Raw genomic sequence first — 144,179 nt, 5'->3', positions numbered from 1 at the left:
TTTTTTAGGCAAGAATGTTTAGATTGTAACTATGCAGTTTATTTATAAGAATAATGCCTATTTTAAAATGTTCTGAGAGACAGTGCTTCTGTGGCCATTAGCCTTTCTTTAAACAAAGACAGATGACGATATTCATCCACAAGATGGTGACAGAAACCACATAATAAGCCTAATTTCAAACTACAGCTGATCAAATTAATAAACAGGTAAATGACTTTCTAAGTCGATCTCTCTCTTTTGTATGTTGTAGAGTTGTATTTGTACCACTGTAATATTGTGACCTCCCGATTGCAACAGAAATACTGGGAAATCTCTGTAGATGGCATTTCATGGCTTTATAAACTTAAAATGTGATCTAAATCATCGGTTTTGTCATCACTTTAGACATTATACTAGAGAATCTTTCAAAAACTAGCACTAAAGTGACATTGGTAAAGTAGCTACGGTTTCCGCTGTGCTGACATCAGCTGCAGATGTAAAGGAATGGTGGAAGAAAGTAGTTCCTCTTGCAAAAGGGGTTTTAGACACTCCATGTTTGATCTTCTTTTTTTATATACACGATTATGCCGTCGAACTGTTGTATTTAAACGCAATATCACACTCGTAGTACTGCATTGTGGCTGTATATTGTCACTGGTGGGACACTAAGGAACTCGGCCTGTGGCTTCCCACCAGTGCCGATATAACTTTAATGTAACATTTTTGAACAATATACAGATTGCATCATGTTGGCTAAAAATGTTTGTATGTGTATTTAGGGATCCTGAAGGTCATTTGCTCTTCTTATTAAATTGCACGAAATATTTAGGATAAAGCAATTGTAAATTGATTACTTGTCAATTGAAATTTCAGCAAATATCACCCACTTTTAAAATACAATAATATAATGGAAATATATTTTTAAAAAACTATTTTAGAGACACCATGTGATATCAAGCATGAGGTTAAGACTTTGAACCAAACCACAAAACGGTGGGAAAAGTGAACTGTTATTCTCAACTTTGTTGGTGATATAAAAAGCTTAACAATAATGTAAACAATAATTAATTATATAATAAGTGTTCCCCATCACATTTAAGCATTTTACATTATTATACATTAATAATGGATGCAGTTTACTGAAAAGTATAGATTTGAAGTATACAATTCCAGCTTAAGGGAACACAAAAATGTAAAATTTTTGAAATGTACCCACAATTCTGGAAATAGTTATTTATACAAACACATTGAAATTTTATAAAATATCTAAAAAAACAAACAAACAAACAAACATCTAAAACAATTTTAAAACATCAAATAAAATGTATTAAAAAGGTTAGTAGTACACAGTAAAACCCAACTGTCAATTTTATCAAATGAAATGAGTGTAGTTTATTCAAACTTGACTGAAAGATGATTCTACTCATTTGAAAAGAGTTTTGAACTCAGTGTTGAAGATATGGAGTTAATTAAATACCTCATTACTTCAACTTAAATGGAGTACGTTCACAGCACTCAAATAGATTTGTTTTTTTAACTCAAATTGTTTGTAACAATTGGTTTCCTCAAACGGTTTGAGCTGCCTTATTGAGAATTACTTATTGGGTTTTACAGTACTCAGTTGGTTTTTTTTCAGTACTCTTTATTTATTGGGTTTACTGTGCTCAAATTGCTACAGTGAACCACAACCAGCTTAATGTATACTTCATGAAAATATGTATTTTTATAAAGCTGACAGCAAGACTTTATACTAGTCTTTATAAAGAATGTGGGGAAAAAAATTAAAATAAGGAAAAAAAGAATATTAATATATAATATTTCAGGTGTATTTTGATCCATTGCAACCCATGGATGCCTTAGTTCTCAAACTATTTACTTCAGCTCTACTTCAGACACCTTTCTCAGTTGCTTTGTTATTTAAGCTACTATTGTGTTAGTTGTTAATCCTGCAATTAATCAATATATATCTTTTTTTATGTCCTGGCTTTATCTTTTCCTAACCTCTACCTGTGTATGAGGGTATGACGGAGGCGGACAGTCATGTTTCCCTCCAGAGAGCACCTCTTTCTGGCCTGGAGGCTCTCCACCGCTCTCCCTCTCCTCCTCATCACCTTCAGAAGAGCTGCTACTGCTGCTGCTCCCCCGTGAAGACTGAGAGAACAAGAGCGAGAGAGGACAGCTTATTACCAGCCAGAGTTTTACTTTCTAAAGTCAAATGTCACAGTTATGTTTACTGTGCACTGTAGGCGGCAACAAACACTGTCAGATGTTGAGCTGCACCTACTTTATCTTTAAGGGTCAAGCTCTCCTCTCCTCCACTGAGCTGGCTGTGAATGCCATTAATGCTGGCCACCACCGCAGGGTCTTCATACCCGCTTAGAGGGTAGATGGCAGACAACGGAGGCACTTCATCATCGCTGGGGCAAAAAAGGCAGAAGGAGGAAAGGAAAAAATAATTAATGAGTCAACCTTTGGACGTGTGATGTAATAAACTGATGACACCGTGTTACTGAAAAACCGAAACTGAGTGAGTTCAGCAGGAAAGTACATAATGAAGTCACTGAAAACATGAATACAGTAATGACTACAATACTTGGAACTCGCCTGATCTGACCCATATATCATTTCTGCTACTCTCTCCATAGGAGAGGAGAATATTACTAGTACTGCACAATACAACTACTACAAAAATTCCCGAACTTATGTTTTAGTTTTACCTAAAATATAAATATATATATATTACTCCACTCACACAGAATGACAGCAGATCCATAAGCTCACTACAGTTAAACAAATATTATAGCTGCTGGGGAACAAAATGGTTTTTAGGCTTTTAGGCTTTTTAGGCCAGAAAGTGTTTGTTTAGATTGCAATATAGATATTTTAGATATGCAGTTCATTTATAAGGACAGCGTCTATTTTTCAATAATTACAATTTCTGAGATAAAGTGCGTCGACATCCATCAGCCTGTCATACTGAGCAGAGCAAAAAAGTTGGCATTCTGCCACAAGATGGTGATAGAGACCACGTAATAAGCCCTTAGAGGTGAAAAACTTAATGTCATTTCAAATCATTATAAAACAGGTAGGTGACATTCTAAGTCGATCTCTCTTTTTTGTATGTTGTAGTGCTGTATTTATACCATGCGTCTAGTAGTGTTTGCTTTGCTTTGGCTTTTTGGGATTAACTATTGTGATATCTCAATTGCAACAGAGAAATACTGGGAAACGTCTTTAGACTAATGGCATTTCATGCTGTTCAGCCTCATAATCCTAAAACGCAAGCATAATCACCCGTTTTGTCAGCACTTTAGATATTATGCTAGATAATAATAATTCAAATACTAGCTCTAAAGTGACGTTTGTGAAGTAGTAACAGTTCTTCTGTTCTGACGTCAGCTGCAGATGTGAGTTAATGGCGGAAGAAAGTAGTTCCTCATACAAAATGATTTTTTAACTCTCCATGTTTGATTTAGTTTATTTAAATAGACAATTATGTAGAACTGTAGTATAAATGCAGTATCACACTCGTAGCAGTGCGGTATGGCTACACATCACATCACATCATCAGAATTGTTAGCCCCCCCTGCATTATTAGCGCCCCTGTTTATTTTTTTTCACCAAATTCTGTTTAATGGAGGGAAGATTGTTTCAGCACATTTCTAAGCATAATAGTTTTAAAAACTTATTTCTAAAAAAGGATTTATTTTATCTTAATAATATTTTACTTCATATTTTTCAAGAAACTTCTATACAGCTTAAAGTGACATTAAAAAGGCTTAACTAGGTTAATAAGGTGAACTAGGCAGGTTAGAGTAATTAGGCAAGTTACTATATAATGATAGTTTGTTCTGTAGATTATCGAAAAAAAAAATTAGCTTAAAGGGGCTAATAATTTTGTCCCAAAAATGTTTTTTAAAAAATGAATAACTGCTTTTTTTCTTGCCTAAATAAAACAAATAAGACTTTCTCCAGAGGAAAAAATATATTATCAAACATAGTGTAAAATTTCCTTGCTCTGTTAAAAATAATTTGGGAAATATTTAAAAAAATAAAATAAAATCAAAAGGGGGCTAATAATTCTGACTTCAACTGTATATATATCAGAAAATCAGAAATTTGAAGATACTACAGAACTTTTATTCTATATATAAATATATTTTAATCTGTAATACATAGGGATGTAACGGTATCAGAATTTCACGGTACGGTAATACCTCGGTATGAATGTCACGGTACGGTATTTATTGAATCATTTACAGGAAAAAACAAAACTTATGAAAATACTCCAAAAAAGTGCCAAAAGTGTCAATGACATACAAATTAGCCATCTATCTGTAAGCTTTGAAACAGGAACTTCAATTTTAATAACAAAAATTATTAAACCATGTAAAAGCAATAAAGTTTCAATTTAGTATTGTTGAAAACTCATCACATTCAACATTTAATCACACTCAGCCCATCTACACAGATGAGAGCTCTGCTAGTCGGACTTCTCATCAAGCATCTCCCGCTGGATCTAATCTCACTATATTTATTAAACGGGATATTTCATTTATCTTGTTGTCTTTATCTAACGACATATTCCCTGACTTTGGTCATTGGAATCTATTACTTGTTCTCAGGTAACGTGTTTTGGCTGAGCGCAAAGATGAGTTAATGATTAATGTAACGTTAACCACGTACATTCTGTATATTGACTGATCGCTTGCCTTTATTTCCTATAATGTATAAACTTATTGTATGTTATACTTTTAAAATGGCCATTATCGATTATTAAAACTGATACTCAGCAAAAGAGAGGGTGTGTTTCGTATTTTCACTGAAATTGAAAGGAGGCAGTTGTTATCGGCTCCGTTTTGTTATAAATATCCACACAGTGAAGATGACGCTCATCTTATGCAGCACGACGCCTCAACATGTCTGCTGTCTAAGTTGCTAATATTAAAATCAAAATAGGCAGTTCCTTAAATCATGTTTACATTTTATTGTTGATAAAGTGAAACAACGAAGCCAGGGTGATGTGAATGAAGTTATAAAGTACACTGTTCCCTTTGAAGATTTACCCGTGTCCTCGGTATAGTCTGCTTTTCCATATCAAACTGAGAAGAAGAGACTGCAGCCTTGATCAAACTTGCGAAGTCTGAACTTACAAGGAGAGGATGCAGGACTGAACTGTGCGTGTTAGGCTACTTAATATTCAGGAAAAGCCCCAATCAGAGAGGCGAACGTCTGCAGCCCCGCCTCCGTTTTCAGAAGTCTCCGTTTTTCATTATCCACAGAGACATTATGCACACATTTCGAAACGCTCCGTTTTCGGCGCTCGAGAACTTCGGCGTAGTGTGGACGGTTGGCGTAACCGTAGCAAAACTTATGCGTTTTCAAACTAAAACGCATTAGTGTAAACGGGGCCTTAGAGTTTTCCAGCTCTTTTCATCCCCGCTTCTAGCAGCACACTCCATTTCCGCATTACTGGATCTGTAGCGACAACAGACCGCAAGGGATGATGGTCAAGCATGGGCTGATGGGTATTGTAGTTTTTGCTACCTCCCGTTCGCTTCATTCGCCTAAGCAAATTTTCTCAGAAGACCTATAGTTTTACCGAGTCATGCGACTTTGGTAATATCGAAAAAAATTAATATTGCGGTATGACGGTATTTACAATACCGTTACATCCCTAGTAATACACATACATATACATACATACATACATACATACATATACATATCTATATCTATATCTATATATATATATATATATATATATATATATATATATATATATATATATATATATATATATATATATATATATATGCAATGCTTGTAGAATTATGCAGTCATAAACACAGGCAACAAGAAAATTTTATAAACTAATTAACTGGAACATTTTTTTTCTACAGTTTAAAAAATTGATGTATAAAATAGATTTAAAAAAATAAATTTATACTGGAAAAATATGATTGAAAGTCCACATTAAAACTACTCAAATATTTCCAGTGCTTAGTTAGGTTTCAGTATTACCAAAAGCACACCGCAGGCACAAAACTTGGCACCAAGAGCTTGCAAATTTATCAAACAATGCAGTAAAACAAAAATATGCACCGCAATTCTCTCTCTAACGTTCTTGAATCGATTCTCAAAAGTTCCATATTAATTCTGTTTTCAATTTAGATTGCAACATTGCCCACACAGAGAGACTCTAAACAAACAAAAAAAAAAAAGCGCTGATAAGTGCACATTTATATGATGTTAAATTTGCATCATTTGGATAGATAAACATTGGTTCTCCTGAGTTGTGTGCCTGCAGCGTCTGGTTGTTGTTCAAATGCCTTTTACACCAGAAAAATTGAAATCTCAATTTGTCAGCAGCACTGCGCTTCTTGTTTGGTGTGCGAGTGTTTTACAATCATTAGGAGGCGTAGATGTTCACATTAACGTCATCCATTGACACTGGCTACAACAGAATCATATGTCACTGGTACACTCCACCGCAGTAAAGGCTCACTGCTTGTGTTTTGCAAACGCAAGTTATAAATGCTTGTGAACCAGACCTGCTGCACTGTATGTTTTAAAAGTTTGTTTTGTGATTAAAGTAGAAAATTAGTATCTTGCCAAATAACTAATAAAATAGGCCTGTTCTGTACTTTCAATCTTGGCAAAGACAAAAGACATTAATTAATAAAACTATGTAGTGTTTAACTTACTATGCAGTGGTACCATCCTGTGGCAGGATGAGGCGAGGGTGCTGCTGGATGGTGATGGGGGAGCCTGGGGCCGAGCCAGACCCCGAGCTGCCTGATGACATACTGGGGGGATGGACCTCTGACATGTAGTCCCGCGGCGGATCGCCCTGCAACTTCAGATGGAGATCCTCTGCCATTGGAGCATCCATAATGCCACAGGTGAGAATATGAGACAGGCTGCAGTCATCACAGGTACATCTGTAGGTAAAAAAATAAAAAATAAATAAAAAAAACATGATTAAAAAAAATCAAGTTAAAAATATCAAACCATGATGTATTTATATATTTATATTTAAATATATATATTTATTTATTTACATTAACCCTTGTGTATTGTTCAAATTGACAACCCTTTTGTTATGTTGGTGTTATGTTTTTGCCCTAATAGCCGCATTTCCACTGTCGCACATAAAACAAGTGAGCCAAAGCAAAAAGTGTTTTTACAGTCACTTCCGGGGCCTGATTGGGCCAAAGCCGGGCTTTCTCGGGGCCAGCGGCCGACCTTTTTTGGCCCGCTGAATATCTTGGGCCAAAGTGAGCCAGCTGGGGCTTCAGGGTGGACTGAAAACAAAGCTGGAGTTTGCCCGAGTTTATTAAAATTGGTATGCTGCTATTACAGTAGTTTTCCTGAACGTACGAGTTGGTTACATGCACCAAAAACCAAATATAAGGAAAGGAAAAAACCTAACTAGCGGTCAGTTTAAGATATTCCGTAAAAGACCTTATAGGCTTGGGGTCTTTTTTTTTTTTGCTTAAGATCATTCTTATGAATGAAAATACAAAGGCTTATGCATATAGACATATAATGTAGTGGTGTACAGCAATGTGCAAAGCGCTTGTTTGAGTTTGCATGCTGCGCTGGGACCTATTGGCTCGACAGTGGAAACGCAACATGATTTTGGCCTCTCTACTCAACTTCCCGGGTTATTGGTCTGACCCGGCCCGATAAAATACCTAGCCAGCACTGGCCCAACAGTGGAAATGCGGCTATTGACTTCCATTTTTAATTGAATTTGTTGATTGCAACGTCAAAACACATATAATCATGCATTCTTTTGTGATTTTTTGTGTTAGGAACCGGTACAATGTGTAATTTTTACTGTTTATTAGTAGGCAGCATTAACCCTTTTCTGGCTTTTATACAGTTGTACCACTTTCCAATGGGGACAACCAGCAACAATCAAGAATGCATTATTATATAGGGTCATGGATTTCCAATTAAAAAAATGGAATTATAATAAAAGTCCGTAAGGCAAAAACAGCCACAAACGTAACGAAAGGGTAGTAAATCTGTCCAGAGAGTATTGTTGAATTTTTTAATTTTTATTTTAATAACATTTTTTCAATATGGCAAAAAAGATGTTACTAAAATCATTCAAGTAAGAAAGTTGTGGCCAAATTAGGACTCAAAATTAACCTAGAGTGGATGATAACAGCCCCAACAGTACACAAGGGTTAACGTGCCTCTGAAAAAAGGCTTGTTGTAAAGAAGACCCGTATATCAGATTTATTACATGCATAAAGATTATTGGTAAACAAAACAGAAATGTACCTTCGTCTGTAGTTGCAGTTGGGACAGTCTGGAATACTCAACCTAGAGGACAGCATCTGTTTCACTGTGTCTGTGAACTTGCTGTCACCACCCAGAGATTTTTTACTGTTTGGTTGGAACTGCCAGCAAAAGATGAGAACAATTATTGTATATGAAGGTATATGGCATAATAAAACACGTGCTAACAACTTGGAAATAGCTTTGGAAAGCAGCACAAGCTTTACATTTATAAAACACAATCAAATGTTTGAGGACATTAAGATTCTTTGTACGTCTCAGATACTAACATTTGTTTAAAAAGTACAATAAAAAATTATAATAGATTTTTTTTACTTTAATATATTTTAAAACATTTAATTGTGTGTTTCATGAGGCTTTAGAATAACTGTAACTCTAAGTAAACATATTTAACTTAAATAATGACTTAATTAAACCAATATAAATCATCATATGACCCAAAATCATTAATAACAAGGCTAAACACAAGTAGTCTGGGTTCTTTTAACATGTCTAGAATAAATCTCAAAGCTGTTAAAGTTTTTGACTGAGCAAGAAATAAGTTCTAAATGCAGTCCATCATAAAAAAAATAATGCACTGGTCAACACACACAAAAAAAAGAAAGACTTTAATTATGTGATTTAGTAGGGGTGTGACAAGATCTCGGGCTACAAAAGCTCACAAGGCTAAATCTTGATAGAATTTCTTTTTTATTCGGCGTGCAGTATCAAATTCCATTAAAACAACTCCCTCCAATCAGCTGTTCCTTCAAACTTGCATACAGTAGGCCTAGCTCAAAGCTTGTCCAGTCAGTAGAGTATACAGCAAAATATCAAGCAGTGTTTGCATGTCCTTTATGACAATTCATCCAAATAAAAGTAAAATAACATTCATTACAAGTTTATTAAAAAAAAGCACCTAAATTGTTTTGCATTGTGTGATTTTTTTTCAGCTGAATAAAAATAAATTTTCCATTCATATATTAGTAAATATTTTTTCTAATATTTAAAATTATGTATAAACAATATTTTCCGTTCTTATACAAGCAAAATATTTTGTAGTGCTTGCATGTCCTTTACAGAATAGAATTCATTAAAACAAAAGGAAAATATCATTTAAAGCTGATTTTTAAAAAGCACCTAAATCAGGTTCGTAGCCAGGTGGGGTTTGGATGGTTTAAAAGACCTACCCCTAACTGACTAAGGTCCAGAATTTGTCCCATTCATGAGCTCATTTGTCCTATTTTGACTGCTATGTCATAATAAATAACCTATCAAAAAAAAAAGCTTTGAGACCAAGCAGAATCACGTGTTGTCTCTCGCTTCGGCATGACTGAGGCAAGTTGAATGTGCTGGCCAGTTAGTTGATTTTATGGCTTTATTGTAATTAGTTTGTTAAATATACTTTTTTTTACCAATTGAATGCATTAGTAAATATAGTGGAGGGATCTTTTTTTCTATTTATTCATTAAATATTAAGAAATAAATGAGAAAATTATCCATAGCAACTTTAATGTAATACAGTTATGCTAGATTTACTTTCGGCCCACAGCTCTCAATCAAGCTTGGCTTTTGGCTCTTCATTAGAACGATAATGGCAACCTATACAGGCAGAGAAGTGTTTTATAAGGATAGTTTAGTTAAATAAATTAATAAATAAGATTCTGTCATTATTAACAGACTGTGGTGCTATTCTAATGCTACAATATGTTTTACTTTTAGGGGTGATCAAAATAACCGATTCACCCATTAACCGAAAGGGTGCGTTTTTAACAGATTAATAGTATCATCCCACAGCTCTCAACAGATTAATGGTATCATCCCACAGCTCTCAATCAAGCTTGGATTTTGGCCCTTTATTAGAAAAGGTTTGGGCACCCATGATCTAAGTATTGCTTTATGCAACTGGTTACTAAATAGTTAATGCAAAAACTTAATATCCATGTTTCCATAAGCTGTCAAGAAAGCATTTTACATGCAGATTGTAATGTGAATACACTTATTTATTTTAGATTTTAGAGTTTTATTATTTTATTTAGAAATCTGAATATGTAGTATTACCTGCTCTTCAAAAAATCTTTTATGTTTGAAGATCTCTGCATCTTCTTTAAGCATTCGCTGCTTAGTTCTTAAAGACATCTAAAAGAAAAAGTTATGGGAAAAAGTGCATTCAGTTGCTTTGTAAAAAAAAAAAAAAATCAAAAATGAATGAATCACTCAGCAAACTTACATTTCTATTAATTAAAGACTTATGTGGTTCAGTCCTTTGATTTGTGAGATTCTGACCTTCAACCTTAAAAAGCAACTGCAAACAGACAAAACTGCACGTTAGATGCAAGAGCCGCCAATCATTAGTTCAGTAAGGCTTGGTTCTCATTACAACAAAATATACCTGTTCATCAACATAATCGTCAATCCTCTTCTCACACTCCAGCCATTCAAGAGCCACTGCGCTCATTTCCTGGTCCAGCTGATGATATCTCTCCAGCAATGCACGGTACATATCCTCACTGTATGAATCGTGGGATGTTGTGCCCTGCCTGTTAAAAATAAAAACACAATAATGGCAACCTATATAGGCAGAGAAATGCTTTATAAGGATAGTTTAATACAATAAATAAATAAAAAAGATTCTGTCCTTATTAACAGACTGTGGTGTCGTTTTAATGCAATAATATGCTATACTTTTAGAGATGCTCATAATAACCGATTTACCTTTAACCAAAAAGGTGCGTTTTTAACCGATTGATGGTATGTTAAAAAATATATATATACACACACACACACACACACACACACACACAAGCTGATGCCAAACCAGCACTGATGCTGACTGTCTCTGTACTGAATCCACATCATAGACACTTCTGTTTATTTGCACAATTAAAAAAAAAAAGCTGCAAAAAAAAAACAAACAAAAAAACCCTTTCTGAAATGTGCACTGCTTTGTATACAAGCAGGCCACAAGTCAGAGCGTCAGGACTTTCTCTCGATCAGAGCTCACTCCGGCACTGCTCAGAAACACAACAAATCTACAATCTAAAAATCAAACAAATCCAAAGATTTTTTTGATTTTTCTTTAATGATAACTCCGCACCAAACTGAGGCTTTCATTTTAAAACTTATAAAACATGTATGCAAATTTCATATGTAAACAACAGAATCGTTATGTACAATAATAGCCTATTTTTTACAAAAAGCCAACATATGAGCCATGGCGAATGAGAGAGGAAATAAAAGCACACAAGCTCTAAGGTAAAACCAGACGCTCAAGACATAATCTTTAAACTAATGACTTCCATTAAAAATGTTGACAGAGGTTTATGATATAAGAATAACAGCGAAGCATTAATGAAATGTTGATTTTCAGTGGAGCAATCGATTTGAGGTAGCCTGCTATTTTTATTTGACTAAATACATATCATAAAAAACAGCCTATGCTGTTTTTTAAAACTGATTCAGTCAGTGTTTTCGTTTTATAATTAAAATTTGTAATTTAAAGGTGCATCATGTAAGTTTGACACCCAGTGGTTAAACTAGGTATTGCATTCCTGGATCAAAACAAATGCAAGCTCAGGTAGCCAGATTGAGGACCAAAAGGAGCGATTCTCACGATCGAGCCGGGGGGATGATTTAAAATGTGCAATATAGAAAAGCAATGGCACGCGATAGAAGGAATATTTTCCATATTAAAAGAAGCTTTTGTTCTAACCAACACCTCGAATTGATAAGCTTGCAGCTTAAAAACAGAACACTTTTATTGCCATGCTACTGAAAGTTTATTAATAACTAATTAATAATGTCATGTGGATCTTTGAATCGGAGTCTCATTTCGGAGTCTGCTACTCTCCACCGAAGGTCACATTTCTGTCATGCATGCATGCTATGAGAGCTTTTTTGAATAAATGAATGAATGAATGAATGAAATACACTGTTTTTCAACAATGCTACCCGGAATAAAATATGAATGGCTAAACGGGCATTAGGCAGGTTAAAAGAACCAAAACAAAGCGTTTCAGCAGCGTTCTTAAAATGAATGCTTGCAACACCTGGCTACCACATATAAGTACTAGGGATTAATGATGGTGTTTGATGAAGAAAAAAATATATATATATTTAGACAAAATTTCAAACTTTACAGTTTGCCTTTGTACCCAAACTCCACTTAAAAGAAAAAAGTGAATTTTGCTAAATAAAAATAATGAAACATAAAACACAGTGTGTTTAAATCTGTTTTCTGAATGTGCAACTAGGGACAAAAACAAAATATATATATATTTTTTTCATAATAACCACATAGAACGTTTTTATAATAAGTGTAGCATGGATTGTATTGAGTGTTCATCATGAAACCTGTCAAAATCAGGATTTTCATTGTCTTTCAGGATATTTTTCACCAAACATCCTGAAAAAAAAATGAAAATGGGTGTTTTTTATATTCTTTCTTTCCTTCATTCTTTTTTTAAACTTGATGATTTGACTGGCATTATATTGACAAGGGAGAGCAGACCTTTGTTTTGTTTTTGTTTTGCACACTTACAGGTAATCAACAGATGCATGGAATAGCAAACAAAACTAGGTAAAACTGCATGAAATAAATGTAAGAATCTATGTATCTTGTACTATTTTTAAGAGAAAAAGCACATATAACATTATAACAACACCAGATTAAGTGAATTAAATTTTTTAACTGATTCGCTGAATGATTCAATAATTCACTGAAGACCATACCTGAGCTGGGCCACTAAGGCAGGTAGACTGTTGTGCAGGATGGGTTCAGAGAACACTAAGTTCTCAAAAAGGTGCTTATTGTGCAGCTCCCACGTCACTTGGAACTTTTGCAAATGCTCATTCTCCTATGGAGGAAGGAACAGTGCTAGTAATTAAATCACACCTACAGTTGTGTAGCCTAAACAGATTAATAATATCAATCATAACAATGTACAGTGCCCTCTACTAATACAATTAGTAAGTCATTTTGCAGATGATGCTATCCAATGCAACTCAGATAGCACTTCTAGAAGTACAGAAGCACTTTAATCACCAGAAAAGCAATAATATAGAGATGCAGTGAAGTCTCGGTTTAGCAGTGTGTGATGTTTGTGTGCGTTTGTGTGCGCGTGTGTGTGTGTGTGTGTGTGTGTGTGTGTGTGTGTGTGTGTGTGTGTGTGTGGCATCACCAGCTCTGATTTTTATTTTTTTTGCATCTTAAATCATGATCCTAACAGTGCATTTGAAAAAGAGACACTCGTCTTCTTTCAGACTGACGCATAAAACTTTTAACTGACTGAAATGTCTTCATCATTTTCCTAGTGCTGATATTTAGCATATTTCATATATCCATGTTTCTGATATATATAATAATGTGTCTGGATCCAAGCCTCTGCTCATTTGAATTAAGAAAATAGTTGTTTATGACCACTGCTTAGTCACGGATATAAACATTACAATCATGATCTTTAAAAGTATTACAGTGCACTGTGAGTGTTTATTAGTACCATTCGGTAAGCCTCTGTGTAAAATCTGACAGAGGGCTTGGACACAGAAACCATGGTGTGTGACGTCAGACTTAAGCCAATGGCCACTTCCCTTTTGTGAAGCTCAACAACTTTTTGCCAATAATTCCATCGGTGTACAGTGCATCCGGAAAGCACTCATAGCGCTTCACTTTTTACACATTTTTTATGTTACAGCCTTATTCCAAAATGTATAAAATTGATTTATTTCCTCAAGATTCTACACACAATACCCCATAATGACAATGTGAAAAAAAGATTTAGTGAAATAGTTTTCAAATTTATTGAAAATAAAAAACCTGAAAAATTACATGTACATAAGTATTCACAACCTTTGCCGTGAAGCTCTAAATTGAGCTCAAGTACTTTGTTTCCACTGATCATTCTGGAGATGTTTCAGCAGCTTAGGCCGTACTCACACTTGGTACAGTTGCCTCGAACGGGGCCAAAGCATGGTTGTCACCCCTACCGTCTCCCCCGACGGCCCGCATTCACACCACAATTGGGCCTGGGCACGCTTACGTCATCGATGCTGCGATGTTCAGTGAGAATCGCTTTCACTCAGCAGCACAGTGGAGATTTCTCTAGTTATATTGTTTCAGTCGGTTTGATATGCAGTGACATGCAGTCAAATATTTCGCCAAACAGTCCTTAGGGATGCGGTGACACACAGTCAGATATTTCGCCGAACAGATCCGCCACTTTTGGCGCTCATAAACAATCATAAGCTCTCGTGCTGCAGGAATGAGGAGGTCTGCTGAAGGCGCACAGCTATCATACAGTGAGGAGTTTGCGTCTTTAATAAACTATGGCAGTTTGCATCCACTGAACAGTAAGAATGATTAATAAATCCATCTGAAACAGTCCCTTAAAGTCACGTCTCACTTTCAGTTTCGCCCAAGTGAACCGCGCTCAGACCCACCTCTTCCAACCGGGCCAGGGCCGGCCAAGTGAACCGTGCCTGAGCCCGTTTCAGCGCACTCACACTTCTCAAACGAAACTGGCCTGGGCATGGTTCGGATAGCATAGTGTGAGTAGGCCCTTAATTGGAGTTCACCTGTGGTAAATTCAGTTGATTGAACATGATTTAAAAAGGCATATAAGGTCTATATAATGTCCCGGGGTTGACAGTGCATGTCAAAGCACTAACAAAGCATGAAGACAAAGGAATAGTCTTTAGACCTCAGTGAAGAGGATTGTCTCAAGGCACAAGGCCGGGGAAGGTTACAGAAAAATTTCTGTTGCTCTGAAAGTTCCAATGAGCACAGTGGCCTCCATCATCCATTAGTGGAAGATGTTTGGAACCACCAGGACTCTTCCTAGAGCTGGCTGGCCATCTAAGCTGAGCAATCGGGGGAGAAGCGCCGTAGTCAGGGAGGTGATCAACAACCCGATGTTAACTCTGTCTGAGCTCCAGCATTCTTCTGTTAAGAGAGGAGAATCTTCTGTGCAGCAATCCACCAATCAGGCCTGTATGGTAGAGTGACCAGACAGAAGCCACTCCCCACCTGGAATTGCCAAAAGGCGACTCTCAGACAATAGGAAACTAAATTCTCTGGTGTGATGAGACTAAAATTTAACTCTTTTGAGTTAATGCCAGGCGTTACGTTTGGAGGAAAACCAGGCCCCGCTCATCACCAGGCTAATACCATCCCTACAGTGAAGCATGGTGGTGGCAGCATCATGCTGTGGGGATGTTTTTCAGCAGCAGGGACTGGAAGACTAGTCAGGATATGGCTGTACACCGTCGCTTACCATCCAACCTGATAGAGCTTGAGAGGTACAGCAAAGAAGAATGGGCAAAAATTCCCAAAGACAGATGTGCCAAGCTTGTGGCATCATATTCAAAAAGAATTGAGGCTGTGATTGCTGCCAAAGGTGCATCAACAAAGCATTGAGCAAAGGCTGTGAATACCTATGTACATGTGATCGTTCAGCGTTTTTTATTTAATAAATTTGCACTGTACATGACCAGTTGAAAAATATTATAGTTGAATGAACACACCAGAGTGAGCAGGAAGCTGCTGATGGTGCGGGCCGCCTGGCAGAGTGCGTTGTATTCTTCTAGCAGCAGTGAGATGAACTGGTGGGCTTGTGGGGGCCCTTGAGCCACTGCACCAGGAGCCTTTGAGCCTGTGGACAGGTGTTTGAGCAGCCGCACCTTCATCTCTAAGACGTACTCTCTTGCCTGCTGTTCTAGACGCTGGTACAACTGGTAGGGATCCTTCTCACAAAGCCTAAACATAGAAAAGGTGAGGGTGAGAGAGTGATGCTAACTATCATCTAGTGGAACAATTACTCACAAGTGTTCTTAATTTATATAGAGCTTTATATAATAGAGATTTCATAGCAAAAAAAACAGGAAAGTAACAACTGATGCAAAATATATATATATATATATATATATATATATATATATATATATATATATATATATATATATATATACTCAATCTGCAGCAAAGCAGTTCTAAAAAGACAAAAAGTGTCTCTTATTTAGCTCAAGAAGTTAATTCAACTGCAGATCAACAAGTTCAGTATAATTAAATCAACATTCATGAATTTTGAGTGTCTTCAAATGGTGAGTTTATTACACAGTGGCCCGTTTACACTAATTTATTTTAGTTTTAAAATGGCATTTTAGAATGAAATTGATCCACATCCACACTGGCGTTTTACCTAGCATTTCTGAAAAGATCTCCCTCCACACTATACCAATGAAAATGCACATCACATGACCACACACACTCCAACATGCGCTGCAGCGTATCTGCATGTCTGAGCTCCAGGCAGTCAGCCGGTGCTTTGAGCACACCACCCCAGATGAGAGCAGCACAGGTTGGACAGTTCAGCAAGGATCTCCTGCTGGGTGTTATTTCACTATAGGAGTGAAATATAAATTTTAATTCCTTTTGTCTTTATCTAACGACTCTTCGCACTTTTGAATCTATTACTTATTCTCAGGTAACGTGTTTTGGCTGAGTGCAAAGATAAATTAATATATTAATTCATGTAACCATGTATCCTATATTACGCTAAGAAATATGCGTGATATGTTTTCCATATCAAACTTGTGAAGTCTGAACTTAAGGAAAGGATGCAGGACTAAAATTTGTGCACTTAATATTGAGGAAAAAGCCCCAATCAGAAAGTCGAATGTCTGCAGCCATGCCTGTTTTCAGATCTTTCCATTTTACCCCATCAACACGGATCAGCAGCGTTTTCTAACAAAAATTACCTGTCCAGCATTTTCAAAAAGCTCAATTTTCAGGGCTTAAAAAAATTGGGTTAGTGAGGACGGAGAGCGTAACAGTAGCAAAACTTAAGCATTTTTAAAACTAAAACATATTAGTGTAAAGGGCATTATTGACTAAAGTTAACATTAGGAAAAAGCTGAACTAAGCCCCCAGAAAAGCGTCCTCACCTTCTAAATGAATCACTGAGAAGTGTACAAAAATATATCAATTATTCAGAACTTTAAAAAGGAATAACTTGTAATGAATATTTGTAGCAGTATTGTGGTACAGTAAAATTTATGTTATAAATTACTTACACTACTGTTTTGGGGCAAGTTATTTTTCCCCCTCGCCAAAGTTAATTAAAATAATAATGAATATTTTAAAGAGAATCAGAATCAAAACTTTTGAATGCAGTTTACGTTATCAGTTTTTTTTTTTTTTTACGGAACACTGTGTGCAAAATAAACCCACTGCCTGAGAAATATCAGTGGGAAAAAGACACCTGTCTTTGTGCTCAGCCACAGGCTATGTTAAAAGAAAAAAAGGAATAAACTTTTGATAATTAGGACTTTGTGTGTTTAAAGTGGAAGGAACCCATTTATGACTGTGATCAGCAAAATAGTACAATTTAGCAACACAGATAAAATCATGTACAGCACCTTTAGAATAGTACTCCTAAAATCCTAAGATTATCTTAATGTCAATGCATTTTTGTGTCTTTTCAAAAAAACATCAACATAAACTGGGATGGTTTTAATGAAAACATAAATATAAGCAGGGTGCCCATGCTTTTGTGAACAGCAGATTCAAGGATGTTTTAAAGCACAATTAATTTTGAAACATGCACCCGTGTCATTCATCCTGCACCATATGTAGTGCCATGAAAGTCTTTATTGTACTTACACTTAATATGTCAGTAATTTTCAAAAAAAAAATGATCATTTTCATGTTCACAATCATGTTCAAAGAACTATTATAAAGGTTGCTTTTTGAGCATTGATGAGCGTGTTCTTAAATCCCTACGATGATAAAACTGTCAGCGATGATCATCAACAGTCTATATGTGTGTAATAAAGCACACATTGCGCAGCTATCACAGCTGATCCGTGATAGACGCTGTGAAGAAAACTTGTTCTACAGACACAACTGTGTCAGGATCCACAAGTATCACTTTAATAGCATTAGAGGACAGGAAAAGTACATGCCAGCAGTTCAAAGGTCCAAAGCGAGAGAGTGAGAGAGAGAGAGAGAGAGAGAGAGAGAGAGAGAGAGAGAGGCAGACAGAGAGAGAGAGACAGAGAGACAGAAAGGCAGAGATGCAGACAGGGAGAGAGAGGGAGAGAGAGGGAGAGAGAGAGAGCTTTTATTTTCTCCCTAGGAGTGAAATAATGTCTCCAATAAACTTGCACGCAGTGAATTGTGCACAGTTGCCTGCTTTTTAAGTAGTTGGAGCATTAATTTGAATAGTATTCTACTGCAACATTGGGCATAAGAGACAAAGGATGTCAGTATGTAGTAACCGGTGATGATCTATTAGTGAACCGATACCGAATTGTCCACGTCTGCATCGGGGTGCATTGAACAACAATTCATTTTGATACTCCTAACTGTTGATATATTCAAATGAGGTTTCTGATTTTTTAAAATATTTTAACTAAAGAATTTTCCTTTATTTTCATTCTGTTTTTGACAATTTAGAACAATTGTTGAAATAAAAACAAACTAATTTTATTTCAAATTTAATTCAATACGTTCCAGGCCTTGAACTCATTAGCCTGAAATTCAAGAACTTTAAGGTACTCTCAAGAGGTGAGGGAACCCTGTACAAGTCATTCAAGAGTACCTGTCAACAAGTTCCTTCATGCTCTCTTTGTCCCGATCGAGAGGCTGATCCTGATCGTCAGCCAGTGGAGTCCCAGTCTGACGGTAAATGCAGCGGACCAGGTATCTGACCTCAGACCAGTGATTCTGCAGCTGTTGTGACTCCCGCTCAGACTCTGCCGTGATCTCCCTGACCAAAGACACCACAATCAAACCACTGCAAAATGATAAACAAACCACTTTATAAACAAAGGCCTACAAGACTCACCTCCGCTCATAACAGGCCTCACAACTACAAACTGTGTCTGTGGTAATAGGAGCGCTGAGATCTGGAGCAGGCAGAGTAGGAGCACCAACTGCCAGTCTCCCTCCGGACCCTAACGGCTCCTGGGACAGACTGCCATTACCCATCGGCATGTGCAATAAGAAATCCTGATTCTGAAAAACAAGACAATAATTCATTTACAAACTAACACACTAACACCTTTCTTCTTGTTTTCCAAAAAATATATGTATACACACACACAAACAAACAAGTGTTAATGCCTCAGGCCAAATGAGGTTTAAAAACGTTTTTTAATCTTTGATGAAAAACAGCGGGGAAATAAATATTAAACACATCATATTTTTCCTTGGAATAATATTTGTAAAGTTGACATGGAATTTAACCAGATTTTAACAAAATCCCAAACACTACAAACATAAAAATAAAACAAAACATTTAAGTGTAATAACAATGAAATGACAGAAGACAGTACTGAACTACTGAAATGTATTTAATGCTTTATATAAAGGCTTTTTTGGTGATGACAGCTCAACAGAGTGTAAAAATGCTAATTTCTGAGTCTCATCTATCAAATCTGGTCTTTAATTCGTATTTTATATTGGAGTCTCAACATAAAAGTCAGGTGATTGGCTGGGCCATACTACAGCTTGACTTTCTTTTTTTCTTCTGAAAGCATTTTAAAATTTCCTTTATCATTCGGATAATGTAGATGTTGGACTGAAGCAGCTAATATTAATTTATAATGACAAAGGACAAAGGGTTGCAGAATAACTATTGAGAGATTTTAGCAGCTGTCTGGGCTTTCACTGACTTTCTACATCTTCCTTTCTTCATGTGTTCAATACCTTTTCCCTGCATTATTCCATTTTATTAAGCATAACAAAATTTGTAAACTAATTTGATTTGTTTTCTCTGCATATATGGATTTATTATACATGGGTCATTACCAACAGCAGAGAAAAATTTCAAGTCAACGGCACCTTTAGAAATATATTTTCAGAGAAAAATGGTGACGTGTTCCAATACTCATTTTCCCCGCTGTATCTCTTTCACCTACAGGTCCTTTTAAAAATTACTTTCAGAAAAATAGAATGAGATGACAAGAACGTATCCCAATATTTTAAGTAGTTTTATAAATGAATTAAAAGATATTTTGTTTAGAGAAAGAAATACATTAAAAAAAAAAATCTATACACTGATTTTTTTGTGCTGCACCAAAAAACTTTGAGGTTGAGTCGGTCACACTAATCATTTGAAAATGCAACACGCACCAAACATCAAGTCAGTAATGACTTTTATGTTTTATAAAAAAAAAAAAGTTAATAAAAAATACAACCCTAAAAATTATTTTGTAATTTTACTTTTACCATTTTATGTAATAATAATAATAATGTACATTACATATATTACAATAACACTGTTATAAAAATAATGACTATTATAATTACTACCGTGAATACTTTCAAAGGCTAATGGTCTTACAAATATTTAATAAAAAGTTACAAAAGTTTCTTTCCCAATCAGTTTTATTTGTATAATTTCATTAGATTATTTTAATAAATGTTAATAACAACAATAGCAGCATATGCTTGCTCTAAGCACATAGCTTAAAAAATAGCATCTAATATGAATTAAGGAAAGCTGCAAAACCAATCAAATCTAAAACTTGATTTTCTCAAACTGTGAGCTACAGCCCCTAGTGGGCCAGAGAGATGTTGCAGAGGAATTCTAGTCCAGTATTGATCAAAATATTCCCTGCTCTGGAACCCCCATAGGCAAAAACCTTGCAATAACAAGATGAAAAGTATAAACACTAATATTTGATTCATCAGAATGACGTACGACACTTTGGTTTGTTAATATCAGGCTCTTTACAAGGTTTACATAGTCAATATACACTTTTTTTTACACTTTTCAACTTAAATGAAGCTGCTGTAGGGTCAAATAAATACTGTTCAAAGCAGACAGAGAATTTATAACAGATTTGTAAATAAGTCCAAAAGGATGGATACTTTCTGTCGTGTAATGACATACAGTATATGCAAATCGCAATTGTTAAGAGTTTTCACAGATTCCCAATGGTTGACATTTATCATTATATGACAGAAAGTTTGCGCTCCAGACTGCTGTGATAGCAATCAGCACCATCTGAAGAGGCTATAAATTAAAAGGTAATAATGCCATTAATTATATTGTTTTTCTTTCTGCACACATGGATTGATTTTGCTTCACAAGACCTCAGTACATAACTAAAAGCCATGGGTATTCATTAATTTTGTTTGCCGGCCCTGTGTGTGTTTTTTGATATCTAAACTGCCAGTAGCCACCGACTAGGGCTGTAAAATTTGCCATATTATTATTATTATTTCCATAATATTATATGCAATACCTAGATCACAAAGAAGTGCAATAAATTACATTTATTTTATGTGCCAAGCATTTGTGTTCTTCATGTATTATCTGTTAAACTAAAACTGATCAATCAGATAGGGCCTTACTATTTATATACCCGCCACCTCTCTAGTATGTGCTGCTATGCTATTGGCTAGAGCGGACTAAAAATGAACCTACAGATGGAAATAAATACTAATGGTGAGAGTAGAGACAAGCTAGAAAATGACAACAACCAAAGTTTTCAATAATGCATATTGTTTTACATTGTTCCTCAGCATATTAAAGCCATAAAGTCAAAGTTTGATAGCATTCGATTTAATTAAACCGGAAAAAAATAATTATTATCGGTTTATTTTTGTATTATCACTGCAAATAAAATAGATAAAAAATAGCTAATAAAAAAGCATTTATATATCAAAAAATTATCGCTATTGCAATACTCGATATAAATATAGCATATTGCCTATTTTTTTTTGATCATGAAGGACAATGGTTTGAGCTAAGAATCTTCTGTAGGATCTTGGACGTCATAAGGTTTAAGTGTTTTTTAGAACAAAAACTCCTTTTAATGCTGTCGCGTGCCGTTGCTTTTATTTAGAACACGATTTAAATCGGCCTTCGTTGGTGTCCTCAATCTGGCAACCTGCTCTTGCGAGTTTTTTGAACCCGGGGTACAATACCTACTTCAATCACTGGGTGTCAAACTTACATACTGCACCTTTAAAGGCCTGTTTATACTTCTGCGTCAAGTGATCGGCCTGATTTACGGTGCCTGCCTTGTGTGTAGTCATGCATTTATACTTCTGCGTGCTTTTTGTGTTGCTCTGCAATAACACTTCCGAAACGCTAGCTGGCAGTAGATTTTTATGTTCCTCTGTGCCTAGTTTCTTTGCTGGTGTTTTGTTTTTTCTGAATGCTACCTTAATGTACAAGAAGCTAAAACTCATTCATTCACAGGCGGCAACCAGCAGACGTGCAACAACATTAATCACAACATTAATCACAAGGTAAATACAAAACAACAGTTTCCATATAGGGCTACTTCACGGGACTTAATAATTTGTAAACGCACGCTCCAAAGAGTTCGCATAGCTCTCTGTCCCGCCAACACTGATTACAGCTATCAAGCCGACCAATCACAGAGCATGTGCTACACATCGTTGCGACGTGTAGTTACATTTTTTTGAGAGTGCGCATCAGCGACAGCCACGGCTATGCAACTGCACGAAGGCTTCGCCGGAGCATATGAGCGCTTGACACAGAAATATAAATCAGCCTTAAGACCTATACAGACTCCATGGCGTGGTTTATTTCTAAACACAAGCCAGACAGTGAAACAAAATATGCTATTCAAAGACAGAGCCAGTGGTATTTAACTGATCACGTGATCTTAACATGGTATCCCCCAGGAGGTAAACGCATCCATGTAAAACAAAAAACTTGTATTAAGCTAATAACACATGTGCAGACAAACTAGTTGCTTTAGGGGTAAAACTTTTTAATGAGGGAAAACTGCATGAACAACGTTCCTTCAAAAGATTAACAGCCCTTCTCTGACACAGCTGAAAATGAGCATGTTAATTACAGGAATTACAGACTCATTATTTGCCCAATTATGGTTTTCCTAAAACTAAGGGAAGAGGAAAAATAGGTAAGTGTTTGAGGAAAGAGAGAGCCGTACCAACAGAGACTGGTCGAGGGGCGGCTGACGATCGTCTTTTTCCACGGTGCGTTTGCAGTCGGAGCAGACATAAAGAGGCAACTGAAGGGAACTGGAAGATTTGGATGACTGGGATGTGCCATTTTGACTGGATCCTCCCATGTCCTGGGAGATGGTGTCTTTGCGTTCACTACGACACAGCAGGCAACGGTCACCGGTGGTGTACGGGGCCCTCTGGTTCACTCCAAAAGTAAATGGGGTCTGCATAAAAGACAACATTTTTAGCTACAATATAACCACATATTTTATGCATATTTTAGAATGCTGCATTTAAGAAATACACCAAGATGCACATAAATCTGACGTGGATATTTTTAAACAATAAGATATAAAATAAATCACAACAGAAAGACATTCATCATACGAATTCCAAAGCGTGCAATAAAAAAAATGCAACTGAATTACAAGCACACTACATTTAAGTATCAATTTTAAATGTCTATTATCAAATAAAACTATAAAACTATAATTCAACTATAACCATCTATTTTGTTATATCCCTCTTTAAATGCTTTAAAGCAGCATGGACCTTTATAAGAAATTTACATTGTGCATCAAATAGAAAGGTTTATTCTTAAAACAATTCCATTGACGTTGCTCCTCTGTGTCATTCCAGTATTTTGTTTGTTTGTTTACATGTTATAAAATAAAAGTGCTTCATTATGTAGTAAAAATAGCTACAGTGGATTCCCAGGTTGCGGCAACTTCTATATTTATTAGACGTGTGTCTATATTGATTTCACCTCCCTCATCGTAGCATGCTACCATAACAAATGACATGAAAAAAATTACAGTACATCATAACTGGTTATCGCCTGTTAAACTAAACACAGAATCATCTCAGAAACTGTTAATTTTGACAATTACGCCTCATACTTATTTAGGCATGGGATGATAAACAATCTCAAAGTTTACCATGGTTTGGAAAGTCAAGGTTTTAAAACCACACATTCCTTTTCCACCATTTCTATGGTATATCAGGGCTCAAAACAATAAGGACTGCCCGATGGCCCGTGGCCAGTGTGCGAGATGCTCGGGACAGTAGACAGGATTGTTACTGGCCTAAGCAGGTCTTAAAATTGAGAAACAGTTTGTGCTTTCAAGCCTTTAAATGCTACCTTGTCTGTGAAGTCGTGAACACCATATTGCTCTTCGGTTCCTCTAATGTGATTGGATATTGTAAGCACGTTATTTTTTTTTTTACATAACTTGATAAAAATCCGTACAGAGAAGAGGCGGCAACATCAAATTATGATGCTAAAAGAAATCGTCTTTCTAACAGTACAACATGACGAAAAAAAAAAAGTGATGTTCTGCGCAGTTTGGCTAGTGAGCCATATTTTTTAGAACTGTAATAAAATACATGCACATTTTCTATACTGCTCTTTTTGTTTGCATAACACTTAGAATTTTGCTCATTGTACATTTATTAGCATTTTTTATATCTCCATTCGCAGACGTGACTTTGTGACATATTATTTAAAATAAGTGGCTAGGAAATATCTATTAACTTTTTATTTTTGGTGGGGCCAGTGAAAATTTTGGGCCAGTAGAAAAAAATTTAGCGTTGAATTCTGTATAAATATAAAGGTTTTTTAAAGTATCATAAAGAAATCTGTGTTTTGTAAACTAATAAACCTAGCAGAAGTCAATGATTCATTTAAATTATTTAGCCTGACATATTTACTATAAAATATTATAAATGTGAAATATTGCAAAATGAAATGCTGTATATTGAGTTCAATGTGGAAAAAACTGTTGTTTTTTACCAAGACATTTAAAGAAGAACTTCTTTTAGAGCAGTAATTACAATACCGTGATATTTTTATCCAAAGTTATCAGTCACAAACTTATACTGACCCATGCCTATACTTATCAGTCCATTACTGCCCATTTCCCAAGAACAGAAGATTTTGCACTGAACAAATTTAATCGAAGCAGTGACTAATTTCCAATAATATATGCAACAGTCCAAATATGTATCGTTTAGACGGAACTTATGAGAAATCAGCTTTCATTGTTGCAATAAAAACACCAAATGTATATAAACTCTCAAACTGCACTTATGGCCATCCGGTGCAGGAGATCAATATACCAACACTCTAGAGGAAACGTAGTGAAAGAATGACGCTTCAAAACAGTAACTCGACTTACACTGGAGCAGGTTTCCAGGAAATCACAGCTGTGCTACAACCCAGAGGAAATGCAAATATGGCAAGTGTTGCAGAGTGAGAGGTCTGCCTGTTACCTGAAGGACTCCTGAGAAGTCAGCATTCACTGGGCCTTCTGAAAACTGAGGAGCGCCATTCACTGGGACCTAATGAGAAAGATGACCATAAATCAACTCATCCCAGACTCAAGGTTATATACTTATTACAATATTGTAATTACATTCACTATGCGGATTACAACCTCAGCTCAAAGATAAACAAATTCTACCCATTGGTCAAATTGCAAGGGAAAACCCTTTGGTATCTGTGTACAGCAGAGTAAAATCAGTTCACTTAACAGAAGCTGACCTTAAATTAATCTCTGACAATTTTGTGGAAACGGCATGTAACGGAAGAAATTCTGTTGGCTGACTTTCTTAACTAACGGGTCTTGCAAATAATCAAATGTGATTATTAAAACAAACATGAATATAGACAAATAACTGCGAGAATGTACTTTCATGAGGACTTTTATAGTGCTAAAGGTGACAGGTCTACCAAATGTTATATCGATCTACTTTTTGATCTGTCGCTTAGTGGAAGTTCCACAGATCATGCAGTTGACCGATATATCATACAGTTTGGTAGTCACATCCCCTTTGGCAATACAAAGAATATAGAAAGTACTTTCTGTAAGTTGTTTATTCATGGTCTGTCTGTATGATCTGTCACTTAGTGGAAGTTTGACAAATTATGAAGGTGTCAACATGCACAAACACGTATTATGTTGTGACCGCATCCATAAACTCCATGAACTATAAACAAAGTAATGGAAAACACAACACATATTGTTCTATTCTTAATTTTTTTTTTTTTGCGAATGTTTTAGAACTTTGGATTCAGTTGCCTATGAGAGAAATGACTAGGAATAATTAACGGCTGAAACAGTTGCTCCAAACTACTTGCTTCACCAACATGGTTTCCACTACATTCATTCTTCCATGGCCATGTGCCATGCCACACCAAAATTAATTCCCGCCACGGCTACATTACAGTTTCTTTTTCAAAACATTCAGTTGTTGCAGTTTTTTTAATACCAGGTTATAAATCGCAAAATGAATTTAAATGTAAGTGACTTATAACAGAGCAATTTTTTTCTGTAATCGCAGTAATGCTGTTTGTTATTTGTTTAACCCTTTAAGTAGGGCTGAGCGATATTACAAAAAAAAAAATGATCACAATATTATGTTTCATATCGCTCGACGTTGAATATTTTATAACAATACATTTAGGAATATTAGGATTTTTTTTTTTTGTTATTTAACCACTTTATTTAAATTTAACAGCATTAATTTATTCTAGGCTTGGGCGGTATCCAAATTTTGATAACATTAAACCTCCTCCCTATTTTACCTCGGTATCTGGTATTACCGTGCATAATAAAAAAAATATGTTGTAAGGCTCAGACAGTGCTTTATACTGAAACTACATACTGCATCTTTTTTTTAATCGATATTGACAATGGTGTTCGTCAACAAATATCAATACTGATTTTATCGCCTAGCCCTACCTTTAAGGTTACGTACTGACTGACAGGGCTATGTGAAGCGTGAGGCCAGCAAACACAACATAACTTTCAGTTATGATAAACACAGTTTGCATAACTATACTTTATTTAAAGATAAAGGTCTATGGTTCTCCATACAATGACTTTATCTTGCTGGAGTGTATGGCCGTTTCACTTTACTTCAGGATGCATCAATGCAGTATTGTAGGTCTGTTGGAGACATTCATGAATATTCCTAGCAAATCTAATAAATGTTGGAGACAAACCTGTTACATAAACACACTAAAACATTCTTCAGAAGCATTTATTTGAGAGCGCACAAGAAAATTTGAGCTTGAGCACTATGAGCAGCATATATTTGATGGTGTGCAAGATGTTTTTTTTCCGCACAAACACAGGAAATCGGCACGCAAGCAAAGAGATTCGCATGCTGGTATTACTTGAATGCAATCTCGACCTGTAAGAGTGTGCTCGCATCAATTGTCATTGGAATAATGCCATAGGCAGTTGGAAGATCTGTGTAAACGGCCTGCCACCACAGCTGGAAAAATATCATAATGGAAACACTGCACCAACAAGTGTGTTCATGACTATACATAAAAAAAAGTTTGCAACATCAAGCAGCATAATTAGCTGTTTTTAAGACTGGATGTTCCTTACTAAAAAGATACCTATGGCTGGTTCACATTTACGTGAGAAAAAAATTCCTTATTGGTTATGCTTTACCACAATTTCTTTCTTCTTTCTTTGTTAATGTTAACTGTTTTTGAGTATGTTCAAAACAAATGTTATGTCATAATGTTTTGTCTTTGTCCATCAACGACCAAAAAGATGCAAATAGAACTTAACTTGGTAATTTTGTATTATCAGTATGATCTGGCCCTCTGTGTGAATTGCTGGAGTGGTCTAACGTTCCCAAGATATCTTGTATTTTGGTACACGCATTTGCAAGCATCAAAAGAGCAGCCAATTCATGTCTCAGGTCTTCTCAGAGACAGTTAAAAAGCTATCCGGACGTCATTGTCAGGCCCTGTGTAATATGATAAATATTATAAATCAAAATAACATGAGTCATCACAGCTATTTAGATATGTTTAAAATCTGCTACTGATATCCCACAAATTCTAACATAATGTGGCAGTTAACCTTTAATGACCAATTCACATATTTAGAAATACAGGTTATTAATACATGATTTTTAGCATGAATAACAAGCAGGTTATTATGGGCTATTATTACTATTGAGAATTAAGACAAATATTGCCACAATAGGGTTTCCTCCGGGTGCTCCGTTTCCCCTAATAAGTCCAAAGACATGCAGTATTGGTGAATTGGTTAAGCTAAATTTTTCCGTAGCGCATGTGTGAATGAGTGTGTATGGGTGTTTCCCATTGCTGGGTTGCAGCTGGAAGGGCATCCGCTGCGTAAAACATATGCTGGATAAGTTGGCGGTTTGTTAAGCTGTAGCGACCCCTGATTAACAAAGGGACTAAGCCAAAAAGAAAATGAATGAATTGCCACAATATCCGCTTGTTAAGTGTGTCGTCACGCGAAGCAGCTTCCAGGTCCAAGCACTCTATCAAACTGTATGGGGAGACTCAAAAAAAAAAATCGCAATAACAAACATTTACAAAGCGCTGTAATGCTTTCGAAAATCACAATCACAATATGCTTAATATCTGATGGCCAGAAAGTGATTAATGATTTATAAATTGTTAAAATATTGGTGTCTGTGATGAAGTAAGTTCAGTGACTGTTGTGTACACCATGATTTTATATAAACTTCATCGTATTGTGTAAAATGACTAAACAATGTTCATGAACGAATATTTTTTTTTCAATTCAAATGAGTAGCGGCTTGGACCCGGAAACACCATTTCATACATCAAAAAAATTAACAAGAGGAATTACACTGAAAAATAATCTTTATACCCAGTGTGTGACATTTATCCATGTTCTAGTGCTTTCTTCCATCTCATCTTATTAATCCAATTAAAGCCAAGAGTTTTTAGTCAAAAACAGTGGCTGTTTGTTCAACCAAAGACAAAGCAGAGAAGTGTTTGGAAAATTTTGAGGGCTAAGAAATTACACACTTCAGCGTTAACCAAAATTGCTAGTTTAATCGGGAACAGAAGAATGTGTTGTCTTGAGCACCTGCTGAGCTAAATGCAAAAATGTTACAATAATTCCTTACGAGTCGACTGCAGCAGCCAACAAGCTTTGCTACAAACAGCTTCACCTGAGTTAACCCGACTTCAATGTGGCTGTCAATTCACATCAGCGTCTGACAGAAACAAAGTTTATTTGATTCTGTGAAAATCGCATTGTGCTACACATTTCATACAGAAGAACAAAACTAACACAACATGAATGTGCCGAACTCCCTGCAATGTTTTGCTCTCTGATGACAGAAATCGTGTTAACCAAAAACTGTGCAGTGTGCACTGCCTTCAAGCTAAAGGTCTGTGTGATCCAGTCCAGTGATGAAATGTCTTTTTTCTTGCTTATGTCAACACACAGGACTGATACCCTTGTTAAGCTAGATGTGGTTTCCTTGGAAACAGAGGCGTACCACTAGTAAGAATACATCTCTGACAAAGCCCTGAAGACTGGACCCTGTGCTGCTGTGAGTGACCTATTCATTCCCTAACACTTCTCACAGATGGACAACATGAACACATAACTAAAAAGAGAAGAAAGCGGCTGAGGTATGATGTTTGGATATGAATATGATACACGTCGAATTTTCTTGTTTTGATCATTGCTGAAGCTATTATTATAATAAATGGTATTATAATAATTATAATACTGAAATAAGCAGTAAAAAGATACTTTAAATGGTATACCAAAAAAATTACATTTTTGTGAATTTTGTGAAATATAACAGTATTTGCTTCGTTAAATAAAAGAGCTACGAGTTATTAAACATAAACTAAGGTAGTATATGCAGAAGTATGCAGAAGGACTTTTAATTTTTCAGTAACCTGGGTCAAACGCTTCTGGTGAACTGTGTGTAGTTACCAAATCGGCGCGTTTAGGGTCTGTTTTCTTTAAAAATCAATGATCTTCACTACCTGATTGATATACAATATAAAGCGGGACTTATAAAGAGTGTACAAGAAGAACTGCATTAAATGACATTTTCCCCTGCCATGCCTTTAAAATACGAACATTCATTTTACCCCAGTAATTTCAGTGGTGTTTCTGCGCTAGCCTGCTAATCCTGACAGTGCGTGCGTGTAAAAGGCTTTTTATCTTATTTCACGCTTTAACAATTAAATGAATGCTTACGTCTATTTAACTGATTTTATTTTAATTACATTACAACAACGCTGTAAAAGGAACCATATAAAATTTTTGAAAAGTCACGTTAACATTCACCGGAAGTTTATCAGTATGGAAAGAAACACTAGACGATGCCATCGTCCACCGCCGATGGCTGATAGACAACACAATGCTGAGCCGGCATCGATGATCCTCCGCCCCGTCCCCGTCACAAAATCGCTTGCGAAAAATAGACACTCAGGCCCCGGTAACACCAATACGTCTTAGTTTTAAAATAGCATTTTAGAACAAAAATGATTCACATCTACGCTATGTTTTACCTGGCATTTCTGAACAGCCCTCTGTACGCTGAAAGCGCACATCACGGGACCACACACACACACACATACACACAGAGCCACACACACTGTCATGCGCTCATCCGAGCTTCAGAAAGCAGTGCACGTCAGTTTATCAAGGATGTACCGCTGGATCACGTCTCACTAAAGTTGTTAAACATGATGTTTAATTCATCTTGTCTCTAACAACTTATCGGCCCTTTGAATCTATCAGGTAACATGTCACAGCGTCAGTACACTGCTTCAATCTTTCACTTTCAGTCCTTAGTAATTTTAAGACCTTTTTTACCAACCAAGTTTGTGGACGCCGTTATAACGACACAGTCCTGTGGAAAAAGTGATTGACAGGTGCTAATTTGTGTGTAACTTATATCTTTATTTATTTATTATTTGTTTATGGGTAAAACAAAGACCATGCGGGTCAGGTAGTTAAAACAGTAGACTACAAATGATTAATTAGTTATTAATTAATTAATTAATTATTGATAAATAATTAATTCACCTCCGCCTATGACGACCATCGCGATGTTTCACATAAGATATCGAACGATACCAAATTTTTCGACATCGCCCAACCCTACTGCAAATACAACAATCTGTATGTTCTTAAAAGACATTCTAAAGGCTTACATAAGATAACACTATCAAGCATCTTCACATTGTATTGCATTACCAGTGGTGAAAAACAGTACTGAAAAATCATACTAAAGTAAAAGTACCATTACTTTTCTAAAAATGTAGTGCAAATAAAAGCATCTGTTGTAAATACTACTCAAATATGAGTAAAAAGTAGATCTTTCAAAAGTACTCAAGGAGTAGTGAGTAGCGAGTATTACGCTGTAGAAAGCTGATGCATTTATATCTATTTTGTGGATTTGTGTAAACGTAACATTCTGTAGTGCATTTAGTTATTGCCCACCAGGCACACAATGCCATATGATGCTAACATTAGGTTAGATTTAGGTCATGACTTCAGGTGACAAAAATTCAGTGTCTAGCCAGCATCTAACTGCACGTTCACACCGAAGGTAGTGAGAGCATCAAAGGTCGCTCTGGCCGAGCTGGCAACAACAATGTCTGCTACGGTTTATTATTACTATAGCTCATTACCATAAAATTAACTTGATTTCAACTCTCCTCGACGCCCACATCGGCAAAGACGCACGACACTGCTCCTCACTGCCAGCTCCCATTAAAAATTAATGACTTTCAGCTACTTTGACGTTCTCGCTACTTTCGGTGTGAACGTATAGTAAGTACAATGTTATTTTGATGTCCAATAACAACGTCAAATTATGATGGTTTTTGGTTGATTTTAAGTTGTGTTAGAAAGTGACCAAAGTCCAACGTCAAGCCAACATCTTAAACCAACATCCTATTGATGTGAAATACTGACATTTATTTGTCAGGTATGGCAACCAAAATGCAACATCGGATGAATGTCAGTGGTAACGTCCACACAAGCTTTAACATCATTAGACGTTGATATTTCTTTGATTTTAAATTGGACGTTTTTTAATCGCCATAGACAAAAAAAATTTGTTAGTGACTGCAGTTTGAAGGAAAGTAATGGAATAAAAGCACCGATACAGCACTAAAGATGTACTCAAAGGAAATTAAAAGTACACGTTTTTAATACTACTAAGTAAATTATAATTCTTAAGAAAAACTACTCAATTACAGTAATTTGAGTATTCTTAATTTGTTCCTTTACACTACTGTATATTACTGAATATCATCAGCACATGTCTATATAAAGTAAGAGCTAACTCAGCTAAGTGACATTACATAATATCACATTTATTTCCAAAGGACAAACTTTGCACAAGCCTCAACTAAAAACCACTGACAGGCGTATAAAAGGGTTTGTTGACATTTACGCTGATTATTTTGAAGCACTTCCGGTTTGTTCATACCTGACACCACTACTGGAGTTCAGAAGGGCAGTTGTTGCATTAATAAATGACAGAATAAATAAGTAAATACATAAATGTTTTAGAATACATAATAAGTCTGACATTTCCTTTTAGAAAAACAAATGAATGAGCACTTGCAATGAGAACCATTTGATCGTAAATGGCAAAACACATGGTGGGATTTAGCATTAGGTCTATTTACCTGTTATCTACAGTGGAAAGCAGTTCATGAACAGTGACACTTTCGGTTAAAAGGCTATATTTATTGCTACTTTTTTCCATTAAGTAAGGATGATAACATCATAAACATTCAAATACATCTGTAAACACTTCAGCTTACAGCATATAGCGCTTGTCAAGTTAGCTTCACAACACTTCTAGTGACACAAAATTCACTCAAACTTCCACATACACTGCACGAAAACCCTCTGAACATCCTTTCCGCACGTCTCTACAGTTTTCCTCCCATGTTTCTGTGATCAGACCAGGAACTGTTTAAGATTAAAGCTCCAGATCAGAGGAGCTCAGCTCGGGCTCCATGTAAACGTGATGCTCCAGTAGCTCTCCTAGGCCTGCATTAACAAGAATTGTGAACTAAACTACACTGTATTCAAACTCTGATGCACTATTAACCGCCTCGCATGCCCAAGTCGCGGCTCACCTCTCCGTTGAGGCTGGGGATGGTGCTCGGGTCTCCGTGTGCACTGCTGCTGGAGGGTGTTGGCGGAGCTCCGGCCTTCCCTGCGCCGCCGCCCCGCTTATTCTTCCTGCGCTTCGCTCCGCGTTTGGCGTCTGTAGGACTCATTTCCAGCCCACGAAAATCCCCGACAGCGTTCCGTCAGTAAACCGCGGGGTCTCGGGTGCAATGCCAGGCTCTGGCGCTGCTGATACGGTTAAAATGTAGCTGTTTTGAGAGATATAATCTAAGAGCCTGCCGACCTGCTCACAGTATAGCAGACTTCAAATTCCAATATGGCCGACTCAACAGGAATTGGCCAATGGCGTTTACGACATGACGCAATGGGGTGCGCTTGGGGCTTGTGGGTATTCGAGTCACAAGAAAACGCAAACAAGGTTTGTTTACATGTTGTGTGTTGGTGCTCGGTGAATGTGGTTGTTAAAAAATGCAAGTCCTTAAGGAATTGTGTATGAAAATATAAATATAATTTCTGTGTAATCGAAAGAAGCTCTTTATCAATCATTTAAATTATTTTATTTCCCATCCAGCTTTTGAGTTTTACAGTTGTTGTTTTTGTTTTTCTAATTCTTATTTTATGGTATAGTAAATATGTATTTTATCTATTTTGCCTATTTATTTTTTGTTATTTTCCAATCGCCATAGTCGGAAATATCATTAGATGGCGCCATTTTACGTTGATATAACAGTATGAGGCTATTCTGCAGTTATTATACAAAATAGTTGACTGCTCAATTCACTCAGGCTATTTATAAAATGAATGTGGTGTTTGTTAGAGATATTTCTGGCTTCTCTCAGCTTCCTCACCTGTGATCCATGGGTCAAATTTCCCCCATACTAAAGCCCATTAAAAATTCATGAATTTTTGATTGTGGTGCAGCAAATGCTACTGTACGTGTAGTTTCTTTTATTCTTTGTTACTAGAGTTTATAACGTAAATATGTTTTTAGAAAATAAGCGTTAAATAACATAAAGAGTAATTAATAATAATAACTAATATGAAACTAGTAATAACACATTCCACCAAATAGGTGCCTTTTCTTAATATGTATTATGCAAGAAAAAAAACTCAAACACACGTTATTGATAAGAAAAGTGTACTTTATGCTGCCCAAACAACAAATTTAATCTTTAACATTTAAAAGATTGATTAAAAACTACCTAAAACACTGAAAATGTACGTTTGATTTTTTTTTTACATTTTACTGTAAAATATAATCATTAAAATCTTAGATTATTATTATTTTTTTTGCATTATGTATCTTATCTTTGCCTCAAATACATGTATTAATATATATATTATATTATTCGCAAACTGTGCGAAGCTTCTGGAATTTTAATGGACAACCATGTAGGTTCTACAGAGACGAGAGAGAGAGAGAGATAGAGAGAGATAGAGAGAGAGAGAGAGAGAGAGAGAGAAAGAAGAGAGAGAGAGAGAGCTTCAAAAGAGTGGCAATTCTATGAGCAAAGATTCCTTGTAGATGCCAGAAGTAAGATGAGAATGTCCAGATTGGTTCAAACTGATAAAAAGGCAAATGTAAAGGAGAACTCATTACAACCAAGGGCTGCTAAAGCGCAACACAGAATGCACAAAACATCTAACATTGAAGCAGATGTGCAACAACAGCAGAAGAGAAGCAACCCTGTCTGCTAAAACTGAAGCTACAATTCACACATGCAAAAGATGGTTGAGAGAAGGTTACAGGGTTTGAAGAATACTGGTTTCTTCTGCAACATTGGGAGATTAGGGTAAAAATTGGGTGTTAATACAAAAAGCATGAATCCAACCTGCATCTGTGGTTCAGGCTTGTGCTGCTGGTGAAATGGTGTGTAGATTTTTTTTAATAGATTCTGGATGCAGCCTTTATGATGCAAGCTGACATTGCATCACTCAGCGATGCAATGTCAGACACAATGGAGCGAGTGACATCACTGTGTGGGTTAGGGTTAGGGTTAGGGGTGGGGTTAGGTAAGTCCATTAAAAAATATTGGATGCAGCTCAGTTTGCACTGCACCAGGTCTGCATCCAGACCCCTCTCAATTTTTTAGGCCTCTTATCCACGTGAAACTGTTGTGGCAATTCTGTAACTATGGTTAAACAAGAACTGTAACATGGCCAAAATTTCAACAACTGTAAAAATGCTACAGTAAAATATGTTAGCGGTTAACAGTGTTTCCTTAATATATCTGGTCAATAACTGTAATTTAAATTTTACTGAATTCTCTGCATGACATTTTATCCTTTTTTTGCTGACATTATTATGGCTCTTTTTTCTTATCGGTTATGTGTTTATCTGATTTTGATAATACTTTTTCATTGCTTTAATTTTAAGTGTTGCATGGTGTTTAGTTGTGTGACCTTCTATACATTAGTATGTCTCTCTGCTTGTGATGATTCATCATGTGCATTCTCATCACCACATGCTGGTTTTGCCTGTTTAACAATGTGTAGATGTTAGTACTTCAAAACCATGGTGTATAACGCTGTTATATATAGAAATACGTTAGATTACTGAAATTCATTTTAAGGTTTTAACATATTTTTAAAGAATACATTTCTGGCAACCAGCGCTGACAGTTTTCTTCACTGTAAATTGTATGGATAAAAAAAAATAAAATAAATACAAATTCTTTAACTGGATATACACACCAGTAAAAGACTAAAGTATAGTATTAATTACAGTTTATCGGTTCACAATAATACAATATGCTGTAGCATTCATTAACAAAGAGTTGTAAATGCTTTATTATAGTAGCCTATAACAAACTTTTATCTGGTTCAGATATACTACGCACAATTTTTTCCTACTATGTTTTTTTTTTTTTTTTGTGGGATGTACGAGTTAAATGCTGTAGTTTACCTGAGTGTTGTTGCTGATCATGTCCATCTCTTCATGACCATGATGACATGTCACAAATCTCAGATAACCTCAGAGAGGTTTCTAGTACACAAATACTTAGGTTGACTCCAGAGCCAGAAGTTCTCAGAGCACCTAGGATGTTCAGGAATGGCATGTTTGAATCATGGATGCTGCTGACAAATCTGCAGCAACCGATTGATGCTCATGCCGATATGTGGCAGTGGTGACCAAACTCGGTCCTGGAGGGCTGGTGTCCTGCAGATTTTAGCTCCAATTTGCCTCAACACACCTGCAAGGATGTAGAAAGCCTAAGCGCTTGATTAGCTAGCACAGGTGTGTCTGATTGGGGTTGAAACTAAACTTTGCCAGACACCGGCCCTCCAGGACTGAGTTTGGACATGCCTGATTCATGGATTGGAATCAAAACTTTTGTTTTCATTCATTCATTTTCTATTTGTCTTAGTTAGTCCCTTGATTAATCTGGGGTTGCCACAGCGGAATGAACCGCCAACTAATCCAGCATTTGTTTTACGCAGCGGATGCCCTTCCAGCTGCAACCCATCACTGGGAGACATCCATACACACTAATTCACACGTATCTACTATGGCCAATTAAGCCTACCCAATTCAGATGTACCACATGTCTTTAGACTTGTGGGGGAAACAGGAGCACCCGATAGAAACCCACGCAAATGTGGGAAGAACATGCAAACTCCACACAAAAATGCCAACTGACTCAGTCGAGGCTTGACTTCCATCTTTCATGGGTATGGATGTCAATGGCTGCTGGTTTCCAAAATTCTTCAATATATATATTTTCTGTGTCCTACAGAAGAAAAAAAACCATAAAGTTTGAAACCACATTAGTAAAAGTAAATGGCGAGGAAATGTTCTTGTTTTAGGTGAACTATCCCTTTAAATTGAAACTTTTAATAGCGTAGTGTCACACTTCAACCAATAGATGGCGATGTTGCATTGGCCTATACAGTTGAGGTCAGAAATATTAGCCCCCGTATATGTTTTAACGGAAAGATCTTTTTCAACTAATTTCAACCAAATAATTTTAATAACTAATTTTTAATAGTTTTTTTTTAGTAATTAGTTTGCTGTTTTTAAATGCTTAAGTTATGGTAATTTGGAAAGTCATTGTATAACAGAGTTTCTGTAGACCAAAATATTGCTTAAGAGGGCTAATATTATTGACCTTAAAAACTGCATTTATTCTAGCTGAAATAACACAAATAAAACTTTATAATGTTAAATACAAATAATTAAATACTATTTAATACAGTTTCCCTGCTCTGTTAAACATCATTTGGGAAAAATTTGAAAAACAAAAAAATGTGTGACGTGATTTGAAAGACATCAGCAATGTAGTTGGTTAGTCATTAGCTGTCGTTATACCATAATAAGGACAAAGATAAACAACCGCAACATCATTTTATTGCATTTCATTGATTATGTGATGATAAAGAACACTAATAGAAAATGACATCTAACAAACATGAAATCTAACCTTCCAGCGATGAAATAGAATGCTGCCACATTTCTCAAAACCTTTCCAAAAACATTTGAATCATGTCAAATACATTATTACCAAGCTCCATTGCTGTCTTTTATGGCTGACAGTTCCAAGAAATAAGAGACGTGTTAAGCAAAGAGATAATACACAGAGCAATATATGCCAAATCCAAGACAGATTGTATAATCTAACACTATTGTGACAGAAAAATCAGAATATCGTGCACCTAATGAGGCTGGCTCGAAAAATTGTCAAACTATTCTAAAATACAATCCCACAACATGTCTACTCTGTACAAATAAATTAGCAAATTCTATAAACAATCCCTAAGGATGTCTTGCTTCGCTGGTTCATTTAAAGGCAACTCTAAACTACTGCAAAATGACTCCAGAACACAGACGTGTTCGGCACACCTCTTAAGAAAACACACACACACCCACAAACGTGAATCGCTTTCTTGCGTTTCTCCAACAGAGTCAAAAGGTCAAGCAGTCTATGTTCAAACATACACTCGACAAAAAAAAATACGTTCAAGTTTCAGCAGGACAAGTTTCTTGCCAGTATCTTTCTTTCCAGTCGCATCCACCCTAAAGTCCACATGTTTGCTGTTCATAACCAAGATGTGAGCTGATCACTTCAGTAAAAGCAGAGTGGATCCTTGCATTCCAATGCACTTATATACAATCAATCACACAAAGTCTTCAAATCCACTCTTGGGTGCTGGAAAGGGAAGCCAAACTGGAAGAAAAAAAAGCAGGGAGACAAGCAGACAACCAAAACAGTACTACACTTGGCTGAAATACTACATGATTTTTGCCCAGATTTTTTTTGACCCAATTTACTGAATGAACACAAGCTGACTACTATTTGCTAAAAGTCTGGAGATATAAGTTGATTTCACTGAAAAACTGGGCACAAATGCTGGTATTTTTGTTCTTTAGAATATATGACTTCATCCAGTCAGAGAATATCAAAAAACCATTGATTATTTAAAGGAATTTTTGAATGCATTCAATAGTCAGTTGTTCTATATGCTGTTATGCTCTTTATAACTTAAGGCTTTTTTCATAATTAACTTAAAGGGCACCTATTTTACCCCCTTTTCAAGGTTTAGTATAAGTCGTTTGTGTCACCAGAAAATGTTTGTAGAGTTTCAGCTCAAAATACCCATCTGATTATTTATTATAGCAACAATTAAAAGAATGTGTAAATGGACAGGCAAACAAATCATATATAGGCAAATAATCGAAATTGGGCATCAAGGCCTGACGCTCAAATTAAAAACTAAATACTGAAATACTACAAATATTAAATTGCAATATGTAAACTCCAACTTTGGCGGAGAATATCTTGTCTCAAAAAAAAAAAAAAGTGAAAATATCTGAATTGCAAACTCAAAATTCTGCAAAAAAATTAAAAATAAATAACCATAAAAAATATAAACACAATCCTGATTTGAGAAAATGAAGCAGGATCACAAGACAAGCTTAAAATTCTATGAAAAAGGTCATAACTACAAGATGTAAACTCAATTAAAAGCTTAAAACTAAAATCAATCACTACACAATTGTCTTGCCTACTCTTGCCTCCTCTAGACTGTAAATCAGTGCATAAATCTGGGCAGAAGTCATGCAGTGTATTCCAACCTATAGCTAGAATGATTTGCACTCAAGAGTTTATGTACTTATTTACTTAAGCATGTATATGTGGAATTGTCTCCATTGTTTCCTTAAAGATAAGAGTTATTCTTCCTTCAGGAGGTCTTTACTGGCCTCAGCCTCAGTATTGCATTCATGGAATTGCGGAGAAGGGTCAGAAGGGAGTGCTGCTGGTGCACTGGGGTTTGCTGAGGTTGCAGGCTCAATGGGAGCAGCACTTCTAGAGTCCTCCGACTGGACAGATGATCGTCCCCTGTTGGAACGTCGTCTTTCTGGGTTGGTGGAGGAGGGTCTCTTTTCTGGACGAGGAGGGTTGCGGTCCTGGCGGCGGTGGGACAGCTGGATAGTTTCCTTATCTAGAGCTGTGTTCTACGGGAGAGAGACAACACGGTAATGTTCACATGAGCTGCACCCACCCAAAAAAATGGAAAGGAAGTTGGAAACAATTCAGTCAGGAAAGAATGAGATGAAGTTACGATCTGGGAGGTCAAGAGAAAGATCAATTCAATCTTAAAGGGACAGTGCACCCCATAAACAGAAAATTCTGTCCTCATTTACTAAGCTTCCTGTTTTTTCAAGATTTATGACTTTCTTTCTTATGTGGAACACGTACACAAAATATAAGTTTTTTTTTTTCTACTGCCCATGATTTTATTGTATTACAAAAAGTGAACTTGGGTTTATGGTAGTCATTTTATTTGCCCTAAAAATAATGTTTTAAAAGAAATGTTTGGTTTTAAAGGAACAATTTGGCCCGAAATTAAAATTCTGCCATCATTTATTCATTCCCCACTTGTTTCAAACCCCACTTGTTTCAAACTTGTTTCTTGGCCTTCTTTCTTCTGTTGAACAAGAAGGAATTCTGTTTATAACCACTTGAGCATGAGTAAATCTTGAGGAAATTTTATTATCATTTTACTACCAAAAAAAAAAAGTTAGGTTTTAAAGGAATAATTTTGACAAAAAATAAAATTCTGCTATCATTTATTCATCCTCCACTTGTTTCAAACCTATTTGAGGTACTTTCTTCTGTTGAACAAGAAGGAATACTGTTTATAACCACTTGACAGAATTTGAACAAAATTTTACTATTATTTTAAAGTACCAGTATTAAGTATTTTTGAAAATTACCTTTCATACAATGTGTGGGTAAAAACATCTTGCAGAAGTTTTAAATCTGAAAGTGTCATCAAAACAAGTCATTTTTAAAATGGATTCATAGCCGTTTTATGTTGTCAACAAAATGATACATTAGTAGAGTGTCTGCTAACTGGTTGTGCACCGTGAAAAGCATCATGTTGAGAATATTTCAACAGTTAATATTCAATTTTACACCAATGCTACAATAGTGAAGCCCCAAAATAAGTGTTCTCTTCATTGTACACCAACCTAAATGAATACAAAGTTGGATTGAAGCCAGTTGTTATTGAAGGAAGGTTCATCAGCATTTCTGTATTGATCAATGCTTCCTCATCAGACTAACATGTCACTAAAACCAAAATATATAAATTGTTTTTGGTAATTTCCTTGCAGCTATTCTTGTATGAATTTTAGGGCCCTATCATAAACCCTAGGTAATTATTAAGGCTCAAGATGTGTATGGCACGATTTGTTGCTATTTTAAGACCAGCGCAACCCTAGTTTTCATGCCTTGAAAAAGCAACCACGTTAAATAGCAAATCCATTTGCACCACTTTGTGGACTCATGGGTGTGCTGGTCTGGAAAGTAAGTATGTTAAGGCGCATTGTTGGCGCATTGCTATTTTTAAAGAGCAGAAATAAACTGTGCCACTGAATAACTAAAAGCTGGTCCTAATACACACAGTAATTACAGCAATACAAAAATATCTTTACAAATGAAAAAATAAAAAATAAAGGATTAAAATAATACAAAAATGATTAATTTCTACAAAAATATAAAAAAAAAACACTACCTCCATACTTTCTTCATATCAGGGGGCTTTTTTCAGTTTATTAATGACAGCTTGCATTTGTATAATATTATTATTAGCAATATTATTTATTATAAACATACATATTTATATTTGTTTTAATAAAATCAAGTTTAGATTTGTCCATAAGAATAAGATGTGTTTGGATATAACTTTGAATAAACCACACTTGAACACTGTTCATTTATTAATTTACTGGAAGTTAGAACTGAATTTAGAAATAGTTTTGAAACAAATCTTTGTGCTTAACAAACTACATTAAATATGTAGGCTAATGGATGTCTTCAGTGGAGTGTGCACAACACTGTTTCATTATCCACGAAAGTAAAGAGTAAAAGTAAAGTAAAGAGAAAGCAAAGAGGGCAAATGGAGGAGGCTAATTCTTTATTAAAAGTGGATTCGGACACACCATTAATGGTTTTGCGCCATGCGCTTTAGATTTTGCGCCTAGTTTGTAAAAACAGAGCCCTAAACGTGATTGGATCAGTTCTACCAATTTATTTCTGTATAGTTGTCACTCCTGTGAATTACTGAACTCTGTTTACATTAGACAAGCGAACATCTCTAAACTTTAACTTTATGAATGATACAATACTACATTTTAATATATTTTATTACTACACGGTAAAAAAAACGTATGCTAATTAACCTTCATTTCTGTATTAAGTGTTTTCCATTTATTAGTGGTTGTGAAAAGCATTATGGGATGTTGATCTCTGCTCTGTCGACTTTTGATGTTGAAAATTCAACTCTACAGTTTAACAAAGGGACATTCATTGACATTTTAGTAGTTAGAAATAATATGATAAGAAAAAATGAGAAATAAGTCAGAAACTGACTATAAAATAGCAGAAACTGGCAGTTAATTAGTTTTTGTACCTAATAAACTTTTAAGGTTAAAAATTGTTAAAAGAAAGATCAAGGTCACATAATGCAATTCAAAATCACAAATAAGTGGGGAAATATAAAATATATATAAAAATAAAAACATGAATTACAAATGACAGAAACCCAGGCTCATTTTGAAAATGTACCGCTATTTACATTTCCGGAGAGTGCCAAATACATCCAAGGAGCTAAATTTTTTTGCAGTTTATGATTTCGCGAATCCATTTGAGGTCGTTATGTGCGCTTTTTGAGATCTCAAACTTCTCTTGCGAGTACCATTTACACCTGCTGTTCTCGCGTAAATCCACCAGAGGCCGCTGTCGACTGACTGAATGACTGACTGACAGTTCGGCTGACCCACCCTCCTCCTTTCTTAAACCTAACCAACAGCTTTACAGCTTTCAACAGCTTTCTTGTCTGATTTTTACCACGTTTTCAGATTTTACCACCTTTACTCACCCTGTTATGTACTTGTTTATTTTATTTTTTTGCTTCTGTTTTTGTCTTTTGTCCCACTTGCTGGAATTATTCTTCACCGGACTTAAACCTCATCGCCGTGGTCAACTCCTCTCTGCATCTCAAATCCATTGACATACATAGTGAGGTAACTGGACAAACTAGTAACAGCATATTGAGGTAAGCATTCAGGTGATAAGGGCGAAAAGGAACAGCATCATACTGCCCCATAGCATTCTTTTTAAAGACGAAAAGCAGCCATATGTACTTCTGGTTATGTATTTGTGTGTATGTATAGGGCTACGTTTTCAAAATGAGCCTGTGTTGCAGAAAACTGTTAATTTACAGATACACATTTTTTATATATTGTATAAAACATTGGGCCTCTCATTTACTACTCCAACATTCTTCAAAATATCACTTTTTGTGTTCTATATAAGATAGAAAACCATTGCAACAAAATGGCTGTGATTAAATGAAGACAGAATGTTTGTGTTTGCGCATGTCCCTTTAAGGCTTCAGTAAAGCAGCAGTTCTGTGTGTTTTCCCATTGCTGTAAGAAGAAACATATCCTAAGATAATAAAATAAAAAAACAGTATGAGTGACCCGTTTTCCCTGAAAAGTCAATACTATTGATTACATCACAGATGGAAGAGGGCAGAAAATGGAAGAGTGCGGAAAAACATCACTGAAGTTCACAGCAAGAGGAAAGTGAGTCAAGAATTCTCAAAGCTGCCAACTTTCCATTGTCTTGCCGGGGGAAAATGAGTATCTTCAGTGCTGTTCCTGACGCTTTCTCCCAGTGTAAGAGTACATGTGTGTGTGCATGTTTGTGTGTGAGGAGACAGGGTAGCGGGGAGGAGCATAGCAGTTAGTGTTAGTACATACCATTGCCTTGGAGCTAGTCAGAGGATAGCAATGCCATGGGGAGAGCAGAAGCAGAGGACAAAGACTAGTCTTACTCACAGAGCACATACAGCACAAATTGATACACAACACTAACATAACAAAACCTCTAACATTTCAGCTGAGGGACATTTCGCAAGGACTGCTGCTTCAGAAACGCCAGCTTGCTTAATTTAAGCAAAATATAGCTGCTTAGAGAAAAAGTCCGCTCAGAAATGAACATTCTGGCATTGTTTGGTTCCAAACCCACATGCTGTTGTTTTTCTTGGTCAAACAAGCTGTCAGGTTCCAAAATTGCACTACAAAAGCACTACTGTAAATGTACTCTATATAAAATGCTCTGTTTTTGATGAGTAGGGTTTTTCTGCCTTTGCTGAACATTCTGTTAGTGTGTGGTTACAAAAGCTGAAAACCAATGTCATCCGTTTTTACTGATGTTAAACACTTGTAGTAGGAACCATATTTAATTTGAGAGAGTATTGATTGATAATAGATTTTAAAAAAGTCCAGTCTTCACAAAGCTATCATGTAATTTCAAAATTTGAATCTTAAATATGACCCATATTTACCTTATTCTTCCACATATAAAGCTTATTCACCTATTCAGTTTGTTATGCTGATTGATGTTGCAAACTTGTGTTTTCTTGTCATAAACACAATTGTTAAAAGAGCAAATAGTTTGACAGCTTACTGATGTTTATTATTCCTAGTCATTTTCCTTATAGGCAAATCAATACCAAGAGTAAAATCAATAATTATGATGCTTAAATTGTATATACACTCACCGGCCCCTTTATTAGGTACACCTGTCTAACTGCTCATTAATTCTAATTTCTAATCAACCAATCACATGGTAACTCAATACATTTAGGTATGTAGACATGGTCGAGACGATCTGCTGCAGTTCAAACTGAGCATCAGAATGGTGAAAAATGGTGATTCAAGTGACTTTGAATGTGGCATGGTTGTTGATGCCAGATGGGCTGGTCTGAGTATTTCAGAAACTGCTGATCGACTGGGATTTTCAGGCACAGCCATGTTTAGGGTTTACAGAGAATGGTCCGAATAAGAGAAAATATCCAGTGAGCAGCAGATCTGTGGGCGCAAATGTTTTGTTGTTTTCAGCTAATAGAAAGGCAACAGTAACTCAAGTAACCACTCTTACAACTAAGGTCTGCAGAAGAGCAACTCTGAACGCACAACATGTCGAAGCTTGAGGCAGATGGGCTACAGCAGCAGAAGACCACACCAAGTGCCACTCCTGTCAGCTAAGAACAGGAAACTAAGGCTACAATTCACACAGGCTCAACAAATCTGGACCATAGAAGATCGGAAAAGCATTGCCTGGTCTGATGAGTCACAATTTCTGCTGCGACATTCGACAGATAGGGTTAGAATTTACTGTCAACAACTTTAAAGCATGGATCCATCCTCACTTGTCTCAATGGTTCAGGCTGCCGGTGGTGGTGTAATGGTGTTGGGGGATATTTTCTTGACACACTTTGGGTTCATTAGTACCAATTGAGCATCATGTCAACACCACAGCCTACATATAGTATTGTTGCTGACCTTGTCCATCCTTTTATGACCACAGTGTACCCATCTTCTGATGGCTACTTTTAGCAGGATAACGCGCCATGTCATAAAGTGCGGATCATCTCAGACTTTCTTGAACATGACAATGAGTTCACTGTACTCAAATGGCCCCCACAATCACCAGCTCTAAATCCAACAGAGTTCCTTTGAGATGAGGTGGAACAGGAGATTCACATCATGGATGTGCAGGCAACAAATCTGCAGCAACTGTGTGATGCTATCATGTCAGTATGGACCAAAATCTCAGAAAAATATTTCCAGTACCTTGTTGAATCTTTGCCACAAGGGATTAAGGCAGTTCTGAAGGCAAAAGAGGGTCAAATGAAGTACTAGTAATGTATCCATAATAAAGTGGCCGGTGAGTGTACATTTCTTAATAATGGTCAAAGCCTTTTTAATTACAGCATTTGGATTAGGAATCAGATGAGGGTGAATGATTGATAGAAGTGTATTATTATTATTATAAGAAATTATTAAATTTTGGTGGTATGTTCCTCAGCTGTAGACAAAACCAATAGTTGAAAATAAAGCTGGTAAAACTAGAATCTATTAAAATTAAAAAAAAGTGAAATCAATTACAAAAAAAAGTGTTTTTACAACATTCAGTAACAATATTTCATCCAAGGCAATTTGTGTGCATAATAATGCATCTCTCTCTCTCAGTCATTGATTAGATTCTTTGTCATTTTAATGGCAATGGTCAAAGTCTTAACACCCAAAGTATACTTTGGTTTATATGAAATGGCAAAGTAAATTAATCACAAGCCCAGCATGTGTTGGTGACATGCTGGATTTAATCTATTGAATCGAATAAAGAGCTGAATTTTTTGATACAGACCTATTTTTCTAACCACTCTTTTTCTTGTTTATTATTCACCGATAGTTTGTTTCCTTTTTCTAAGTTCAAAATCCTGAAATCAGGTCACTTGAGGGAGTGGACAAAAATGAGTGAGTGAATTAAGACACCTAGCATATTAGTAATGAAACTACATTGACTTTTGTCATGCAAACATATTTTATCAATTAAATATCACATTATTTTGAAACATACACCTATGGGATTCCGCTGTGGGTGTCATCTTGTGGTCAGAAGCAGGACTTTCAGTGCAGAACTTTTACATATGGGTATTCTCTAGCCAAAGCATAAGCTGCCTCTCAAATCACACTTATACACTATTCTATGCCATTTTGTAGTATAAATAGTGTAGGTAGTGCATTCACACTGGAAACTCTAAAAAGAATGAATGCACTTTCATTACCTGGATGATGCACTTACTCAACTGGTAATATGAAGTGTTGAATGTTGGTCACTTCACGCACTCAATGGTCGCAACTTTGCATACCCAGCGGAAGAGGTGGAGCTTTGAAGCACTGATGTTCCATTTGAGACGACAATACATACTTAAACTATGCTGTTGAGTGTGTAAGTGCATAAGAACATAGTGCATAAGTGCATAGTGTATAGAGTGCCATTTGGGATGCAGCTATACACTGATTGTACACTCATTATTGTGGGATTGAATGACTGCATTCGAGAACGTTTAACATGGATTTGGACACCACAAATGTCTTTCCACTCAAATTGTGCCCTATCGAAGGGTTTCGTTGGTTGTTTTCATTGGTTGCCATGGTTACTTATAGTTAGATGATCACGCACACCTGTTCTTGTTTAAGTTCATAAGTTTGCATCGTATAGGCTGGATTGTACTGCATATATCATTTTTTGTTCTCAATTTTTGTTTGTTGTTTTGTTTGATTTATCCGCTATTGTGAGTGTTATGCTATTTCACTGCAAACTATCATTTGCATTAACAGCTGTTACTGCATGTTATTATCATTTTTGCATTCTGACTCATTTTAGTTCTTTTGTTTTCTTTGATTAAATATGGCTGCAATAAACCTCATCAACATCTATCATTATGATATTTTAATGATTTACAGCTTAAAGGGGTGGTCCAGAGTGTGTTTTTAAGCCTTGGTTGTGTTTATAAGATGCAAAGCAATGTGGGCTCATGCTTCATTTGTAGAAAATCAAGTTACTTTTTCAGATATCTTACTTTTATATACAGCTACTCAGCTAACATGAAAAGGACTGTCATATTTCCTCATTCCTCCAAAGACCCACCCTCAAAAGGCTCTGATTGGTCAACTAACATAATGTTATGTGATTTGTGAATTGGTTCCATGCCACCAGTCAGTGTAACTGTTAGCCGCATCAGTTTAAGCCTAAATCAGACAGAAAATGAAGAGGACACAGCTGAACCTCACGCCTGGTCTCTAAAATAAAACCTGACAAGTCTTCACCTTGGAATTATAAGGTTGTATCTGCGTTCTGAATAATTTTGAGACATTGGGCATCAAAGGTTTGACATTCCATAGCAAACAATATGTGTGTAACATTTGTTTTTGTAAATAAAAATCTTAAAATGTAAACAACATATAAAATATCCCATAATGTAAATAAGTTGTCATTAAATAAGAATAACACAATTTTGACAAAAATGTCAGATATAACCTAATAGTTCTAAGGTGAAGAAGTATCTTTCTTATACACACACACACACACACACACACACACACACACACACACACACATATATATATATACATACATACATACATATACATATATATATATATATATATATATATATATATATATATATATATATATATATATATATACATATGTATATATATATATATATATATATATACACATACATACATACATGCATATATATATATATATATATATATATATATATATATATATATATATATATATATAACAAAGACAATTCGATATATATATATATCGGGTTATAAGCATGTGTAAGTAATACGAAACGTTCACATATCTTTTGCGTTCGGTTATTTGAGATGTAGAAAGCAGGGAAAGTAGCCATTTAGAGAGAGCGACGGCATTTTAGCTTTCTCTGCAAAAGCATTACATCGCCTCTGTGGCCATGCACCTTCAGGTTTATGATCTCATCAACCCAAATGTATTTTTTTGTAGTTCCCAAACTTTGTTCGATGTAAGCTTTGCTAAGCTTACTCTATAAAGCCAATGTCTCCCTTTGCATTGAACTTAGAGCAATTTTACTTTTAGAAATGTTGTTAACGCAGCTACATTTGACAACAACTAAAGTTTAAAATATGATATCATAGTGGACCACTTTTTAAAAATAAAAATAAAACATTGGTAAGGAAATGCCATCATTTCACATATTCTTTGTTTATTGACATTTAGGAAATATTTTAAATGGTTTGTTCAAGTCTGTAATATAAACCAGGCTCAGTATAAAGATATTTTCATTGCTCACAATGTTTGGTAACAAATATTTCTAGTGTGCTAGCTTTTGTGTATGCTATCAAAAGCTTTGTTTCCGAATGTGTACGTACTCTAACATATAAATGAAAAAGGGTGATTTTGAGGACAATGGCATCTGCCATTAAATAAACTGTCTCTGGATTAGATAACTGAGAGAGAGAGAAAAGCCATCAGATTGCAGTGTTAATATTACAAGCAGTCAGTATCGCATGCACACCAATACAAACCTTCCAGCTAGAGCCCAGAAGGAAAAATACAGTAATAATGCGCAACAAAGCTATATTGCACAAAATATTACAGCAATAAAGTATTCAAAAAGAGCCATCATGAACTTGGAGTGAAACAAGAAGATGGCAAGACAGAAAGTGGACTGGATTATGATTGGGACATGAGGTGTGATATGTTTGCTGTCTAGAATTAGAAGCAAATGCTGAAAATATAAACCCAGTGAGAGTAAATCAAAGAGCAGAGACTGCTGGATTTTAGTAAGGAGTCGTAAGGAACGCAAGATTATTAAAAAAAGAGGTTTAGGTTTGGAGTCAAATACCCAATTTCCAATGGTAGACAGACGTCACTTCGGGTCTTGGGAGAGCAAGGAAGGGGTGAAGGTACAGCCCTGCCCTTACAGTTCAAACTGTCAAATGAGATTCACATCAACAGACATTCAGCCAGAATCCCTGCTGTTGCTGCTGCTGCTGCTGCTGTTTTTAAGCAGTGAAGTGAACAAAAAAGGCTAACAAAAAGGCCTTTGTATTGTTTTGTTTTTTAATAAAAGCACAGGGATTGTAACGATGTAGGTTAAAGGGGTAGCTCACCCCAACATGAACATTTTTACTTAAAGGTTTAAAACCTGTTTGAGCTTCTTTATTCTGTTGAAGACAAAAAAAAGATACACTTAAAAAAAATGCTACTTCTTCAAACTACTTATTTAAAATGAGCTGAATCAACACAATTCCTGAGGTATTTTTGGAAAAACCTAAATTGTTCTAAGTTCAATTGACCTAAATGTGTAAGAACAATAAAGTAAAATTAACCAATTTGTGTTGGGACAACATGAAGGAATTATGTCAAACCCAACATTTTTTTACAGTGTATTTTGAAGAATGCTGGAAAACTGTAATCATTGACTTTCCATAGTATTTGTTTTTACTGCAACAGTCAATGGTTTTCAGCTTTCTTCAAAATATCTCTTTTAGTGTTTAACAGAATAAAGAAACTAATGAAGATTTGGAATCCCTTTAGTGTGAGTAAATAGTGAGTAAAGTTTCATTTTTGGAGGAGTGATCTATTCATTTATGATAAAACATGGTCATTAAAAAATGGTGCTTATTCACTGCTGTTCAAATAACATCATCACATCTTAAATTAAATCTACTGATGTAACAAACATAATAGGGTTGTTGCGATACCATTAATTCATCTAACGATCCAAGACCAGCTGAAGTATTACGATACCAAGTAGTATTGCGATACTATAATTCATAACTCAAATTATAAAATTTTTTTTTAGAAATACTATATTTTACATGTTCTAACAGGTCTTGAATTTAATTCATAATTCCCCTATTATTGTAAAAAAGTATTATTTGCACGTCACTTTACCTAAAGTTTGTTCTTTTTGTTTATTTTGTAGATAACTGACCAACAAAAAATACATTAAAATAAAGATACAAATTATACTAAATAAAATTTGTTACAAAAATAGCATTATTCTGAAAAAGAATAGGCTATATAAAGTGGTCAAAAATTGTTTCAATGTTGCTATTTTGGGTTTTTAGTCTATTGTTTTTTTTTTTTCGGTCTTATCAGGTAACAATATAAAGTAATTCAAAATTTCACTTTGTGAGTCGTTCTTTTTAAGAGATTGTCGCAGTTGTTGTAGCTACCAAATCATATTAAGAGAAACAGAAATCAACTGACAGATGTGTGCTTGAAACATAAAACATGAGAAAACTTAAAGGGCTCCACAGATTATTAAAATAAAATGGTCTATTGTTGCATAAACAAGTGATCATTTAATTGATTTTTCCACATCCAACATTATCTATTGTAGATAGACCGTTAATGACGATACTACCCTTTACAAACTACAGTTGCACTGCCAGTATTTCGGAGCCATAGTATCGCGATACTACCACAGTACTGGTAAACCGTGTAACCCTAAAACAATAATATTGAGACTTTATTAATGAATATGTAATATCCCAGTCTTTAACTGTAAACTGGAGACGATATATTTAATGTTCACGATGACAATGTTGATGAGATAAAGATCAATGACATCAGTGAAAACAACACATTTACAAAACATAACAGTGGAAACAACTAAGACACAAAGTTGGCAGTGAGAGGTTTATGGTGCAGTGAACTGGGATGGGAATTTAATAAGACATGACAATGGAAATGGCTAAAAATGCTTTACCCAGGTCTCCCTCTGAGCTCACACAGTACACTCTGCTGAGCAATAAAAGGATTAAGATGAGTCCTTCTGCCATTTCCAGGAACTAAAGAGAAACTGCACTTTTTGGCATTGGTCATTTGTTTATTTTAAGCGTATTAAATAGATTAGTATTATTATTTACACTTCCATATTGTATATGGCAGCTCCTCTAAAAGTAAGCTTTGCCATCACACAAATGAGATACATTCTAAAATACAATTAAATGTAAAAGTATTTATTGCGTAATACAGTAATATTGCAATAATTTTCTTTCAATGTTGTCATTTTTACTGTTTTGGATCAACCAAATGCAATCTTTCTAGTGTAAAGTGCAATATCATAATGATTTTCACAATATTACAATTTTTACTACTTTTGTTTCAAGCCTTGTATAGCCTCTGTCACACAGAAGGTTTTAAATGTTTTTTTAAAGGACACATCGTATAGTTTTAAGCAATAAAGTGTTAGTCTTAAGTAACCAGAGCAATTATTTAGATTACAGAATACTGATGTGACAAAATATAAGACTAATCAGTTATTTACTTACAGATACAGTGAATAAGACATGTGCCTTATGTCCTGTTTCCTTCAACCATTTCCAAATCTACAGCTCAGGCATATTTGGTGCTGTGCATGCTTACAAGACAATAATCTCTAATATTTCCAGAGATTTAGCAGTTATGTAAGTCATGAGCGCAGAGGAAGACAAACTGATTGATTGGATGCTGGTTTTCCACAGTGGCTGTAATTTCAGTGACGGCTATGCTTCGGAATTATGTGTAATCCAAGTACTAATCATTAGGGAATGAAAGGATGACATTGGTTATTTTCTGAAGTGTAACATTAACGGACGGCTGCAGCAATGGTTATGATCTGTTTCCCATATCTGAGTATGACAGTATGAATGTGTGCGTGTGTGTGTGTGTGTTTGCTTACCATGATAACCGAAACTCCAGCAGAAGTGTTGCTCTGTTTCTGCACAGAGTTAAAGTGCTTTTTGAGTTTACCTGCCACCTCCATCTTCATGTTGTTTTCCATTGCTGCATCCTCCTGTCGGAATATTGAAATTAATTAGGATAGGCCAATCTAATGCAAAGCAATTTAAGAACATTCTGACTAAATCGTAGGTTTTAAATATTGAAAAGCAGTGTGAAACAAATCAAAACCACTTCTAAAGCTTCATTCACAATATGAGTGACCTGTAGCAGCAAAGCGACTGTTCATTTCAACAGAGAGTTAGCAACAAGAGGCAGCGACCTTGGCAACTAGATGGCCATGTCAAGCAATGTGACAGTTGAGAATTATTCAACTTTATTCAAATGAAGAGCAACTTTTCTGAGGGCACCAGTAGAACTCACGTGAGCAGTTACAGTATGGACAGTTCTACACTTAAAATTTTTACCGGAAATAGTACACCACACCCGAACCTTTGGCATATGCTTTTCAACATATTACAATTTGTGACATACTCATTTTATTTCCAAATACTATTAAGGATGGATAGTATGTGAAATGGGGTGCGACAATAGTTTTGAATGGGGAAAAGTGTAACGGTCAATAAAGCAAATGAAGTCCCACCTACTAGTACAGTAGCCAATCATGGATTGCTATAGACTAATGTAGAATCTCGGACCAGACGTGTGCTTTTACGACAATTTGGTGATCAACAAGCACACTGGAATCTCAGCGAATACTTGCTTCACACACATGAGAAATCTATCCAGGTCAGTGCCAGTAGCCTAGTGGATAGTGCATAGACACACAGCACCCAGGTGCTCATTGCGACCTGAGTTCGATTCCTGCCTCGAGATCCATTGAGACCCTTCTCTGCATTCCATAATTTCCTGTCTGTAAATTGCCACTGTCCTTTCACAATAAAGGTGAAAAAACCCTAAAAACTGTTTTAAAAAAGAGAGAAAAAAAGATATACATCCAGATAAAGCTTGAAACCTCTGCTAACCTCTGCTCTGTTAAACGAACCAAGTGCACAAAAGTTTTTTGGTTTTGTGATCTGTATGAAATGAACGTGAGGTGTACTCTGTCCTGTCAAACGCACAAACACAATGTCCATAAATGAGGTTGGTGTCGTGATCTTGTTTTTTTCTAGTGTGCATGCACATTAGCTCGGGCAATCTGCAAAGATGGTGACTTTTGTTTGATTTGGACGTTTAGAAATGCAACTTATGAGACAGTTGTTGTTTAATTTTATTGGTTGTTCCAAATATGTAATGTAATTGGAAGCTTGGCAAACAGTTATGGAGATTTTAATGTTTCTCCATTCAGACAAAATGCCCGAGCATGCTGCCCGAGAGGCATTCAATGAGGGCTGCAGAGTGAAATGACTTGTCTTAAAGAGACTTTGATTCCTCCATGCTGTAGACCAATTGCATCAGGTCGCCACCCAGAGTGACAGACCACTACAAAGTCACTGCTAGTGTGAATGAGGCATAACACAGAAGACTAGAGCCATGAGATGTCATTGTGTACCCCCAGTGGGTGAAATTTACCCATGTTTATGGCAAAAAATTTATTTTGTCATAGTATAATGCCACTGTCTTTTACAATGCAAGGGTGTTGCCATTATTTAAAAAATCGAGGAGGTAGAATGTTAAACTTATTTTTTTTTATTAAGCCTTTGTTCTTAATATGTTATTTATTAATCTAATCAGAAGAAAGGAATACATGAACATTCTCTACTGTATATGTGCAAAACATTACCTTTAGGGGTACAACAGCATGTCATTGAGGCAGTACCCATAAAAGAGTAGCTTTCACAGCAAGCTAGGGCATGACTGACACATGAGTGACTGACTGCCATGAAAATTTGATCATCATAGACTATAGGTGCATCTGAAATCTCACACTTCCCTACTATATATGTGAAAAACAGTATGTGAGTCGAATTTATAGTATTTGAAAAACAGCAGATAAGAAGCACCTGGATGACCTACTGGCCTCCTTCTGACGAGTTTCTAAAGTGTGCATCCAATAGAAACTTTATTATCCCATGAGGCTACGCGAAAGAATTTATGAATGGGAGTGAAGCAATGCAACTGACTAGGGTAGGTCACGTGATAATGATAAATGGCAGATGCAGTGTGTTTGAATTGACTTACATTTATACTATATATACCATACGTCTCAAAGTTGATTCCTGGAGGGCTGCAGCTCTGTACAGTTTTGCTCCAACCCTAATCAAGCACAGCTGATCCAACTACTCAAAGTGTTCAAAACTACTAGAGACTATTAAGCAGGTGTGAGTTGGAGGTGGTTGGAGCTAAACTATGCAGAGCTGCGGCCCTCCAGGAATTAAGTTTGAGACCATTGATATAACACATACTTTTTTTTAATGGTTGTGAAGTGAATTCAAACTGACATGTAGTACCTACACAGACAACATGTCATTTCAGACATAGCCTATTCTTTGATTTTTAAATCATTCTAATTTAAACACTGTTTCAAGAAAACCCTAACATATTTTACCGTGAAAAGGTGCAGGGGGAACATGTTCTGCATGTACCATGCATGTTCTATGCACGAACTAATATCTACTCTAGAATGATGAAATTTTTATTTTTACTCATGATCTATGATGCTCAGCCTGACCCACGATGCACCACGTACCCCTGAAACAAACCCAGCTAAGCAGGTGAAATGTTAGCAATATAGAATGCTAAAACATAATTGGCGCAAAAGCATTAAGAAAAGCACTGTATTAATACATTTGATTTGTTGGCAGTTATCCGTAGCTATAAATGCCCTGCTTTATATTTGGATTAATCTAAACATGGATTTGGGTCAAATTCAGTAACTGAGAGAATTGGATATTTTGTAAAAAATTTGTTATGTACATTTGAAAAGAGCCATGGGTAAATTTGACTCTGTTTCAGTTTTAGTGTGTGAGCAAAATTCCCTTTGACCATTCATGCTGCTCAAATCGCTAAAATGCATTTAGGTACATCGAAATCCATTGCTGTATTGTAGCATAATATGCGCGTTACCAAAGCCAACAATAATGACACCACATCCCACATTTACAGCACCAAGAGCTTTAACACAGACTTACTGTGACCCAGGGGTGAGAGAGCACATCTTCCGCTGTGTATCTGGCCTCCACATTCACCTGCAGCATGTGACCAATCAACTCCTGTGAACACATCAGATCTTCAATAATTACATCTTTATTACAACAAAATTCCATCCATCCATCCATCCATCCATCCATCCATCCATCCATCCATCCATCCATCCATCCATCCATCCATCCATCCATCCATCCATCCATCTATCTATCCATCTATCTATCTATCTATCTATCTATCTATCTATGGAATCCATCCATCTATCCATCCATCCATCCATCCATCCATCCATCCATCCATCCATCCATCCATCCATCCATCCATCCATCCATCCATCCATCCATCCATCCATCTATCTATCTATCTATCTATCTATCTATCTATCTATCTATCTATCTATCTATCTATCTATCTATCTATCTATCTATCTATCTATCTATCTATGGAATCCATCCATCTATCCATCCATCCATCCATCCATCCATCCATCCATCCATCCATCCATCTATCTATCTATCTATCTATCTATCTATCTATCTATCTATCTATCTATCTATCTATCTATCTATCTATCTATCTATCTATCTATCTATCTATGGAATCCATCCATCTATCCATCCATCCGCCCGCCCATCCATCCATCCATCCATCCATCCATCCATCCATCCATCCATCCATCCATCCATCCATCCATCCATCCATCCATCCATCCATCCATCCATCCATCCATCCATCCATCCATCCATCCATCTATCTATCTATCTATCTATCTATCTATCTATCTATCTATCTATCTATCTATCTATCTATCTATCTATCTATCTATCTATCTATGGAATCCATCTGTCCGTCCATCCATCAATATGTTTAATTGTCTATCTGTCTGTCTGTGAGAAAGACATATATATTATAATTTAAGATGTATGCTGATAAGTATTATGAACTTAATCTCTAAATGTTACTTCTGTTGTTACTTTTGTCCTTTCCTACTCCAAAAACGCAACCTAATCATGACAGAAATGACATTATATATGGAAAACCTACCACACTAAACCTACGAGTTGGTACACAAGACTTGCACTCACAGCAAAAATTCTGGCATTCAGTGCAGACAAAGGTTTTAGAACAAAAGCATGCAAGAACTCTAAAGCGGAGACTGAGAGAGAGGGAGGTGAACGAGATGATGATGTGAGTAGGATCAAAGGAAGAATACAGAATAAAGAATTGGGTATGTTAAGGAAATCTATGTTTGCACCCACTTTAGCAGAATCAGAGATATTGTCCCAGAATGGTGAAGGGAACTCTAAATGCCCCAGCAGGATCTGATCAAATAGGTCCTCCTGTAGATTATTCTCACTAAAAAAACAAACACAAATACACCAATCACACACACAAACAAAATAGGTATATGTATAATAAATGCAGAGAACATTCCACTAAAATTAATAAATGTATTAAATAATAGTTAAAAAAGTCCACTAAAATTAATAAATGTATTAAATAATAGTTAAACAAAATCTGTCATTTTTTTTACATAGCCTGGTTTTGTTCCAATGCCAAATGTTCTTCTTTCTTTTATAATAGTCAACAGCGAAATGTATTAAGCTTCTTAAAAAATATAAAAGCATGAATAAATGATCCAGTATATCACAAGTGTTCAGGACAAATGGTTTGCTGGAAAACAAACCCCCAAAAATTTATATATTATTAAACTAAAATTGTGAGTTTTTCTCTTCACAATTGCCACAATTGAGTGTTATCGTTGAAACTCTGTCCTGCCATGAAAAAGCACACAAGTGACCAATCTGAAGCATCAGTTAATAATATATGAATTAGAGCTTAGAAATCCTCATTAAAAGTATCCGTGTAGTTTCTTTACTGATACGTTGCTCACAATTTACAATAAGATTTCATAATGTATTTACTAACATGAGCTACGTATGAAGAATACGTGTACAGCATTTATTAACCATAGCTCAACATTTCTTAACGCATTACTAACATCAAAAGTCATGCTTACTAACAGTTAATGCACCATAAGTTGACATGAACTACCGTAAGCTAACATGAACAAATAATGTAATAAACGTATTGTTCATTGTTTATGTTAGTAAATGTATTACTTAGCATTAACTAATATAATCTTATTGTAAAGTTTACCGATATTTTCTTTGAGTTCATTTTTAAATTTTGTAATTGAGCAATTTTGTTATAATAAAACCAATATAACTTTAGTACCCTGACTAAAATGTGTATATATTTTAATAAAATTGTATTTAAATGACCATAACAGTCAAATTGGTCACATGAATTTCAAGTTCAGCTTCTTCTTCCTTTGCCTTTGAATATACGTGCCTATGTTGACTAGCAACTTTCTGCTAACGTAAACATAATTTCTTATAGCAAAATCCTAACTTTACTTCAGACATGTTTTTCAAACTTTCACAAACAACTTACTTTTGTCAGACAAAGCAAAGGATGCAGTACACACTTTCAGCAGGCAGTTTAACTCATATACAATTATAAATTATAATACAAAAAGAATTGTAATTTCAAAGCAATATCTTCATAAAATATGACAAGCTTAATTATTAATTATCCATTTAAGCTTTGAATGTAAATATGAATTGACAAAATGTATTTCTGGTAATGTCAGGGCAGTCAGAAAGGCCATTCTAGTAGTTATAGAATTCTGGTAGTTCTAGAGTTAAAGGGGACCTATTATGTTATTATGCGAAAATCACTTTTATAAGGGGTTTAAACACAGTTGTCTGCAAACATAACCAGCTTCTAATGATAAAAAAAAAAATGTTTTAATCTTATTTTTAAAAATTGCACTTCATAAAAACACTCTACAGAAACACTGTCATCAGACGTATGTGTACATGTCATCAGAGGAGAAGAGCCCCGCCCATTATCTCATTTGAATTTAAAGTGACAGTCACCACATTGCCCCTTTCACTAAAATTGGAGTTATAACACATTACTACTGTGGTTATTGTGAGCTGAATCGTTACATTTACACTCTAGGGACATCAGAGATTATATATCTTGATAAAAGAGGCATAATAGGTCCCTTTTAAAGCTTTTTAAAATAGATAAGGAGAAGTTGGAAATCTTTGGTAAGTTTCTTGTTTGTGTTACAGCTTTGCCAGCTCCGTTTTGTTTTAATGTTGTTTGTGGCAGAACTGTGACACTGCTCCAGTCTTGTATTTTTTTAGCACTCGCTTTTATTTGTGTTTCCATGTGTTCTTCTGTCTTGTAATTTCCGCCCTTCTTGTTATCCAATTATTGATTCATTAGCTACACCTGTTTAGTTGTGACTAGTTTGTCTTCCTTTTGTGCCCTGTACTTAAAAAAAAAAAATATTTGCTGTTTGTTCAAAAACTTATTTAAAATGGGACAAAACAAAACAAATCTTAAGTTATTTTTTAAGGGTGCAACGTAATTGTTTTATGCTCAATCTACTTAAATTTGTAAAAACGAATAAGTTAACTTAATTTCTTCATGCTGCCCCAACACAAATCGATTTGTGTGGAACCCAGCATTTTTTTGTGTGTGTTGAAGCTACTTCATTTTATGTTGCTATGTTCCTGATGCTTTTGATTAATGTTTTGCTTTAAAAGTGATGCTTAGATTTAGCTATGTTCCCCCCTTCTGAGATTATTCATCTTTGTCTTGTTTTGTTTATAATAAACACCTTATTTGATCAAGTATCTGGATCATCACTTTCATTTATTTACTATTGAAGTGTGGTTGTGACAGTTCACTGTAAAAAATTGAGAGTTCCACACAATTCCTTCATGTTGTCCCAACACAAATCGATTAAGTTAACTTAATCAGTTTTACAAATTTAAATAGTTTGAACATAAAACAATTAGCTTTTTTTTACTCATTAAATGTGTTCATTGAGATTATTTTAAATGAGTAGTAAAAAAAAAAAACAATTTTAATTTGATTGTTTGTGGTATAACAAAAAAGTAGGGCATACTGCATTGGAACAACACCAGTGTGATTAAATAGTGACTCACTTTTCATTTTAGTGTGAGCTGTCGCTTTAACGTGAATGACAGAGCATTTTTTTAATGTTGTGATACCTGCGGAAAGGTGGGAAGCCACACAGTAGGATGTAGGTAATCACTCCAGCTGCCCAGATGTCCACTTTCAGCCCGTAGCTGTGGCAAATCCCAGACAGAAAATCACAATTAATAACATTCATCCTCCAGCATGCTCCAAAGAAAACAAAAGTTAAAAACTAAGTAATCAATGATTCTTACCCTGACTCAGCTATGATTTCCGGGGCAACATAAGTCGGTGTTCCACAAACAGTGTACAGTGGCCCTTCAACCACTGTCGCCAAGCCAAAATCCCCCAACTTCAAAGACTTTGTACCATTAGGGTACTCACACACCTGCAATACACATTGCAAAAGAGGCAAAACATTTATTTTTATCTGTTAGGACTGGCATGTTTTCCTCTAAATATGTTTTTTCATGTTCAAAGTTTGGCAGTTCATTCCGCTGTAGCAATCCCGGATTAATAAAGGAACTAAGCTGGAAAGAAAACGAATGAATGAATGTTCAAAGTTTGTAAACCAATGTATGCTCAGATGTGTTGTCTCTGTACATCTATAATTACACTGAATATTTAAAGGGATAGTTCACCCATTACAGTGGTTCTAAAGTTTATTTCTTCTATTGAACTCAAACCAAGATATTCTGAAGAATGTTGGAAACCAGCCTTTACTGACATCTATACTGAAGAAGGAAAAAAATACTATGGAGGTTGATGGCTGCTGCTTTCCAACATCTTATTTTGTGTTCAACAGATGAAAGAAAGTCAAACAAAAGGATGACTAAATGATGGCAGAATTTTCATTTTGTGGTGAATAATTTATTTAATGTCCTATTAAAGGGTGTATTAGTGTTAAAAGTCCCGTGAAGAGCTTTGAAATGTGATTTTTATTCGATGTTTGACATAGGCCCAATCCCAATTCTACCCCTTAGCCCTCCCCTTAGCCCTACCCCTCGTTTTGCGTGTTCACGTCAAGGATATCAACTCTTTTTAGCTTGAAGGCATAGAGCTAAAAGCAAGGGGTTTTAATAGCCCTTCAAGCGTAGATTTTACACAACCACAATCGAAACTAAACGGGTAAGAAAATTTCCTAGAATACACCAGCCACGATGACAGTATTGCTGAACCCGGAAGTAAGAAGATCCACAAATTAGTATTTTTTGTCATTATTACAAATTGTTACGACAAACAAACATATGTTTGTAATATATTCATAGCTGCGTGCATTTTTTACCATCATGCTTTAAAAAAAAAACATTTAAAAAAAACCCAGCTAAATTTCGCAATCTATAATCCATAGCTCCTGTATAGCAGTCCCACAACATTCTGACACAAAAATAGAATTGGGATTGGGCCGTAATCTCAATCAGAAACATGAAGAGGGTATAACATAGTGTAGCTACTCCCCTTTAAAAAAAAACAGCCAATTGTTTTTTGTTTTATCACAGCACTGCTAGTGAGAGTGGATTAACACAAGTGCATCAAATGTAAAGCATCTTGAAGGGGGCACAGCATGTCAGATACTAAAGAGCATTTGATTGCTCACAATTTGATAAGCAACTGAAGTAGGAGGTGACCTAAAAAAAACAGTGATCTATTTAGGCAGAAATGACAAACTACAAGATTTACATTATTATATTGGTTTTATATCTTGTAAACTCACATTTTGTTTGTGTTTTGGTGCACACTAGCTTATAGATATCCTAAAAGCTAACAAATCTGATGCTAACATCTAAAATAATTTATTTTAATTACATAGGACCTTAAAGTGTATGTGTGCGTACCAGTAGATTTTCAGGTTTGATGTCTCGATGAACGATGCACATTCTGTGTAGATATTTGAGAGCTGCTGCCAGGTCAAACACCATCACGCTGGCATCTTTTTCAGTGTATTTGGTTGAGGAGGTGATTGCATCAAACAGATCTCCACCCTGAAACACAAAGACAGCAAGATAGTAACTAAACATTCCTGACACTACATTAAGAACAAAAAAAACGTACAATTTTTAAAAGGATGCATGGCACCCATGCCCAGCCCTAAACACCATCAAATCGTAGTAAATTGTATGAATGATATTGTATGATTTCATATGAATTAGCCACTAAATCAAAACATTACAAACTGCCGTGAGATATCATAGGTATGTTCAGTAAGTTCACTTGAATGACTATTAATAGGATCTTTTAATTGCCTATAAAGTAAAATAACTAAACATAAGTACAATATTTCAGATGGCAGTTAGAGTCTTTTGCATCTGAACTCTTCATACGGTGAAAATGTATGTGTTTGTGTGTGTGCTTACGTTATAAGAGGTGACAGACAAACATTACCTTCACAAGTTCCATGACCAGATAGAGCTCAGCAGGCGTATCCACCTCCTCAATCAGCATGATGATGTTAGGATGTTTAACTCGCCTCAGCACTGCCACCTCATTCTCAATCAGGTGCTCCTGTGTGTTCAAAACATCTGTCATAACTAATTCACAAGCGTACAGCAGCTCTCAGCAGCTTGTCTTTAGATGCTCAGTCATAAATCCACATGAATTCCTGTGGTTTGCTCTTGCAGGAAACAAGGCAAACAGGAAACTAACATCCTCGGTTAAAGCACAGGCTAAAACTAAATCAAGAGACACTGGCCGACAGTATAACTAACTGCTGTTTACATTCCATTATACACAAGGCCACAAATATGATGATACTCCCTCTTAATTAGCAGGTTTTATTATTCTAGTGAAAACAAATCATAGTTTGAAAGAATACAATGACATTCAGAGATTTTGGTAACCGTTTGGGCAGAGAGTTTTCCATTGCAGAGCTAGCCAGGTAGCTAGCAACAGGGTTTCTGCAGGTTTCACCAAGTAAAATGTAAGACTTTTTAAGACCTTTTTAAGACCATGAAGAATGAAATTTTAAACTTTTAAACCCTACTACGCTAGTTTAAGATTAAGATTAACGCTTAAGATTTTTTTATGGCCTATGGTTGTTTCTTAGCTACATATCTGAAATAATGCAGACCTTTGTTTTCTCAACATAACTTGAAAAAAAAAAACTCTTTAAAAACTAAATGTATTTACAACAGACTTTCATACTATTAGTCATGAACAGTTTTGAGATGTACTGGGTGAACTGGATTGGATGCGTGTTGTGTCGATTTGGTATAGCTTTAAATAAACAAAGGAAAATCAGGATTCCTTTAAAATAATTTACAATATTTCAGTGAATTTAAGACTTTTTAAGGCCTAAAATTTTGCTTTTGAAAGTAAAGACATTTTAAGACTTTTTAAGACCTCACGGACACCCTGTAGCAAGCTAAAATAAAATTAAAATAAATAAATAAATAAAATATAATAAAATAAAAAATAAAGTAAAATTAAATAAAAAATAAAATAAAGAAAAATATATAAAAAAGTAAAAATAAATAAATAAATAAATAAAAAGAAAATAAGAAATAAAGCAAAATATAATTTAGAAAAATGTAAAAAGTAAGTAAATAAATAAACAAATAAATAAAAGTAAAATTAAAAAAGTAAATAAAATAAAATAAAATAAAATAAAAAATAAATAAAATCTTGAAATTTTTTAGCCCTCCTGTTACCTTAAAAATGACCAGGTGCAATTCTAACAGCAGAAAAAGACTTTTGGTGAGTTTTTATAAAATGAGCCCAATATTTTCATAAAGGCTGTTCACGTTTAGGGTACAACAGTTGTCCTTCAGGTAAATTTTGACCAGCCAGTTATAAAACCCTTTTACACCACAAAAACTATGGTGGCACACACATGCACACTCCTTCCAGATCCGTACACACTACAAAAGTTTGCTGTTTAATGTTGATGAATACTGTCTTGCTAAAAACATATGCAGGTACTTTTAGCAATAGCAAAATTTACAATTTACTTTAGTGAAAAACGAGTGTTGTCCACTGAATAAACACTGATAAAACACTCCACACTGATAAGAAAAAACCTATACATTCAAAGAGTTTGTGATGCAAACGAAGCTGTTTCTTCATGCAAAATATTTATGAAGATTGAAATTAAATTTTAATGCTTTATTTCAGAGATTTAGTGAAGGCGGGTTATTTATGGACAGGAGAATTAACCCAATGTATGATAAGATGAGGGAGATATGGCCCAAAAGCAGCAGAGCCTTTAATATTAACAATTTATCACTAATTAAGTTAGCTTATAAATAGCAATATATAGAGTATAGAAACATTTTATTGTAAGGAAAAATTAGATTTATTTAACCCCACTGACAATTTTGTAAACATTCTCTTCTTAATTAAAAATATCATGATTTAAAGTAATATTAGGAAAATGATTGACTGACTAATTGAATGTGTCTGAATAGAAGCAAACCCATAGTTCAAATAAATGTGGAAAGCATTATCAGAGGAATATAAGTTCCACTAAAACCAACACTGGATTTATTTAAATGATTTTGACATTAAATGTTCAACAAACACATCTGTATGATATAGGGTTGGGCATCTAAGCTATAATGCCGATCCGATACACATCTCGATACAAAGAATACGATCCGATATATTAGCGATACTTTTGTGACATATTGCGATGCAACACGATACGATTTACACTCATATCATGATACAATGCGATAATTCAGCACTACTTAATTAGATCCAGTTTATGAGATGATGTAAGAAAGGATGCTGTGCCATTGAATGAGTTTGATTATTTATTTACCAAGCAAAACCAAGACTTTTTTTTATAAACTGGCTTTTCTCTCAGAGCCAGAGTGTCAGTTTACAGTAGAGGGCCATTTTAGAACATATAGCACATATTATTTAAGTATTTTCAAGATAAACAGAATGGATAAGTGCAATAAATATTAAAAATATATATATTTGCACTCTTTCAACATAAAGGTTTAGCATTGCACAACAAGAATTGTGATTTAACTTTTCAACTATGAAAACAAGTTTTACAAAGATATATTGTGCCACTGAATATTCAAAACTTAAGGTCATGAACTAGCAGTGTTATGCTGCTTTGAAACATCACTGTCACTGTAAACAAAAAAATTAACAGGAGGAGGTGTTTAAAACCTTCGTTCTCCGTGACACTAGGTTGAACATCTTTGCAGATCAACAATGCAATAACATCCGTTATTGGCGAAGAACGCACAAAACTGTTGCGCATGGAAAAAAAAACTTGCAATGCTTTTCTCACCACTTTTGGAGATGGTAGCTACAGTTGAAGCAGTGCGAAAGCCGGGGATGCAGGAACACTGGAAGATGCTTCCACAACAACACCGTGGCGCAGCTTCAAGTGAGATTTCAGATTAGTCGTACTGCCCGCGTATTTTACAGATGCGCGGCACATTTTGCAAATTGCATCTGTCCTGTCAAGTCGTCCATCCTTAAATCCATAATGTTGCCATACTTTAGATTTAAAACTCAGTGGGGAATAAAATGTTTGTTTTGCTTCTCGTGCTTTCTGAGGGCGCACCACTAGCTTCATCCGCACACCTGATACACTGAGTTGTAGTGTACACATCCGCAAATCCGTTGCTAATGCATACTTTATGTAGGTCGATTAAATTATGCGCCAAAAACAGGTTGACAACACTTGTTAATAAATAAAAAATACATTCTATATTAAAAATATAAGCTGTATCTTGGAAAAACCGATGCATCTCGCAAAAACCGATGCATCTCGATTTGCTTCCAAAATTTCATTCATCCTCTGCTGCTCTACCGATGCACTCGCATCGTGCAAGCGCATGACCGCGTATCGATACATATCGATTAATCTTCCCATCCCTAGTATGATAGTGATTTTCTTGTAGTCTTGATCATATAGCATATCTAAATCACAGAGATTCTTAGTTAGATCTGTAAATGTTCTCAAAAGCATTGAAACTTATGCACTGATTGCATTTTGGTTGCTTGCATTGTTTTAGATTGTTTAGGATAAGTGACATTGAATAAAACAGAATCTAATCAGCCTTATTAAATTAACCAAAATTTCCACAGGCCATTGATACGTTTATGCTTAAGATTATAATATAATATGTATACACACATTACTAATTATTAGACTGCAAAAACAGTTTCACCGTCAGTACGGAATATTTATGCTTGCATGGCATTTTCTGAATTTGACCTTTATTAATTATTGGGAAAAAAAAAAAAAACTCACTTTGCCTCTGCATTTGTTTTTATCGATGATCTTCAGTGCAAACTCCTTTCCAGTGGATCTGTGTACAGAAAGAGAACAATAGTCTTTGTTTTAGCGAGGTTAATGAAGGTCTGTTTTGAGTGCATTCAGAGCCTCGGGAACAATTTCCGAGGTTGATGTGCTTTCAGTGCACAAGAGATCCTGCTTTGAACCTTTTAGCCTAAAAATAAAAACAAGAAAATTACAGAAGCTTTCCCAGAAAATGTGCTTCCACCAATATTTTTTGCAAATCTGCAAACTCCAGTCCAAACACACTTCGATAGATACATACAATTAAAATTAAGATTACAGGACCTATATTAATCAAGACAACATTAAGCTTTTAGCTCTTTCTCTTTTCAGACAGCTTTTCACTTCCTTTCAGATTGAATTCAATGATTGGAGGAAAATGTTATGGTCATGGTGCTTTTTAAACATGCTATTTAACACCACTTCACTAAAAACACTACTAAAAAGTTAGTTATTGGATTAAAAGCACCTACGAGCCATATAATGGGTCTCTTAAAGATTGTGCCCCCATTTCTCTGTTTGGATATAAAGACTTGAGGGAATCCTTACACTTAATTCCTGTCCCATCGGAAATAAAGATAGCATGTTTGTGGTATTAGGCAATAGGCCACTAGCAGTATACGCATCTGATTATTTTACTTATTTCGAATTGACATAACATCTCTGTTTGCTCAACAATATTAAGCAGTGTAAATGTTTTCAGCATCTATAACAACAACAGAAATCACATTGAAAGTTGACATTTTTCTTTTTGTGCTTTAGCTTAGGATGCTAAGCTTAAGTCAGATACCACATGACATGTTTAAAACACTTTTATGCACTTTCATCATTGTTTTCTTTAAGCTGATGATAAATTCACTGAAATACCACAATAACAGAGTTGAGATTTAACCTACTTAGGGTAAACAAATTAATGACAGAAGAATAAAAGGCAAGCCTCAAGTCCTTCCAGAGTTTCCCACCAAAAGATGTGACATCATTTCTACCAGTGCAAACTGTTATGGCTTTTTATAACTGATGTAGCAGAGTTAATTATACAGAATAAACAGAAAATGGAGGTGTTGCGGTAGCACAGTGAGTATCACTGTCATCTCACAGCAAAAAGGTCCCTGGTTCAAGCTTGGTCAGTTGGCATTTCTGTGTGGAATTTGCATGTTATCCCTGTGTTCGCATGGGTTTCCTCTGGGTGCTCCGCTTTCTCCCACAATTCCAAAGACATGCTGTATAGGTGAATTGGGTAATCTAAATTGTCCATAATGTATGTGAGTGAATGAGAGTGTATGGTTGTTTCCCAGTGATGGGGTTGCAGCTGGAAGGGCATCTGCTGCGTAAAACATATGCTGGATAAGTTGGCAGTTCATTTTGCTGTGGTGATCTCTGATTAATAAAGGGACTAAGCCAAAGAGAAAATGAATGAATGAATGAATACAGAAAATGTATGCTTCGTGCAAAGTTTAACTAAGAGTAAACACACAGAAAAAAATAAACTTAGACTTATTTCATGATAATTAAAGCTGAAGGTAAGATTCAGGAAGCCGAGACAATCACAAAAGAGTTTAGTGAGACTCTTTAAGGTGATGGGCCCAATATCATACACCCAGAGCAATAAGGCGCAAGGCGTGTTTGGCACGATTTGTTGCTATTTCAGACCACCGCAACGATAATTTTCATGTTCTGCATCACGTTGTTTAAATAGCAAATCCATTTGCACCACTTTGTGGACTCATGGGTGTGCTGGTCTAAAAAGAAGGTGTGTTAAGGCGCATTGTTGGTGCGTTGCTAATTTGATTAATTGAAATAGACCGCGCCATTGACAAACTAAAAGCTGGTCTAAATTCCAGCGCAGAGCGCGTTAGTTATGCGCCTACAGTATGTAAAAGGAAACCTATTTTGAGTGATGAGAGTGCTCTGCATGTGGTGGCAGATTGTCTAATATTAGTAACCTAGCCTATAATAAATCATTTTTGATAAAGCAAGTTATACTGCAATCAGGTGATGTGGTGCATCAGCTCGATAACCTTAATATTATTTTGTAGTGTGTGCTGTGCTGTGGTTTTCAGTGTGCGCATGTTTAAGATCTGAGGTAATAACATCGCCATGATATAAATCTAAACATACTTTTCCTGCCAAAGCAATTTAATAGGGCACTATAAAGGCTAAAGAACTTAAATCTTATATTTGCTTAATTTTTGCAGCCTAGAGCTGTACTTCTCACCATGTATTGTATCTTTTCTAAAACATACAGTATAGTGTAAAAGCATGTTTATTAGGAAGAAAACTAAAACAAACACACAAAATTACTTTTTAATTGAACACATCACATCACATCACATCACATAAGGTACAGTACACATACAGTACCATCCCATCCTTGTGAAAAGACAAAGCTAAAAATCTATGGTAAAAGTGCAACCCAGCGGCCAAAAGCTGCTGGTGCATGTATAGTAGGTACCTCCGCGGCGGCGTTAAGAATGACGGCAGACTGACCTTTTTGAAGTAGTGACATCTGTATGTGCATCCAAACACATACACATTGCTTAATACACACAGGATGTACAGCAATTTACAAATATCTTAACATATTTAAAAAAAATTAATTATCAAAATGTAGTATTATTTACTACATACATCATTCATTCATTAACATATCCAGCATATGTTTTACGCAGCGGATGCCCTTTCAGCTGCAATCTATCACTGGAAAACACCCATACACACATTCACACATATACAGTAAAGACAATTTAGCTTACCTAATTCACTTGTACCGCATGTCTTTGGACTTGTGGTGGAAACCTGAGCACCCAGAGGAAACCCATCCGAACATGAGGAGAACATGCAAACTCCAAACAGAAACGCCAACTGACCCAGGCGAGGCTCGCACCAGCAACCTTCTTGCTGTGAGGCAATTGTGTTACCCACTTGCCACCATGACCCCCTATTATATGCACATTTACATTTTTTTTTTATTAAAAACATGCTTAGACTTGGCTACCTGAAGGGTTTTGGAGAGATATACATCCCCATATGGGGATATATACAAATGTGTTTTTGATATAGCTCAGTTTTTTGACCACAGTTTTATGTATTATTGTTCATTTATTCATTTCCTGGAAAATAAAACTAAAGTTAGAAATAGTTTTAAAATAAACCTTTGCACTTAACAAACAAAATTAAATATGTAGGCTAATGGATGTCTTCAGTGGAGTGCGTACAACATTGTGTCCTTATCCACGAAAATAAAGGAGTAAAGTAAAGAGCAAAAGTAAAGAAAAGAGAAAGTAAAGAGGCCGAATGAAGGAGGCTCGTTCTTTACTCTCGTGCTGCAAAATTTCCCACATACAAATATTATTTTTAGAGACAGCTCAGCTTTGCATTATTATTCAAACTGTTTCATTTAAGTTTTTGAAAAATTATAACATATCTATCTTAAAGATGCCAAATGTACTGGTAATGTACATTAAAAAAAAATCCTTAATAAATATTTGGCAAAATTGCCATCAAATATCTTCAAGTCTTCAATGAATGATATTCTTACCGTTCAACACATTCCTTCACCACAGCAAAGTTTCCATCACCGATAACTTTGCCAATTTTGTACTTGTCCAAAATAGTGGAAGCAGCAAGGTTCCTGTTTCCGTTAACTAAAAGAAAAAGCCAAAGCAGATTAAACATATCAGCCTGAAACACATCACATGATCATATTTATATCTTTTGACCAATATACAACAGAGGGTATTTCATTAAACCCTCAAACAAAAGTTCGGCCCCAACATTCTTATCCAGCAATTCAGATTTGGTTGCTGCACTATGCAGACAAACAGCTGAAGGTCATTGTGACTCATGCACTGCTGAGCTGGGACGTTTGCTCATACTCTGCCACCCCAGTGTGTGAATGTGTAGGAGAGAGCCTGATAAAATGTGGCACAGAGTGGTAGGTGTCAGCGCTTTCACCGCCAAAACCTGTCATGCCCCTCAAATGCCCTTTGGGGACTTTTGGGCCTGAAAAACACCACGATACGAGGCGAGGTGAGTGAAAGACTGTGATTATTAGTGAATGGACGTTTACCTTCAGGGCTCAAGCTGTTGTTATGATGCTGAGGCGTCTCAGAGGAGCCGTTCACATTGCCTGCGGAGGAGTGATGTGTCGGAATCTAAAAAGAAACACTAGATTAGTTAAAAAAATATTATAACATTTTAAAGCCATATTGGCATTTTGTTCAAAGTTGAAGTTAAAATGATTGCCCCTACTGTGAAATCTGATTTTTAAAAATTATTTCCCAAATGCTTTTTTAACGTAAATATTTGAAAACATTACAGATCTAATAACTAATTCCTAATAACTAATTTATTTTAGTACTTGCCATGATGACAGAACATAACATTGTTAGGTATGTTTGGTTATTGTTCTGTATATTGTTAGTTATAATTACATTGTTGGTGTTCTGTATATTGTTAGTTATCATTGTCAGTCAACTAACATATTTTGTTATTTTGCAAGATACTATTCTACTTAAAGTCCACATTAAAGGTTATTTTACTTTTTAAAAAGTTCATTAGGATATTAGGTGGCAATTTCGGTTAATTATGCAAGTTATGACTGCATATCTGTGGTTTGATCTGTAGCCAATTAAGAATCACACACACACACAGACACACGCACGCATGCACGCACACACACGCACACAACAGGTCAAAAGTTTGCGGTTATTTTATTTTATTTTATTTTTTCATTTTTTTTTTAAGAAAAAAAAATGTCTATTAAGGTGGCATTTATTAAATGTAATATTTTAAAAAAAGTTTGTTCAATTGTTCAATATTTATAAACATTTTAAATAACTGCTTTCTAATTGTATGTAGTTTCAAATGAAATGATTACTCCAGTCATTATTGCTTTCATTACTACTACTACTACTACTACTACTACTACTACTACTACTGATACTACTAATAATTAATATTAGAGTGAGTTCTGAAGGATCATGTGACTCTGAAGACTGGAGTAATGAAGCATTAATCTTTAAAATCACTATAATAAACTATTAAATTAATTATAAACTACTTTTGAACAGTTATTGTATAGTGCAATAACAATTTGTTTTGTTAGAACTAAAATAGGAAAAATATTTGAAAAAGGATTTCACAGAAAGGCTAATAATTGTGCTTTCAACTGTATATAGTGACATGTAGGGCTGGGTAATATAGCTAAAAAGTATGACCTTTATGAATTAAATTAATGAACAGTGATTTTTTTTTTTTCTGATAACACAAATCCTTAATTTAACTAAATATCAGATGAATTTAAGCATATATAAAACATGTTAAGACAGAAAGGTATTTCACCACCACAGGCATGAGCAGATTATTGGAAGATCAGTATTTTTCAATAAATAGTTTTTACATTTTGTTACCAGTCAGTCTAAAATAACAGACTGCTCTCTTTTTTTTATTTCATTTTTTTTTAAATAATCAAATACAGAAAAAGACACAATTTATATATTTTATACCCAATAATTAAGATATAAAGATTTTTTATTAGATTTTATATTATTATAATAATTATTATTATTTTTTTTTCAAATTCACTAATAATCAAAACGTTTTAGTCAGGACGTTTTTATACTTTTTTTTCCAGCAAGGACAATACTAGAACATCAAAAGGACAAAAACAATATATATTTCTTCATTTAAATGATAAATGCTCAGATTTGTAAATTACTTTACATTATTTTTAATAAAAGTAAATGTTTCTGTGTCTTAAACATTTATTTAATTGAAATTCCCAGTTTAATATTACCCAGCCCTAATAGAAAACAAAGCACTACAAACTATAGCAGTTATGCAATTATACAAAACCTTATCAAGAAAGCATAATGTCTTTTTAACATAAATATAATACTATGTGAAATTAACCCTTTAACTGGAATTATAACCACATTTTGTCCAACTTAATTAAAACAGAAAACTCAACAAACAACACAAACTAAAAAGAAAATGGCAACAATAATGCCAGGAACACAATTCAACCAAAGAAATTGATAGTTAAAAAAAATTGAAGAGGAAGTTAAAGGGTTAAGCATCATCTTTATTGAAATAAATGATTGATGAGGAGGCAAAGAGAGCCAAGCTGCGTATGACTGGCACACAAACTAATGGACCTGCTCTAAAAAAAAAGGTCTGGCAATCAGTATGATTAAAAAGCCTGCATGTTTTCTTAATTCAGCAGCCAAATAAGGGATTAAACCGAAGTGACACTGACACGTGAGAGAAAGCCTAAGTAAGCAAATGGAGAAAATTGGCAGCCTGGTTAAAGCTGGTTTAATAAAGGCTACAGGATTTCTCTAGGTAGGCAAGAAACAGGTGGGTATTACAAATCCAATTCTCAAACAGATAGCAGAATGAATCATAAAGCCAAAAAAGTGACTAATGCAATCATACCCAACTGAAGGCTTGAATACCCAGAAGGACCTGCAGCAGATCTGAGTGTTTTACAGAGAGCAGAGTTTCATAATACCTGTACAGAGAGACGGACAGGGACTCCCATCCGCTTGTTGCAACTAAACTAAAGGGAAGTGGGAAGATATTTATGTAACCACAACGTTGGCGCGTTTGCTCTAAAATTAGCTTGAAATCTCATGAACAATGTGCAAAGAACCAGCCTGAGAGGAAACTATTCCATCAAAAGTTACTTATCCAGCCATAAGAGCACTATAACAGTGGAATACTATGAATAATTTCTTTCATAATAGACATTCACAGGCATCTGAAAACTGAACATTTCTGATTTAGCCTGCTAATGTGACTTAATGTAGCTTTTACAAATGTTTTATTGAACTAACTTTGCTTCAGATGGTTAATTCATAAGGGAGAAATACTAAAATAAAGGACTGTGAGATCAACTGCATATGTGTGTGTACATTTTAACACATGAATAAAACATTTTATCATACTCTAAACTTAGGGGACAGTTCACCCACAAGTTTAAATTCATTTACTTTCCCTGAAGTGTTTCCAAAAATTTAGGAGTTTCTTTCTGCTGTTCAACACAAAAGAAAATATTTAAAGATTGTTGGAAACCAGTACCCACTGCAGAAAATATACATATAAACTATGGATGTCAATGGTTACAGGTTTCAGACATTCTTCAACATATATAGTATTTTGTGTCCAACAGAAATTGAAAATAATGACACAATGCTATTTTTTGGGGTGATAATGTCATATTTCTCATTTTGCTCTAATACAGCCTTCTAATGTGACTTAATGTAGCTTTTACTAACGTTTTATCGAACCAACTTTTTTGAGTTTGATTAAGTAAAACTTAATGGCTTGTATGATTTACTCTATATGGAGCATGTTTGGATGGACTGGTGCTTTAATTTTCTTTATTATTATTTTATGTTTTTTATTTATTTACTTATTCAATTTGTTTCTGCATTTTTTAGTTATCATTTGTACAAAAAGTTTTATAGATAGTGTAAATGTTTTTGTTCTGGTTTGTGTTTACAAAAACGTACATTTTTAAAACTTAAATGATAAAATATTTAAAAAAGAATAAATACATTTAGGTCCATATATATTAGGACATCGACACAATTCTAACACTTTTGGCTCTATACACTAACACAATTTAAATTGAAAGGAACAAGGTGTGCTTTAACTGCAGACTGCTAGCTTTAATTTGAGGTAATTTACATCCGAATCAATTACAACAACGTACAAATGTGCCTCCCACTTGTTAAGGGTTCATAAGTAATTGGACAGAACAATAATCATAAATCAAACTTTCACTGTTAAATACTTAGGTGCAAATCCTTTGCAGTCAATTACAGCCTGAAGTCTGGAATGTGTAGACATCACCAGACAATGGGTTTCATCCCTGGTGATGCTCTGCCAGGCCTTTCCAGAAACTGTCTTCAGTTCCTGCCGTCACTGGTGTGTTCTTAATTTTTAAGAATGTTCCAAACAGTTGTTTTGGCTTTGCCTAATGTATTTGCTATCTCTCTTATGGATTTGTTTTGTTTTTTCAGACTAACGATGGTTTGCTTGACTGATAGTAACAGCTCTTTGGATATCATCTTGAGAGGTGACAGTAACAGACACAAATGCAACTAGCACACTTGAAATGAACCTGTACCTTTTATCTGCTCATTGTAATTGGAATAATGAGGGAATAACACACACCTGGCCACGGGACAGCTTAGTAGTAAATTGTCCAATTACTTTTGGACCCTTAACAAGTAGGAGGCATACATGTAAACTGTTGTAATTCCTACATTCCTTGCTCTTATACAGCCTGCTAATGTGACACAATGTAGCTTTTACTAAAGATTTATTAAACCAACTTTGCTTCAGATGGTTAATTCATAATGGAGAAATACTGAAATAAAGCTTACCTGACAGGGCTGTGAGATCAGCTGTGAGTGTGTGTGTGTGTGTGTACATTTTAACATATGAATAAAATGATCTACAAGCATTCTCTATTTAAAGGGACAGTTCACACAAACTGAAATTTGCTCATAATTTACTTTCCCTCAAGTGTCTCCAGACTTTTAGGAGTTTCTTTCTTCTGACATTTTAAAGATTGTTGGAAACCAGAAGCTTTCATGCCTGGCAACATTTGACTTCTAAATTCTACTACTACTACTGACGTTGCAACCGCCACTGTTCAAATCCCGCATCAACCACCCATGCAGAAATTAACTGCGATATGTTACAACTGGGTTGTAACATATGAGCTACATACATTATCTAGTAACTTAACAAACATGGACAATTTTTTTTTTTTTACTTGATTGGAAAATTACAGAAGTTTCTTGAGAGAAATAACAAAATGGAAAAGATGGATGTTGAATACAGGAAACTTCTTTGAAAACTGGGAGTGTTGGAAGGTATGGTACCCAGTAAAAACATGTATACTATGGGTGCTAATGATTACAGGTTTCAGATACTCTTTAACATACTGTATACTATTTTGTGTTCAGCAAAAATAAAAAATGACAGAATTTTGATTTTTGGGGGAGCTATCGCTTTAAATATTATTTGAAAAAAATGAGAGTTTCTCCTTGTCATGCATTTTTTTTTTTTTTAACTTTACTTATTTTTTTCTAAAAAGCTTTAAAGATAGCATCGGTACAACAAGAAGCTTACAGTCTGATGGACAAGTCAGGTAAGCAGATTAACAGCAGGAGTTCTTGAAGCTCTGATCATACTTGGCTTTGACCTTTGCTTTAATTGGAGAGTACTGTAGTCAGATCTCAGCATGATCTCAATGCCTCCACTTGCAATGCTTCCAAGAATAGGACTGATAAGATTTTTCAGAAAAGATTTTCAGTTAGTCTACAAGTGTGGTTTGAAGATGTCTATGCCCTTACCAGATCTCTATGCAGTCAACTACTGAACATCTCAAATATTTTATGCACGAGGCACATGTATTGAGAGGTCAATACATCAAAATGATACTTGTGCTTATTTTGAATGCTGCAACATATAAATAAAACAGTCACAGTATTATCTCATGGGAGTTTGGGAGTTTACAGCCGCATCTGTTGTCATGCATTAAGCAGTCCTGAGATCACCAAAAGTTAATAAGGATTGGAGAGACTCGGTAGAGATTTACAAACAGCCACTAGAAGGCGCTGTTACTTATGCAGTGCTGTCAGTATTAATCGGCATAAGGATAGCATTTGAAAATGCAGAATTTTGTAGCTATTAGGTTATCGCCGATATTATTCTAACATGACAGATTAACATCAAGCATTTAAACTAGAAACGAAATTCTGGGCTGAAAACGGTAGACGCCTTGGCCAAAAACTGAAAATGATTTGTAAGAATTATATTAAGTTAAATAAGGTAATTTTGTAAGACTTGGTAGTTTTAATTCGATAACTTAAATTGCACTGATAAAAAAAATTTAAGTTCTTGATCTTATTTGAGTTGGTTTTTGGCTTGCGTAAAAAGGGTTTGAGCAAATAATGAGAGATGGAGGTACATTTATCGAATAAACGGATATAGTGAACATTACATCCACGTCATTAAACAGCTCTCTCCATTATGCTCACCTTGTTTACTGTTGGTTGCTAGATTACCAATACTACATTGAGGCTGTACTCACACTAAACACTGTTGCATTGAACTGGGCCTGGGTACGATAGTGCCCCCTCCCCAGCCTTTTTTACCTTCCGAGCTTGAGCATGCTTATATCATCGATGATGTGACTGTTAAGTTAAGATGAGAATCGCTCTTACCCAGTACCCCTGCTAAAAAACCAGACTAGGCTGGTTAGCTGGTTTTAGCTGGTTGAGCATCCTGGTTTTAGAGGGTTTTTGGCCCTTTCCAGGCTGGTTTCCTGCCATTTCCAAATATGATCATATCACCGCAATTCTATCCTCCTTACACTGGCTGCCTGTTAAGTTTCATGTTAAATTTTAAATATTACATCTCACCTATAAAGCTTTAAATAATCTAGCTCCTGTTTATCTAACCAACCATCTGTCTCGCTACAATCCAACTCACTCTTTAAGATCTCAAAACTCAGGGCTTCTGGTAGTACCTAGAATAGCAAAGTCGAGTAAAGGAGGTCAAGCCTTCTCCTTAATGGCTCCTACACTCTGGAATAGCCTTCCTGATAACGTCCGAGGCTCAGACACACTCTCTCAGTTCAAAACTAGATTAAAGACCTATCTGTTTAGTAAAGCATACATTCAATGCATCACTTAGCTGGTTTCCATACAAGTGTCTGCATCTTACTTATATACACTTTAAACAGCAGCTACGCTAACTATTCTCTTTTTTCTCCATTTCACCCTGGGGATACTCATCTCGAGGTCCTCAGATTATGTGGAATCACTGATTGGATCCAAGACCAGCGACGAGATGATCCCAAGGTTTCCATTTGCTCTTCAGTGTTTAGACTCTCAGTAATGATTTTAAACCACACTGAACTAAGCTAAACTGAACTGAACTTAAACACTGAAAACTGAACAACTCTGTTCCAATTACTATGACCATTTATATTAAGCTGCTTTGACACAATCTACATTGTAAAAGCGCTATAGAAATAAAGCTGATTTGAATTGAATTGAATTTCTAAGCTAAGACCAGGCTGGAAAATGACCAGCTAAAACCAGCTTGACCAGGCTGGTTTAAGATGGACATAGCTGGTTTTTGCTGGGCTCTTACAAGCCAATACAATGTAGATTGCTTTAGTTGCATTATTTTGTATTATTTTTGGGTCACCTATTAGGAGGTTTGCTAAAGGTGGCAGCTGACGTGCAACGAGGGGGTTGTCTTTAATAAACTATGACAGTTTGCGTTCATTGAAAAGTAAGAATGATTAATAAATCCATATAAAACTGTACCTAAAAATGCCCAAAAAATCTGAACTAACTATTGATTGTTTTCAGCTCACATTGCTGGTTTTGTGGTGAATAGTTCATCTGTGTAGGTCATTAAAATTTTTTTTTTACCTATCTAATCTATAATTGAAATCTGAAAATGCACTTCCTGTTCATTTAAATGATCAGATTATATGATTTTGAGATAATGAGCGTAGCTAACTTACTTAACCATCTTGCTCCAACTATCAGTTCTGACAACAAACAGAAATGTTGAGCAGGAGGAGTCTTTTAGGTTGAAGGCCTACTTTACTACATCCATTCAGTTCGCTGTAAATAAAACAAGCCACGCCCACTCTTTTCTCACTTAATATTCTGTTTTTCTAGGATCTGCATCACAATACGGAAAAAAAAAAATATATTGATCGAAGCATCCAGTTCATGGGGAGTTTAAAAGTGATGTTGCATCTTTAGTTTCGCGCTCAGGCACTCTTTGCACTCACACTACAAGCGCACCGCTCTAAAACCCAGCTGAACCGCACTCTGGCACACCTCATCCAACCGGGCCAGGGCCGGCCAACTGAACCACGCCTGAGTATTATTCAGAGCACTCACACTTGTCCGGGAAAAGGGGTCAAACGTGCCTCGGCACTGTTCGGATAGCCTAGTGTAAGTACACCCTTAGATGCTTAAATAACTTAATAGAAATGCACCTAATTCAAATCTGGGATTAAAATTTTTTTTGGTGAATTTTGAAGATTTGCTTCATGTTAAGATGGAAACATTCATAAGATCTAAACGCTGTGTCAGGGACTATGAGTATTAATTTTGTTTTGTCTGCTTAAGTTGTTGAATCTCAAAGTGCAGGTTGCTCTTGATTTTTGTATCAACCAAAGGTGTCATCAATATCGCAAACACATTATTTTTCAACAATGATACATAGAGAGAAATTAGATAAAATCAGGCCTACATTATCAAAAAAAAACATTAACCAATCAGGAGCTTGCTCTAGTATGGGCCTGAATATGATGTAGCAGAAGTCGTTTGTGTCCCTATGAAAAATCCTTCTGCCGTCACAAAACAACAGCTTATCAAACTGGGCTCGGCTCAGTCAAAAGCAAGACGGAGGTGCCAAACAAATACACAATGTTTTTCAGCCTTCCTAAAGCACAGCTACTATCTCATAAAAAAAATTAACCATTTAGCAACAAAACTAGAGTCACCAGGCAGACAGAAGCCCCGCTACAGTTAAAATTATTTTATGCACAAATAAAGAGAATTTGATGCTCCAAATAAACTCAAAATGTTTACACATCTATTTATGCGCAAGTAGTGCGATTTAAGGCTGGTTTATACTTCTGCGTCAAGTGATTGTCGTGACCCACAGCGCATAACTTGCATGTTGCTGTGCATTTATACTTCTGCATACTGTTTGTCTTGCTCTGCAGTAACTTCAGAAACACTAGATGGCAGTGAGGTGTTTATGTTCCTTTATGTCAAGTATCTACACTGGTGGTTTGTTTGTTCTAAACGCTACCTTAAAGTACAAGTAGCTTAAACTCGCTTATTCAGAGGTGGGAACCGGCAGACATGCAACAACTTTAATCATAAGGTAAACACAAAACAAAACTTTCCAACTAGAGCTCCTTCACGGGATTCGGCACTTGTAAACACTTGCTCCATCGGGCTTGTGCGGGTCTCATTCCCACCCACACTCGTCAGTACTACCAAGCCGACCAATTACAGAGCTTGCGCAATGCATCATTGCGACATGTAGTCGGTGCGCGTCATTTACACTCAACTGGGTCTAAACGTTTATTCTTTTCTTTTTTCTGTTCTGTAGATTTGCTTGATTGGATTTTTTAAATTTTGATGAACTATCATTAAAAAGGTGTCATTAGTACTGCGTTGTTTTGTTGAGAGGTAGTAATTTAGTCATCATCTTTAAACTCTTAATCAAGAGTAAAAGTGTCATGATTCCATCATCCATGAGTCAGCATCCAGAAACCTGATTGCATTCTGGCTCGATGAAGAAATAATCTATTTTAAAACTAGCAATGTTTCTGCAGTAAACTGATTAGCAGCACAGAGGGTGTCTGTTGCCATGCAGACGGGTTTACCTTGAAGTTGCGCATACTGCGGGGGCTGGTCGGGGACGAGCTGGAGGATTTGGCGGATTTGGGGGTAGTGATTTGGCTGTTGGGTGCACCGTTTACTGAGGAGAGTGACAAGAAGAGGAGGGAGACAGAAGAGAGAGAGAGAGAGAGAGAAACATGGTGTTACTGCTGACATTTGTTATTTTCAGCCACACTAAAACTGTTTGGGACATTGGTAATATTGCTGATATATTCCATAGGTCCAAATCAACAGTTGGTAGTAAGGTTAAACGCTATACTGAAACACATATAATATAATATAATATAATATAATATAATATAATATAATATAATATAATATAATATAATATAATATAATATAATATAATATAACATAATATAATATAATATATTTCCCAGAGATGGGTTGTGGCTGGAAGGGCATCCGCTGCGTAAAAACTTGCTGGATAAGTTGACGGTTCATTCCGCTGTGGCGACCCCGGATTAATAAAGGGACTAAGCCGACAAGAAAATGAATGAATGAATAATATTGTATAATATAATATAATATAATATAATATAATATAATATAATATAATATAATATAATATAATATAATATAATATAATATAATATAATATAATATAATATAATATAACGTAACAAAACGTAACATAACATAACATAACATAACATAACATAACATAACATAACATAACATAACATAACATAACATAACATAACATAACATAACATAACATTCTATCTGCTTTTTGAATGATTTTGAGATGTTGAGCTTCAAAGTTTTTGCATTCCATAGCAAACAGTATGTGTGTAACATTTGTTTTTTAAATAAAAAGTCTTAAAATGTAAACAACTTATAATAAAACATCCCATAATGTAAATAAGTTGTCATTTAATAAGAACATGTCAATAACTCAATTTTGACAAAAATGTCAGATAGAACCTTATAATTCTAAGATGATAAAAAGTCCAGAATTTGGCTGCTCAGTTGTCTAATTATGCCATCATAAATTGTGAAAATATCCAAATAGAAGAAGGCTTTAAGACAAACTTAATTTTTAATTATTCATATGTACAAATTCTGACTGAAGTAACGAGCTAACCAATTTGTTATTTGTCTTCAGGCAGCAGTTTTTAATTTAAGTTTGAACAGGTACCTAATTGTTTTTGTAATCATGGATGCTAATAATTTTTTATTTTAAAAATAAGCATTATTTTCACATTTCTTTGTTTAAAAGGTTTAAAATTCTAATCTCATTGCATTATTCATGAAACTGTAAAAACGTAGTTTAAATGCACATAATAAACACTTTGAGGTATAGTAAGCTCTTTGACAAAATTGTAGAAAATGTATTTGTTGCATAAAAAATGTGGTTATGATCGCCATCCGAAAAGCTAGACGAGCAAATATTATTGCTTAAAATGTAATGATAATAAAAACTACATAATTTAATAGAAAATTAAGTGAATAACTGCAAAAAAGTCAGGTTTTGAAAAAAAAGAACCCCCACGTCAATGGCAACAATTCTGCCCACTCACCTGTGTCTAATTCCTCAATATTAAATTAAACAGAATCTGAGAGTGAATGACCATTGGCCAAGATAAAAGTAAAAGAAAACTTTAACATAACATTATCAAACATAATGCATGTTCAATAAAATAAAATAAAATAAAATAAAATAAAATAAAATAAAATAAAATAAAATAAAATAAAATAAAATAAAATAAAATAAAATAAAATAAAATAAAATAAAATAAAATAAAACAAAACACTACTGAACAAAATTTTGTATAAAAAGAAGTCTATTCTTTTCAGCAAGTCAGATAAAAATGTAAAAACTGAAAACTGTGAAATATTGCAGTAAAATAAATACATTTAAATATGTTTTGTCTTTTTGAATCTTGCTAAAATTGTATTCTGTAAACCGACTTTTTAACATCACATTATCTTTCAGAAATCATTTTAATAAATAAAAATTGATGATCTATTATGATCAATTATTATTGCTACTTAGATATTAATAATGATTCTCATGCTTTTCATTTATTTTTTCATTGCTTTGTGGAAACTGATTTTACTCACTTTTTAATAGTAAAATAATAATAATCATAAAATATTTCTATATTCTTGTTTCTTGAGCATATTTAAAGGATCATGCACTGGAGTAATTATGCAGAATATTTAGCTGTATATCAGATATGTATTACATTTTCAATTTTGTCCAATAAGACAACAGTTCCTTTAAACAATTACCAAATTTACCAATAACAAACGAAGATTTCAGATTCAAAAACATCTGAAATTTTCTCCTAAAATAAGAATTCTTCGCACCCTCCATATGTTTATCTTCAGTTTTTAAACTTTAAAGGAAATTAAAAGAGCTTATTCATCACTATAAAAGTAAAATTACTGAGCCTACACACAGCAGTCAGAAATTCTTCAAATACTGTATTTTGATCAAATAACTTCAGCCATGATAGTCAATATAGGCTTCTTTTTTTCAACAAAACTTTACAAAATCATACTGAGGGCAGACTTTTGACCAGTAGAAAACACACATTACTGAGTGCATCCCAAGTGCGTCAGAATCCGCAGGGAGCATGGATTTGTAGAAAAGCTGCTCTTGGCATTTCCCGCTGAGTGTTGACTGTGGTATGAGCAGATTTCCCTCCAGGCATGCAAGAGTTCAGGGGCACAGGAATTTAGGGTGTGTGTGTGTGCTGCATTAGCCAATTTAAGCAGAAAGCAGATGAGGATGCCAGCATTTAGTGTACACATCCAATTGGTATGTCTGATAGATTAGACTATGTGCTTGCCAGGGTTCGGGGCAGTGGCCAGAGAGGCAGTTTTAAATAGCATTCTAGACTGGCTGATGGATTTGAAAGGCCATAGAGAAGAGCTATTAGCGTGATTGAATGCTACACTGAAGGGTTATGGGTCATGTATGGCTCATTCCACAGATGAGTATCCTTTAGAGCAATTCAGCATCATATGGGGAGATTCTGCTTGAAAAGCTCAAGAATTCCATAGTGTTGTCAGTGTGTAGTTTAAGCCCAAAGTATACTCTTATTTACTGTGTGTTAGCATACATACACGGTCGAAATGTACAGTGTCTGTTTTTTTCTTTTTTTTTCTCCAAAAGTTATGAACGATAAAAGCTAGTATTTGTTTTCAATTAGAGTTGTGGATATCATAAGTTTTTGCTGTCTTCAGTAGTTTGTTGTTGTTGGTTTGGATCAGTGTTGACACCTTGCAGACAAACTATCTAGCATAAAAATAACATAATACATAAATGCTAGCTGCACTTATGTTGCACAATAAGTCTAAGTTTTTTAACTGAATGTACAGACACAAAATTTGTGTCTTATGAATTGTATGCATATCAATATATAATAATAAAAATAAAGTGTACTTTGGGCTTTAGCCTTGGTTATAATAAAGGCAATAAAGCTAGCAGCATAGAAGCATCTGCTGTTTATAATGTAGTGGATGCATAAGTGATTAAAGTAAACATATCAGAATAATAACACATGGCAGCCTACTTCATAAATTGGTCTGCTGTTAATGTTGTTACATTAGTTAAATTTCACTGGCAAAATTCTGTATTTTGTATTGTGAATATTAAAGCATTGGTTTTCAGGCTGGGCAATAAATCAATATGAAATCGCAAACAAAATTGATCATATCTGTGGTTTTCATGCACATCTTGCTAGGAAAGCATGACTGTGTGTTCAATAGTTTCCTCCAAAGGCCAAAGGGCGCTCTTGTGCAGAAACTTCAAACATAAAGGAACCCAGGAGATCTTTTGTTTTTAATATACATCTAAACACAATTGTCTTGGCTAAAACAAGGCTAAATTTGGGCAGTTATTGAAAATCTAAAATACTTTTAAAAATAGGCCAAATCTAGACTAGTCTTCAAATAAACAGAAATGAATGTCTACACATATCTGTCTGTCTAATCTGTCTATTTGATGACTAGTCTAGTTTTGAGCTATTCCTATATGTCAATTAGATTTTCACTGACAGCCCAAGTTTAGCCTTGTTTGAGACAAGCTGTCTACGTTTATATGTCTATTAGACGTCTATCAAACAAAATTGTTTGCTGGGAAGATTCAACGTTTTTCATTTATTCAGCGTGACTAATAAACACATGACAATGGAATCATCTCACAGAAGGATTTATTTCAAACACTTGACTGAAATTATGAAGTGAGTTGGGAGTTAAAACATTTTACTAAATGTGACATTTTCACAAATAGCATTTACTATACACAGCTGTAGACCAACCTAAAGTGAAGCAAAAAGCTGTCATTTTGACAGAACAACTGTCTTGATTTCATTATCATCTGATTAATTTGATTTCGATACAAAATGTGATTTTGTGTAGCTTTTAATTAAACAACGACTCTGTGTAGTAAATGCTGCTCCATCTGAAAGCACATGCTAGATTTTTACTCAAACTTGCTCATAAAATGTGCATGAAAATCATCTTCGATAAATCATCCAACCCTAACTGTTAGCAGCTAAAGTCACTATTATATCATACAGTTTTTCGCTTGTAAGCATTGGGAAATCCAAAATGTGTGCACATTCCTATTGAAATCACAGCATTCTGCCAGCAAATAAATAAATGAATAAAAAATTGCAGAACAATGACAAATGTGACAGCAACTTTACGTAATGAAGAGGTTAGCCAATGAGAAAATAAGTAATTTTACCTTTAGAAGTCTTAAAGGTACGGTAGGAAAACTTTGTTTTTAATTCTAAGGGTCAAAGAGAAGGTGGCAATGATCATATATAACTAAATTGCAAGTGTTTTTGGGGCTAATATTATAAAAACACTCCAAGGGAAATTAATGTTTTTTTTTTGTTGTTTTAAAATGTCAGGACTAAATTACCAATGAAACTTACTTGGTGATTTGACTGGAGACTGACTATTTGTGGAGAAGTGTCCTGCAGTTCTCCTCGCTGGAGCGAAGAGGAAAGCAATTGAACGAAAAACAAAACATTTCAGACAGGAGTGGGAGGAAGAGAATGACAGGAAGAGACATGCAGCGAATCACAATAGATGAAAAACCACGTTTCTGAGGCTTTTATTTTCAACAAACCTGTTTGCTGCGAGTCTGAGGTAAACCAAATGTTATTACCATATGGCATTACAACCAAGTTTTAAATTATCTCTATTAATGAACAATAGCAGAGTTGAATGGTTCAGCTCATGAGTCCAGTTGTTAATTTTTCATTAAATACTTTTTTAGATGTTATGTATATACAGCTGGAAAAAAAATTTAAAATATTACATTTGTCACCATTTATCTCAGAAAACATATTTCTAAATGTGCTGTTGACTCCCAATTTTCACCAGATGACAGTAGCGACCGAATTGATCCATATGTACAAGGAAAACAAAATAATTATTTTTGAGATTAAGTTAGGTGTGATTAAATGAATACACATTAGGAAAAAAGTATTGAACACATGAAGAAAGTAAGGTGGAAAAAGGAATCGTAAGACCAGACAGCAGATAAAATTTCTCAGAAATTCAGCAGCCCAGCCCCTTGTCCATGGAAATTTATATAATCTGCTTCGGTCTCAACACCTACATTACCAGGATGATGAAGCTGAAACAAGGGTGGACATTTCAGAAAAAATAAAATAAAACCCAAACACAATCAAGGATCTCCTGACTGGTTTAAGAAAAATAAAATAAAGTTGCTAGAATGGCCCAGGCAATCACCTGACTTGAATCAAATAGAAAATAAAAACTAAAGATCAAAGCTCATATATGAGACCCACAGAACCTTATTTATAGTAAGAATATGTATATTAATTAATTAATTAATTAATTAATTTATTTATTTATCTGAGTGGAAGGATGGATGGGCAATTTACTGTTTGCATGCATTTATATAAGTAGTGCATTGTATCCTCACCAGATCCAGGGGATTTACTGCGACGGCCAGTTCCTGGACTTTTACTTCCAGAGTATCTCACAGGGGGAGCAGAGCGAGCAGAATAAGAGGACTTGATCACCTGACATTCTGGACACAGAGATATTGGATATTAGCAGAGAATGCATTTATATAATCTCATGATGAGTCATGATGCTCACAATGAATTATGCACAATTATTGACTTTACAGTTTCAAATAAACAACCTGTTTTTATTGGCTACTTGTACACGACTGTTCAAAAGTTTGGAGACTTTCCATCCCTGTTTCAACCTGGTATTAACATGCTCAGTGATCACAAGTGCTTAGCCGATATGCGTTGCTGTTATTAACATGGATTCAAATGAGTCTCTTTTGACAACTTGTGTTTGAATTTCATTGAGACCCTTCTCTAAATTACTTTCTCAGAAAAGTTGCATTGTATGAATGAATCCATGTTACACATCTTACAAGCATGCACAGAAGCAAGTGAATGAAATGTGTTCTGGTACAAGGGCATATAAGTGAATACCTTATTTTGGGTTTTCTCTCAACATACCCCATCATTTTAATATATTAGTAGGCGGTTAGGGAAGAGCTACAGTAGGTGTTTGTTTCTGACTGTATGCATTCAACCACAATTTGCACAATATTAAATCAATCTGATAAATTGAAGTCTGATGTAAAAGTGGTCAATAGCAGAAAAGATTTAGATCGCATTTACACATTAAGCATTCTCTATTGGTGATAAGTAGGCCCACACGGAATCTGCGCATGCAGAAATCTGCAGATATCCCCAGATTTTTAGCCCATCATTGAGTCTATTTATTTACTTGTGTAAATGTGTATAAATGTATATTTATTCAGTTTTTAAATTAATTTCAGTAATATTATTGACTAATATGAAACGTGCAAATGATTTATTTACAATGCAGTTTGTAAAGTAATATTTTCTGTCTTTTAGTAGATATATTACGTGAGAGACTGGATTTGTTCACTAAATAAGTGCATCTAATTGGATTTGCATTGTAAACATTAAATAAAAGTTCCCCTTCGGGGGGAACTCCAGCACTATAAGTGGATTTGATTGTAAAATCCACGCATTGGGAGGTTCGGTTCAGAAGCTACTCGTCTGAAAGAGTATTGAACGGGCCAATTAAGAATGAATTGGCAGCGCAAGCCTGCGCAGGTGAGCAGCATAAGCAATCAACTGAGTATATAAGCTCACCTGGCGCCAGCAGACGCTATCCTTTTCGCTTCAGAGCCTTTTCTGATCGAGCTTATGAGGGTTCCTCCTGCTGATCTACAGCCATTCGAGAGAACGATTTTCATCCCGGTCCAGAGCGAGTCCACGCAGCGGCAGACGGTCGAGCTGGGTATCTCCCTTGCCTGGCGTCCCTTTGGGTCCGGTCCTCCAAGAGCGGTGCGTATTGTTGCAAATCCTAAAAGAGCAACACAGTCGTGCAGCACGTCCTTTTCAGGATGGCGCTCCGACTGTGCGTTTCTGGTTGCGGGGGTTTCCTGGCTCCGGATGATGGACACGATCACTGCATTACATGTTTGGGGGTCCAGCATGTTAATGTGGTGCTCGGGGGCGGTTCATGTCGTCACTGCGATGCCATGACCGTTGCGCAGTTGAGATCGCGGTTAGCTTTCGTAAGAGAGCGAGCCACCCCAGTTGCCTCCTGTTCTGCAGCGGGCGCTCGGGCAGATCTGAGGGCTTCAGCGAAAGACAATCCGCCGCCCACGGGCTCGCGGACCTCTCGCTCCTCCAAGCGCTCCATCCAAGCTTCGGGTACTGAGAGTGATCCGTCTAATCAGATGGTAGCTCTCACGCTCGCTGACACCGGAGATCAGATGTCCTCCGCGGCATCGGAGGGCGGGCTTTCATTGTCCGACGATGATCCGGACCCGCTCGCCCCCTCTGGGCAAGCGAGCGCCGTCAAAACGGATCCTGAAGCGGACATGTTGGCCGTGCTTTCTCGGGCTGCTTCGGCCGTCGGGTTGGAGATGGTTTATCCCCCAGCCCCGCGGCCAGACCGACTAGATGGGTGTTACGTAGAGGATCAGAAGGCGAAGCCTTCGAAGCCTCTCGTCCCCTTCTTCCCGGAAGTGCACAGTAGGCTTACGCAGTCCTGGAGGGCACCTTTCTCTGCCCGCGCTGCGTCCGCCTCCGCCCTCACCACCCTGGATGGTGGAGCTGCCAGGGGGTATGAGGCGATCCCGCAGGTGGAGCGCGCCATTGCGGTCAATCTTTGTCCGCGTAGCGCCCCCGCTTTGCGTGGTCCGCCCCGTCTCCCGTCCAAAGCCTGTAAGTTTTCTGCCTCCCTCGGAGCTAGTGCTTACAAGGCTGCGGGCCAGGCAGCTTCCGCCTTGCATGCGATGGCCACCTACCAGCGCTACCAAGCGCAGGCGCTGGCTGAGCTGCACGAGGGTGGGTCTAACCCAGGCTTGTTACACGAGCTGCGTACGGCGACCGACTATGCTCTCCGGACCACTAAGTCCGCCGCCTGCGCACTGGGGAGGACGATGTCCACACTTGTGGTCCAGGAACGCCACCTCTGGCTAAACCTGGCAGATATGCGCGATGTCGACAAAGTTCGCTTTCTTGACGCGCCCATATCCCAGGCTGGCCTGTTCGGCGACACCGTCGGTGAATTCACCCAGGAGTTCAAGGCGGTGAGCGAGCAGTCGGATGCGATGGGCAGAGTCATCTATCGGCGGGGCCGTAAGCCCGCTCCATCCCCGGCCGAGCCATCCACCTCCGCTGTTCTTCGCCGAGGGCGCCCGCCAACGGCCGATGCCCCGCCCCCGCCTCCGCCTCCGGCGAAGCGAGCGCGTCGAGCACGCCGAAAGCCGGTAGCCCCTCCTGCCCAGGGCGCCGCTAAGTCCGGTAAACGGACCGCGAAGCGTCCCTGAGACAGGCCATCCGGAGAAGAGGAGACTTGCTCTTTCCCCGCTGGAGGGCGGGGCCCAAAATCCAACGGTACTTTTCAGTGCCACCAAAGTTTCGATCAAAGAGCATTTTCTCCCTTCCCCGGATGTGACAGCTCAAGCCCCGCCAGTCTGGGACGCGCTGCCTCTCAGCTCGCAGGGCTTGCATGCTCCGCCAGCGGCTCTCGGGCGCTGGGGGGACGGTCTCCCTTCTCCCAGCCCCCAAGCCCCCTCTCAGGAGTCAGGGTGCGGAGCCAGAGCGAAACGCTCTCCTCCAGCTCTTCTGTGGGACCCTCGCGCTCCCCGGATCAGCACACCCGCTCCTTGCTGCCCCTCCGCGGGTACGTCAACGATTGCTGCGATGACGTCATTAGCGAGGGCTCTGCCTGCTTGGTTAGCGCGGGCCAGCCCCTCGCGGTGGCTCATACGCACGATCAGACTCGGCTACGAACTTCAGTTCTCCAAACGGCCTCCCAGGTTTACGGGCGTGTATTTCACCAGGGTCAATCCCCTGTCCGCCCCTGTCTTGCGAGAGGAGATTGCTGCCCTCCTGGCGAAGGGTGCAATTGAGCCGGTGCCTCCAGCCGAGATGGAGAGCGGGTTTTACAGCCCGTACTTCATCGTACCCAAAAAGAGCGGTGGGTCACGGCCAATCCTAGATCTGCGCGTTTTGAATCGCTGCCTTCACAAGCTGCCGTTCAGAATGCTTACGCAGAGGCGCATCCTCCGATGCGTTCGTCCTCAGGATTGGTTTGCAGCCATAGACCTGAAGGACGCGTATTTTCATGTCTCCATTCTTCCACGCCACCGTCAGTTTCTGCGGTTTGCGTTCGAAGGTCGAGCATGGCAGTACAAGGTCCTCCCCTTCGGGCTCTCTCTGTCTCCGCGGGTCTTCACCAAACTCGCGGAGGGTGCCCTAGCGCCTCTGCGGCTTGCGGGCATCCGCGTACTCAATTATCTCGACGACTGGCTGATTTTAGCCCACTCTCGGGAGCAATTGACTGCGCACAGAGACGAGGTGCTCCGGCATCTCCGCCTATTGGGGTTGCAGGTCAACTGGGAAAAGAGCAAACTCGCCCCGGTGCAGAGGATCTCTTTTCTCGGGATGGAGCTGGACTCGGTCACCATGGTAGCGCGCCTCTCCGGAGAGCGCGCTCGCCTGCTGCTGAACTGTCTGTGGGAGCTCGACAGCAAGTTAGTGGTCCCACTGAAATATTTTCAGAGGCTCCTGGGGCATATGGCTTCCGCTGCGGCCGTCACGCCGCTCGGATTGCTCCATATGAGACCACTTCAGCACTGGCTTCAAGATCGAGTTCCGAGACGCGCATGGCATGCGGGCACACACCGAGTCTCTGTTACTGCGCTGTGTCGCCGCACCCTCAGCCCCTGGAACGACCCCTCGTTCCTGCAGGCCGGTGTGCCTCTGGGACAGGCGTCCAGTCATGTTGTTGTTTCGACAGATGCTTCCAGCACAGGCTGGGGAGCCGTGTGTCGCGGGCATGCAGCTGCGGGCCTGTGGGTAGGTGCCCAGCTGCATTGGCACATCAATCGCCTAGAGCTGTTGGCAGTGTTCCTTGCTCTCCGCCGTTTTTCTCCGGTGCTGGGGCAGCAACACGTGCTGGTCAGGACGGACAGTACGGCGGCGGCGTATATCAACCGCATGGGGGGTATGCGCTCTCGCCGCATGTCTCAGCTCGCCCGCCGTCTGCTCCTCTGGAGTCACCCGCGGCTGAAGTCGCTGCGCGCCATTCACATCCCAGGTATGCTCAACCGTGCAGCCGATGTGCTCTCACGGCAGCAGATTCACTCTGGAGAATGGAGACTCCACCCCGAGTCTGTCCAGCTGATATGGGCGCGATTCGTGGAGGCCCAGATCGATCTGTTTGCTTCCCCCGAGAACGCTCATTGCCAGTTGTTTTATTCCCTGACCGAGGGCTCTCTCGGCACGGATGCACTGGCCCACAGCTGGCCTCGGGGCATACGCAAGTATGCGTTTCCCCCAGTGAGCCTGATCGCGCAGTTAATGTGCAAGGTCAGGGAGGACGAGGAGCAGGTTTTGTTAGTTGCGCCCCTCTGGCCCAACCGAACCTGGATATCAGAGCTCTCCCTCCTCGCGACGGCCCTCCCTTGGCAGATCCCTTTGAGAGAGGACCTACTTTCTCAGGGACAAGGCACCGTCTGGCACCCTCGTCCCGATCTCTGGAACCTCCACGTGTGGTCCATAGACGCGAGGAAGACTTAGGTAACCTGCCGCCCGCGGTGGTTGATACCATCACTCAGGCTAGAGCCCCCTCCACGAGGCGCGCCTACGCCCTGAAGTGGAGTCTATTCACTGAGTGGTGTGTCTCTCGCAGAGAAGACCCCCGATCTTGCCAGATCAGTGTTGTGCTCTCTCTCCTTCAAGAGAAGCTGGACAGCAGGCTGTCGCCCTCCACTCTCAAGGTTTACGTTGCTGCCATCTCCGCTCACCATGACGCGGTGGCTGGCAGCACCGTGGGAAAGCATAACCTCATCATCCGGTTCCTCAGAGGCGCTAGGCGAATTAATCCAACTCGCCCCCCTCTCACGCCCTCTTGGGATCTCGCCCTCGTTCTCACGAGCCTGCGATTTGATCCCTTCGAGCCACTCGATACAGTATCTTTAAGATTTCTGTCCCTGAAGACAGCTCTGCTGGTCGCGTTGGCCTCCATTAAGAGGGTCGGGGACCTGGAGGCATTTTCGGTCAGTGACTCGTGCCTGGAATTCGGGCCGGGATTTTCTCACGTTATTCTGAGACCCCGCCCGGGTTATGTGCCCAAAGTTCCTACCACTCCTTTTAGAGATCAGGTAGTAACCCTGCAAGCGCTGCCCCCGGAGGAGGCAGACCCAGCCCTGTCCTTACTTTGTCCAGTTCGCGCTCTGCGCATTTATGTGGACCGTACTCAGAACTTTAGATCTTCTGAGCAGCTCTTTGTCTGTTATGGCGGACGGCAGCAGGGAAGTGCCGTGTCTAAACAACGTTTATCCCACTGGATTGTGGAGGCCATTTCATGTGCTTATTTGAGCAGAGGCCAGCCGCGCCCCCCAGGAGTGCATGCGCACTCCACTCGGAGCGTTGCATCCTCTTGGGCGTGTGCGCGTGGCGCCTCTTTAGCAGACATTTGTAGAGCTGCGGGCTGGGCGACACCCAACACATTTGCAAGATTCTATAATCTGCGAGTGGAGCCGGTTTCCTCAAGGGTGTTAGGTACCTTTGGTGATTGAGGAAACAACTCGGTAGGTGTTGTACACGCTTGCGGTGCCTTTTTTTCCCTAACGGAGAGATGTGCACCCTCCTGTCTGTCAGTAAGTTCCCCATTCGGTGAGCCCTGCAGATTCCTCCGAGGCCCCCAGCACTGACTCAGCGGAGGAGTCACTTGCTGGCCCATTACGTAGTAGGTCTGCCCGCTGGTCAGCCCGCGTTTTGGGTATAGGTGCCTGCTATGACCGATCCCCGCTGGTGATCCCCATATGCTTTTCCGCCACGGTTAAGTTCCCCCCCTGGGCGGACCCGTGCTTTCCCTATCTGCTAACCACCTTCTTATGCGCACTCCCCCTTTTCAGGGTTAGTCCATATGTAATTCCATTGTTCCCCCTATTGGGTGCGGATGGTCTCCGCAGCGTCCTCCCTACTGGGATGGCACGCTTCCCAACGTACTGTCGTGTATTCCTAGAATTATCTAGACGCTAGCGACTCCCAAAAAAGATACCTATTCCGTAAAACTTCTTTTGAAGTAGGATAAGTTGGGGCCAAGGGCACGTTGGAGGACCACGCCTCTCGTGATCTGGGTGCGTCACGCTTGCCTGACCGCTCTCTCATGGTGGGTGTTGGTAAGGTGCAGTCATTATGGCGCTTTCAATGGGCTCCCAATGCGTGGATTTTACAATCAAATCCACTTATAGTGCTGGAGTTCCCCCCGAAGGGGAACGTTCGAGGTTACTAAAGTAACCCTTCGTTCCCCGAGGAGGGGAACGGAAGCACTATACTCCGTCGCCATAATGACTGTCCCTTAGCTGTTAAAAGTCTCTTCAGCTTAAAAAGGATAGCGTCTGCTGGCGCCAGGTGAGCTTATATACTCAGTTGATTGCTTATGCCGCTCACCTGCGCAGGCTTGCGCTGCCAATTCATTCTTAATTGGCCCGTTCAATACTCTTTCAGACGAGTAGCTTCTGAACCGAACCTCCCAATGCGTGGATTTTACAATCAAATCCACTTATAGTGCTGGAGTTCCCCTCCTCGGGGAACGAAGGGTTACTTTAGTAACCTCGAACGTTATAAAGGCATTATTGTCTAATTTAATATAATTTTAGCTACAAAGCTTCCAAAATCATTCCAATTTTTTTTTTCAAAATTTTGCATAGAAATAGCAAAAAATGTCCACATATTCTGTCTAACCCTAATAATAAGACTTGAAAGGCATAAAAAAATGCATTGTAGTGCAAAATGCAAACCTGCGTTTAATGTGGTCAAACCTATAGTTAAACAGTAATTAGGTAAATAAAAATAGTAATTTTCTATTATATTTTAGAATTTATTTCCGTGATAGAGACGATGAAGTTTCTGAACTTATTATTTAAATCTTCCGTGTCACTTAAACCTTCAGAAATCTAAAATACTGATGCTCAATAAACATTTCTAATTGGTATCAATATTGAAAACAACAGATGAAACATTATAAACATTATACCTATCTTTACTGTCACTTTAAAGAGCACCTATTTTACTCATTTTTCAAGATTTAAGATTCTAGTCTTTTTGTCTCCAGAAAGTTTCTGTAAAGTTTCAGCCATCAGATTTTTTATTATAGGATTTTCTGCTCTGAACACAATGTAGCTGTTTTTGTTGCCTGTGCTTTTAATGCTAATTTCCCCCGCCCACCGTTCCCACGTGCCTGTCAGAGTGTGCCTCAACCTCCGCCTCGGCTGAGTCAGATAAACAGCACAGTGACAGACATGAAGGAAGCAGATCTCACGTAACGTTTGTGAGAAATACTACAGTAAGAACTTTACCAATGACTATTTGATGTGGAGTTAATTTAAGTCTTTCTGCAACGAGTCACACACAAAGTTCACGCACGCACAAACACACACTGCAGACACACACACACACAGCGCACACGTTTAACATTGCACTATATTTGCACAGTAAATGTGACAGGATACACATTAATATCCACTTCTGTATGGATATTCATTATGTTAATGCACAAAATAAACCTGATTTAACATCCACAAACAGAGATTTAAGCATCTTCTTTTAGATTTGTACTGACACGTGGCTGTGGTGATAAAGATGGTAAAATCGCTGTAATTCATTACTAACATGCACTTTTTTAATAACGTTTTGAAATTTGAGGATGATTGATGATCACAGTGCGCTGAACAGATCTTTTAATTCCAGGTGCTTTGTGCACATTCTGTTTTGTTGATTTAATTATACGCGTTACTACAGAAACGTTAATCTGCGGCTGTCAATCAAATCGGTGGGCAGGGAAACTGATCTACTACGTCACATCGCGGTGGGCCTCAAAATGGGAGTGATTTGGGTCCTATTTTAACGTCAGAAAATTAAAAAAAAGAGACAAATTGTCTTGATCTTACTCCAGTATGACTGGACTAAACCTACACACAGTTCTGTCCAAACAGCTTCCTAACGATGATTTTCATCATGGGTGCCCTTTAATAAAATTACTCTTGCTAAAAAAGTACTACCATGAAAAAATGTCATCATTTACATCATTCGGCATCATCAATTACATTTAAAATTCAGTACAACAGACACACAAAACAGAAACATATGCACATATCTACATCAAAGCATGTACATAATATGTTCATATTAGGGCAAATTTATAGATCCTTTTTAGTAAATGAGTGAAAAACTGCACAATTACACAATCCAGCTTTGCATGTGCCAGCCTTTGCGCAGAGGCGTAATCACACAGGCTATTGAAGCCCTATGAGAGCAGGCCATCTTTCTAATGAGAGCAGTGGGTGCAGAACTTTAGTAAGGGATGATTCATCCTCAACAGCAGCGACTGGGCCCGATCTGTCCTGTCGATTACATGGCACTTGCTAATGACGCGGATAGTGATAAATTAGCTGATGAGTGCTGGATCGTGGAGTGGTGGAGATAAAACAAGCCAAATGCCATTATAAAATGCCATTAATGCCCAGCTAATCTGTTTCATGGGGCTTAATTTAAGCATTTGGCACAGAAGAATCTGAGAGACAACGTGTAATGAGTTCTTTAGTTACAGAAGATTTGGATTTGTGGTGGGTTTGCGTTTTAGGGACACTTCGCTTCTGCTGCGGAAGGAAAAGGTTGAGCGTTAAATACAGGCAGACACAAACTTACTGTTTCTTTATATTTTTGGAAAAGTCCTACTTAGGCTAAGTGGGGCAGCGGAGTAGAACTAGGACAAAATGCCAAGCAGATGAACTAAATTTACACCGCTATGAATCAAGTTATCACGGTGTGTGTGTGTGTGTTGTAAATGCTACAAGAACTGGAGGCGTTTCAGCAAAACAAGATGAAAAGTATTGAATGATTTCATTTAGATCTTCAGTTCATCATGTTCAAAAAAATAGACTGAACAATAGAGAGGAAGTTCTCATAATAAGGTCACTTCCTCTGACACTGTAATCCTGCTTGGTTTCTGATGTTCATTCTGGAAAATGGATTCATTTTTCCAAGCCAGAGTATGAATGAATGTGAATGAATCATTTCATTATGAAAATGGTACTGGTGTAATCCTATTATTTTACTGTAGGAGACATTCTGTTTTGTTCTGTTTTTGTGCAGGTGTCAGACACACTGATAACAATAACTGGGGGCTTGTGAAAGCCAACATACTGTTATACTACATAAACTAAATTTTCTTCTTCGACAATTTAAAAAAAATTAAGAAATCTCCTCCTAGACCGTTCATACTACATCCACCAAACCAGCTCCAAACCTCCAAACTATACTGAGTTAAGTTGCTATATCTTTTCCAACTGATCTGACTAACGGTTTTCCGAAAACTGATCTGGAAAATTCAGAAAAGTCCCATTGACATAACATTGAACCAAATTTGTGACCTCATATTTCCGCCAGACTGTCATGCAGACTTAAGGTTGAGTTCATTTAACTCAGATTACTAATCTGCCAATAACTGATGATGTTTCAATTTACTAGCCACAACCTTGCAACCACTTATGGCACCGTAGCAACTGTACCATAAACTTCCATTGTAAAAAAAAACCTACCATTGACTTTATATTACAAACATACTAATCCATACTAAAGACATACCAATGTATACTAAAAACATACTAACAAACATACAAATCATACTAGCAACATGCTAATTCATACTAGAACCATCCTAACAACATGCTAATTCATACTAAACATACTAGCAACATGCTAAATCATGCTAACAACATGCTAGTTAATATTAAAAAAACATGCTAGCAACATGCTTATTCATACTAGAACCATGCTAACAACATGTTTTTACTTTTTTAGCAACTATTCAATTCGATTCAATTCACCTTTGTTTATAAAGCGCTTTTCCAATGTAGATTGTGTCAAAGCAGCTTCACATAAAAGGTTGTAGTAAATTGGAATAGTGTAGTTCAGTTTTTTTAGTGTTTAATTTCAGTTCAGTTAAGCTCAGTTCAGTGTGGTTTAAAAATCACTACTGAGAGTCACTGAAGAGCAAATTCATCGATGCGTAGCTTTACCTACCTAGCAACACCTTAGGAACCGCCTAGCAACCAATCAGAACACCCTAGCAACCACCTAGCAATACCGTATCAACAAACTAGAACACCTTATCAACCACTGAGCAACAACTTAGCACCACTCAAAAAACCATAGCAACCAATCAATATACCTTAGCAACTGTTTAGAAACCACCTAGCAACACCACAGCAACCACCTTGCAACAACTTAGCAAACACCTGGCAACACCTTAGCAACCACCTAGCAATGCCATAGCAACCACTCAGAACACCTTAGCAACCGCCCAACAACCATAGAACACCCTAGCAACCACCTAGCAACACCTTAGGAACCAACTAGAACATCCTAGCAACCACCTAGCAAAACATTAGCAATTACTTAAAACACCCTAGCAACCCTGTAGCAACACTTAAGCAACCGCCTAGCAACCACTCAGAACACCTTAGCAACCACCTAACAACGCTTTAACAACCAGTCAAAACACCATAGCAACACCTTAGCAACCAATCAGGACACCTTAGCAACCACTTGGCAACACCTCAGCAACCAATTAGAACCCCCTATCACCTGAAAAGCAAGAAACATGCCAATGCATACTAGAAACATGCAACCCTATGTAAAGATATAACCGTTTCAAACTTCTTAAAAACTACTTAAATTATTTAAACTTTAAACCTACTTCTAATCTTCAGACTAGACTTTCTCAAGCCATAATAAAGTTTGTCTATGAACTTTACTTTTCTAGTTATAATTAAATGTACTACAACTTTTTAATATGTAATTTAATTCATAGAAAATTGTATATTTAATAACATTCACTACATTGCCAAACAAAAATTAAGACATCCCTCCAAATCATTGAATTGAAGTGTTCTAATAATTTCCATTACCACAGGTGTATTAAATCAATCACCAGGCATGCAGACTGCTTTTACAAACTAGTGAATGCATGGGTCACTCTCAAAAGCTCAGTGAATTTGAGCATGGTAACCAGGGATGTAACGATTAACCAATTTCACTATTAACTGTGCCTTAATTCGCCATGGTTAATTAATCATAAAGGCCTTTCAACACCGTTTCTGCACGGAACAAAACGGCTGCAAAGTTATGCAAACTCTGTGCTAGTTTAGAGTTACGAGCTTGTACACAAGGCTAATACGCACACATACTGCATTAACTATAGCTACTATGATAAAGTAGATCAAAAGTGCAATACAGACAAAAGGTTCAACAGCCTTTGACTACATTTGTTCTTTTTAGAAGGGAAATACATAGCAAATATGTAGCTTAGATTTACATTACAAATATATATATATATATATATATATATATATATATATATATATATATATATATATATATATATATATATATATATATATATATATATATATATATATATATGTAATCTTATTTATTTATTCATTTATTTATTTATTTATTTATTTATATTTAAGTCCAAAGGGAAATGAACTATTGTTTCTTTGTACTGTAGTGGTTACTGAGCAGCAAAAAAATAACATGTGCTTTTCTAAACTAGTAGTGTTTTAAAATTAATGAATGCATAATAATTGTGATAACTGAGAAACCATGATTAGACAAAACCAACCAAAATCTGTCATCGATACATCCATAATGGTAACATGACTGGTTGCGACCTGTGCATTTGTGAAATTTCCAAACTACTAAAAATTCCAAGGTCAACTTTTATGTATACTTTATTTTACCAGGAATTTCCCATGGAGTTATGCATCTCTTTTACCAGGGGGTCCTGGCCAAAATAGCAGTACAAAAAGTTTCAGATACAAATACATAAAATATCACAAATTAAAACTTGCACAAAGCATTTACATGATTCTTCCAGGAAAGACTTAAAACAATTTTAAAAAAGAATAACAGATGGAATTGTTAACATTATAACACGCCACATTTCATTCCATCATGTAGGGCCAAAGGAGAAAAACACTGTTTTACCAAACTCCGTACACACTCTAGAAAAAGTTAAATGTAATTTATGAGAATTTTGTGTACTATAACTACAAGTATAATATTATAAAAGGTTACTAATATAAGATGGCAATTTACCTAATAATAATTATTAATGGTATTAAATCAAAGTGAGAGCCATTTTGAAAAAAAGCAACTCTGCCACAGAGTTTATAGGCCATGTAAAATCAGGGCGGAGACGGTGCACACTGAGACGGAACAAGTCTGTGATTGGTGTTTTCCAGACGAATGCTACTTGCCTGTCTTGATTGAGCTAAGTGTAAAGTTTAGTGGAGGGTGATTATGATGGGGGTTATTTTTCAACGGTTATGCATGACCACTAAGTTCCAGTAAAAAAGGAGCTCTTAATGCTTCAGCATACCAATACATTTTGGACATTTTCATGCTCCTGCTTTGTGAGAACAGTTTGGGGATTAATATTAGTGCACAAAGAAATGGCCATAAAAACATGTGGAAGCAAGGTCCTGTGGAAAAACATGGCCTGCTCAGAGTCCTGACCTCAACCCAATAAAAGAACTTTGGAATAAATTAAAGAAGAGACTGTGAGCCATACTTTCTCTTCCATCATCAGTGCCTGACCTCACAAATGCGCTTCTAAAAGAATGGTCAAAATGTCCCATAAACACACTCTAAACCTTGTAGAAAGCCTTCCCAGAAAATCTGAAGCTATAGCCGCAGAGGGTGAGCCAACTCCATATTAAAGCCTAAGGATTAAGATTGGGATGTTATTAAAGTTTCTGTGCCTGTAGAGGCAGATGTCCCAAAACTTTAGCCAATATAGTGTACTTGACACATTTATTTAACAACAATCTAAATTTGAAAAAAGAGCAGCTGAGATATGGTAAAATAAAGTATGAGGCACTTCAAATGATTTATTTATTCATGAATTAAATTTTATGTTTTGGTTCCAAAATTTGACTACATTTAAAATATATCTATATATGTGCTGGTTTACAGTTCATGCTGTAGTGAAGAAAACATTTCATTAGAGTTTAGTATGAGAGACACTGAAGTGAAATGAAGTTAGTTTAGCTGAGCCTACCGGTTATAAAGGCTGTGGAAGCCTTACCACTGTGATCCAACACAAAATCATCCTGTGCATAACGGTACTTCTCAGGGCCGCACGCGATGAAAACGTCATCATCTCCAAAGAAATCCTGCAAACATATAATCTGGACAGAGAGAGGAAGGGGTGGGGGAAGAGACAAAAGGAGAAACACTGTTTGAGAAATGAATGGAAGTGCCCATGTGACTTCAAGAGCCATGTGATAAACTGATAAAGTAGTTCACAATGCTGAATATCTGGGGTAAGAGCTGCAAATGCCAAGAGCTAGAGTCTCTAGACTGAATCTGTGAATTGTTTTTTATCATGAATAGATTTAGATGTGATAAAATCTCTTCTCTTATTGGTTTCTGAAAAAAAAGATTGTAAAAATACCAAAAATGACAGGCATTTTTATTCTCCTGAAATCTATAGTGCATTCCAAAGCGTTTGGTTGATTCTGGGACGGAGTAGCTAAAAACACACTTAAAAGTTAAAACTGCAGACAAAATCACCTTAAATACAATAAGAAAATGGAAACCATAAGTTTTGGTTTAGTATTATTCAACATATATTATAATATCCGGGAAACATATCTGATAATGAAGCCAAGTGAAAATATACACAATAATAGATGTGATACAGTGCATATATTTATTAAAATGCTTCTCTCTATAGTATTTTTTTCTTTAGTAAAGCAAAAGACTACTGTACGTGTGACAAAGAATAAACAAATAAAGAGAACACAATATCATATTGATTGGAAGACAGGTTGGTTCTCTTAAGTGTGTATTATAGGGTGTTTGTCACTTTTCTGAAATACATACTGTAGGAGTGTTTTTTTTTTTTTAAATAGTACCCCTAATGCGATTAAGTAACGCAATGAGCTCTTCTGTCCAAGTACATATTTATTTGTGAGTGAATATTTTTGGTTGTCAAAATTTCTGTGCATCCATTTTTTTTATCATTTAAACTTAGTAAAACATAATGACTCAGAATACGAAACAGAATACGAAACCAAAACAACCCAAAAAATAAACTAAAATAATTTTAAGACTGATTGACTGTTTGATAGAAACATAATGAAAAAGGCCATGGTTTTCTGTAAAGAGCCCTTATGGGTTTTTGACAATGACTTTCCATGCAGTGCGTAACAGCTCTAAGTGAAGTGAAATATCCAGCTAAGCCTTAAATCTGAAAGTGCACCGTGTTTAAAACTATTGATTAATCCATAAAAGAGTCGCCTCAGAGTGGTTCGAATCATTAGCCGTGTCGGTGTGATATTGATACGGAACTAAAGCCCCGCCCAATTGTTACGCACACAATCCCAAGAAAATTTTAACCACAAACACTGTAGCAAAAAAAGACACCAAACACTGTAGCTAATCCCTGTTAAATCATGTCGCGAAGACACTGTGCTCTGAAATGTGAGGGAAAGTTAGTGTTATTTTCCCTACCCAAAGTTGAGGCTGTGAAGAGTCTGTGGTTGAAGTTTATTTTTGAAAAATACTTCAGCATTATAACCCGAGCCTTGGCTGTGTTCCTGTCATTTTTCTGACGGGTGCTATAGCAATCTACATGCTTACAATGGGGGATTCATTTGCCGTTTGTTAAAGAAGGATCAGATAGGACTAGTTACTAAGACTTTGTCAGAGCCTGAATGTTATCACACAGGTTATGGACAAATTTCTTTCTCCATTTCACAAGTGTAAGTAAAAGCAAACAAAATGGTTGCCTTTTTGTTTTCTCTAACTTGCAAATTATGTATTTAATTGGGTTTTGTTATTTGTAACCGCTCTATGTGGCTTGTAGTGTTTCTGTTAACACTTTATATTCTCCTATCAAGTTTAAAACCACATTGAAAACGCGACGCATGCCACATTCATTATGGATTTAAACGAGTTTGTGAGGTCGCGATCTCCTGCCGTTTGTCATTACTATGGCCACTGTCAGCTGTTCCTACATATGTGCGGTGGTCAAGTTTCAAAATAGTTGTAAAATAAAAAAATCATGAACTCAATCGGAGATGATAATCTTAATAATATGTTGTAGTGGGTGCTGTCGCTTTCATATCTTGTAGTGTGCGGATGTTTAAGATTTTAGGTAAACTTGCAGAAGACTATCCTCGTGTGTGTGCTGCAACCAGATTTAATTTTCGATTAGGATTTTAAAACTCCTTTAGTCTAAGCCTGTGTTAAATAAACAAAACTGAACAATAACTGCAGATCATTCTTAAATAACAGATTTTATAACCATGATCAGATGATTACTCAATAATCCTGTCAGATCTAGCTATGCTTTGCTGACAATGCTGCAAAATATTAGCCCCCTGAATTATTAGCCCCCCTGTATATTTGTTCCCCAAATTCTTTTTAAAGGCAAGAAGATTTTTTCCAACACATTTCTAAACATAACAGTTCTAATACCTCATCTCTAATATCTGATTTGTTTTCTCTTTACCGTGATCAGAGTACATAATATTTTACTAGATATTTTTCAAGATACTAGTATTCAGCTTAAAGTGACATTTAAAGGCTTAAAAACTAGGTTAAGTTAACTACGCAAGTTAGGGTAATTAGCCAAGTCATTGTTTAATGTGGTTTGTTCTGTAGACAATCCAAAAAATATTGCTTAAAAGAGGCTAATAACATTGACCTTGAAATGTTTAAAAAATAAAAACAGCTTTTATTCTAGCTATTTGTTTAGAAGAAGAAAAAAAAAAACTTTAGGAAATACTGTGAAAAAAATGATTGCTCTATTAAACATCATTTGGGAAATAATTGAAAAAAAGGAGGAATAATAATTTTGACTTTAACTGTATATAACGACAAATACAAATGTAACATACAGTCCGGAGGTGAAATCCCATTGTTATCCCTAAAAGGTTCTGGGTTCATTCTACGTAAGTTTATGACACCTGGTGCCAGCAAGTCTGCCGGTAAAAAACACTCGATGACATCTTATCAACCAAGATGCTGGCCAGAGGTAGAGCTGTCCCATCTTCAAAGACATTTAAAAAAACAACAACTCCTTTTCTACCCTAATATAGCCTTTATTTACCATATATACCTTTTTCAAGACATTAGACAAACTAAGAATGCATGAATTATGTTTTATGTATTTCTAAAAGTGTCTTGTTTAATGCCATTCTTCTTTATACATAATTCTATAGCTCATGATCTAGAACACAGGTTGATAACTTGTATGCTTGATGTAATTTCAAACCATGAGTTAAAGTTCTCTCTGTCTGTCTTGAGACCAGCGAAGAGAACCAAAAAAAGTTTATTTGGTTCATTGGTCAGTCAGGAGAGACTAGGAGTTACTGTACCTGACCAATACCTTTAAATGCCTGTTACACCCCCAAGTCCTCGCAGAAGGTCTCAGACACAAAGGAAGGCCCGTTTCTGTACCTCGTGACTTGCCTGAGTCCACATTTCTTATTTTCCCGCAAATTACAACTTAGTTTAAAGTTTGCGCCATGCGTATATTCTGATCTGCGCAGCAAACTTTATGCAAACAACAAGACTTTACAGAAAGTTGAGGGAAAGACCCAGAGAAACAGGTATTAGTCATGCATTTATGCTGTGCCTTTTTAAGGTGTTTACATACTTGGTGGTCCTTAATAGTTGAGTGGGACTGAGTTAGATTTGCCGTTCTTTTATCTTAACTCTTTTATTTCCACCCTTTCTTTCTTTTCTGTGTTTTAGTTGTTTTGCTGTGTACGTTTGTTCGTTATATATTAGACTAGTCAATAAATCACGCTATAACCATGTTGGATTGTCTTTGATTTGCCTCACAAAAACGGTCACTTTACCGGTAAAAAAACCCCTTGCAACCAGCTCATTAAGTTTACTATAACTTCTAAACTATTCATCTACTTCCCAAGAAGTAGTTATAATTCCCTTTCTGAATAAATAAATAATTACAGAGTCTGCTCAGACGAGCGGGCAAAGTCATTGTTATATTTGTTAATTGAATTACCTATAAGTTTATTATGAAAATTTCTAATTATTAATAATAACTTGTTATTATTAATCATTAATGTTAATAAATTGAGCTACACAAGACACAAAAACTGTCAACAAAAAAATGAATACAACATGTTAATTTATCTAACATTTACAATGAAAAGCTTTTGAAAACAAGTGGAGTGGTATGAGAAAACATTTGTCCTGCGTGAATACAAAAAAAGCCACAACTTGAGAGCACATGCGAGCACACCCACATACACAAACCCACAGTGGTAGTGGGCAATGAATGATGTCCGGATTTCAGCCCACTCCTCCACTCACAGAGGTGGGCAGAAAGAAACAGATGGTCCCAATGTGGAGCGCCATCAAACACACTCACATCCACATGGAATTGAGTGAAAGATTACAGACAGATGGAGAGAAGCGAGCCCCCTTCCACTTCACAAGGCTGACACTGTACAGAAAAAAGGCCAAGAAAGGATTGCTCTTGTATTTTAATAACGTGATGCTAATGGAAAATCACCTATTCAACAACATTAATGTCAGCAGGTGTTCAATCTTTAAATATCCTCACACACACAGACGCACAAAAATGTAGGATTATTATTTTGAAAACACAGGCTATTTTTGTATTATAATCTAATTGATTATAAATCATAAAAAGATGCAGTTACATTATTGAATTAACTGAAATCATAATTGGAGTTTCATTGAGAAATTGGCTAATAAAAATGGCTCGTAAAAAAAAATAGCAGTAAATGTAGCAGTAATATTCTTTCTAAAAATGCTAAAATCCTATATTGCATGTATAATATTTATCTCCGAATTGCATACAGTCCTGAAGTGTAAGGAATCGCATGGCTGGTGTGTGGGATGTCTCTTAAGCAGTATTTCCATCTATCAGCAGATCAGAGGAGCATATGGGTCCAGTTGCTCTATGGCCCATGTGTTGTGACAGAATAAAGCCACACTGGGAGACTACTAGACATGCCTGAAATGTTTTAGCTATGATATTGGATCTATAAACACAGTATAAAACACAGTCTGGTATAAAGTCAAATGTATTTTTGTAAACCGACTGTTGGAAGAAGATTTAAATATTTTGTCAACCTAGATTCCAGAAAACATGCTATCAGAAAAAAAGGGGGAGCCTAGGCTGGCTGCATAGTTTTAGCTGGTCGACCAGCACAGTTTTAAAGAGGGTTTGGCCATTTCCAGGCTGATTTACAATCATTTCCAGCCTGGTCTTAGCTGGTCAGGCTGGGTGATTACAAGCCAAAACCAGCTATGTCCACCTTAGCTTTTGTTAATGAAAATACAGTGGTTCATTTTTGGTCTTTTTAACTCAGAGTACATGAACTAATGCACTAGTAAACGTTGAACTACGATTAATATTTATAATGTGGTATAAACCTTGCTCACTGTCCGTTCATATTAGTGAACACACAATAACAAACATGAACTATACCACATAGTAAACGGTTAACTAAAATTACAATAGAGCAAAGAAAAAAACGTTCTTCTGTTTTTGTGGAGTCTATCAGGATTCAGACAGAAATGTAAAAATGGAGTGTAAACTCCACAATATTATAAACTGTAGCGTACAGTCATCTATAATCATAACTCATCACTGCAGTTCTGCAATGTGACTATTGCAAAGTCACACATCGCAATATCGATGCCAAAGGGATATATTGTGCAGCGCTACAGATTGCCATTAAAGCACTGGTTCTGAACAAGGGACCAATCCTAATGCCAGATTCCGAAATTTTAAAAATAGAAATTTCCCGGTAAACAGCTGAATAGCCATTTAGTGTTCATGTTCTCAACCAACGCAAGCTCACTGCAGTTCGTAACTTTTTGATGTCGCTAATTCGTATGAATTCGCTCAATCTAATTCATACAATTTAGTACAATTTGCTTATGACCCAATGATGGTTGGGTTTAGGGGTGGGGGGTTGGGTACCAACTCTCCTTTTTAAAATCGTACATTTTCATATGACTGAACTTGTACGAATTCGGTTGAATTAATCACTAAACTGACAAGACGTAAAATACTTACACTTCCTCATGAGATCAGGCTGTCTCAACAAATATGACTGTGATTGACTCTGGGGGGCATCGGTTTATCACTCTTTACTGCTGTTCACAGAAGGCTTACACAGATACGCGGACACTGGTGCATTAGAAAGCCATGTTTATCCATTAGCGGATCTCTCATATCTGCTCATATACAAATCAGCTGATAGATGCAGTTCTCCAATTCAATTCAATTTCAATTTATTTTTATAGAGCTTTTGCAATGTAGATTGTGTCAAAGCTGCTTAACATAGAAGTTCTAGTAAAATCCAGATTTGTATCGGTGTTTGCACATGGTGAACAACGATGAAGATGAACATGCGGACACAATGGACGCATGCGCAGTGTTTAAGCTTTTAAAATTTTTCATATCCAAAAAAAATAAAATTATAAAAGTACCAAAAATACTATGAAATGTTTCCGTGTTTTTTTTACTATATTGAAAACTGTGTTGCGAAAATACCCTAAAAATACCCTAAAAAGTCCTATAACATGAGTCAGCAATGTACATTTGTACTTTTAAAAATATATATATATCTTGTTGGAATATTCGGAAACAACAGAAACAGCTAATACCAATCACAATATTTACAGTCATATTCAAGCAGATTTTTTTTAAGGTGGTCTACATGCAATAGTTAGTTAATTCCAATAACAGAGCAACACTGATTTACTAAACCAGTTCCAAAATCAGCAGAGAGTAAGTAAATTCCACAGAAAAAAAAATAAACATGTAAAAACTGTAACCCCATCTTTCACAAGAATTGAGAAATTCTGATCATATATGCTTTTGCTACTTGTTTGCTAGGTTGTTTGTGGACTTCCAAGGAATTCTCTAGACTTTGTGACTTATTACAATTAACATTACAAATTACTAAACAAGTCTTTTACTGATGACTTTATTTTAAGTTCCTTGCGAGGTATTCATTAAGACTTGTATTATTAAGCTCCTCAAAGTCTTGTCTAGCCGCCAAAATCCAGTAAAGTACAGGCCTGTGCTCAGAGACACTCGGCAGGGTGGTGAAAGTAATAACAGCCCTGCTTTTACATGGCTGACAATAATGAAGGGTGTAAGAGCAGCACTTCTTTACACTGTCAGGACAAACAAAAAAAAAAAGAGGGGGGGGAGGGGTGTTAAGAAAGAGAAAACAAGAAAATGGGATATCTTTTATGCTCAACACACTATACACAATGAAGACAGGTCATATTTTCTTAAAACTATATTAACTTACAATATTATTGTGATAATTTAAATGGCAATAATTTAAATGCATACACTAAGAGCCAAAAAAAATATGGTTAAAGAGAAGAATTATCTGTATAGAAGTATTATTAACGCAATTTTTTTTTTTTTTTATTCAAATATAGGCTGTTGTTAGCACATACGTAATGAAATATTCATTTCATCCATACTGGTAGCTATCAGGCATAAACTTGACATAGCACAGAAGTAAATCAATCCAGTGAGTAGCCTACTGTGCTGGAGTTAAAAGGTGATAAAAACATAGAACAAACATAAAGACAATAAACACAACTTTAAGAATAGATAGTTGATAGATAGATAGTTGGTTCAGATCCAAAAACCTTTAAGTGCTGACTGAAATTTTCATCTAAAATGAGCGTTTTTCTCAGGCTACTGTGTGTAGGTCCAGTACTTTTACCATTATGGAAAATAATAGGGGTTTTTATTACCTTTAAAGTTTAATAACTGTATATAAACATTGGAGGGTGAGAAAAATCCCTACTTTAGAAGACAATTTTAAATGGCACTTCAGTGGTTTTTGCCTCTGTATTCTTAATTCATGGGACAGACCAATTTTTTTCACCCTGATCAAATTTGTGCAAGATTTTAGCTTTCATTGTTTTTATTGCAGGGAAACTAACATGTGAAGAAGATTTACCAGTATATCGCAAATAATAGGAAATCAACAATATCTACAACACACTATAGTAGGGTGTTGAGTCATTTTAAGACCGGAAATTCAAAGCATGAATGTTAACAAAGAAGATAAGACAAAGCAAGATCAGAATATTTGCCAAGCAGACTTGATGGTGGGATGAAACTTTACAGCTCCTGCTAATGTACTGTTAGCTTTGCTGTTCCTTTCAAGCGAAATTGATTACTCGGAGGCTTTGAATGAGCTGGAACCTTTGAGACTTGGAGGAGTTTGTCAACCATTAGCTACTGGAGCACAGGAGGCGCATTGAAGAAAAAGGTTTTCCTTGAGTCAGCCATTAATAACGGATGCCAGGAAAGGCCGTGTTGATAAATGAGTCTTTCACTGAGAAAATTAAGTTACGATTGTGTGGTCAGCAACTGATATGTTTGAAGTCATGTTTAATGGGGCACTTCCGCTGCCTGAAAGTTCAGTGGGGTCAAAATAGATAAAAATATTGTAATAAGTGCGAAAATATGATTAAAGAGGCAATGACTCAAGAGTGACTCAATAGACATATTTGAGTTGTGCACAATGTTGTACAAGACCTTATTGTTTGTTTTTGATACAGTACACTGAGCAATTGCTATACTTCATTCTCATTTTTAAGGAAAGCATTCTATTGTACTTTTTACACCTTTAATGGTTTTATTTTATGAAATAATAATAATAAATATTCAAAACCAGGAACTCAGGCAGCTTCCACAGCTCCAGCTACTCACAAAACACATCTAAAGCAGTTTCTAACATCAGTCATCAAAAGTCTGACTGATGAGGATGAGGTGGGGAACAGGACATCAGCCTTCATTTATCACTTCAATGAGATAAGCTGTCAAACCACAGTAACATCAGCACCATAAACCCCCCACGCTAAATCTGCTGCGTGGGTCAATCAAAGACTCGTCTACCACTGCAATATTTAACATTTGAACTTTAATTGTCTGCATTATGGCTGGAAGTGCATCTGCCATATAAACAATAAAAGCTGAAGAAAAGTTTCTGGATTATATTTTAGTACCACTATTACTATTCAGACTGTTTAAGTAATCAGCAGAAATAATGGTAGAAAATTCATCCTTGAGTAGGGTCAAACAATTCCAGTTTATTATAAATTACAAACATTATTCCATTACAAACATTATTCCAAATCCATAAGACTTCAGGACACAAATGATTTCCTTTTTAATTAGGTCTGAGGGATTCATTTTCCTCCATTAGTCAGAAGCTCAAACGTGCCAAGGACTGTGTTGGGGAAAAACTAGTTACATGTACAGTAATGGTGTTACATCATGTAATTACAAATGAAATGGAATTGTAATATTGCACTGTCTTCCTCACCAACCACACTCGAATAGTTTTTGGGTGAATTTCTTTCTTCTGATGAACACAAAAAAATAAATAAATAAATATTCTGAACATTCCTGTCAACCCTCCCGTTATTGCCGAGATTCTCCAGTATTTTACCATTCTATCCCGATATCATCCCGTTTTAGTATTTTTCCTTATTTCTCACGTATTTTTAATCTTTCAATGAAAGAATCATGCTTTTGCTTTGTTTTGGCTAGAAAGCATGTTGAAATTAATATTAAAATGACTGCGTTCACTTCCATAGACCCCTTTAACATTTCTGGGTTTCTCAGTAGCGGAAGTCATCATAGTTGGGAAAACTTAGAGCGAATGAAAGAGTACAACAAATCATGTTTTTACAATCTTATTTGCTCAAATAATAAAAGAAAAACTCCACGATAATGTTATAAAGACATTAAGAAAAAGGAAAAACAACAGTGTGAGACTGATAACGCAGCCAGAGGAGAGAATAACCTCAAATTTACTGTACTTTTTGTTATTTGAAGCAAAGCTGATATATTACATACATATGTGCTTACGTAAAAAAAAAAAATTAAGAATATTAAAAACGTTTAAGGATTTAAGATGCTGATGACTGTTAAATGTGTAATAACAAGCTTGTGAAAAGGGTCCATTAAGGCTGTGCATCGACCATTGCCCTTTCTATGCAATCTCTGAATCAGCCAATTCATGTATCAGTGCTGACTGACAAACGCGCTTCATAGTGATAAAGACACTGTTTCCAGATCAGCTTCTGTACACATGATTTAAAGAGGAGTGAAAGTGGACAGTTTCTAACAACACGTCGCAATGACACATAGAGCAAGCTCTGTGATTGGTCAGCTTGGTAGCTGTGACCAGTGGGGGTGGGACGAGAGCGCACAAGCTCGATAGAGCAAGTGTTTACAAGCGTCGAGTTCCATGAAGAAGCTCCAGATGGAATTTGTTGTTTTGTGTTTAACTTATGATTAAAGTTGTTGCACATCTGCCGCTTTCCACCTCTGAATGAGCAAGTTTTAGCTATTTGTACATTAAGGTAACCTTCAGAAAAAGCAAAACATCTGTGAAGAAACATGACACAGAAACACAAAAGCCAACTGCCAGCTATAATTTCAGAAGTGTTATTGCAGTGCAACACAAACCACATGCAGAATTATAAATGCTTGGTTAGGTGCAAGGCATGCGACCACTGACGCAGAAGTATAAATCAGCCATAACTTTAATCAATATTTAAATACAGTTGAATAAAAATTTACGAGTTTTTAATTTCTTACATAATTAACACATTTCTGAATAGGCCATTGATTTTAATAGGCTAGTTATTATTTTAGCTTTTATTTTATTTCCAATTAAAGAGTATCCCGTATTTTTACATTCCAATGTTGACAGGTATTATTCTAAATAATGTTGAGTAAAAGCTACTATACTAGGAACGAAAAATACTATGAGAGTCAGTGGTTGTTTTTCCAACATTTTCTATCATGTTCAACAGAAGAAAAATTTAGTATTTTTGTAAAACAAGTGGACAATGAGTAAATGATAACAGAATGTTCATTTTTGATCCCTTTAAGAACACTTTGTAGCATTTTAGTTGAACAGCCTTTCAGTGGAGAGAGCTCTCAGATTTGGTTAAAAATATCTTCATTTGTGTTCCAGAGATGACAAAATGATTAAGGGTTTAAAACAACATCAGTAAATGATGATGCAACTTTCACTTTTCATCCCTTTTCAGATGAACTAAGCCTTCAATACAATTTTGTAGACTGTATATTTCACAACACAATTTTTCTGAGATTCAGCTTTAAACCAGCATTATATTTAATGCCTGCATTGTTTTATTCCCCAAAACTTTAGGGCCAGATGGAATCTGCAGACATTTTTTGCTATTTCTGCTGAAAATTTAGGTAAAAATCTGCGGATTTCTGCTGAATTATTTCATAACTAAAATCTTAATATGTGAAATAAAAAATTATATCTTTTTAACTTTAAATTAATGTTTAAAATTCTGTAAATTCTGTCCGCGCAGATTCCGTGTACATTTACATGACTGAAAATAAAAATGTAAGAATGTGTCAGGAAAAAAAGCAAAAAACGAAACTGATACCAGTGAACAATGGGACACGTGGAAATCCTTTTCTCCACCCGTCATACTCACTTGATAAAGACTCCAGGCTGGGCAGACAAAAACAAAAGAGGGCATTGAGATCACAGGGTGACCCCGGTTGGTTCTGCTGACACGTTTCTGGTCAAGTGCCAGCTCTGTGTCTCCAAGCGATGCTTACTGGAGTTGACAGGCCTGACAGACAAGCCATAAACTCTAGACACTTTCTATTTGGTCTGCTACTTCACACAAAATAATCACACAGACTGTTAGTTATACTGTATTGCATATGCAGATGGTGCTTATATTAATAAGAAGGCAAACAATGATTATTATTCAGATCATGACACTTCATGTTTGACCTAAATTAGTCTTTTAATCCTGATCTGCCCTTAAAACAAGTGAAGCAAATGATTTGTAGGTCCACATGCACTTCTAATGGGAGTCACTTATATTTTTGTGTGTGCAAGAAAGCAACTAATCTACACCTTTTTTGTCAAACAGTTCATTTAATTCCAACTATAAGCATTTCAGGAAGACACATTCACATCCGATTCACCATTCTTCCTGAGGTAAAACTAATATGTGTCACTGAGTAAGATTAGGTTAGACATCTAAATAAACGCTAGCTGACAGATTGAAAAGTATCGAAGACAAAGTGTTCTATTTATTGCTATGAGCTGATTTATAAGATGTGATTTACGAGACCTGAAGTCTGTTGTCTCTGCTATCAGACTGTATCAGGAGTCAGTAGCTTGTTCACATTATTTTGTCATACAAACACAGAGCGCTGTAAGGCTTTTAGCATGCTAATGTTCTCCATGGGTACATGTCAGTCAACCAACCCCCACTGTCCATCACACCAGATATATGCATACAGCAGTACCTATTGCAAACACAAAACACTCTTATTTGCACTCTTCCTAAAAGTGTCTCTTTGTTAGTGCTGGACATAGTATGATGCTCACATATAATGAAAGAAAGACAGATGAAAGAACAAACAGAAAAACGAACCTTACGACTTGACTTACGAACAGACTTCTAAATGGACTGACATGCAGACTGATGAACAAACTGACGAACGGACTGATGAACGGACTGATGAACAGACTGACAAACGAACCAATAAACAAACCAACAAACAAAATAATAAACCAATGAACCAACGAACAAACAAACAAACAAAAAGACAAACCAACAAATGAACGAACCAACGAACAAACAAAAAAACAAACAAATAAACAAACAAACAAACAAACCAGCCAACCAACCAACCAACCAACCAACCAACCAACCAACCAACGAACTAACCAACGAACCAACCAACAAACCAACCAACGAACAAACCAAACAAATGATTGAAAGAACCAACAAACCAACAAACGAATCAACGAATTAACCAGCAAACGAACCAAGAATGAGCGAATGAATGACCCAATGAACGAACCAACCAATGAACGAACCAATGAATGAACCATTGAACCAACGAATGAACCAACAAACAAACCAACAAACGAGTGAACCAATGAAAAAACCAACGAATGAACAAACAAACAGACACATGTATACACATATAAAAGAATGTAAACTAATAGTAATTATGTAGCTGAATCCCAATGTGACCTCCCAGCAGGCACACAATGTCATATGACATTGATTTTTAGTGCTATTTTGCTTACGACATCCAACATTTAACATGAACAAAATTTTACGTCAACCTCCTCTCTAATACCAACGTCAAATGACATCTCAAACTGACATCATCTGACTTTGATTTTTGGTTGGTTTTAGGCTGTGTCATTAACTAAAACAAAACATAATTTTAACTTCATGATATGACATCCAAACAATGTCAAATTCTAACATCAGTAGGCATTTATCATTGGTTGGATTTATGTTGCGTAATAACCAAACTAAAATCCAGCGTCACTTTATCTTCATAATGTGAAGTCCATACGACATCAAATGCTAACATCATTAGCCGTTGATCTTTGGTTGATTTTATGGTGTGTCGTGAACTAACAAAAATTCATCTTGACATTGAAGTCTGACCTTAAACTGACGTTGTGGTCTGACAATATATTAACCCGATTTTCATATACAACTAAAATTCAAACTTAGTCTGATGTTAGAGTCCAACGTCAATTTTACTTCTGTGTGATGTCTGGTGCCTGCTGGGCAATACAATTTTATTTTATTGATTATTAATAGAACCTGTTTAATTTTTCCTGGATCTATTATAGAAATACATTATATTCACACAATCTTCATATACAACCAAAATTAAAAGTTAGTCTGATGTTAGAGTCCAACGTCACTAGCTATGTTTCCATCCAAAAATGCGAATTAACTTCATGTGCAAAACTGGATTATCACATAAAAGACGTGCGAATAAAGCAGCGTTTTCATCCAAAGAGTCAAATCGAACAAAATCGTCACTTTATGTGCATCTGGTGCCAAATATCAACAGTAAAAACAAAGTTTGCTGCAATAAGAGAAGCTGCGTCAATCTTTTCTTCATTTAATAAACGACTTGCGCCTCATAAGGCAATTCTGACAAGCAGTGACCATGCAGTGGCGTTTGAAGACGTGAGGAGCATAGACACTCTTGATTATGGAGGTCATTAATAATACAATAACACTAATACTAAAATGGTTAAGGTGTTTTAGAATGACCAAAACAGCATTTCAGATGTTTTACAATGTGCTCAGCCAGAAGGTTTATCCATTCACACACACTTTTATCATCACATGATTTTTTTATAACAAAATCACATGACCTTTTTATTGCGCTTACTGGAATTTGTGCGATAAAAGTGTTTCCATCGTAGTTCATGCGCATCTTTTCCTATTGAATAAAACGTTTATCCTACTTTACAATTTGTAAAGTTACAAATGAAAATGAAAAGGATTTAGAACAATATGTAACTAACATGAACATACAACATGGCACAACTTCAAACTAGATTTTGTATATATTATTTTTTGTTAACCCAAATTATAATCAAAAGTCTGTCTTCCCTCATTTGTTCTTTTTTTACTGTTTCTTTACATAATTACTTGACATAATTGTATTTGTCCTATTTTGTTTCATTCTAGGTCACTTGCACTCACTGTAAGACCTCATATTAAAGGCTTAGTCCTGGGTTATGTATTCATCCTTAGCTATATCTAAGGACCACTTATTTTTCATCTTCCCTTCATGTCCGCAAGCTCTGCAAATCAGATTTCTTTCCAAGTATACGCTGATATTGATGGCTTGAGTACAAAACATGTATTTAGAACATACTCTAACATAACATACATATTAATCAATCCTAAGCAGATTTCAAAAAGCTTAAGATGCATGTAGAGGGTTTGTACAATTAACTTAAAAAAAAAAAAAAAACAACTCTAATCCATTTTTAAAGTGACCTGTGTCACTACAGGGATAGTTCCCCTAAAAATGAAAAATTACTCATCCACGTGAGTTTATTTTTTATTTCTTTTTCTTTTAAGGACAATAGTATCTCTAGCAGAAAAGATTTCCAAAGATGCCATTTTAAGTTCTAAAGCAATCTGTGTTTTTGAAACTAATGAAGACCGCAGAAGTCAATGATTCAGTTGAATTATTTAGCCTGGCATGTTTACTGCTCTAAAATATTTAAAATGTCTCTCAGAACAAAATAAATATTGTGAAAATATTGTGTTCAAAGGGGAAAAAAGTTTTTGTTTTTTACCCAGACATTTGAAAAGACTATTTTAGAGCAGTACCATGATATCCCATGATATTTTTATACAAGGTTATCATACCGACAAAATCATATACCCGCCCATGCCTAATAATGTCCCATTAAAATGTTGCACACAACTGAATAGGATAAATTGTTCATCCGATAAGAAAAAAATGTGCACTATGGAAACACATTTAATGAATGAATTCCAGTATGTTCATCAAAAAGTCATGTGATTTTGTTTTAAAATATCATATGATAACAAATAAGGGCAGGATGGGATGGCACTAATAGACAAACCTGCGGACTTGTTGTAAAATAACTGAAAAGTTGTTTGGATCATTCTAAAATCAGCCAAAGTCCAACATCAAAACGGTTTGGTATTAATATCTCTCTGAACTAGAAATCTGCATGAGACTATTTTTTTTAGTTTCGCTCCTGCAAGGTTTTTTCCGCACCTGACCGCTCCGCTGTATATGTTCACCTGCTGACAAATGTCACGTTTAAATTGGGCACCACCAAAAGAGAGAGAAAACAGATAAAACTGTAGGTTGTGCAAGGATTGTAGGCTAAATGTCAGTTTTGTTTGCCCTTTGTAATGAGTGCCAACTTAAACCTGAGGTTCCAGTCTTGAGACTGCTAAAGAGTAATTTGGTGTTATCACATTGCACAAAGGGTATTTGTTTTTCCATTTGCGTCTATGATGCATGAAAAAGGCTCTCATACATCGGACTTGCCTGATGTGGGTTTCTTAACAGTAAACAGACCATTTTCTAATGCCAGCTGAAGGACAGCACATCTTCACTTGGCTCTCCCATGTTGGAAAAGCCTGCTCTGAGGACCATTATGCAGATGATGCATGCACAGACTGCGCGAAAAAAAAAAAGCACATGCAGAAAGCACAGGTCATGCATTCAGCATGTGTAAAAGTTGTAAGCCCTGGCCGTACCGGTGCTCAATAAGAATAAAGAAATCACAGATATGCTGTTCCGAAATAACGTCGGGACTTGAGAAAACTATATTGTTAGACTGCTCACTCCTGTTCAAATTACACCAGAGTTACCGACCACTACCGTGTTTTATTCAAAATTTATTCTCGCACCGCAAGAAATCTGGTCAGGTATGCTCTACTCTGAACTGTCTTAATATTTTGAGGACTTTATTATATGAGAAAAAAATGCCGACAGTAAATTCTTGTTTTCCTTTTGCTTTTTGGCATGGAACAATAACCAGTTTCAGCTTTACAGCAGTTAAGGTATTACAGAATAGTCAAGGTTAGGTATTACAGAATAGTCAAGGTTTCGAAACCGCTAAAGTTTTCTGTTATACAGTGGCTGCGGTATACTTTATGTACGTTTTTTCTTTTTTTTAAGGTGTTGTCAAAGCCTATTTTATGTATAATTTATTTATTTAGGACAACAGAATCTACAGCAGCAAAGAACATTCACATCAAAAGCTGCTGGTCAGCCCACAATTCACCAAACCTTTGAATAAACAAATCGCTTATGCACCTATACATCCTAGTATGCTATGGACGTGAACAGAGGAGTGGTTTACTTCATAATAATTCATGTTTTTTTACCCAGATTTTTAAAAAGAACTTATTTTAAAAAAGTAATTAGAATATCGTGAAACTGTGATATTTTATTCCATGGTTATACCAGCCCAGTTTATCAAGAGGTGACTATTTTCTTTAACTCATTGGTTGGAAACGGTGTTTATTCGATATTTCAATTTTGTGTATGAGTCTAATTCGCATTTTTGGATGGAAAGATAGCTAATGGAGACCTATAATGTTTTGGTAACATTCTTCTAAACATCTTCTTTTTTTTGTTCATCAGAAAATGGAAACTCAAACATGCTCAAAACAACTTGAGGGCGAGTAAATGATGACAGAATTTCCATTCTTTGGTTAACTATCCCTTCAAAGGGACAGTGTTCGCCCCTCTTCCCAGCCCTCTTGACTGCTCACATGGTTCCTCCCCTCTCCCATTTCCCCGGGGACCGACTTGTTCTTGTGCAGATTTAAAAAAGCATTATGGATTGTCTATTACCATGTCATTGCCTGCCATTATTGGCTAATCATAAAGCACGCAGCTGGGAGAAGACGTAACCCCACCAACATCTAGGCTAATACATCAAACCTGTTCAGCTTTATTTACTTATTACCAATCTGGCAACACAACAGTAAACTCCTGCCAAAGAAAGCGCAGCTTCTTTCTCTCCATCTGGTTCTGTGATGTAAAAGCAAGCAAAGCTCTTTAGAGGGGAATGAAAACTAAAGGGAAGTAGGCGATTGGCATTCATGGAGTTAGACGTTAAGAAGCGTATCTGACTGAGAGAGTCTTGTGTTGACTAGAAGAGATCCGCTAGCCCCCCTAAACGTGGCCCGCACCTGCCAGCTGCACTTTAAATCCCCCAGCCGTTAGGTTCAATTACAGCCGAGCTGGATGGAGGCTCAGCGGGACGTCCACACCCCAGCATCCCCACCCCCACCTGCAGAGAATTAGGCTGGGAATGCACTGAAGCAGATGGCATCCAGTGGCTATCGTGTTAACATGCATGTTAACCCTAAATATTCATCATTTACTGCTTGATGAGGGACTTTCTTTGATTTCGAGACAGGGGCTAATTCGCAGGCTCATATGGGTATTTGACTGTGATTAAAGTGGTGCGGCTTGTTCGAGGGTTTTAACAACTATATTTATGGATTTTGACTGTAGGATAAGGATAGATATGGATAAGGCCAACTTTGTTAGACCTCTTTGTTATCTGTATAGCAAACATTAAATATTAGCACATGTGCTTCATGCAAAATGGAAAAAACCAAATTGAGCCATTTTGTTGAAAATTAGGCCAAACAAATTTACTTAGTGCTTTCAGTGCTTTTATATCAAAATGCATGCTTATTTCAATGTGTTAAGGCAACTTAAGCCTTGCCTTCTTAATTATTAGTAATACATTTAATATATTTAATAATAATATATTAAAGTTAGTATAATATTTTACAATACTACCATTTTAATGATCAAATAAATGCCTTCATGAGCACAGGAAGTAAAGTCTTTGCCTAACTGCAGTCTTTTGAATTGTACTGCAATGATATAGACATACTGTATAATATACACATGAATCAAAAGTATTTCAGCTAATATGACTAATATGGGCTTTTAGGATACCTATCAGGCTTGTAGCCAGCCTGGTGAAAGGTGTTGCTCTTTTTTCTCAAAAAGTGGACTTTTTTGCAGTTATTCACCTCATTTTTTATTCAATTATGAGGTTTAAATACATTTAGTGACGTTTTAAGCACTATTTTTAGCTGGATTAGCTTGTCAAATGGTCATCATAACTGCACTTTTTGATGTACCGATAATATTTCCTAAAGATTTAGACTAAAGAAATAAGGAAAAATTAATTAGTAGAACGATCGCCTCACACCAAGAAGGTCGCTGGTTCAAGCCCCGACTGGGTCAGTTGGTATTTCTGCGTGGAGCTTGCATGTTCTCCCCGTGTTCGCGTGGGTTTCCACCAGGTGCTTCAGTTTCCACCACAGTCCTAAGATATGCGCTATAGGTGAATTGAATAAACTAAATTGGCTGTAGTGCATGTGTGTGAATGAGTGTGTATGGGTGTTTCCCAGTGTTGGGTTGCGGGTGGAAGAGCATCCACTTCATAAAAAAAATAAGCTGGATAAGTTAGCAGTTCATTCCGCTGTGGCGACCCCTGATTAATAAAGGGAGTGAGCCAAAAAGGAAATAAATGAATAATAATAATAATAATAATAAGAATAATAATAATAATAATAATAATAATAATAATGTAGAGCTTAACGATTTAGTCTAGGCTCTCTTGTGAAAAAGTTCATTTTAAAATTCATGTAAAACAACCTAAATTTTATTAAAATTAGCTTTAATATAGGGCGTTTTTGGTGCTCCACATGTTTTCATTGCTTTTTTTTTCAACAATAAGGTTCAAGATTCAGAATTAAGGTTACATGTCAAAAGTCTTTTATTTAACAACAATACAGTAGGTCAGTAGTAAAAGTTGACTGTCAGATTCTGTGTTAAAGCCTGGGATGGGTTATTTCCACAATTTATGATGGCATAGCAGTCATAATAGGACAAATAAGATAAGCTCATGTATGGGGCAAAAGATACCTTTTGCCGGGTGGCGGGTGGGGTGGTTGGGGGGGTGGTAGATGTGCAGGGTGGCGGGATATTATCTTTCGAGCCACTTAACCGCCCCTGGCTATAGGGCTGCCTTTAAAGGGCACCTATGATGAAAATCATCTTTTGTAAGCTGTTTGGACTGAACGGTATAGGTATAGTGTGTCCACAATTCACAACAAACTTTGTTTATGACTCATTGTTGCAGAAAGGCTTGAATTAACTCCGCAACAAAAACTTCAAATAACCATTGGGAAAGTTCTTACTGTAGTAAGGGAGACCTGCTTCATTCTTGTCTGTCACTGTGCTGCTTATATGTAAGACACAGCAGGACAAGCTACACCCATTATAGCAATAGTGAGCGATATATTTGGCTCTGACAGATGTTGGATTGATGGGCGAGAAGAACCAGCTAATTTGCATTAAATACACAGGCAACAAAAACAGCTACAAAGTCAAAACAGCTCAAATTTCCAATATACTCAAAGGTATAATAAATACGCTGATGAGTCTTTTAAGCTGAAACTTTACAGACACATTCTGGAGACACAAAAGACTTGTATTAAATTTTGAAAAAAGGTTAAAATAGGTGCCCTTTAAAAAAATTAAGCATATTAGAAATGTAGGTCTTTTTTCAGAAAAGTTAAAAAGTTAATGACTTCTGCACAATAGACAGACAGACAGAGAGACCAATAAATTGATAAGACAGGAAATGGTTAAGAGGGATCATGTGCATAACTGAAAGAGGTCTAAAGCAGAGTCTTGTGGGACTCCTTGAGACTTTTTGTGAGGAATGTATTGATTACGTTAAAAGCTAAGAACAGTCAAACAACAATAGTGATATTACTTCCTCTCTGCCATTATACATCTCTGTTAAAAACATCCCTGCCCAACATGGGCCCTTGGGTATCATCAGAAACATCTAGTGACAATACATACACTCGAGCAGTGGGTGTCCTTTACACCAAGTGTGTTCGCAGCTGTGGATTAAGAACATGCCGCCTTAAACTCTTTGCAGTCCTACTGAGGGCGTACCAACTGTAATCACATGTGACATGCAGTGATGCCTTTCTCTAATAAAAAAAATGCTCTCAAGCTTTTCTGACACAGTTCTGTCTCTTGTGGGTGTACTCACAGTAACATACTGTACGCATACACAACGTGAAAGTAATAAGATGTGTGAAAAGCAGCTTAAGTGCAAGACAAGTTTCAAGCAAGTCAGTCTAATGGATTTGCCCTGCATTTTGATCCAGCTGAACGCTTCTTAAAAGCTTATAAACTGTATTAATATCCACAAATATAAAATTACAATCTGAATGCTTTGTCTTTTCCATTCTTTGTCTTTCTCATTCTTGATCTAAATCTCATCCTGAGATTTAAGAAGATTCACCTCAGACATTAATCTTACTATAAGGCTAACAAAAGACATTCAGTGAGAGTACAGCAACTTAAACCTGTCAAGTGGTTGCTGATGTGAGCACTGAGCAGACAAGATAAACTGCAGAAATGCGGTGATATGGTCTATCTACTTTACTGCATTTTCCACAAATGTCAAATGCCTCATTGCTGAGGATTTTAAGCACAAATGATATATAATAAATGTTAAAGTGAAACTGACTTAAAACAGAGACCTTTGTTACACCTATATATATTCTAAAGTATTCAACATGTCAAAATTTTTATCAGAAAATATATTTCTAAGGCTGTATTTACACTGCAGATCTTGATGGTCGATTCCGATTTTTTTGCTGACCTGCTTGCTTGTGTGTTAGATTTACGGTTAGGGACTCTGCTGAAGTCTGTTCTGCAAAGAAAGTGTCAGACTTGACGTCATTCGCTACAGTTTTTAATGTTGCGTGACTCGCATTGACGGGTGAAAATTCGATCTACCTGCTTACACTGCAGACACGAGAACACAGATCCGATTTATATCAGATACATTTCCACATATGAACAAGGCCTGAATCTGATTTGAGTAAATCGGAATCCATGTGATTTGTTCCTGCTTACACGTACATGGGCCATATCTGATCTGTGCCATATAGGACAAAAAAATTGAGTCACTTAAAAAGTGCAATGTAAATGCGGCCCAAAGGGGCTGTTGACTTGCAAGCTTTACCCGATATTGATAACACCAAAAAAAACAATATATGAAAAGAAAACAAATCCAGTTAGTTTACAAATTAATTTGTGTAATACAATGAGATGAAGCAGGAAAAAAGCATTGAACACTTGAAGAAAGGATGGTGTAGATTAGAAAATCCTGAAAAGCCCTGACAGCAGCAGTAGTTCTTCAGCAACCCTTTGCCCATTGTTATTGTAAATTAATAATAGCTGCTTTAGCATTACCAGGATGGTGAAGATGAAACCAGAGTGGACATTTTAGCAAGGCAATGATCCAAAACACAGCAATGCTTTCAGAGAAAAGAAAAAAAATCTCACCTGAGCAATGCATGTGACTTCATTTTATATATGAGAGTCGTTTTCAAGCTGTCATATTATAAACGTCAAGTTGTAGCTTGTTTATCATGACAAAAAAGCATGACTTTATATTAAGCCCCAGTCAGATCACACAAATTTGTCACAATTTGCTTGACGTAGGGCAGTGGTCACCAAACTTGTTCCTGGAGGGCTGGTGTCCTGCAGATTTTAGCTCCAACCCTAATCAAACACACCTGAACAAGCTAATGAAGGTCTTACAATGTCTACTTGAAACATCCAGGCAGGTGTGTTGAGGCAAGTTGGAGCTAAACCCTGCAGGGACTCCGGCCCTCCAGGACCGAGATTGGTGACCCCTGACATAGGGTGTCATAGGGATTTGTAAACGACAAATGGGCATCGTGACACAAGATAAATAGTTTCTTCTCGTGTAAAGTGGCATAGTTCACGACAACCAATACCATGCCTGGGACGCTTCACGACACCATCGCAGAAAGACTGGCATGTTTAATTTTTTTCTCATTCTTTATGACGAGTTCGGTCATGTGGGTGACACTGCACAATAGGAGCACATACTGAAATTTTCTCGGTTATCTCAGCGGGTGCTGCCGTTAATGCACCAGTCAGGTAATCAAAAAGTAGGCTGCATATTTACTTATGCAAACTATAACTACCTTTTCTAAAATATTATGGTGTTTTAAGCAATTTTATCTGACATCTCCATTCTCACAACGAGTTTCTAAATTCAGTGCTGCGAATACATTGTAAAAGCATGTCCTGCAACAGTGAAAACAGTTTAATGTGGCTTCTCTGAACATGTGAATATTTCAATTTTAATTTTATTAGGGTTAGGTTATTATTTTATTTAACAAACCAACACAATCTCAATTCATGTTTTGACGCATATAGCGAACTTGTTTTGAAGTGTTTCAACTCAAATGTTATTCATTGTTCTTGTTTATAGATAACTGACCAACAATAGATACAATAAAATTAAGATAAAAATTATGGCAAACAAAATTTATTTAAAAAAGATATTTTGTACAAGAAAAAGATACGAATTATGTTTTTGTTTGAGCACGTCCACTACTTAACTATACAGGTGGATAATTTGTTGCGCTATGAGGAAAATATGAATTTTTATCACAAATTTCAGTTATATATTTGCTAATTTTTTAATTTGTCATTTTTTTAGCATTTTTTTTCTGATTTTTTTTTTTTTTTTTTTGCTGCTGCTGCTGTTGTGCTTTCATTTCTCTGTCTCACTCTCGGCAAGTTTAGGCGAGGGAGTGTATAATAAGCAACCCTGGCAGGAAATTATGCATTTAAATTTCAAAGAAAAAAACCTTATTATTAAAAAGGAATCATACGTTTAATCCTATTCATGTCGTAACAAATGTTCTTAAATAATGTAGATATTGGTTGTCAGCAATAATCAGTGTTTATTGAGATTGAAATAACTTGAAAAAAATGTAAATTGAGATAAGAAAAATCATTATAGCAAAACTTGTGACTGCTTTGGGAAATAATACTCATCATAGACATCACGGGATGCCTGATTGTAAAGAAATGTGTAGCCTGGAACATTTGTTGCCCTAGACAAGTCAAGATTTTATCAAGAAAAAAAAAAGCATAATCTGACATAGTGACTTTCTTAACCGAAAATAAGAATTGTGTGATCTGACCAGGGCTTTACAGAAATTACAGTCACATAAAACACATAAAAAATCCTGGGTATCACTGCAGTGCTATTCAATCATACATTTTTAATGTTTATCACTGACAAACCATGCTATTTGTATGTATGCCAGGAGCTACTCCCACTGAGCCACTCACGAACATCAGAATTCCTTGTGCTGCAGGGTAGATGACAAGCTCATCCCAATCATGGCCAGCAGTAGAGTCCTTATATATTAGTGCTGAACTGCCATTGGCTGATCAATCTCGGCGAGATAAAAGTCAATGAATAATGTAGAGCACTTTAGGCTAAAACTGTAGAGCACTTTGGCCGGAAAGTCCATTTCACAAGTTAAGGCTGTCCAACATATGGCATAATTTAAATGTTTTCACAAATGAAGACTAGTCTGGACATTCTAATATCTAATTGATTTAGGAAAAATAATTTTTGCCCTGTTATATTTGCAGATAGTACAACCAGACATAAAGTCAGATATCAAGGGCTGGTTTCACAAACAGGGCTTAGCTTAAGCCAGGCTTAGACTTTATTTAAAATACTTTTTTTTCACCAAGTACCACCTCAGAAAAAAATAGTCTCTCCAAGGACCACCATAATGACCATATTGAAATACAGTAGCGTAGTAGGCCTAATGAAGCATCTACAGCACTGCACAGCTCAAAAACGAGGCACATTAATTCCTATTATTATGAATATGTATTATTGTCAGCCACTTTAAACATTATAAATAGTTCGAACATTAACTGTGCTTGCAAGTAAAACAAAATTAAATTTAAATATTTAAATAAAATGTGTTTTTAAAAGTTCATTAAAAAGGGCACTGCTGTAATTGTAAAGTAATAATGTATAGTACTAGTCTACTCATCAAAACCTGGAACTGTCACTTGGACCTAAAAAAATACTGGCTATATATCATATTCATATATATAAAAGTTTTGATACATTTTGAAATATATATTACATGAAATTGAAAATAGGAGGTATTTATATGTCTTTGAAATCAAAACATTAACTTGTATTTTAATATGATTTGTAACTACATATTTAAATTAGAACTTAGATCTGCTTACTGCTCGTCCTTTACCGTAGGCCTATGTGTGTCAGAAAAGTGAGTGATTAAATGCAGTGCCTGACCAATTAATATTTCTGGCATTTCTATGATTTGGTGCATATGAGATCACATCTTAAGTGAACTATGAAGTCCGCAGTAACCACGCACTAACCATTGTTTCAGGGAGACTCCAGTTCGCGGTTCCCACTGTCTGTGCCCACGGAAACTAACTTTAATTATATTCCAACCCTAAACTTAACTGAGTCTGTGTGTCCTGTGCCATTTGAATCACATCCAAATTAATTAGCCAAAATCGAAGATAACAAACTAAACTGAAATCGACGCTGCTTTACAAAACAAATAGCTTAATATATATCGAACACGCACATTATTTACTACGAGCACACATTTTAACACATTTGTAGGGATGTAACGGTATCAGAATTTCACGGTACGGTAATACCTCGGTATGAATGTCACGGTACGGTATTTATTGAATCATTTACAGGAAAAAACAAAACTTATGAAAATACTCCAAAAAAGTGCCAAAAGTGTCAATGACATACAAATTAGCCATCTATCTGTAAGCTTTGAAACAGGAACTTCAATTTTAATAACAAAAAATTATTAAACCATGTAAAAAAATAAAGTTTCAATTTAGTATTGTTGAAAACTCATCACATTCAACATTTAATCACACTCAGCCCATCTACCCAGATGAGAGCTCTGCTAGTCGGACTTCTCATCAAGCATCTCCCGCTGGATCTAATCTCACTATATTTATTAAACGGGATATTTCATTTATCTTGTTGTCTTTATCTAACGACATATTCCCTGACTTTGGGCATTGGAATCTATTACTTGTTCTCAGGTAACGTGTTTTGGCAAAAGAGAGGCTGTGTTTCGTATTTTCACTGAAATTGAAAGGAGGCAGTTGTTATCGGCTCCGTTTTGTTATAAATATCCACACAGTGAAGATGACGCTCATATTATGCAGCACGACGCCTCAACATGTCTGCTGTCTAAGTTGCTAATATTAAAATGAAAATAGGCAGTTCCTTAAATCATGTTTACATTTTATTGTTGAGAAAGTGAAACAACGAAGCCAGGGTGATGTGAATGAAGTTATAAAGTACACTGTTCCCTTTGAAGATTTACCCGTGTCCTCGGTATAGTCTGCTTTCCATATCAAACTGAGAAGAAGAGACTGCAGCCTTGATCACACTTGCGAAGTCTGAACTTACACGGAGATAATGCAGGACTGAACTGTGTGTGTTAGGCTACTTAATATTTAGGAAAAGCCCCAATCAGAGAGGCGAATGTCTGCAGCCCCGCTTCCGTTTTCAGATGTCTCCGTTTTCCATCATCCACACTGAGACGCAGCAGCAACGTTTCAGAATGAAAACGGCCCCTCCAGCGTTTTCGAAACGCTCCGTTTTCGGCGCTCGAGAACTCCGGCGTAGTGTGGACGGTTGGTGTAACCGTAGCAAAACTTATGCGTTTTCAAACTAAAACGCATTAGTGTAAACAGGGCCTTAGAGTTTTCCAGCTCTTTTCATCCCCGCTTCTAGCAGCACACTCCATTTCCGCATTACTGGATCTGTAGCGACAACAGACCGCAAGGGATGATGGTCAAGCATGGGCTGATGGCAATTGTAGTTTTCGCTACCTCCCGTTCGCTTCATTCGCCTGAGCAAATTTTCTCAGAAGACCTATAGTTTTACCGAGTCATGCGACTTCGGTAATATCGAAAAAAATTAATATTGCGGTATGACGGTATTTACAATACCGTTACATCCCTACACATTTGTAATAATTATTTAACCAATAATACAGCATAGGGAAATTTCTGAGCTTGGAGTGACTGAAATGCTAACATAAAAGCACTGGTCTGCAAAAGTGGTGCACTAAAGTAATAAAATATATTTGTATTATTTAATTTTCCCCACCCAGAGCAAAGGCGTGACTGCCATCTGTGTGTGATAGTCTTACTAGCCAATTGAGTGAGGACACTTTCGTTCTGCACAATAAGATTTGCTCAAATTAACTATACAGAACGAAAACAATAAAAAAACAAAAATAAAAAAAACAAACAAACAGGAAAGCTCGTACACTTGGGATAATTGTGTCTTCTGCTTCAGAAGCATTAATAGATAAATTAATATCAAAGAAAAACAGGACATTGGTAATACAGAAATATTTTGGTTTCAAAGTCAGACACCAAACAAAAACAGGTCATTTTTAAGAGCTGCCGCAGAATTGTTGCCACAACAGATTATTGACCTGAAGCTGGACAGCAAAATTAAATTGCAAATCAAATCGCAATAGATGTTTTCCCCAAATTGCACATCCCTGCCGCGTACCACAGTTTAAGAACCACTGAATTAGGATATTTAAACAGCTTTTATAAATATTATACAGAAAAGCATAATATCAGTGTGCATCTTGAGACAAATCTACGGCACTGTCATATTTTAAGATATCCAACTGCAAGTTATGTTCAATTTAGACAGCTGAAACATGCAATTTTTACACTTGTATGTAATTTCAGGGGTAAGCAAAATAAAACTTATGCACATATAAACGTGAAAAGAACCTAAAACAGAGCCCTGCTAGACACATAAGGGCTTTTGTAAGGGGGGAATCTGCTGATTAAGACAAATAGTGTCAAAAAGACCACCAATAACACATATCTAGATAACAAAAAATGTGGTGTGGGACTTATTTCAACTATTTTCTTTGTGTTTTTCCTCATACAAAACCAGCCTAAGACATTACCATAATAATTCTACATTCACCTTTGCCAAGCACTTCTTGGAGGCAGTTTTGCATAATTAAGCCAGGGCAGACTTTCAATATGCACATGAGTTCTCTCACTAAATTCCAAAGAGATTCACACTGGCCGAGAGGCATACAATTCACCAGCAGTGAGTAGAATCCCTAATGACATCCTCAGATATCCACCAGACGTTTTACCCTAGCTTTTCGAAAGAGAACAGAAGATAACAAGACCCTTGCCCTCATATGATTTCCATATTCATATATATATAATTCCACAGAACTTTTTTCTTAGTGTTCCACAGAAAGCAATACATATTCTTCATTAGACTTTAAACGATGCTGTTTCAAACGCTTCAAACATAAAGGATCACATAGACTAGAAATTAAATGATACTTTTAAATGAAAGAGAATGTAAAAACTCTTGAATACTGTCTCTGTTTGAAAGACCTGGCTGAATGTCCAATGTCTCTTGTCACCACATAAATCCAAAAATCAGTTACTGCCAATTGTCTTTGCCAGACAATGTTGTAAATACCAAAGCATTACTTCTAGTGGAGTAAATAGACAACCAGACAAATATGAATGAAAAAGCCAAAGTAAAACACTGTCCTCAGAATGAACTTTAGATTGGTTTAACCACATAAATGAAATGGGAGTGACTGATTTCAGTCTCTTAATAACCACAGAGGTGACTAAAGACATCCCCCATCTGGATTTTGTGTCTGGACTGACTCAAGCACATTCAGAATTAAATAGGGTTCAGGTGGTCATTACCAGCTCCTGGTGTATAATTCTGCTCTATCTATACTACAACAGCTTAAATCATTATTTGGGAGTCCCTTGAGGTATGCATCAATGAAGCGTTCACATTTATTAAAGGTGATGAAATACTAAAGAGTCCTCACTTTTTTCAGGACAATGCTGGACTGGTAAATACAAGGTTAAGATTCTGATGAATATAGTGAATATATGAAGCTATTGCAAATAAATGCAAAAAATGGACTTGATTTAAAAATACTTATAAATTATATAATATTATATAATACATTGAAATTTCCTATAAATGTTCAAACTAATGAATTCTCAATGTGTTCTAATGTATTTTCACATTTTTCAATTAATTATTCAAATGCACAGTGTGTGAATTTTTATTTTGTATTTTATGTTACATTTAATTTGATTTTTTTCATTGGTATCAACATTGCCTAATCAGCCAATCACATGGCAGAAACTCAATACATTTAGACATGTAGACATGATCAAGATGATTTGTTGCAGTTCAAACTGAGCATCAGAAAGGGGAAGAAAGGTGATTTAAGTGACTTTGAATGTGGCATGGTTGTTGGTGCCAGACGGGCTGGTCTGTGTATTTCAGAAACAGCTAATCTACTGGGATTTTCACACACAACCATCTCTAGGGTTCACAGAGAATGGTCTGAAAAAGAGAAAATACTCATTGAGCGGCAGTTCTGTGGGCACAAATGCCTTGTTGATGCCAGAGGTCAGAGGAGAATGGCCAGACTGGTTTGGGCTGATAGAAAGACAACAGTACCTCAGATAACCAATCTCTGAATGCACAACACGTAGAACTTTTAGCTCAATTTGAGATAAGTGTGTCAACTCCTGCTCCATCTCCAACATTCTCAAACAAAACAAGTTGCATTGTAAGAGTAGCAATTATATAATACACGTCCTGTATTATCAGGTTGACAATTTTTTATTATATCCATGTTCCAGTGTGATGATCTTATAATATTGTTGAAATCTCTCAGTTAGAAGAAGGACTGTCATGTCAAATTCAATCTTCAACTTTCATGGCTTAACCAGACAGACATTTTGAATATTGCTAATTGACTGTATCCAAGCAACCGTATGCATCCCATCCATTCCATAATTGCAAAAACAACTAAAAGATTTGCCTTAGTCCCTTCAAGATGTGTATACTACAACAAAACAGCATGACCATTCAGCATACAGCAAAAATAAAACATTCTAGTTGTTCAAAATAAAGATGCACCAATGATACTACACAGAAATAATAAGCTTATTGTGGTTTCTTGGTTTGCAGACAATGACAGAGCATAAATCACTCAGCAAAACATTCAGATTAATGATGTCCCTTGAAATCCCCCTTTGGGCTTTAGATAATGCCTTTATTCTAATCATTTCATTAAATGGCTTTTCTCAATTTATCACTTACTTGTTTGCCTTCCAGAGTGTAGAGTCTTTTCACGGCCCCGGAGTCCAGTTTAATGGCGTCAGTGATGTCTGTGAGCACCTGCTCAAATGAGTGAGCCGTTTTCTTGTTCAGGAGAATTCGAACAGCCTTACGCGGTTTAACACCACTCCTGATGACTGTCACCAGCTTGGGCTTAATGTAGTCTTTGCTCTCTCGTTCTCTCAGCTCATTTTTAGTGGCGGTAAGTGATGGCATGGAGCGGGACGCACCAGTTTTCACATTGACTGACCAGTTGGGATTAACATTCTTGGTGTAGTCCACTTTACGAAAAGGTTCGTTGGAAGCACAAACGTAGCTTTCTCCTGGTAAAGGCAAAGAGAAGAGTATTATGAGATGGAATAACGTTTATTTATTTAATGTTTTTTTTTTTTTACAGGTTTTCTGTGTAAATAATGGTATGTAGTTATGATAATTATGCAATTATTCTAAAACCAATCGTTAAAGCGATCATGTAAACCTTTCTTCTGTTGAACACAAAATAAGATATTGTGAAGGAAGCTGAAAACCTGTAACTATTGAATTCTATAGAAAGAAAACCAAATAATATGGAAGTCAATGGTTACTGGTTTTCAGCTTTCTTCAAAGTATCTTTTTCTTTTTGTGTTCAACAGAAGAAGAAGAAACGCAAACAGGATTGGAACAAATAAAGGGTGAATAAATGATAATTTAGTGATGTCACAATATCCATTTTTTGTTGTACGATATATTGCACCAAAATATATTGTGATGAACAATATTATTATCGTTTTAAGACCATTTTATGCCACTCCTTATATAATGGCAGAATGACAATATAATATCATCACAATGTACACTTTTCCAAAAAAACACGTAATATTTTATTCTTAGGATTATTTCATTTAATTATAGACATTTTAGCTATTTAATAATTAGGCATTGGAATCAAATAAAAATAAATAAATACATACATAATACTAAATGCTAACAAAAATGTGCAAGATAAAATGTAACAGAGGCTGCAATATCTGCTACCAGATCAATTTTCTTTCATCAGACACCCACTTTATAGTAATTTATATACTATAGTGTTTTTTAAAACCATACTGATACTGACACCTCCAATAAAAATAGAGAGGCCGCACAATCAGCTAAAATGTTGCTAGAATCAGTTTTTATGTATGGGCATTATATATTGCATCACCAAAAATGACTGAGCTCATGTCCATGTGTTGTGCGATAAATCGATATATTGATTATTGTGACTAGCCTGTTTAGCGATGATGACTAGATAAAACATTTTGGGTGAACTATCACTTTAAGGTATTTTTGGTGTCATATAATATAGAATCGGGCGACGCAAGTTTCCTCTGGGTGCTCCGGTTTCCCCCACAGTCTAAAGACATGTGGCATAGGTGAATTGGGTAGATTAAACTGTCCGCAGTGTATAAGTGTGAGTGGGTGTGTATGGATGTTTCCCAGAGATCGGTTACAGCTGGCATCCGCTGCGTAAAATGTGTGCTGGATAAGTTGGCGGTTCATTCCGCAGTTGCGACTTCAGATTAATAAAGGGAATAAGTCGAAAAGAAAATTAATAAATAATTTGGAATCAAATACTGTGATTATACAGTCTCAGTTTTTACTTAAAAATCTAGACCATTAATGCTGAGGAAGACAGTGAAATGTTAAAATAAAAAAATAAAGTCACATTAAAGATTAAAATTGCAATTATGAGACACAAAAACACAATTTAAAAAAAATTAAAATAAAAAATAAAATAGCAACTATTCAAAATAAAATCGTGATATTATATAAGATATAATCAGTCATATTTATGAGCAATAAAGTTAAAAAAATGTATATACATTCATAAATAGGACACTATTGAAATTGTAAGATATGTGATATTTTTTCTTCAAAAATTGAAGAATGATTAGTCAAACAAACAAATGCTTTCATTTGTAGAAAATGGAAATCAGCATTATTCTACTAAAAAATGATTTCTCAACTCATCTGATGTTAAAACTTTGCAACTGACTTGTTTAAAAAATGTATATGTATGAATCCATGGCACGACATATTTGTTAATTTGACTAATTGTCATGTTATGCAAAATCTTGATTCCGCAAGTGTACCACAAGTAAAATAAAATAAAATAATATAAAATGTACTAATAATGATACCATTCCACTTAAAATGTACACATCTAATGTAATTAACGATTGGGAGAGTGGGTTGGGAAAAAATCTAAGTACATATAAAATAGTCATTCTGTGACCCCAGTTTTGCTCAAGTTTCAGCTGTAGTTTTGGACAAAGCCAAAGCATTTTGTTCTTTTTTTGCAGAAATTCCAATGTAACTGTTAGCAAGCATGCACTCCCATCCCACAGCAATCCAATCCAAAGGGCCCTAAAATGAATACCTCAAGAAGGAATCATTATAACTTCAGGATTGTTGCATAAACTTTTCTATATCAAGTAGTTCATTGTGGGTTTTTTTTTTTTCCTGAATTTTTACATTTTTATATAACTGAACGCAGGCTTTTGATAAACATTTCTGTGAATACTGCAAGCCCATGAACGTGTGCACGACAGCATAAAGGCCATGCTTGTTGTTTATGTGTGATGATGGCACATCTTGGCACTACAGCAGAGGCAGCTGGTCTGAAAATGGAGCTTTGTCATCCTAAGAAGTCCAGGACAAAAGGCATGCTAGTGTATCAAAAGAAGACAAACAACCGCCGAAACCAAACATCCCTTCTTGCTTCCTACACACCAAATGCAGAGAAAACATGCCTGAATGTCACATTTACAACATGCAGTTTATGACTGCTGAGGCATTAGCAGGAAACACATGGATCAAGTATGATCCAACACTAACTCAAAAATAATCTGTGCAATAGATTTTGTATGCTATACCTTCTTGATTGTCATATGTCTTGTGGTTAGCTCTGTTTCTCTCTTTTGATTTGCTAAATATTTAGTAGGGCACTTTTCTTGGTAACTGCTTTGTTTTATGGTGCTAAACTCATCGTGTTATGACGATCGTGTTATGAGGTGCCAAGAAGGTAAAAGCAGCCAGCTTGTCAAAATAATCAAGATAGGAAACTAATCCAATACTTGAAAAGTCTTTTCAGATACAAAGAGTGGCACAAGTAGCTTAACGCATTGTTTCTCAACCACGTTCCTTGAGGACCACCAACGCTACGTTTTGGATGTCTCCTCTGTCACACCCATTACAGGTCTTTCAGTCTCTGCTAACGAGCTGATGATCTGAATGAGGTGTGTTTGGTCAAGGAGCCATGGAAAATGTGCAGGTGGTCCTGGTGGTCCTCCAGTAACGTGGTTGCAGGCTTAAAGGCAAAGTTCACCCAAAAATGAGAATTCTGTCTTCATTTACTGATGCTTCACTTGTTCAAAGCATATTTTGGTTTAATTTATCTGATAAAAAGAATTAATATATTTTGAAAAAAGCTGGAAACCGATTTCCATTGACTTCCATGGTATTTTTTGTCCTACTATGGAAGCAAATAGATCATAAAAGGTAGGAACCACATGAGGGAAAGTAAATATAACATTTTTAGCAAATTTTTTAAGTGAATTATAACTGTGTGTACACCTTTTGGACTGTGTACTTGTCTATCTATGATATGTAACCCAGCCGGTCCTACACCAACCAACCCGCTCCATGCTGGGATCCGACTGTCCACATGGGACCATGGCCTCTAGGGTCTGTCGCTAGAGCACCTTTAGGTTTACCTGCATAGCACTTCGCTTACTGGCCTCCATTACACTTACCCCCCTACACCTCACTCCCATCTGGTCATGGCATCAATGTAATCCCCCCGGTCCTAAACCAACCAACCTGCTCCGAGCTGGGATCGAACCGACGACTGTCCGCATGCGAGTCAGTTGCTCTAACAAGCAGGCTAAAGACCATGGCTTTTAGCAGCTGTCACTAGAGCACCTTTAGGTTTACCTGCATAGCACTTCTTCAGCTGGCCTGCATTACAACTATATGTGTGTAAAGTGTGTTTTTCATAACGGTTTATTATCTTTCACATATTTAATGTCTTTTACGTATTACTGTCAACATTGCTAATAGTATATTGTTTTGTTTTTTGGAATTTGTTGTTGCATTTTGCACTCTCTGGAGCTAGCACCTAAGCTTTTCACTCACCATATACAGTACATGTACTGCTGATGATGTGATAATAAAAGTGATTTGATTTGATTTTTTGCCACTTTTAAACAATTGCTGACTATTAAAAAGATATACAGTAGGTGACTATTTTTTAGTAGAACCTTAAAGGCCCTGATATACTTCAAATGAAATCTAAAACTGAAATAGTGTTGCTTTGAACAAAATCAGGCCAAAACAAAGTTATTTTTAAGTTTGTTTTGGCCGTTCGAAACCTCTCACTAAAGCAAAGTTTTTTTTGGGGGGACTGCATTTTGACTTCAAAACACCTTTGAATTACTGTACCAATGGTCCATTGCATTTACTTAATTGGTGGGTGTGTTCTGGAACATTTTGGAACTTCTGCTTCCAATGAATTTCTCATTCCATGGAGGTCAGGCAAACAAAAACTGGAAAGTCAAGTATAGGGCTGTGCAAAAATCTAAATCGAATCGCAATAGTGATTTGAAATGTTGCGATTGGCTGATAGCAAGAAGCTGCAATATGATATTTTTTAATTTCCCCCATCCAAATGTGTGACTGCTGTCTGTGTGTGATAGTCTTGCTAGCCAATTAATATAATTAAGTTCAGCCCAATCAGAACTTTTAAAATCTGCCTCTTATCAGCCATGTTAGCCATGTGAGTGTTCTGTATTTTTCTATTTATTATTTTTTGTTTGTCTAATAAGCTACATTATCTCCCTAATTTGAGTTAAACTTGTTAACACAAAAGTAAGGTCATTTAATGTTTGCTCTAGAGAAAAATTAGTAATTAGGAATTTTTAAAAAACAAATCTGAATAAAAGTTTTTCAGCTTTTTTAAAAACTAACAATTACTGCAATTTAGCACTACATGTGCTAGTCTTGGCTTCAAAATTAAATCGAAAATCGAATCACAATCACCATATCTGTCAAAAAAATTGCAGTTATATATTTTCCCCAAATCACACAGCCCTAGTCAAGTAGCAGAGCTGTTTTTTAGGGATGTTTACGGAACTTTTCTTCTTTCACAGCCACCATTAATGTTGTGTTCAAGAGTAGACCAGTGCACACAAATAATATGATGCGTGTACAGCTAAGCCTGTTAGAATTTATTTTAGTTCTCAAACGAAAAAATTAAAAAGTTTGTTCTTACATTTAGTTTAAAGTATACTACGGCCTTGATTCTGGATTTCTGAAGTTTAAAATGTGGTCCTTGGTTAAGTAAGTCAAGCTACCACCATTTTAAAATTCAAAAAAATTTTTGTGTGTGGCTCCGGATGATATAATGAGGTCTTATGAATCTTAAGATCTAAAAATATTTCTTAATGTTCTACTGAGGAATAAAAGTGGCCTACATCTTGGATGGCCCGAAGCAGGTGAATAAACCAACAGCAAAATTCCACTTCTGGATGCACTATTTCTTTACATAACCTCAGCTATCTTTAAATCAATGCTTCATGAATGAATGTTGAGATTATGTTTAAAAGAAATTAGCAAAAACGGACCATGGATGACAAATAAATATGGGTCTGTGGTTTCAATCCTGGCTGTCTGTTCAATGCACACCAAATTATTGAGCTTCATTACATAACCACCACGAGGAATTCAGAGAAATCTGAAATCCACTTAAATCTCCGTAGCACAGTGTACATTCCCTGGTGAGACTGCTAGACTTCAAACTAGGAAGACAAATCATATATATTTCTCATTTTAATAGCTAGAAGAGGGAACTGAGAACAGATGACTCACCTAGTGTGAATGAAACGTTTGTTTATTCACTTGAGAGAATATTAAAAGATGCGAGATATAACCAAGCTTTGATAGAATGCAAAATATGTCATGCTTGGTATGCAGTCTAAATTATTTTGAGGCATGCAAGATATCATTTTTAGTATGCAGTCTTAATCGAATAGGTTAAAATAAATAAAATGGAAAATGTATGCATGCAAATAAGCCATTTCAGATAAATAAATCATACTTCAATCTCATAAATTATCAGGAATATAGCCAACGTTTAGTTCCACCACTGACCCAGAACTAAAACCAATCACCCACAACATAAAGATCTTTCTTGCAGCCACCAGATCATAAAATCTCAATTTCACTCTGTTTGCCTCAGAAATTAGAGGAAGGGAGGGACTCCCGAGGCTCTAGGCTTTTTTTAAGCTGAGAAATTAACAAAAGGCTAATTACTCGAGCAGACTCCAGATGGGCTCACTATTACTGGTGTAAAACTGACCCAAAATCAGATGGCAGTTATTTAACGTTTTGTGTGTGTGGGCAGACAAAAATGTAGTTGTTTTGATGTCATTCATATGGGACTCAGGTGTGGGTTGTAACAACCACAGGGGTTATGAACCCTCCATCACCCTTCCATAACCAGTCATGCCTTGATGTCCAGATGGGACCCCGATGTACCCTTCATTTAACAAAGTTTAGTGGGCCAACACAACAAGCTGTGTCACTATAGCTACAGTAGAATTTGCTACTGCTGGGGATCTTTAGCAAACATCATTCATAGCTTTGATCGAGTGCGTGTAAGACTTTAAACAGATTTGTAACACAAAACAGAACTAAGCCAGCCCTCAGTCGGTGTGAAGAGATGCTGAGCTCGGCACTTCAAATGCAAAACACTTGTACAATTGCATCATTGAGCAAACACAGTCACATTCTGCGTCACAATCTCACAAGCTGGAGCAAAGCAGCTGGACTTGTGCTTGCATGGTTATTTAGTCAATTTAGCATATGTAGTCATACATTTTGACTTGTATGTCTGAAATAGCACTGCTTTCCACATTTGTTCATTTATTTTATTTTCAGCTTAGTCCCTTTATTAATCAGGGGTCGCCACGGCATAATGAACCGACAACTTGTTTAACAACTTTTTTACGCAGCAGATGGCCTTCCAGCCGCAACCCAACACTGGGAAACACCCATACACTCTTGCATTCACATAGAATATTTTGTTATAAGAATATAAAAAAGTATTTTGTTATAAGGTCTGGTTTTGTGGTGGATATACTTTAAAATGTAATTAATATAATTTTAATTCAAGTGATGAAAGATTTAGAAATTCTAACAGTAAACAGAGCTACAAGGTCACACCTGCTTGGTATAAATGCTTGAAAATTATTTAGTTAAAAATATCCATTATAAACTTAAAAGTAATCAAAAAGTAATACGTTACTTAACTTTTATAAATTAATTGTAAAGGTACACTACTTCTTACTTTTTAAATAGGGTAATTTGTAATCAGTAATCTATTACATTTCCAAAGTAACCTCCCCAACACTGCTGGCATGACCTAAGCAATCATGTTGAATTCTGCATAAAAAAAAATAGAGGAAGACATTGTTTTTATAACCTCTCTCTCTCTCTCATTATAGTATGGAGATTCGGATGGAGAAATGTAAAGAGCACATAAGAATAGGTCATTTTTCGTTTGACTGAGCTGATTTTGAGCCAGATATCAGATTCCTCTTTTTTAATGAATTTGATGTATTTATCAATTTAAAGTTTGTGACAGGTTATTGTGCCCCCTGAGTCTCTACCATGTTTAGTTTTTTTTAATGTTTTTAGATTAAATGGATATTTCATGGTATTCTGGGGATCAAGGGTGACCTCATCAGTTCTAGGCCATGTTTTCTGAAGGGTTATAACATCTATGTCTAAAATGCTTTTCTTAAAATCCAAGGTGTTGACTAGATGAGTCCATCCAGTGTGATCGTCAGGGGTTTCATTTATTCAAAAAAACTATCTTAACATTCATCTAGAATAGAACCAATCCACACAAACCGTAATCTCTCTTTCTCTCTCTCTCTGTGTGTCTAATACGAGCTTAACAATGATCCGAGCTGTGAATGCTTGCTACATTCACATATATTTTACAGTTTATCCTTCTGATTGGTCAACTTAAAATAGACAGACGGATCAGATCAATCAAAATTACACACACACAATGAATTTTCTCTACTTTGCTCCCAAACTTTTTTGACGTGATAAAAAATTATTGTGAGCTTAAGCAGCTTGACTATGGTATGTGGTATGAACCACAACCATACGAACATCAAGTACTTCAGCACAACTTCTCCCAATGGGATAAAAAAAAATTCAACACAATTCACACATTTATTCTCTTTTTGGCTAAGTCCCTTTATTAATCTAGGGTTGCCACTGCAGAATGAACCACCAACTTATCCAGCATATGTTATACGCAGCGGATGCCCTTCCAGCTGTAACTCATCAATGAGAAACATATATACACAACTTTGGACAATTTAGCTTACCCAATACACCTAAAGGGCATGTCTTTGGACTTATAGGAGAAACTGGAGCACCCAGAGGAATCCCATGCGAACACGGGGAGAACATGCAAACTCCACACACAAATGCCAACTGATCCAGCCAAGGCTTGAACCAGCGACCTTCTTGCTGTGAGGCGATTGTGCTACCCACTGCGCCACCTGCGCCCATCCAACAAAATCTCATGATAATTCGTAACTTTTTGAAATGGTGATTGATTTGTATGAATGGTACAATCTCATTCGTACAATTTGGTACGATTTTCTTATTACCCAATGATGGTTGGATTCAGGGGCGTGGTAGGGTGCCAGGCCTCCTTTTTAAAATTGTACATTTTTGTATGATGAATTCGTATGAATTAGCCACTACACTGACAAATCTTAAACGTTTTCTCATGGGATCAGGCAAAATGAGCTTGTACATCAACAAATAATCATGCACATATTAAAATTTACATAAATATGCAAATATGTGATGCCCTCTTCTCCATAACAAACCAAAGCAAGCGACAATAAGAAGAAAACAGCAGTTAAGAAAGCATCTGATCTTAATGATATGGATATGTTTGCACAAGCACTGCAATTCACTGGTATCATGTTGACAGAAAGCATAGCATTACTCAATATAAAAAATTATCATGAATGTACAAGACTCTTTTCTTTGCAGCTTGAATATTAAAGGAATTTATTTCATGTTTTATAGAATGGAAGAGATGTGCATGGAAGTAGACATTATTGTCACCTTCCTTTAAATTTACCAGCAAAATTGTCACTGAGTTCCTTTAGCTTTACATGTAAAAAATAAATAAATAAATATATATATATATGTGTGTGTGTGTGTGTGTGTTAGGTTTTGGAATAAATTTAAATTTATTTAAAATATGATTGAACGCTGGCTTTGCATAAAAAATAGTTCACCAAAAATTACATCCCTGTCTTTGTTTACTTGGTTTCATGTTTTTTATTTAATTTATTTATTAGTTTATTCATTGCACATACAATGACATGCCCTTTTCCAAAATAAGATGATCCATTGTGGTTTTTGACTTTCTTGTGCATTAAAACAACATAGTGTTCAGTGAAAGAAATGCTCCTCAGTTAAGCCTGTGACCTTAAATGACTTCAAGTTATCTTGTTTGTTTGTTTTATGTAATGTTTGATTATATAATTATCTAATGTGTTTTTAAATTGGTTGTATGTTATTTTATTAACATTCCAACTATCACAACTTGCACTCTGAACTGAAAATATAGTGTGTGTCTTGGAAGGGTTAACTACGCTGATATTACAGTTGACTGTAACGATAATGCCAACAGAGCTTGATTGGATGGCACATGGGGAAAACAATCAAAAGTGTCTGCCTTCCACTTTAATCAACCTCACCTTCTACCAAGTCATCCAGACTGGTGATCTTCTTTCCTCCATCTGCAGTGTAGATGCTCCGGACTCCCTGCGGTAAATTGACATTGTCCGAGAGGGAGCGCGTGAGCTCCATCAGCAGCGCGTCGAAAGACCTGAAGCGGTCACCGGACACGGCGTACACAAGCCCCTTGAAATACTTGTCGCCATTCCGATAAAAGCGAACTTTTTTCGCTTTCTTCTCCGAGGTGAGCGACTGCAGTGTGCGCGTGCGGTAAAAGCTACAGTGCGCGCTGTGAGCGGGACTCGGCACGATCCCGTTTCCCCGAGAGCCGGAATGGGAGCCGCCGCTGCCCCGCGGGGACCGGTGACCCTTCTCGCGCTCCTCGAAGTGCTCCCACTCGATGTTTCTGCTGGACATGTTTATTTCCTTAAGTGATAGCGCTGGTTCTTTAATAAATAGGCTGGTTTTTGTGCTGTTAGCTATTTCAGCAGCTGTCGGTCGTGTCTTTCTTCCGTTTTTGCACTTTCAACTAACAGCATGCATTTTTTAATTTAACGACATCAGTGAAACGCAAGACTGAAAGCAGTTCTCTTCAACTTTTTACAGAGGAAATACTTCTTAAAATATGCATATGATGACAAATTAATGCACCAGTAGTCCAAAAATCCAGGAAATGAATAATTCAAGGGCTGTCGCTACTGCTGGGGTGAGTCCCGGTCATGATGAGATGAGACCCGCGTATGTGCGCATGCTAGACACGCGTGACCGTCCGCTGCTCTCTGCATCCTCCACTGGAGCTCAATCAGGCCAACACTCAGCACACACACCTACATCAATACCGCTGTTGAGAGGACAAGAGCTGCTCCTCCTCTGGGTCCTAAAATCACCAATCTATTATTCGTATAAACGCAGTTGTTCCCAATCATGGGGCCAGGACTACTTGGGGGCATGAGTTTTCTATGGGCCAAAATAACTTGAAAAAAATAAATAAAAAATCTTTAAAAATTCATTCATAAAATTATTTTGAAATATGTTCCAATAATGGAATGATTACAACACAAAAAGAAAATTAGACAGCTACGACATGTACAACAAACCACAGTGGTTCCCAAAAACATTGACCACATGAATAGAATATGCGTAATATAAAATAAAAACATTATTAACATTATAATAAATATTTGTTTTATTTTATAAAGGTGTGATAAAATAAAATGTTGTCAATTAGAGCTTTTCTCTTAAAGAATATAAAAAGCCAGTATAGCTGGTTCTGGTAGTAGGAATGAAAGATGTTTATTCTACTCACTATGGCAGCATGATAAAAAAAATAAAAATAATATAGCATTAATGTGAAAGTAATGCTTTATTTAAAAAAAAAAAGTTTTCTGAGAATTTTTTTAAAGTAATTTGCGCAAAATTCAAAGCCAAACATTACAAATATAGTCAAAAAGTTATATATATATATATATATATATATATATATATATATATATATATATATATATATATATATATATATATACAAACAAATATATATATATATATATATATATATATATATATATATATATATATATATATATATATATATATATATATATATATAATTATTATTATTTCATTCATTTATTCATTTTTCTTTTCGGCTTAGTCCCTTTATTAAAATAGGGTCGCCGCAGCGGAATGAACCGCCAACTTATCCAGAACATATTTTACGCAGCGGATGCCCTTCCAGCAGCAACCCATCTCTGGGAAGCATCCATACACACTCATTCACACTCATACACTATAGACAATTTAGCCAACCCAATTCACCTGTACCGCTTGTCTTTAGACTGTAGGGGAAACCAGAGCACCTGGAGGAAACCTACGTAAACGCAGGGAGTACATGCAAACTCCACACAGAAACGCCAACTGACCCAGTCGAGGCTTGAACCAGCGGCCTGCTTGCTGTAAGGCGACAGCACTACCTACTGCGCCACCTTTAAAAATCAATAAATGAAAAAAAAGAAAGAAAAATGAATAAATAAGGAAATTTATAAAAACAGAAAAACAAAAGAACGGCTATAATTTAGCTTTTTAGACAAAATATTTTAGCAGCTGCAACACTGAAAAAGCTGATTCTAAAATCTCAAGACAGATTAAGCAAAATATATGATATTTTGGTGATGAGTTGGCCTTTCTGCCTAGACGTTGTTAGGATAAAATCTGACATGGCAGTTCTTAAATGAATTATGGAAAGGATAAAAACAGCTGAGCCTGCATGAAAGGAAGTAAACGGGAAGAAAAGCCCCGGAGAGAGGAAATCCTGAAGACAATAACAGTTGCCACTGAGAGAAGAATCCCTTTCTCAAAATGAAAGAGAGAGAGAGCAAGCGAGAGAGAGAGAGAGGAGAGAGAGAGAGAGAGTGAGAGAGAGAGAGAGAGAGAGAGAGAGAGGAGATTTCTCTCTCTCTGAAGATAAAGGCCTGAGGCCATGTTTTACATAATAACCAAAAACCATTGAGAAAAAAAGACACAGAAGGTGAAATGGTTTTCACTAAACAACAATATACTAACAAATCATCATACATTAACAATCAAAATTAATGATTTTCAATAGATATGTTGCCAAGTCTGTATGTTTTCTGCAGGACTGACTTACCCTGCTTGTAAACTGTTACTGTGAGTGCATTCTATCTGAATTCCCCAGTGAATTAAAGGCTTGATAATTTAATTAATAAATAAAAAAGGTTAAAATAGCCTACTTTCATTTAATAGGAATAATGCACACACATTAATATAAAACAATAATAGCTTTACACAAAAGTTTATCTTTTTTAAGTGGCTATTATCGCTATTTCAGCTAGCACAACACAAAACAACACAGCACAACATGATATAGGCATATAACATAACCCCAATCTCTCTCTATAGATATGAAGACTAGTGCATGTGGTTAAAAAAAATACCTGTATTTTGGAACGAGCCACAATAAAAAAAATTGTGGTGAACATGCGTTGAACTGTATGATGCCGTTGTCAGCAGAGCTTAGCAAACTGGATACTATCTGCCACCAGTGCTCGCCATCTAGTGGATGAACTGCGCATGCACAGGAGGATAATGGTTCCCAGAAATAGGCCTACTTATTTTTGCATCTCAGTGAATCCACTCTATATACCATCATTAAACAAGGAGTGTCAAGCTCTGCTCCAGGAGTTTAGTTTTAAACCTGCTCCAACACACTTACCTGTAGGATTCAAACTAGTCTTAAAGACTTAATTTGTTTTATTAGATGTGCTTAATGATGGGTAAAGCTAAACTGTGAAGAGTTGTGGCCTCCAGAAACGTACTATTGAGTTAACGCTAAAAATGTAAGTTAAATTAGTTTAAGCTACTGTCAAACTATCTTTTAAAAATACTATACAAGTTACTAACTAAAAATAGTTAATTACGTTGTAACTACTTTTTTCACAACGATTATAAATAAACAAAAAGCGTTAAAGCGGTGGTCCACTATGATATCATATTTTAAACTTTAGTTTGTGTATAATGTAGCTGTGTGGTGTGGACATAAACAACATCTTTGAATGTAAGACACTCAAAGTTTAATGCAAAGGGATCATTGGCTTTTACAGAATAAGCTTAGCAAAGCCTACAGCGAACAAAGTTTGGGGACTACAACAAATACATCCGTTTAGCGAGATCACAATTGCTTCAGGCTATGCACATTCACAATGTGCATACACCCAGTGCAGCAAAGGGGCATGGCAAGAGCCACTGTAATGTTATAAAGAGAGAAAGCTAAAATGCCGACCAAATGCTGCTATTTTCAGAGCTTGTTCTGTTTCTGTATTTGGGCTTCCCAAGGACACAGCACAAAGAGAGAAGTGCTTAGAGTTTAATTTTAAATATGTTTCAGGGAATTATAAAAAATATATAGCTATCATTTGACAAAGGGCAGCTTCTCCAGAATCTCTCCCAGTTCAGTGTTGGATTCAGCTAAAAACTCCTCAAAAGAAAGAGCACCTCCAACCATAATAGACAAAGCTGTGGATTGCGAGCCATAACCTGTATTTTTATATGTTAAAATTTCTCTATCACATGCACAGTTTCTTGCATTAACAGTGTAGTAGTGAGGACGTAAACAACAGAAAATGCTGTTTGGCACCGTTAACAATTTAGCTACAAATTCATATTAATCCATCCAACTGCTGTAAACACCCACAATCTTCAGTAGCGCTGCAGTGTCTTTATGCTGCCGCTTTCACTGCATTCTACATCTCAAATAACAAACTTGCAAAAGATATATGGACAATTCACATTACTTACACATGTTTATTCAGAATATATGTAAAAAGACACTTGTCAGATTTTAGTTTAGAGAGCAGGCATGAGGTTCAGCTGTGTCCTCTTCATTGTCTATCTCAGGAGTGTCCAAACTCTGTCCTCTGTCTGTAGTATAAATAGTGTAAGTAGTGCGTTCACACTGAAATCACAAAAAATAATAAGTGCACTTTAATTACCCGGATGATGCACTCATTCAGCCACTAAAATTAAGTGTGTAATGATGGACATATCACGCACTCAACGACAGCAGGTTTGTTTACGTAGTGGAAGGGGCGGAGCTACTAGGCGCACATGTTGGATAACTTATTTATTTTGTATGGTGAAAGCAAAATTCTCCTACGAGAGTGATTATAGCGCCTCCTGATGGGGAATGCGGTTATACTCACGGCAGGTATTATTTGATAGTTTGGTTATTTATTTCACTGATTTGGCACCCGTCAAACGTCATCAGGGAAACGGTTTAAATTTACGCTTAGTAAAAGAAACATTAGTGTTCCATTTGGGACGACACTGCATACAAACACTATGCTGTTGCGTGTATAAGTGCATAGTGCATGAGTGCATAGTGTATAGTGTGCCATTTGAGACGCAGCTAGTGTTTTCATGTTTGCTGAACAGCTGAATATAATCAAAGTAAGATATCTGAAAAATAACATGATTTTCTACAAATGAAGCATGAATACAGATTGCTTTGCTTCTTATAAACAAAAGTAAGCCTTAAAAATACACTCTGGACCATCCCTTTAATGACATTTTATTTTAAAAAGTAAAATGCTTTGTTAAATAACTGTCAAGAAAATGTCAAGAAGTAGAAAACCTATGGAATTGCAACAAATGAATTGCAATTGCAAAATATTAGTGACTTAAAGCATGCTAGGACGGGTGTTACTGCAGTCCTTAAATAGCTATGAAGTTAAAATGCTGTACTGTGTTACATAATATACATATAATCTATTATATATGCACTAATCTATTATTCTCAAAAAACACAGTTGTTCTCAATCATGGGTCCAGCGCCACTGCGGGCATCCTTTTTTCAAAGGGCCAAGATGACTTGAAATAATTACAAATTCACAGCTCCATGTTAACCTAGGACATGTGTTATAGTAGTCATAAGTTACAATATTTGTATGTTTGCAACATGTGCTCTATTGTGTTTTGTCTGTTGGGTTTTACATACAAATACGCAGGGGCGGATTTAACCAATAAGCGAGGTAATCAGCCACTTAGGGCCCGAGGAAATCTGAGGCCCCTCGATAAATAGAAGCACCTATAAACTATACATAACATCATTTTCTATCCTATTTTGTATACTGAGAATCAAATAAACAATTTTTTTACATAATTAAATATTATTTAATAAACTATAAAATATAATATTATTATAATAATGTAATGTTATGTAATAATAATGTTATAAAATAAAATATCCACCACCTCTTACCATGGAGCAGTCCAGCAGTCAATTTTATATATATATATATAGTTGTAAATTTATTTTAAGAGAACTATTCATTTAAAATGTAAAAATTGCATAAAGATAAAGCATAGAAAAAAAAAAAGAAAAAAAAACAACAGCAGCAAAATAAATAAAAATAGAAAGGGTGCATTTCAGGACTTGAGCCCCATAACTGGATTTTCCTAGGGCACCCAAATCACTAACTCTGCCTCTGCATATACGGAACACATTTTAATTCATTCCACTGTATTAGTGGGATAGTTCATAAAAAAATGGAAATTCCATTCTAATGTTCTGTAATGAATGTTCTGTAATGAATGGCTACATATGGTCAGTGGTGTAAAGTACTCAAATTACTGTAATTGAGTAGTTCTTCTCAGGAATTGTATTTTACGAAGTAGTTTTAAAAATGTGTACTTTTATTTTGCCTTGAGTACATTTATAGTGCTGTATCTATACTTCTACTCCATTTATTTAAAATAACGTTGTCCTTAGATGCTGGCTAGACATTGAAGTTTGATCTGACATCACAACCTAAATCTAACCTAAACTAAATGCACAACAGAATGTTATGTTTACACACATCCACAATTTACATGCAGACGCATCAGCTTTTTACAGCATAATACTCACTACTCACCACTCGAGCACTTTTGAAAGGGCTACTTTTTACTCATAGTTTAAGTAATATTTACAGATACTTTTACTCTACTTGTAATACAATTTAGGCAAGTAATGGTACTTTTACTTCAGTATGAGTTTTCTGTACTCTTTC

General features: G+C 36.4%; 2 protein-coding genes across 28 annotated transcripts in view; both read right to left on the bottom strand.

Annotated features, from left to right (window-relative positions):
• The window catches only part of fam193a (family with sequence similarity 193 member A), a 51,388-nt gene extending 17,912 nt beyond the window's left edge, over positions 1-33,476 (bottom strand). The window contains 14 exon segments of the mRNA NM_001328395.2: positions 1,987-2,130; positions 2,264-2,396; positions 6,687-6,923; positions 8,278-8,396; positions 10,336-10,413; positions 10,505-10,579; positions 10,667-10,814; positions 13,006-13,130; positions 15,796-16,027; positions 18,873-19,040; positions 19,119-19,288; positions 23,212-23,451; positions 25,499-25,567; positions 33,168-33,476. Of these exon segments, the coding sequence (NP_001315324.2) occupies positions 1,987-2,130; positions 2,264-2,396; positions 6,687-6,923; positions 8,278-8,396; positions 10,336-10,413; positions 10,505-10,579; positions 10,667-10,814; positions 13,006-13,130; positions 15,796-16,027; positions 18,873-19,040; positions 19,119-19,288; positions 23,212-23,451; positions 25,499-25,567; positions 33,168-33,311 (2,082 nt within the window). The 5' untranslated portion in view covers positions 33,312-33,476.
• Positions 33,477-37,490: 4,014 nt separating this feature from the next.
• dclk2a (doublecortin-like kinase 2a) lies at positions 37,491-138,409 on the bottom strand. 27 transcript variants are annotated; one of them, XR_015475900.1, is made up of 19 exons: positions 137,637-138,409; positions 127,795-128,135; positions 98,313-98,442; positions 84,583-84,690; positions 83,561-83,617; positions 78,647-78,741; positions 71,705-71,752; positions 69,260-69,344; positions 68,729-68,834; positions 65,143-65,200; positions 61,308-61,427; positions 60,761-60,907; positions 59,180-59,313; positions 59,000-59,077; positions 56,162-56,258; positions 54,887-54,967; positions 51,757-51,870; positions 48,928-49,014; positions 37,491-39,616 (listed from the first exon to the last, which is right to left on the bottom strand). XR_015475900.1 is itself a non-coding variant. In XM_087236313.1 (19 exons), exons 1-19 carry the CDS (start codon positions 138,031-138,033, stop codon positions 39,600-39,602), a joined length of 2,226 nt encoding a protein of 741 aa, XP_087092439.1. In that variant the 5' UTR covers positions 138,034-138,409; the 3' UTR covers positions 37,491-39,599.
• Positions 138,410-144,179: the final 5,770 nt, after the last annotated feature.

This window comes from Danio rerio, chromosome 1 (assembly GCF_052040795.2).
Source record: "Danio rerio strain M-AB ecotype USA chromosome 1, GRCz13ab, whole genome shotgun sequence".
NCBI classification, from domain to species: Eukaryota; Metazoa; Chordata; class Actinopteri; order Cypriniformes; family Danionidae; genus Danio; species Danio rerio.
The sequence above is the reverse complement of the archived record's forward strand: the minus strand, read 5'-3'. Positions and strand labels throughout refer to the sequence as shown.

Bases quoted from the DNA above. Each gene is read 5' to 3' on its own strand.
- dclk2a (XM_087236307.1), bottom strand. From the start codon at position 138,033: ATGTCCAGCAGAAACATCGAGTGGGAGCACTTCGAGGAGCGCGAGAAG. The intron at 60,908-61,307 runs GTAATGTTTGTC...TTTGTGTTTCAG, and splicing joins TGGTCATGGAACTTGTGAAG to GGTGGAGATCTGTTTGATGC. The intron at 54,968-56,161 runs GTGGGTGCAAAC...ATGTGTTCACAG, and splicing joins ATATCTCTGATTCTGCTAAA to GAGTTGATTGGTCACATGCT.